General features: G+C 41.8%; 2 protein-coding genes across 4 annotated transcripts; both read right to left on the minus strand.

The window, feature by feature from the left end:
- Positions 1-32,497: 32,497 nt before the first annotated feature.
- Positions 32,498-60,631, minus strand: PLCXD2 (phosphatidylinositol specific phospholipase C X domain containing 2). The gene is made up of 4 exons (XM_077807299.1): positions 60,493-60,631; positions 40,068-40,528; positions 38,360-38,601; positions 32,498-32,660 (listed from the first exon to the last, which is right to left on the minus strand). The coding sequence occupies exons 1-4, from the start codon at positions 60,629-60,631 to the stop codon at positions 32,498-32,500; spliced, it is 1,005 nt and encodes a 334-aa protein (XP_077663425.1).
- A 16,210-nt stretch (positions 60,632-76,841) lies between these two features.
- Positions 76,842-118,008, minus strand: CD96 (CD96 molecule). 3 transcript variants are annotated; one of them, XM_077820888.1, is made up of 15 exons: positions 117,871-118,008; positions 113,779-114,210; positions 106,477-106,589; positions 104,620-104,842; positions 100,782-100,837; positions 97,709-97,799; positions 97,182-97,364; positions 95,556-95,609; positions 92,750-92,794; positions 91,385-91,459; positions 88,191-88,265; positions 83,413-83,493; positions 82,344-82,427; positions 80,540-80,663; positions 76,842-79,773 (listed from the first exon to the last, which is right to left on the minus strand). In XM_077820888.1, the coding sequence occupies exons 1-15, from the start codon at positions 117,935-117,937 to the stop codon at positions 79,665-79,667; spliced, it is 1,812 nt and encodes a 603-aa protein (XP_077677014.1). In that variant the 5' UTR covers positions 117,938-118,008; the 3' UTR covers positions 76,842-79,664. The 3 variants fall into 3 exon arrangements, with proteins under 3 accessions (XP_077677014.1, XP_077677005.1, XP_077677023.1); XM_077820879.1 differs by having other exon boundaries at positions 82,338-82,427; XM_077820897.1 differs by lacking the exons at positions 91,385-91,459; positions 92,750-92,794 and having other exon boundaries at positions 82,338-82,427.
- Positions 118,009-144,179: the final 26,171 nt, after the last annotated feature.

The following is a 144,179-nucleotide window of genomic DNA, read 5'->3' on the forward strand; positions in this document are numbered from 1 at the left end:
GATAATAGATACAGGATACCTATTAAGACTGCCTATGATTAGCAGCAGTGCTGCTAGAACAAAACACTGAGACTTGACTTGAAGGGATTTGAACCAGGGCTCAGCAAGGACATTTATGTCCAATGATTTTGTATGAAAGCTTCAGTGTTTTTTTGCTAATAAATATATTAAATGACAGCAAAGAAGCTTGCATGTTATAAAGGAGCATTGACAACGTATCATACAAAACCTCTGGGCTATAGATGAACACCCTTTCCCATTTTCTCCTAAAACAAATGCTTCAAACATAGCTTCTCATCATAGGTCAAATGTTGAAAGGGAGGCACATTCCACCCCATAAATATTTTAGCTGTTAAGGCACACGTTTATCAGAGGCAGAGAGGCCCTTTGGTCTGCAAGTGCTTTCTCCAAACAAATTCAGAGGAGGAGTGGGTTTGATGGCATGCCTTAAACATTCCAGAAATGAATCCAAGCATTGTCTCACTGCATCTCAATATGTGGGCACAGCCGGGCTGCATGGAGAAAGCCTGGCTAAGTGTCTCCAGATACTGAGAATGTGGGTTGTGCTCACAAACAGAAAAGAGGCAGCACATATGGAGAAACTGAAATTCCAGAGAGCTGGTAACTGAAGTTCACTAAAAGCCCACTGGGATTACAGAGGTGGTTTAATTTCTGATGCACAGTTTGACCCTGTGTGAAGTAATGTATGTGCCACATCCCAGTTGCTTTCCCACCTGTCAGGGTTCCCTCCCTGCTCTGAACTCTAGGGTACAGATGTGGAGACCCACATGAAAGACCCCCTAAAGCTTATTTCTACCAGCTTAGGTAAAAACTTCCCCAAGGCACAAATTCTTTGCCCTTGGATGGTATGCTGCCACCACCAAGTGATTTATCAAAGAATCAGGAAAAGGACCACTTGGCGTTCCTATTCCCCAAAATATCCTCCCAAGCCCTTACATCCCCTTTCCTGGGGAGGCTTGAGAACAATATCCTAACCAATTGGTTACAAAGTGGTCACAGACCCAAACCCCTGGGTCTTAGGACAATAGAGAAATTAGTCAGGTTCTTAAAAGAAGGATTTTATTTTTTAAAAAAAGGTAAAAATCACCTTTGTACAATCAGGTTGGAAAATAACTTTACAGGGTAACAAAAGATTCAAAAACAGAGCAGAACTTCCTCTAGGCTTAGTTTCAAAGTTACAAAAAAACCCAGGAATAAACCTCCCTCTAGCAAAGGAAAAATTCACAAACAAAACAAAAGATAATCTAACACGCCTTGCCTGGCTTTTACTTACAATTTTTGTAATATGACAGACTTTTAGGATGGTTTATGGGAGAAGGAGTTTTTGGACCTGATGCTTCTCTGCTTCCCAAGAGAACACACACAACAAAGCCTCCCCACAAGATTTGAAAGTATCTTCTTTCCCCATTGGTCCTTTTGGTCAGGTGCCAACCAGGTTATTTGAGCTTCTTAACTCCTTACAGGTAAGAAGGAATTCTAGGCTACCCTTATCTGTATGGTTATGACATGACCCCTGCAAACATATACACCCCAGAAAGCGTGAGAAGATGTAGAATCGGCCTAAAATGTAAGGTTGTCTCTGGATGGAATGGGCAGTTGGGGGACCAAAAAAAAAAAAAAAAAAGTGAACTTCACAACAGCGGGAGGAAGCCTTTCAGTACTGGATGCATGATGAAAGTTTTAAAGACGAAAATCCAAGGCTCTTTCAAACTGCACACTTAGGGCATTCTCACCTTCAACCATCCAATGCTCTTATCTAAATCTGACACGCTAGAACACATATTTCAAGTTAGCAATTGCTGTGGTGTATGGTGACACCTGTCCTAAGCAGCTACCCATTTGTAATAGCAATTTGCCTTCAGATGACAAAAAGAATAATGGGAGCACCAGACATGCCTAAATTTCATGGCAAAAATTTCCAAAAGCAGTCATTGATTCTACATGCACAACTTAAAATGCCTGGAGTATCATTTTTAGCAAGAGCTGAACCATGCATAATTCAATTTGAAATCATTTAGAACTTCAGATGTTCAGCAACCCCTGAAAATAAAGATGTGGCAAAGTTGGGCACCTAAAATCAGTGGCCACTTCTGAAAATGTCTCATTTGCCTGCCAAAGTCAACATATTAGTAATAGAATCATAGAACTGGAAGGGACCTCGAGAGGTCATCTAGTCCAGTCCCCTGCACACATGGCAAGACTAAGTATTATCTAGACCATCCCTGGCAGGTGTTTGTCTAACCTGCTCTTAAAAATCCCCAGTGATGGAGATTCCACAACCTCCCTAGGCAATTTATTCCAGAGTGGTTAAGCACTGGAATAAATTGCCTAGGGAGGTTGTGGAATCTCCATCACTGGGGATTTTTAAGAGCAGGTTAGACAAAAACCTCTCAGGTATGGTCTAGATAATACTTAGTCCTGCCTTGAGTGCTGGGGACTGGACTAGATGACCTCTCGAGGTCTCTTCCAGTTCTGTGATTCTATTACTAATAGGTCTCATTTGCATGCCAAAGTCAAAATAGATCTTATACAGAGCTTTTCATCTGTATATCTCAAAGCAATGTATAAAGGAGGCTTAGTACCATTAACAGTCAAAATAATAACATCTTTGTAGTGCTTTATATTTTCAAAAAAATTTGACATATTTGAATTTAAAAAAGTTCATTTCAAAATGAATTTTTCATTTGGTTTCATTTCTGTTCTTGGAAATATGGGTTCTCTGCCCCAACCCTTTATTTGTTTTTCCTCCCCTTCCTTTTTTCAAAGGAAAAGGTGGGGAAATAATTTTTTTAAATGAGAAAGTGAGGAAAAACAAACATTTGATTTGCAAAAATTTCAGAGCTTTCTGTGGAAACTCACTGTTTCCCTCAACTTCTATTTTTCAAACTTAAGTTAGCTGTTTACATTTTAAACATTTAAAAAGTAATATGATCAAAGTAACCAGTTAATAATAAAAGCTTGATTATTTGGTTTGTCCAGTCTAGCTTTAAATCTTCCTTTTATATAATTGTATCAGTCTTAGGCCCAAACCTGGTCTCACTGAAGTCAACCAGAGCTTTGCCATTGATGTGAATGGCATAGTCCCCCCGTTTTGATATAATTGCTCTCTGGTTACCTAGTTTGACACAGAAGAGCTGCTGCCTTTCTTAACTTAGGAGACATTGGAAAACTGTATGCAACTCTGCCAGAAAAGTGATTCATTTGTTATTAACGCAGCCCATATTTAGCAATGTGTCTAAGACATAGAAAGCATTTACTTTCTTCTCAACACAGCTCAACCCCAGTACAGCTGAATCCCCGGGGATGCTGGATTCCATTTTGTATGTCCAAATAAGGGAAAGCAAGAATTTTAAAAATGCAAACCTGGCCTGAAATCCCCCCAGCTCCAAGAAGCTATTTTTAGATTTTGAAAAACCTTTTGTTGTACATATGAGGATGCTGCAAACCTTTGATTTTATTACTCTCCCCTGCATACCCAACCTCCAATATATACTGTAGCATGTGTGTGAATTTTATCCAGTCTATTGGGATAACAGGGATGGGGATAGGGAACAATAATGAAAATTGTAAGATCATACAAATCAGTGGTGCAACCACCGTACTTGTAACTCAGTTACCATATTGCATTCTGGTCTCCCTATTAAAAAATAAATAAATAAATACATAAATTCAGAGGGACTGGTTCACAGGCAGGTGTTGAGTGATTTGAGGCATAGACATCTTTCATATGGAAATAGCTTGAGAAGATTAGGAGTGCTTAGCTTAGAAAAAGAATCAAATCAGAGGGGGACACGACAAAATGTTTATCAGTTGTGTTATCATAGTACCTAGGCACCCCAGTCATGGACCAGGCCACATTGTGCTAGGAGCTGTACAAACAGAACAAAAAGATGGTCCCTACCCCGGGGACTAACATCCATTTCAGAATTTTATGCTGCTGCCCATCCTAGTATCTTCAGCGCCTCCATGTAAAAATAAATAGCAATTGCCAAGTTCCTAGTGGTCTCCACGGAGTATCCCTTTTGGGGGTAAAAACTCTGTTTGGGATTGGGCTTTTGATTTTTGAGATTTTATTTCATTCTTTTGGTGTGTGTTTATTGGCTAGAAGGCATGATGGGAAGGCTTTCTGGAAGAGAAAGGTTTTGCAGCACTTCCTAAAGACGGTCAGACATTGGATTCACCTGATCTCCTTGGGAAGTTTGTTCCATACCTGGATCCCCTCAACTAAGAGTGGCTTATCCCTAGTTCTCAGGCATTTTGTCCTGGGCTCTGTGATCAGCATTGTCCCAGAGGAGCACAGCTGTCGCAGTGGGTCATAGATCAAAATTTGGTCTTTAATGTAGCTGGGGCTTGAGTCATTTATTGCTTTGAAAATTAGAACCAAGTCCTTAAAATGGCATCAGAAACTCCCTGGCAGCCAATGAAGGGACTCCTGAGCACAAGCCTGATATGCTCACAGAGGCTCGAGACATGGATGAAGTGAGCAGCTATATTCTATATGAACTGGAGCCTCTGCATTGCCTCAACGTTCAGCTTTAGACACAGTAAATTGCAGTAATCCAGCCTGATGGCGATGAATGTATTGTGACTGTGCCCACGTCTTCATCTGTGAAGAAGGGACCAAGTTTCCAGCAAGCTGGAGGTGAAAGGCACTTTTAGAAACCAGTGCTACCTGGTGGATCTCAAAGCTTCCCATCACTTTCATGGATGTGGGCTATACACTTTCAGTGGGAGAGGGACATAAGGTCTCAGCCAATCCTTCAAAGGGTTTCCCCTTTCCAGCCAGCACAACTTGAGTCTTGGGTTCAGTATGAGCCAGCTTTGAGCCACTCTTCATCCAGGATCTAATTTGCTGTACACGTTCTGACATTTTAGTTGTCTCACTTTCTTTCTCTGACTGGTCTCACGTAGTTATTGAAAAGAAGCAGGAATAGTACTGATCCCTGCAGGACCTGGCAGGTGAGGATCTTTGGAGAGAAAGAAAAATTACCCATCTCTGCAATCTCAGTTATGCTGAAAAGGAACAATTGCAGCCATTCTGTAGCATTGGGCCATCCTCTCCTGCTGTGTCCTGGTAGCAGACATGTTAGCCGTACCTTGTGATCCACTTGGTCAATGTGGATGGTATAGGGAAAGAGCATGAGCACTTCTTTTCGCCTCTCAAAATAAAGAACAAGTTCAAGTTCAGTGAAAAAGAAGGGTAACAAATTTAAATATGACAGGGAAACAGTCCTTTCCACATAATGCACAATTAGCCTGTGGAACTGTTTGTCACAAAGTATCATTGAGGCCAAGAGTTTAGAAAGCAGTTGGCTAAGTATATGGACAAATTAGAACATCCAGTGTTACAGGGATTCAAAACCCAAACTGAAAAAACTTCAGCCAAAGCCATGAAAGGAACTACACGTTGCTGCTTCATGGCATACGTTCTAACTAATGGGAGTTAGGAAGAAACTTCCCATGTGTGTTCTCTACGGACTCCTGAATTCTGTGGTCTCCCAAATCCAAACATAGTTTTGGATTTGAATGGTGCCAGTGGCACTATAATGAACACAAGAGCTGCCATTCTGAGTCAGACTATGGTCCGCTTGCCCGGTATCCTGTCTGCAGCAGTGGTCCATTTAGGGGAGTGTATTGAACAAGGCAGTTGATTCAAGGGGAAGATAGAGGTGGATCACTTCAAGCCGAGTTTTGCACCACCTTCCTGAACTTGGGGAGTGTGATGGGGACTCACATTGCTTGTAGTCATTTCCAAACTCCCGCTACTTGCTTTGGTGTGGGGTTCCATCTGACAGACTTTGGGGAGGCAGGAATTCATCCAGAAATCATTCCTTTTTCTGTGAAGAAGTGAGAGCAGTGTTGTGTCCTTGCAGCATCAGCACCAAATGTCCTTTCTGGCAGCCTGCAGTCCCTTCTTGAATTGCAAACCCATTGTCCAGTAGGGAGAACTGGCAGCAGGAAATAGGGGCAGGATTTCCTGTTTGCTTTCTGGCCATCCAGGGATTTAGACAAGTAGAGAGGCCAACTTCTCCTATCTGCCCATCCCCAGACATTCTCAGCTCTGCTGCTGATCTGTGGAGTGGGAGCTGCACAGGGCAGGTTAAAATACATACCTCCGTGCATGGTTTGTGTCCATTTTTAGCCAAAGGCATAGAAAACATGAGTATTTCATGTAAATTAAAATGCGCTAAACTTAATGAACAGAACAAGAGGCATCTCCTCCCTTCTGTCCCAAAGCATGTGGATGTGGGGGTGTGTTACTAAAGCTGTGATCAGTGTTTGTTTGAAACTAAACTTGAAACCGCACAAAACTCCCCTGGGTTTCGTTACAAAATTTTGAACTCTCATCAAGGTCATGTGAAGATTCATAAGCAGACTGGTACAATGTATGCCTTTGTATCAAACCTACATGAAACTTAAGGCTTGAATGAAGTTTTGCTTTGTGATTTTAGGTTTGTGTAAGCCCTAACTCAAAGCAAAACTCAGGGGTTGAATTGAAACAGACATTGCTGTGAAATGGGTTTTACACAGCTTTAGTCATTCCAGCCACTGTTATCTGAGTTGTTCTCTTGGTTTTTGAAATTGGGTTGTCTGGGAAGTAGTAAGTCATGCCAATAAGTCTAGCCCACGACTTAAAATTGCCCTGTGTGGCAATTCTGGTCTATATTTAGATTTGATGTGTGAGAACCAGAAGAATTATAGGGTCCTATCTGTGACCAGCAAGCTCCTCAGCTTCAAAGACCTAAACAGGGTTGGTCCAGGTTACCTGAGGTACCACTTCACCACATGTGATCATGACCTCCCACAGCAGCTGCTTCCTGCATAACAATGCAACTGCTAGTGTAGAGAGAAACCGGCATGGACAGCAGATAGAGCTCTCTCTTCAACTGGCCCAATCTGGAACAGGTAAAGGCAACAGTGACCCTCAGCTCCTTCACAGCAAATTACCAAACCCCTTCTTTGACCTAGATTTCTCATGAGAACACCACAGAACAACATGAATGAACCTCCAAGGAAACCAAACCAAACCCAAAATACAAGAACAACAACAAACCAAACCTAACCCTGCTGGCTGGAGAAAAAGCAGATAAATATATCTTTGTGCACACTTTATAATTTTGGGAGGTGCTCAGATACTACAGTGACACTGGCTATGTCAAAACTTAGAAACAAATAAACCTTTTAAAAACTTGTTATGGCAGAGCCCTAGTCTCGTCGCCCCATGAAGGCCACGAGTGGCAATATTGGTTTATTGGTTTGCAGCCAACAGCTTAAATACGTGTTTAACAGTAAGCAGATGCTTAGGTGCTTCACTGAGTAGGGGTAGGATTAGGTTCCAGTTGAGCATGTGCTGAAGTACCTGAGCATAAAGTGCTTTGACTTTTTGTGAAGTATCACAGTCTGGCAGAGATCTGGCCTTCCTCCAATCACTCATTATATTCAAAAGCAGCGCGACATGCTCTTCAGCCATGTCACCAGGGTGAACCAAAACCCCCAGCACATCCCGCTCTCAAATTCTTCATGGATGCACAAAGGGATGCATGCCCTTATCCAGCTTGGCACCATCCATGGGGCTGCCTCAGAGATTAATGGATTCTCAGGACAGAGCCAGAGCTGGAAACTTCATTACATAATGTCTAAGGCAACACCATCAACCATGGTCACTCTGGCTGGCACAATGGCAGCCAATAGACTATGTGTGTTCGATGATGAAGTACTTAGCTAAATCAGAGCCTTGACAAAATTCCCCTCATTAAAATGGCTTATATGCTTGTGCCATCTGTGTTCAACTAGGGCCTAAACACAGAATCCAATCCAGCTCTTATGTTACCCAGAGTCAGAGAGTGATCAGACATAGGTTTTTGGTTTGAACATTACAGAGGAGATAGTGTCCAAGGTGAACCTCAATATGTTGGAATTGATGACATTGCTATGGGCCCCTCTCTACTTTGCACATATTTAATGGCGGCTAGTCATCCCCATCTCTAGACTTGATTCCCTCTAGCTCCTCCCATTCCTTCTCTGCCATATTAAGCCTTCTAGTTTGGAATTTTCACTGGACACTGGGGTAACCTTCCCATTGCTTCCTTTCCCTTGTAGCATAGTCACTATCAGATTCCAGTTCTTAAAAAGAGACAGGGCGTGAGATGAAAGTATCAGTGGAAACCGCTAAAAAAGCATGTAACGTGGGAAAATTCCAACTATAAAACATTGTAGTCAAGACACACCAAGAGAAAGGAAATCAGTGAGAGAAACAGGAAAGAAAGAATAGAATAAAACCTAAAGGAGACTGATGTTTAGTTTTATAAAAGGTTTGTTTTTAATGACTTAATGAGGGTTTAGTTGTTCCTGGCAAAGAACAGCTCAGAGCTTTTCTAGCTTTGGATTTGGAGGAGATAATAACCCTCTCTCCAAACCTGTATGCCATGGGATGTTATAGATAGATCACACTTGTTCTCTTTTTGAAAAGCTGACAGATATACTCATCTGCTTCTGTTTACTGAGCCTCCCAGCTTGCTTGCAGCTTAATCAGTACACACTAGCTGGTTGCAAAACATATATATACACACATTTTTATAGTTTCCAACAAAGCTATGACACTTTCAAAAGAACATTTCTGCAGTTTCAACCCATAAAGAATTTTTTTTTAAAGTTGCAATTGAGAGCTTCCTCATCCAAGTGTGGTCACTTCTGCCAAGTCAACCCAAAATATACAATTCACATTTAAGATATTTTGCACCATAGCTTTGGTTTCAGAATTTTAAAATGAAATGCTGGAGGTTGGATTCAAAATAAGAAAACAAAGCACATTTTCATGGTTAGCTGCAAAGATGAAGGAGAATATTACTTTGCATCTTACCTGAAGCTGCCCTACAAAATCATCGGACAGGCATTTTATCAACCACTGAGCAATCTGTTCTCATGGCTTTGGAATGTGCATGAGGGTTGTTGAAATCATTTGTTTGTTCTTACTGCTATATTGAACACTGTAGCACTCTCTTCTGGGATTTGCTGAGATTATGTATAACATTTGTTAGTTTTTCATTCTCAGGATAAATACCACAGTTAAGGAAAAACAAAATTTGAAACAAAGTAGTAATAAATAATGGCATTTACTGAGCTCTCCTAAATGTTTGTAAGGGGAAACTCATTAGTCAAATAAAAATAAAAACACTATATAGCTGGCAAGTGCTGTTATTTATATTCAAACTGCTTTGTGAAGCCTCATCACACCCCTGTGAGGTAAGTACGTACTAAACCCACTTTGAAAATGGCAAACACACAGGTGAAATGACTTGCCCATGACCCCACAGTGAGCCATTGCCAGAGCAGGGATCAGAATCCAAGCTGTCCGGAATCTCTGTGTTCCAACCATTAGATCACATTGACATTCTCTAACTCTTTTAGGAGGTATACATTCAAGGGCAGGTGAAAGAAAGGATAACCAGCTAGATCTTGTAAATATCTTCTGGCCATACTGATAAAATTCAATGAACTGTGTTACACACAGGGTCAGAGTCTCTAATCATAATGACCCTTCCTGGCCTTAACAACTATCCATCAGTCTTTGACTCTAAGGTCATAATACCAACAAGCACAATGGCCCAAATAACAAAGCCACTTGTAGTTTCTCTATCTCCCCCAGGTGCTTGTCCAGACAATATGGGAGAAGCTTCAGCCTCTAAGACGCAATCAGCCACCTGTCACCAATCGGCACTTAAATCTCTTAACAAAACACCTATTTCCCAAAGCTGTATTTTTTGAAGATGTATGTTTGGATCCCGTTTCAATTAGTTTTTATCCCCTCTATTTTCCCCTCTAAAAGGTTTTATTGGGGCAGATGTAGCCTCCCTATTCAATGGGTGCACTATACACTAAACACTTCTTAAACATGATTTTAAGTTGTCGTCAAGCGGGACACAAACCACCTACAACAGCAACCTCTGCTCCAGCACCGAAACCCTAATCCTGGCCCATGAGGAGGAGAGGCCTTGGGAGGGAGCCCACTACTCACTCATCCCGCCTTGGCAGCTCCTGCCCGATTGGGCTGGTCCCAACTGCCTGCTCTGGGAGCTGCGACTTGGCACATGGAGTTGAAGCACCACTCAAGTTTGGCACCTTTTGTTTCATGATTTCTGCAGGTGAAACTGAATCCATGAGAAAGCCACCTCTGGGTTTTGTGAACCTTTTCTATCCAATTCAGTGCTTAGAAGTTCTTTGGGTCAATACCTGAGTCCCCAACAGCTGTCTGTCTGCTGAGCTACTCTAGAAAATGGCTAACAATGGGCTCCACTGCACCCTTAGGATCAACACATGAAGGGTACCCTCTCTGCAGAATCGTTCTTCTCCATTCTTAGAAGTGGTCAGACTCTTCTCTCCACACTCATCAGCAAGCTGTCTAGGGGTCTGGATACCTCCACTGGGAACTGGGTGGGAGGAGTATTCATCTTTCCAGCCAAGAGTTGGTCCAGGTGTAACAGAGGGAAAAATCTGAAGAAAACAAGCATCATGGGGCTAATTTGGGTGATGGGAACACTATTACTGATAAGAATGCATGGGACAGGAATAATCCAGTGGGAGGCCAGCTTGAATTAGCAGGGTTTGCAGTCAATAGATATACACACATTATAAATGTATATCCCTTAAACTAAGCACATTGTACTGAAATCATGGAAAACCCATGAGATTGATTTTTTTTTTTTTTTTACTGACCCTTTTCTGAACTTCATGAGTTTGTTTTTAATTGGAAAAAGCCTTTCTGCCCATAAGTGGAACAAGTTACTCCATACTGCTCCACACCCTGCCCAGCTTTGACCAGGAGAGAACAGTTTTGATGGTGAGAAGAGAATTCTGTCACAATGGGCTTTATAATCCTTGGCTTCCCTGTTTACCCCAACAACAGGGGTGTCTATTATTATGATTAGCACCATTTGTTAAGTTGCTTAGGCATTAAACACTGACTAAGCAAGCCATTCTGCTTTAGGCTGTTGTATAGGAAGCATTAATTTTTTTTAAATGAGCTCATCTTTTAAAGCTTTATAAACTGTCCCAGCTGATCCACTCCTCAAGTGGAGCAAATCCAAGATGGTGGCTTGATTTCAGCCTTCTAAAACCCTTCAAATATGCTCCACTTAGTGGCCCGGCTGCTTCTAAAGCAATCGCACTGAAGTCAACGTGCGGGTGGCAGGGGGATAGTGAACCTCCCACGTGTTACAGAGGGTGCCTCAATGTTCGAAGACATCCTCAGCTTTTCCAAATTGGGTTCAACCAGGCCTCAAAATTACCATCCAAGGCTCAGTTCCTTGCAAAGCCTTAACTGCTGCTGCTGCCGCTAAGCCAACACGCTTCAAGTGACTCATCACAAGGAGCATTTAAAATGGAGGATGCTTTTTGTTCCCTGTGCCTGCAATCTTGAATAGCGCTTCAGTGTGCAGGCCAGCTAAGGTATGTCCAAACCAGATAAGCTAATAGCCTAGGGTCACAAATGGAATTTAACAAATATCAACTCTTTTTTTTTTTTTTTTTTATAACAGATTGGAAGATAATGAAAGTCTGGAATATCTGACCTAGGATTGCTAGCAAACCAAATAAGTGGATGTTTGCCCCTCAGGGAAAGTATACTATGAAGGGAAAAGTTGTTCAGATGCTGCCTTTTCACTCCCAGGTACTTGTAATAAAAGTAGCATGAGTCTTTGCATTTTCTACCGCCACCCCCCTTTTAAACTGAATTTTAGTGCTGGTGAAAGGTGATGGCTTGACATCCCAAGAGACTGAGGTACTCTATCCATAGAAAAGCACAGGGAGCAACAGTGCATATTATGCCCCCAGGTACTCCACCAATGTGCCCCATATCTAGGAGGAAGCGCCTTAACTTCTGTGAAGCTGCAAAATGGCATCTGAAGTGAACAATCAACAAAACCAAAAATTGGGGGTGGGGTAGGGCGGAGAGAGAGAGAATCTGAAAGTCTGTGGATTCAAATGAAATTCACCTATGCTGTGTCCTGACAAGGCTAATTATTTAGTGGGCTGGTAGAAATGCTTTTGGAACTAATAAACCATTTTATCCATTGGTCCTGGACCAGTGAACAATGAAAAAATAATCAGCCCCTGAAAGATTGTCTCAGTCTGGAGGCCGAACATGTAACTGACTTTATTAGAATGTTCCAGGGAATGTGTCCACACATGCCAGCTTCCCCTGAGATGGGAAAACATCAAGAGCAAAGCAATAATGACCGCCACTGGGCAAAGGAATAGGTAGACACCTCCGGGCTGGTGCTGAGAGACCATCAGCCAGAAACTAAAGGAAAAGGCTAAAGTCCAGCAATTGCTCTGGAATGGGATTATAAACAAGGAAAACCTCCTTCTAGTAAACTTCCTTCTGTCATATCAGGGACAGAATTAGTTTAAACATTCTAGCAAAAAAGAATTAGGTGGGCTGCCTTTGAATGTCGTACATGGCAATAACTCCCAGCAGACAGCATCTTTAACTTACACCTAGGATGCAACGTTCCCCAGAGTGACAATCAGGGTCCAGGCACCTCAAAAGTTTAGTGGACTATAAGGAGGGGAAGAGAAACCCTTAGTTATCCATCTGTAACGGGGTCCCTGCAGGGCCCTCCTGGCTCCTGCCCCCACTGGGCTCAAAAAGTCACATAGAGACCTTCTGGTGCAGTGCTCACCTAATGCTTTTATTTACAGGGTGTGTTCCCACCACCTTTCCACCATACACATAGTCCCCTTCTTACATGTAGTCCACCTGCCCGAGAGAGGGGGCCAGCTATCTCTCTCTGCTTCTCCTCACTGCCTTTCCTCTACTGCAGCATCCCTCTTTCCAGCTCCTTCCCCTGGGACTCTTATCCAGCCCCAGCCTGATGAGACAGCAGCTGTTCCAACTTCCCCAGTCAGTGTCAGGTGATCTACCCAGCTCCAATTCACCTCCCTTAATTGGAGCTGGAGTGACAGACGGTTGGCTAAGCAGTTTTCTGCTTAGCACCTTGTCACAGCATCACTGAGGGGCAGAGGGGAAAGCACCCTTTCAGCCTGTGAAAGTTGGATTCCCTATTCTGGAGGGCTAGAGATACTATAACCTGATGTAAATAGGAAAAGTGCTTAGGCAAAAGGTTGTCACTTGCTAAGATTAAGTTTTAGTCACTGGCAATAGTTTCTAACCATCAGAGGAGTGAAGTTTTGGAATAGCCTTCCAAGGGAAGCAGTGGGGGCAAAAGACCTATCTGGCTTTAAGATTAAACGTGATAAGTTTATGGAGGAGATGGTATGATGGGATAACATGGTTTTGGCAATTAATTAATCTTTAAATATTCATTGTAAATAGTCCCAATGGCCTGTGATGGGATGGTAGATGGGGTGGGATCTGAGTTACTACAGAGAATTCTTTCCTGGGTATCTGGCTGGTGAATCTTGCCCATATGCTCAGGGTTTAGCTGATCACCATATCTGGGGTCAGAGGAAATTTTTCGCCTTCCTCTGTAGCATGGGGCATGGGTCACTTGCTGGAGGATTCTCTGCTCTTTGAAGTCTTTAAACCACGATTTGAGGACTTCAATAGCTCAGACATAGGTGAGAGGTTTTTCGCAGGAGTGGGTGGATGAGATTCTGTGGCCTGTGTTCTGCAGGAGGTTGGACCTTAAAATCTATGAAGAGTGTTCTGGTTTGTTTTTGGGTTTTTTTGGTAACCATAACTGTCTCTTTTCTTTTGCTTATTATCACTTAAATCTCCATGATTTATTAATAATAATAATTTTCATTTATTTATTATTTAACAATAATTATTTGTTTTATTATAAAACCATCTCAGTGCTGTGTCTTAAAATGAAGTGTGAATCTTCAGCTACCCTAGCAGTCTGATCAAATCCACACAGACACACCCCTAGAACCCTGAGCAGGGGTATTCTATCTGCTACCCTAGATCCATAAATCTGGAAATCCTGGATGCCTCATCATCTCAGGCATTGGCACCCTGACAGCAGGATTGTCTGGCTATGTACACTCCCTCCTCAGGCCCTATGCTACCAGCACTCCCAGCTTTCTTCGAGAAACCACTGATTTCCTGAGGAAACTATGATCCATCAGTGATCTTCCTGAAAACACCATCCTAGCCACTATGGATGTAGAAGCCCTCCACACCAACATTCCACACAAAGATGGACTACAAGCCATCAGGAACAGTATGCCCGATAATGTCATGGCAAACCTGGTGGCTGAACTTTGTGACTTTGTCCTCACCCATAACTATTTCACATTTGGGGACAATGTATACCTTCAAATCAGCGGCACTGCTATGGGTACCCGCATGGCCCCACAGTATGCCAACATTTTTATGGCTGACTTAGAACAACGTTTCCTCAGCTCTCGTCCCCTAACGCCCCTACTCTACTTGCGCTACATTGATGACATCTTCATCATCTGGACCCATGGAAAAGAAGCCCTTGAGGAATTCCACCATGATTTCAACAATTTCCATCCCACCATCAACCTCAGCCTGGACCAGTCCACACAAGAGATCCACTTCCTGGACACTACAGTGCTAATAAACGATGGTCACATAAACACCACCCTATACCAGAAACCTACTGACCGCTATGCCTACCTACATGCCTCCAGATTTCACCCTGACCACACCACACGATCCATTGTCTACAGCCAAGCCCTACGATACAACCGCATTTGCTCCAATCCCTCAGACAGAGGCGAACACCTACAAGATCTCTATCAAACGTTCTTACAACCACAGTACCCACCTGCCGAAGTGAAGAAAGAGACTGACAGAGCCAGAAGAGTACCCAGAAGTTACCTACTACAGGACAGGGCCAACAAAGAAAATAACAGAACGCCAGTAGCCATCACCTTCAGCCCCCATCTAAAACCTCTCCAGCGCATCATCAAGGATCTACAACCTATCCTGAAGGATGACCCATCACTCTCACAGATCTTGGGAGACAGGCCAGTCCTTGGTTATGGACAGTCCCCCAACCTGAAGCAAATGCTCACCAGCAACCACACACCACACAAGAAAAACACTAACCCAGGAACCTATCCTTGCAACAAAGCCTGTTGCCAACTGTGTCCACATATCTATTCAGGGGACACCATCATAGGGCCTAATCACATCAGCCACACTATCAGAGGCTCATTCACCTGCGCATCTACCAGTGTGATATATGTCCTCATGTGCCAGCAATGCCCCTCTGCCATGTACATTGGCCAAACTGGACAGTCTCTATGTAAAAGAATAAATGGACACAAATCAGATGTCAATTATAACAACATTCAAAAACCAGTTGGAGAACACTTCAGTCTCTTTGGTCACTTGATTGCAGACCTAAAAGTGGCAATTCTTCAACAAAAAACTTCAAAAACAGACTCCAAGGAGAGACTGCTGAATTGGAATTAATTTGCAAACTGGATAAAATTAACTTAGGCTTGAATAAAGACTGGGAGTGGATGTGTCATTACACAAAGTAAAACTATTTCCCCTTGTTTATTTCTCCCCCTACTGTTCCTCACAGGTTCTTGTCAACTGCTGGAAATGGCCCATCTTGATTATCACTACAAAACGTTTTCCTCCTCCCGCTCCGGGCTCTCCTGCTGGTAACAGCTCACCTTACCTGATCACTCTTGTTACATTGTGTATTGTAACACCCATTGTTTCATGTTCTCTGTGTATATAAAATCTCCCCACTGTATTTTCTACTGCATGAATCTGATGAAGTGAGCTATAGCTCACAAAAGCTTATGCTCAAATAAATTTGTTAGTCTCTAAGGTGCCACAAATACTCCTTTTCTTTTTGATCTAGGCTCTGTCTCATTTGGAGGTAGCAAACTTGGTGATTCTTTGAGTGTCCAGTGAGAGGGACTTGACACTGCAGGGAGATGTCTCTGGGGAACTCGGGAACTAGGTTCACTGATTGTTACCTGCAAGACAAGGTCTGGACTGTAAGTCTTGAAGAGTTTGCTGGCAAGACAGATGAGCAAGACAGATTAGCAGCAGAAAAGCTCTCATCTAGTGAGGCTGAGAGGGGTAACATGGTGGCTCACAATTTTGGGTACCCCAGGCAGGATGTCACACCCAGAGAGGAGTGTTCCATTTGCATACAGAGAAAGGGTGTGGCAGTGGAAGACCAGACAGCTAAATATTCCTATACCCCTCATCACCATAGTATCTGAGCATCTGTCAAGCATTAATGAACAATAGCCTGGTGAGCTGGGCAAGTAAGTTATCCCCATTTTGTTTTTAACAGACAGGGACCGGGTCAGATGTACCTCTAAACATGACGACACCCTATCTAGCTCAGTTTACAGCGTCAAAATCTTTGCATGGCTGCACATCTCCTCCTCCTTGTCCTTCTCCTGGAAAGAGCAAATCCTGCCTGCCAACTCCACAGGCACAACTAATGTGGTTCCACTGAACTGGTATGAGGGAGGCAGGATGCTGGGAGCACAGGTGGGGGCCTGCACCTTCTGGGACCTTCAGACCATATGGCTCCTTCTACACCATGCAGGAGTGTAAAGGGCCTAGGGCAGTGCATCTGTGAGCATGTAGATCCACTGGCCTGAAGAGGATGAGCATAGCATAGCAGACTAGCGGATTTCACGCCCCTCCAGCCTGTGTCTCCTATAGAGCACGCTGGCAAACAGCCAGCACTGGGGGCTGAAGTCTTCAGGCTCATCTCTTATGAGCTATCTACATTAGCACTATTTGCAAAAACTTAACACTGGTGTTGCCACTGATTTGGGGCAGTACCCAATACAAGGCTCTGGCAGCTGCTTGTCAGAAGGTTTAACTAACTCTATGTTAAATAATCACTGGAAGCCAGTGAAGCCTTCTTTGCACAAAGACTCCCATCCACTCTAGAACCAGTGGGAATTTTTGTCTCAGCCTGAGCAGAGTAAATGTCCACTTAGCTGCACGGAATACATTTAGACTTTCACATCACTTCTCAGTAAGCAGAGTTTCGCTATAACAGAGTTCACTATCAACTGGTTTCATGGTGCATAAAGATAATATATTTAACCCACATACATTATCCTTCAACCTTGGAATGGAAACAATCAGCCCCAAGCCAAGTGAAGGAGATAAATGACAGCAAAAAAACAAAAACAAACAAACAAACAAAAAAAAAAACCAAAGAAAGACTGAGAAACATAAGATGAGAATCAGTACTGGAGATCATTCCCCTTTTGTATTTAAAGTCTCTAACAAGTACTTTTGAATTGTCTGAATTCCAGAATAAGTTTCCAGATATCCCAAATCATTGTACATGGAATCCTGATTTTACCAAAAATACTCCTTTCAGACACAGTATTGCTAAAGCTATTTCCTGGTGACAGTTTTTTGAATCTGTAAAACCATATCGAATATTGTTAGAGCTCAGTATTGCTTTCACGTGCCTTTTAAAGAGGTGGGGAGAACCGTGAGGAAGGAACCCAGAGCATATTGTGGAAATAGTCGATTATGCGTGTGGAGCGAGGAGAATAGTTTTCCATCTGATCAGAAATGCAGTGGAACTAAAAGGATGTTTTCAGCACATTTAAACTCAGTTCTGTTTTCACTCTGAAACTTGAAGCTGGGCAAGATTTGCCTGTTTCCAGGTTTGGTTGTCAACATTTCTCACAGCTCTCCAGTGATTATATCCACATGTGCTTATTTGTCCAGCACACCAGGATGAAGGCATCTTCAGAAATAGAAAAACCTGTCACTGCATAAATATGCTTGTGGTGTGATGTTGCAGCTAGTGTGGTGAAAGAGTATGTTTCATTCATTCTCAGACAATCTTGTTACTAATAACTAACTAATCATTTTCTTCCACAATTACTTTTGGAGGCCAAAGATGTCAAGTTTTAGCCTACAAGGAATTTATCTTATAGTTGAGAGGCACAAAGTGGCTATTTGAAATCCAAAGTTAGTAGGGCCAGGATAAGTGAGATGGGTCATCCAGTTTGTCTTTTAATTACAGATTGTGCAGAGCAACCCAAAAGCTCATTCCCACTAACCTAGCCTTAGAGCTTCTACTTGAGTCTAACAAAAATTGAAGCTAAATAAATTTACAGCTGTGTGTCTGTGAGTGGTGGCTGAGCAAACTGGATACAATTAACTTAGGCTTGAATAAAGACTGGGAGTGGGTGGGTCATTACACAAAGTAAAACTATTTCCCCATAATGACAGGTTTCAGAGTAACAGCCGTGTTAGTCTGTATTCGCAAAAAGAAAAGGAGTACTTGTGGCACCTTAGAGACTAACCAATTTATTTGAGCATGAGCTTTCGTGAGCTACAGCTCACTTCATCAGATGCATACCGTGGAAACTGCAGCAGACTTTATATATACACAGAGAATATGAAACAATACCTCCTCCCACCCCACTGTCCTGCTGGTAATAGCTTATCTAAAGTAATCTTCAGGTTAGGCCATTTCCAGCACAAATCCAGGTTTTCTCACCCTCCACCCCCCCACACAAATTCACTCTCCTGCTGGTGATAGCCCATCCAAAGTGACAACTCTTTACACAATGTGCATGATAATGAAGTTAGGCCATTTCCTGCACAAATCCAGGTTCTCTCACTCCCTCACCCCCCTCCAAAAACCCACCCCCATACACACACAAACTCACTCTCCTGCTGGTAATAGCTCATCCAAACTGACCACTCTCCAAGTTTAAATCCAAGTTAAACCAGAACATCTGGGGGGGGGAGGGGTAGGAAAAAACAAGAGGAAATAGGCTACCTTGCATAATGACTTAGCCACTCCCAGTCTCTATTTAAGCCTAAATTAATAGTATCCAATTTGCAAATGAATTCCAATTCAGCAGTTTCTCGCTGGAGTCTGGATTTGAAGTTTTTTTGTTTTAAGATAGCGACCTTCATGTCTGTGATTGCGTGACCAGAGAGATTGAAGTGTTCTCCGACTGGTTTATGAATGTTATAATTCTTGACATCTGATTTGTGTCCATTTATTCTTTTACGTAGAGACTGTCCAGTTTGACCAATGTACATGGCAGAGGGGCATTGCTGGCACATGATGGCATAAATCACATTGGTGGATGTGCAGGTGAACGAGCCTCTGATAGTGTGGCTGATGTTATTAGGCCCTGTGATGGTGTCCCCTGAATAGATATGTGGGCACAATTGGCAACGGGCTTTGTTGCAAGGATAAGTTCCTGGGTTAGTGGTTCTGTTGTGTGGTATGTGGTTGTTGGTGAGTATTTGCTTCAGGTTGCGGGGCTGTCTGTAGGCAAGGACTGGCCTGTCTCCCAAGATTTGTGAGAGTGTTGGGTCATCCTTTACGATAGGTTGTAGATCCTTAATAATGCGTTGGAGGGGTTTTAGTTGGGGGCTGAAGGTGACGGCTAGTGGCGTTCTGTTATTTTCTTTGTTAGGCCTGTCCTGTAGTAGGTAACTTCTGGGAACTCTTCTGGCTCTATCAATCTTGACCAGGGATATTCTATCTACTACCCAAGATCCATAAACCTGGAACTCCTGGGCGCCCCATCATTTCAGGCATTGGCACCCTGACAGCAGGATTGTCTGGCTATGTAGACTCCCTCCTCAGGCCCTATGCTACCAGCACTCCCAGCTACCTTCGAGACACCACTGACTTCCTGAGGAAACTTCAATCCATCGGTGATCTTCCTGATAACACCATCCTGGCCACTATGGATGTAGAAGCCCTCTACACCAACATTCCACACAAAGATGGACTACAAGCCATCAGGAACACTATCCCCGATTAATGTCACGGCTAACCTGGTGGCTGAACTTTGTGACTTTGTCCTTACCCATAACTATTTCACATTTGGGGACAATGTATACCTTCAGATCAGCGGCACCGCTATGGGTACCTGCATGGCCCCACAGTATGCCAACATTTTTATGGCTGATTTAGAACAACGCTTCCTCAGCTCTCGTCCCCTAAAGCCTATCTACAACCTATCCTAAAGGATGACCCAACACTCTCACAAATCTTGGGAGACAGGCCAGTCCTTGCCTACAGACAGCCCCGCAACCTGAAGCAAATACTCACCAACAACCACATACCACACAACAGAACCACTAACCCAGGAACTTATCCTTGCAACAAAGCCCGTTGCCAATTGTGCCCACATATCTATTCAGGGGACACCATCACAGGGCCTAATAACATCAGCCACACTATCAGAGGCTCGTTCACCTGCACATCCACCAATGTGATTTATGCCATCATGTGCCAGCAATGCCCCTCTGCCATGTACATTGGTCAAACTGGACAGTCTCTACGTAAAAGAATAAATGGACACAAATCAGATGTCAAGAATTATAACATTCATAAACCAGTCGGAGAACACTTCAATCTCTCTGGTCACGCAATCACAGACATGAAGGTCGCTATCTTAAAACAAAAAAACTTCAAATCCAGACTCCAGCGAGAAACTGCTGAATTGGAATTCATTTGCAAATTGGATACTATTAATTTAGGCTTAAATAGAGACTGAGAGTGGCTAAGTCATTATGCAAGGTAGGCTATTTCCTCTTGTTTTTTCCTACCCCCCCCCCCCCCCCAGATGTTCTGGTTTAACTTGGATTTAAACTTGGAGAGTGGTCAGTTTGGATGAGCTATTACCAGCAGGAGAGTGAGTTTGTGTGTGTATGGGGGTGGGTTTTTGGAGGGGGGTGAGGGAGTGAGAGAACCTGGATTTGTGCAGGAAATGGCCTAACTTCATTATCATGCACATTGTGTAAAGAGTTGTCACTTTGGATGGGCTATCACCAGCAGGAGAGTGAATTTGTGTGGGGGGGTGGAGGGTGAGAAAACCTGGATTTGTGCTGGAAATGGCCTAACCTGAAGATTACTTTAGATAAGCTATTACCAGCAGGACAGTGGGGTGGGAGGAGGTATTGTTTCATATTCTCTGTGTATATATAAAGTCTGCTGCAGTTTCCACGGTATGCATCTGATGAAGTGAGCTGTAGCTCACGAAAGCTCATGCTCAAGTACTCCTTTTCTATTTCCCCATGTTTTTTCCCTCCCCCACCCCCCACTGTTCCTCACACGTTCTTGTGAACTGCTGGAAATGGCCCACCTTGATTATCACTACAAAAGGTTCTAACCCCCCCCCCCTTGCTGGTAATAGCTCACCTTACCTGATCACTCTTGTTACAGTCTGTATGGTAACACCCATTGTTTCATGTTTTCTGTGTAAATAAAATCTCCCCAGTATTTTCCACTGCATGCATCCAATGAAGTGAGCTGTAGCTCACGAAAGCTTATGCTCAAATAAATTGGTTAGTCTCTGAGGCGCCACAAGTACTCCTTTTCTTTTTGCGAATACAGACTAACACGGCTGCTATTCTGAAACCTGCTAATTAAACAGTGGTCACTCATACTGACCAATGTATATTCATAGATTCCAAGGTCCAAAGGGATCATTGTGATCATCTAGTCTGACCTCCTGTTTAACACAGGCCATAGAAATTGCCCCATATCATTCCTCGAGTCTGTGTAGAAGACACCAAGCATGTTTCATATGTATTACTCGAATTTTAAATGCCATGTCAGCGACAGTTGCAAGTCTTTGCACGTACACCTTACCTCTGTGCACTAACTCATTCCATGTAGACTTTCTGACTCACTAGACCTGAATCAAAAGGTATGTGCAGTATGTGGCAACAAAGGCACTGGACTCACATATAAGATGAGCCTGTAAATTGGTGTTGTGTTATACAGCAGCCTCTCTTTCACAATCATCATCTGACTAACCACAATCGTCATAAAAGTTCTTAAGGTGTGTTCATCATTTCCCTTCTTTCACGTACAGACTTCTTGCCTAAGGACAGAAAATAAAAAACAGCCCCAGAGTAGCAATGGAAGAGACACCCTGTATCAGTTCTGTGTTTAAATAGGGTCTAATATTATTTCATTTCATAACAATGTTATTTCAAAACAGTAAGTCAACCAGGCTGGTTGTGTTATTCATCTAATATTTGTTTCATAAAAAGTACTACTGGGTATTAATTCAACATTCAAGTTGATAAATCATGCTCTGAATTTTTAGCAAATGCCCAAGTGTGGTTGAAATTTCCTCCTAATTTAGGAGACCTGGATTCTACTCACAAGTCTTCTATGTGAGTCCATGTGGACAACTCTCCACCTCTGTTCCTCATCTAATAATGGGGATAACAATAATGCCAACACATTTGTGTTAAGTTCTCTTAACTCTATGGATGTAAATGTATAAACACTAATATACCTAGGTATTTACCCAATAATTCATTCTCTGTCACCTGAACACCTTGCATTGTGCTATTGTGCTTCTATCAAGTATCTCCATGTGCTTTATAAGCATTGTTCAATTAAACATCATGATACCTTTGGCAGGTACGTACCGTTATCCCCACTTTCAGATGGAGAAAATAAAGTACAGAGAGGGGAAATGACTTGTTTAGGTTACCTAACAAGTGGCAGGTCAGGGGTCAGAAGCCAGGAGCCCTGACTCCCAGTTCTCTGCTCTAACTAACACACAGCTTTACATATAAAGTAAACCTTTTTAATTTCAGAGCATGGGGTAATTAAATTTAAAATCAACCTTTTTTTAGAACAAGTCTGTGAGCCAGTAACTTTTTGACTATCCTGATCATTCTTCTCAACTGTTCCTGAATATAGATACAAGTTCACCTCCACTTGATGCAGATACACTTTGTTACACATAGTGTGGAGCAGAAATGCATGTTCATGAAACTCAGGTAACTGATAAGCATATGCAGGTTTAGATTAGGTAACTAATCCCACATGGTAACATGTAACTAAATCCCATGTGCTTTAATTTTTTTTTTCTTGTGCTGCCCTTCGTTTTGGACCTTGGCAAAATGAGATGTCTGCTCCCAATTACTCCATTTCAGCTCTCGGTTAGATTTCAATCAAAAAGCACAGTCTCATGTGAATGGTTGACCTCTCTGTCACCTGACAGCAACTGGAAGAATCACTAACAGTAAGTGTTACTCAACTTCAGAGATTTCCAATATTTTCCTTACCTCCAGGCTACATGTGGAATGAGAACAGCTGGCAATCACACCCCAGGTTTCAAGTTGGCTTTCCTTCAGACAATGTGAAGTGTGTACCCGCCCCAGCTAAGGCCTGTGTGCTGCAACCTATCTTAAGTGGCAAGTATTTCAGCCATGTGTAATTCAGGAATGTGATCATGTTTAAACAGCCAACCATAGGTTTATGGCAACAGCAAAACCTTTTTCCTCAAGGTAAATATAATTTCTTACAGAACAAACAACTTTTTTGTAGATTGGTTATATTTTTAGTAAAGTTTATCTATATTTTTCTGACATGTGTGTGAATTTAGAGCTGCTGAACTGTGTCAATCTGACAGGCACAGAAAGCCATGTCTACTGTCCATCCACAGAAGAAATACAGGCATCTGCAGGGCAAGTTCTTCCCCCCAGTGTGCCTCAAAAACCCATTCTGGAGGAACACCTTTAGGAGTGAAAAGATAATTAGGTTGCCATGGGCTATTCAGTGACTGACCTCTCTGCTTAGAAGTGGCTAATGCGATACATGGTGATCTCACTTGACACGGGCACCCATTCACTGAAAATTAGATTAAGACTGCCCCTCCCCACCAATTTCATTTCAGACAGGCCTCTGTAGCAATCTATTCAGTCACTATTAACCCATCCTGGACTGTAACCACTTACCACAAGGTAATAGGCTCTAGATAATAATACTTTTTTATTCCCCAGTCATTTAATCCCTTCCCCCCTCTCCATCTTCTGTATACTCAGTTTTATTAAAATCTGGAAACTGCAAGCTACTGGTAAAGTACCTAGAACAGGGGTGGGCAAAATTTTTGGCCTGAGGGCCACATCTGGGTATGGAAATTGTATGGCAGAACATGAATGCTCATGAAATTGGGGGTTAGGGTACAGGAGGGGGTGAGGGCTCCGGCTGGGGGTGTGGGTTCTGGCTTGGGGCTGGAGATGAAGGGTTGGGGGTGCTGGGCTGGGACTAAGGGGTTCAGAGGGCAGGAGGGGTTGGGGCGCAGGAGGGGGTCAGGGGTGCAGGTTCTAGGTGGCGCTTACCTCAAGCACCTCCCAGAAGCAGTGGCATGTCCCCACTCTGGCTCCTACACGGAGGCGCAGCCAGGCATGGCCAATGGGAGCTGCGGGGCAGGGGCAGCATGCGGAGCCCCTTGGCTGCCCCTATGCGTAGGAGCTGGAGGGGGGACATACCACTGCTTCTGGGAGCCATGCAGAATGGGGCAAGGCCCCGACCCCACTTCCCAGCTGGAGCACCAGAATGGGGCAAGCCCTGGACCCCGCTCCCCGGCAGGAGGTCGAGAGCCGAATTAAAACATCTGGAGGGCCGGATGCGGCTCCCGTGACGTAGTTTGCCCCCCCCGACCTAGAACAAAAGAACAGCCATACTGGGTCAGACCAGCAGTCCCTCTAGCCCAGTATCCTGTCTTTCAGTAGTGGCCAATGCCAGGTGCTTCAGAAGGAATGAATGGAACAGGCAATCGTCAAGTGATCCATCCCATTGTCCACTCCCAGTTCCTGGCAGACACCTGCAGACACTGAAAACAGACTTGTGGGGAAGCTGGTTTATTCCACACACTGAATACCTCCCACAAGTTCAGAATGAGTGAGCAGAATCTAGATCACTAAGGGCTAGTCTACACTGGCAATGCCTGAAGCGCTGCCGTGGCAGCTCTTTGACGTGGCTTGTGCAATCATGGCAGAGCTCTCCCAGCGCGCCAAAAAAACCCACCTCCACGAGGGGCATAGCTCTCAGCGCTGGGGCACTATTTACACTGGCACTTTACAGCGCTGAAACTTGCTGCGCTCAGGGGAGTGTTTTTTCACACCCCTGAGCGAGAAAGTTGCAGCGCTGTAAAGTACCAGCGTAGACAAGCCCTAAGACTATCATAGAGGGTACCAGTAGGGGGCTCCTTCAGATCAACCAGGGCCCAAGTTTCAGAGTCATTATCGTTTCATTTTCAACTGGCGTATGAGCATGGTGTTTTCTTACCCGTGCTCCAGCAGCTGAAGCTACCTGAATCTTCAACCAAGAAGCCGAATGGGAAAAATGATCCTGCTTCAATTCCAAACAGTACCTGGAGTTCATGCATTGGCACACAGTTCTTCCTAAGACCCAAGTTTAATTGAAAATGGTTATTATAAATGTAAGCACATGTTAACTGAAGATTGAGCAGATAAATGCTCACACACCACCCGCAGGCCAGAAGGTATTGGGTTTTCAATAATGACCAGCTAATTACTGGTAGATAATGTGGTACAGCACATCTAATACACAGGCCTCTGAAATCACTTGGGTTGTTTTCTGCTTATCTTACATGAATATTTTATATAAAAGGAAGCTAGGAAACTAAAATCTTTATATCATTCCGTGCAAAAAAAAAAGCAACCCCAAACAAAACACACCAAACAAAGCAATCAAAACTCAGAAAATTGATTCAAAGCTCGATCTCTTGTGGGTCAACATAATAAACTACACTGGCCACACAGTAAGATTATTAACAAGATGAAGTTGCCAAAGTTTATTTTCAGGGTAAAACCTCCAATCCAACAATGATAATTTTTGAGTAAAATTTAAAAAAAACCCAAAAACAGCTGTCAGCGCAAAATTTATTTGCTCAGTTAAAATGAGGCATTAGTGGTTTTACAACACACACGATTGAATTAGGCAGATGGGTAAGGTCCATGGTGCCAAAAGAGAAGGAGAAGAGAAATTGCATAAAACACTCACAGAAGAAAAGAATGAAATAATTATTTTTTTCTTGGAAGATTTAAACAAAATATATTTACAAAAAATGACTAGAAAATGCATTTTACACCAAGCAGAATCTAGGCTCTGCCAAAAGTATCCCTGTTAGACACAAACAATACTTGAATGTTCCATAATATATTGTTTTTAATAAGACAGAAAATGTAGCAGTTCAATTTCAGAGAGATGCAGACAGCAAAGAAATATATCAGAAGGCTGACAATAAATAAGAGAAGCACAATGACAATGGATAAAATACAGTACACAATTTCACTAGATTGTTCTGAAGTTTATGTTACTGGTCTGGTCCCTAAGGTCTATCTATATTTTCTGTCAAAATAAGTGAATGTGTGTGGATAGCTGAATATGTGTGGATAGCTTAATATGTGTACTTCCCCCTCCCCTCCCCCCCAAATCTCTTCTTTCTCAGCGTGGTAGGGAGTTAAAATAGGGAGCTAATACGGAGCTAAAACAGGGAGCTAATAGTCCTAGGGCATCACTGAAAGGTATTAAAGTACACAATTCTGTATACTATGCTCTAGATTTATGGGGAAAACCTTCATTTCTGTTTGACTAATCGTGATAGCATGTATCATGTTCTGCCGTTTTTTTTTTTTTGTTTTTTTTTAAAGTAAATCAGAATTTGCAGGCAGGCCCAGTTGCTCAGTGAATATAGCTGCCCACTTCCTTGACCCTTCATACAGCATCACAGATGCCAGGCTCAGTCTCTGAAGAGAAATACATTTTTCATTGCTCTTACATGCCCCCTAGTGATAACTAATTTGAGACAGAAGTTAACACAACCCTCTTGTTAACAGCCAAATTCTGTAAATAACAACCATGCAACAGAAGTGGGCTTAAATAAGGGGAAATGGAGGCCTGGAAGGAGGCAGGACTAAGTGGTGTAAGCATTTAGTAGTCTTATGCACATTTCATTTGTCTGAAAATAGGGCTGGGAATCTCACAAGCACAAAAGTTTCTCAGATTTCCAACACTTTCAGGTTTAGATTGTCAGATTACTGAACAAAGAAAAGGAGGACTTGTGGCACCTTAGAGACTAACAAATTTATTTGAGCATAAGCTTTCGTGAGCTACAGCTCACTTCATTGAATGCTGCAAGTCCTCCTTTTCTTTTTGCGGATACAGACTAACACGGCTGCTATTCTGAAACCAGATTACTGTACAGTATTTCACTTCTCACCCAAACCAGAAAAGACAGAAATGAGAATTTCCTTCTTCTTCTTCCCCTCCCAAAAAACCCCCAACCAAACAAGTTTTAACTGAGTTCAAATTTTGGGTAAAGTTTTAGGTTATTTCTTATTTTGTCCAAATCAGTTCATCTGTTCCTGCTAAAAACTCCACTCAAAATTGCCCTAACTTTTGCCTCGGGGACTGATCCCTTGGTAAAAGTTTTTGGTTGAATTAGGACAAGAAAGAGTAAACTCATATTTCGATACCTGAGGCTCAGTAAAAATAAATAGAAATATACATTCTGTATAGCAAGGTGACAAGTCTGATTCTAATACACCACACAACACACTCTCCTATCAATTTTCATTTGTAGTCTATTACCAAACTAAGTCCTATAGTTAGACACTAACAAAAGTGTCTCCTGTTTGTTACAACATGTATAGGCTATCCCTACCTGTAACACACATATGTATAGAAAATAAATACATGACAACACTAGACAGGAAGAAAATCCAACTTTGGATCTAGGCCCAGATCCAGTCTCTATTATGGGCCAAACCAAAATCCTGGATCCAAAACATCCTTTAGCTTTGCTACTCAGGCCCATCTCTAATATGTACACACTCTGACACATTAATAAAGTGCCTGAGGTGTGACATCCCAGGTGCCTATTGTCTGTGACTAACATTGCATCTGTCTTTATGAGTAACCCCTGAGTGACACAGCCACGAATGATTTAGGGCAGTTGTTCCCAAACTGTGGGCCATGGAACATTGGTGGGTCTGCAAGAGCTAGTTAATCCCATGGCGCTAACTCTCCTTGTTTCCACTTGTGGACCCCCCTTCAGAAGAACCTAAAATATATACTTTCATAATATTTCTTTTCCTTATATGTAAATGCTGTCAATGCTTCAGGCATGTTAATAGGGAGGTGGTCTGCGCCATCAGGAAATGCCAGGAGAGAGGTGACCTATGTCTTAAACAAGTTAATAAACTTTGACTTAATAAGTCTCACCTCATGAAGACAGTGATAATAATATGTCTATCTATGTACAAGTACATTGCTTTTGATGGTTTTGTTACACAGATTCTTATTCTTTAAAAACTGCATTTCATTGAAATATTATACCCCACACAGCTGCCAGTAACATTCTATGCAACTTTTTATACATAGTTCTGAACACAAGAATAAGTCAAACACAAAACACTATTCAGTCCCTTTGTGCCACTGCCTCTCCATTGTTTGCAATTAACATTCACAACCCAGTTCAGGGCATGAAGTGATTGAAATAATAAGGTAGTTAATGGAAGACTTATGCACAAACTTGCACACACAGCCTTGTGGAGCTTCTTTTCTGCGCTCGGCTGCTCCCTGAGCACCCACACCGTCGTCATGGTGGCAGCTTTCGCAGCAGTTCTCTTGTGATCATGCTGATGTTTTACCTTTTTACAAGTGAATGTTAGTGCTTTGTAAAGATGCAGGATTAGAAAAGATGCAGCCCTGTACCTGACAGCTATATATCCACTAAAACACATACACAACACAGGCAACGGGGGTGCAGGCTTCCCTCACACTGCCCCACCAGCATGCCTCAACCCACTTCCAGGGAGGCAGTCTCAGTGTTCAGCCAAGGGTTTACTGTCAGCTGTGATAGTGGGTTTTACCACATGAAGACCTATCCCCTGGAAACTGTGCTGAGACCACCCAATCCCTCCACACGGGGCCAAACATCAGCCAGATATTAGTGACATTTCTATCACCATGGATTCAAATAATTTTCCATTTAAAGTTTCTTTTTGCCATGCTACCATCCTTATGCCTACACTCCCAGTAGTGCTTCGTACCCTGTATGTCAACACAGAGCAGCCAATAGCACATAAATCCAAAAGTTTCTTGAATACATTAAAAACAAACCAACAGAACCTTTGGTTCCCACCATCCACTTTTCTATTTAAATAAATACATTAGGAGGGCTAATAACACAGATCCATTACTTTGAATACTCTATAAAAATATTACCTATCTAAGCCTGATAATTCTCTTTTGAGGTAGTTACATACAGTACAACAGATTAGCAGATTAAGAACTAACACAAATACAAGGTTATACATATGCTTGTGTGCAGTGCTTAAATTCAGCCAGAGCTGTCCAGACCAGAGCTCTGGTAAGTATTTTGAAACCCCCTTGGAGTTTTTATAGCATGTGGGGAGGGGAATGGGAGTTGGGAAGAGGGGGTGAGGGATGGGGGGAGAAGAGCCTCTGGGAAATACTCTGAGAATTTAAATGCTGCCTATATGTAATTCAGTCATTTAGTGATCATGCAAATATTTTCTTCATTCCTGTTTCATTTGCATTCACCCTGCATGAGTTTTGCTTTGAGTTCTGTGCTCAGACAATCTCTATATCTAGAAGTGGGCATAAGCCACAAAGTATAGACCCCAAAGTTTGCTCTGATTGTGGGGTTTTGACTTGATCTACAAGAGAATTTGGGCTAGCTGCAAAATTCAAATCTCTAAGTGAAACTCAGTTGAAGCCATCATTCTGCATATGACTTGGCATTAAAAATAGGGCTGGTCAAAAGACATTTTCTATAAAACATTTAAAGGAAACAAAATATTTATTTTGTTTGAACTATTTGTGCAATTGTTTTAGCTAAACAAAACCTTAAATTTGTGGATTTTGTTTAAAAAAAAATATTTACGCCATCTTCTCTCACCTTTTTTTCCCACTAGAAAATGAGGAAAAAGACATGGTGATAGTGGGCGGCGGGGGAAGACACAAAAAGTCAACCTTTCAGTTTTTCATAAGAAAGGTTTAGCTGGAAAAAACATTTTGAACAGCACTAATTAAAACCATGCAACACAAACAGATAAATCATATTAAAGCTTGTTAAGAACTTGACCAAAGTTCCCATGTGCAAGGTTTGCAAACCTCTAGGTGAACCCAACTCTATGTGGTTTAGGGCATTAAGTATAGAGCCACCACCATGGGAGAAACAGCATGGAAAAAGCTAGCTACTATCCAACTGGGTGAGGGAGCCAGAGGTTGAGGGGATGGTCAGGTTGATAATTTTTTCCTAAACTGTTTGTAAAAACAATCACTTTTCTTATAAACAAAATAAACTTAAGTCTTAACACTCGGAAAGACTGTAAGAGTGCATCAGCTTCATGGGATAATCAAAGTGCTGAATTTATTTTGGACATCAGTGCTGCAAAAGAGTAACCTCCTCATGCTATGATGTAGCATAATTACACAATGTTTTGAACTGTAGATCAGAGGCTTGAGTCTTAAGCTTTCCAGACTACTGTACCTCTTTCAGGAGTCCGATTTGTCTTGCATACCCCCAAGTTACACCTCACTTAAAAACTACTTGCTTACAAAATCAGACATAAAAATACAAAAGTGTCACACAGCACACTGCTACTGAAGAATTGCTTGCTTTCTCATTTTTACCATATAATTATAAAATAAATCAATTGGGATATAAATATTGTATTTACATTTCAGGGTATAGTATATAGAGCAGTATAAACAAATCATTGTCTGTATGAAATTTTAGACTGTACTGACATTGATAGTGCTTTTCATGTAGCCAGTTTTAACACTAGGCAAATATCTAGATGAGTTGATGTGGCCCCTGAAAGACCTCTGTGTACCCCTAGCAGTACATGTACCCCTGTTGAGAACCACTGCTGTAGATTAACATGCCCTGACAATGCAACAATGTGAAGATACAAACTTTGCGATGTATCATCATAGAATCACCCAACCCTCCAGCTGTTTTATTTGTCTGGATTTGTCTTGAAAGAAGCACGTTTTTGTGCATAAGTAGAGTACTACTGTGGCCATAATGAAAGCTTTGCCCGTTGCTACTTAATGCCCAAACCTTAGGGTTTCTAGTCTACTGCCAATGGAAAGTAGTTACTCTTAACATGAAGTGTGCTAACAGAGCCCTCAATGTTCAGTTGAATTGTTCAAAGTTTTCATTACAGATTGAGCCAGTGAGCCAACACTTTTCCCTGTTGCTCTAGAATCTAATCCTTCATTTTCAAATGTCTCTAGCCCTCATGGCTCAAAAGATAACCTTTACATTATGAGCTGAGTGCGAATTTATCCAGTGATGTCTGCCTGACTCAACAGAGAGCCTGAGATGTCTCCTCTCAAATCTGTTAACTTTCCCTAATTCATTAGTGGAGTGTCAATGCTGAAACATAATTTAAAAATAAATATTGTCAACATTTTGCTGCCGATCAAAACAAACAATTAAAAAAACATGTATGATCATGTAATGAGGATCAGCACAATTTGTGAGCGGCATCTTATTCTGCCATCACAAGTGGGTACAGCTTGAGAGAATTCTATCAGTTATTCCCACCCCTCCACTCCCTGCATCCCAATTTGCCTCGCAGAGGAAACTCAGGTTAGGAACTCAATGTCTCAAGTAAGCTACAAACCTCACAGTGACTTTAGGGTGCATTTTGAGCAAACTTGGGTAGGTTCAAGTTTTTGGGCACAAAATGATGTGAAAAACGACCAGATGCCAAACAAAAAATAGCAATTTTTGCGGGCCCCCCCAACCCCCAATGAAGCCTAGGGAATGAAAAACCAAGTGAATTGAAATTGAGGTAGGAGGTAAGGTCCACACAAATGAAACCACCAAAGTTTTGACTAAACTTCAATTTACAGTTTGCTACACTGTGTCTCAAAGCTACATACAATGAACAAAGCCTGCTGTGTAACTAATGTGCACATAGCAGCCTTTTGTGCAGAGCTTCCTCCCACCCACAACCTTTCAAGAAAACTCAACAGATTTTTTTTCCCCAAACTTAAGTAAAGTGCATCTGCATCCTGCTCTAATGGAAGTCCCTTAAAATAAGAGAGAGACTGAAAACAAAATTTTGGAGTCAAAAGCCCCTGAGAGTTATAAGTTTAAATCCAATCTCCGCACTTTGGGCTCATCTCTATTTAAACCACTGAACACAGTGTAAAAGCTTCCCTCCGAGGTAGCTTCCAGTATGGCATAAGAGATATAATAGCAACTGGTAGCTGAGACCAGCACAGCTCTGAGTTATGTAGCAAAGTGGAGGATCGTTTTTGGCTGGTCTGGTAGAACTGCTCCCGAGGATCAACACCAATTCTTAGCCTGACGCATAGGATGAACACCCACAGGGAGTCTAGTTGCCGGGGGAGACACCGCTGCCAGTTGGTTACATCTGATGTAGTGTCCGGCCTCCTACTGCCAGGCAGACAACAGCTTGCTGTACTGCAGCAGATGTGTGCATAACAGAGTCAGCGGCACTCGGACACTGCTTAGTGTTCAGGTCAGATCCATGCAGCAATGGATCCTGATGTGAATGATTTTCAGCACGTTTTCCTCAGAAACTAGGCTTTTGTTTCTTAAAAAACAAAACCCAAAACACCTAAATTGAAAGCTGTTGACATGGATGAAAGACTCCAAATCCTCCTCTCAGTGGATGAGCGCTGATCTTAGAGTGACAGAACAGTCAGGATTTAGTCACAGCTCGGTGCCCTTCTAAAAGGAGGTCATTTAATGCAATAACAGTGGCAGCAAAGTCAACCAGCTCCACAAAGTCTGATGTAATTATGTTAACGCCCATAATGCCTGGCTTCTGTCTCTTTACCCAGTTCAAAATCATAGGCAGGTTCCTAAAGAAAAAAGAGGGATAAATATGTTAACCAATATAACACACTGGTATGGAAGCACCTTGATTTTGCTCTACATGTAACATTTTGTCTATGAATAGCATGTTTGCACAGTATCTTTTAACCCCAAAGTAGCAAACTAAATATATACTGCATCCTTAAAATGCAACCACCTCTGGGGAGAAGGGTGGCAGAAAACAGCACACTGCACAACCATTTTGGGGCAAATGGTGGGGAATAGAAATATTGGCCAAAATCACCCATGCAAACCACTGCTCTTACAAGACATACTATAGGATTCTTAAAAAGAAAAGGAGTACTTGTGGCACCTTAGAGACTAACAAATTTATTAGAGCATAAGCTTTCGTGAGCTTACAGCTCACTTCATCTTATGCGCTAATAAATTGGTTAGTCTCTAAGGTGCCACAAGTACTCCTTTTCTTTTTACGGATACAGACTGACACAGCTGCTACTCTGAAACCTGTCTTTATGTATAGGATTCTTCATGACTTCACTGAACAATTAGGACCTCAGAATTTAAGGTCCTGCAATGGTTTCTTTGTTCTTGTTTTGTCTGAGTATATACCAATCTGGAGGCTTAATTCATAGCAATAGGTTTTGCGTTATTACTTAAATCATAATAATTAGAGATGAATGAAATGATTTGGATTACTAAGAAGTGAAAATATTTCCAGTCATTCCTTGAAAAGAACTTGAACCAAGGGTTTGCAGAAGTTTTTGTTCTCCTCTAACACTACAGCAATGAGGTTTCCACAGGCAAAAGACAGAAGTAACTAATCCTATGAGGGCCATAGTGTGCCTGTTGTTTTACAAGCAGATAGAAAGACAAGCTGTCTGCCCCTTGGCGCTAGCAATCCCGAGAATAAAAACAACAACCCACAAAGGAAGTTATCAGTAAAAAAAAAAGGAAAGAGATAAAGGCAAAAGAGTAGTTATTCTCGTGAAAAGCCAGTCATTTGTAAATCATTGTTGATTAATTTCAAATGTTTCTTCCCCATTAGTTAGAACTTAATGGTTTAATACTCATGTTTAGGGCCAGCATTATCAGAATCAGAAGGCAGAGGTCCATACAAAGTTGTACAGCCAAATGGAATGTACAGAACAGGCAGTTCCCATTCAACTGTGTATAAACACTGTGCATATGGCTGCAAGCAAGCTTTAACTTGTGAAGTATCTGGACTCTGTTTTTAACTGTATATCATTTCAAGCCTTCAGTGTTTAAGCAGAACGTCTCAGTGACTTCCTTAGAAAGTTGTGCTTAAAACCTGATGACACGTTATGGATCTGTTTTTGAATTATTGTTGGAACAGATTTTAATATTTGAATTATTGTTGGAAGGCCTCAGGGAAGTAACTAGTTTTAAGGAGGGATTTGCTCCATATGAAACAGACATTATTAAAGCTCCTGGAAATGATTTGAAAATTAATTTACTGATGTTTGTGAAGTGTTTTGAGGATGAGAAGGGTCATGTGAGTTTTGAGACATTCTTATAATACTGCACATTTAATATATACTATAGAAGAACCCCATTGTATCCATGTGAATTAAGCACTCTATTAAGTATCTTCAGTTAAGATTAAGAAACAATTTTAAATTTGTAGAGCTTTATTCCTTAAAACACATGCCTCTCTTAAAAAAGCAAGGTGGGTGAGGTGATATCTTTTCTTGGACCAACTTCTGTTGGTTGGAAAGACAAGCTTTCGCGCTTACACAGAGGGCTTGTCTTCACATACAGCGCTGCAGATGTACGGATGCAGCTGCACGGCTGTAGCACGGAGGTTGTCTACACTGTGCACCTTACAATGGCAACAAAATAAAACCACCTCCGGTCTGCACTGGCACTTTTAGTCATTAAAACGTTTTATCATTCAGGGCATGTTTTTCCACACCCCTGAGCAACGAAAGTTTTAATGACAAAAGTGCCAGTGTAGACAAAGCCTTAGCCAAGACCCTACCTATGATGAGGGTGGGGGGTTTTCTCCCATCAGCACACGTACTCCACCTCCCTGAGAGGTGGCAGCTATGTCACCGGGAGAAGCTCTCATGTTGACATCATTCAGTTGAACTGGTGGAGACAGCATGATGTCAACGTGAGAGGGGGACAGTTATACCAACTTTAGTCTGTAGTGTAGACTAAGCCAGAGGTCTTCTTCAGGTCTGGGAAACGTACTCAGAATGTCACAGCTAAATAGAAGATGGAACAGATTGTTTAGCACAAGTAGTTGACGCTCAAGGGACCACTCAAGGTGAAGTGGCTTGTTACCCCTCTAGTCATAGGGAGGCAAAGGAGGAAGGAGAAACAGCTGGGGTGGCGGTGTTTGTTGGTGGGTTATAGGTTGTTGTGATATGATTTTTAGTGTCAAGCAAAGTTATGAATTTAAGCTCCCAGGCTCGTCCTTTTTGTGAAAAGTGTTCACCCATAGGTGATGTGATGTTTTTGTCTTTTATCATTTTCCTGTGCGAGTTCATTCAAGAGACAACACACCTTTCAAGATCCATGGGTCCTACACATGCCTATCACAATATGTGGTGTACCTCATCCAGTGCATGAAATGCCACAGTAGCAAGTACGTGGGTGAAACCTGACAATCACTATGCTCTCATATGTTCCACCTTGTATGTACTTGCGACACTCTGAGTAAGTTTCCCAGACCCGAAGAAGAGCTCTGTGTAAGCTCGAAAACTTTTCTCTCTCACCAACAAAGGTTGGTCCAAGAAAAGATATCACTCACCCAACTTGTTTTTTTAAGTGTCATGTGTTTTCAGGAGTAAAGCTATACAAATTTCAAATTGTTTCTTAATCTTAAAGATATTATCTCACCCACCTTGTCTCTCTAATATCCTGGGTCTGACAGTGCTACACATACTCTTAAAGAAAGCATTTTAGCACCATCTAGTGTTTAATGTACAAAAACCAAACTGCAATCTTGGAAAACAGAGGAGGTTCAAAATATTTGGATCAGATTACTTGTATACTAACATTATTTCATTATTTGGCTTTAGACATTATTCCGTCAGACTAAATTCTGTGGAGAGGCAAGAGACTGGAACTCCACGTCCTAACTTCAACCAAAGGAACTTCAGAATTTCTATTATGTGGATGTTTTAGATTCCACATAATAGAGGAGGGTTTTTAAGAAAAAGCCTTTGAGGAGGGTTTTTAAGAAATAGAATCACAGAATTGTAGGACTGGAAGGGGCCTCAAGAGGTTTTCTAGTCCAGTCCCCTGCACTCAAGGCAGGACTAAGTATTATCTAGACCAGGAGTGGGCAAACTACTTTTTAAGCCAGCCCACAAGCTCCTGCACCCCCAGAGCCCACACCCTCAGACGGAACCTTCACCCCTTCCCGCACCCCTACCCTAGCCCTGATTCCCCTCCCGCCCTCTGAACCCCTCGGTCCTAGCCCACAGCACCCTCCTACACCCCAAACTCCTCTTCCCCAACCCCACCCCAGAGCCTGCACCCCCAACCAGAGCCCTTACCCCATCCTGCATCCCAACCCCAATTTTGTGAATATTCATGGCCCGCCATACAATTTCTATTCCCCAATGTGGCCTTCAGGCCAAAAAGTTTGCCCACCCCTGATCTAGACCATCCCTGACAGGTGTTTGTCTAACCTATTCTAAAATACTTATAATTATGGAGATTCCACAACCTCCCTGGGCAATTTATTCCAGTGCTTAACCACCCTGACAGCTTTGGAAGTTTTTCCTAATGTGCAACCTAAACTTCCCTTGCTGCAATTTAAGCCCATTGCTTCTTGTCCTAGCCACAGAGATTAACTAGAATAATTTTTTTCTCTCTCCTCTTTCAAACCACCTTTTATGTACTTGAAAACTGTTAAGTCCCCCCGCAGTCTTCTCTTCCCCAGACTGAACAAAGCCAATTTTTTCAATCTTTCCCGATAGGTCATGTTTTCTAGACCGTTAATCATTTTTGTTGCTCTCCTCTGGACTTTCTCCAATTTGTCCACCTCTTTCCTGAAATGTGGCATGCAGAACTGGGCACAATACTCCAGTTAAGGCTGTATCAGTGTGGAATAGAGCAGAAGAATTACTTCCCATGTCTTGCTTACAACACTCCTGCTAATCCATCACAGAATTATGTTTACCTTTTTTTTCCCCCAACAATGTTACACTGTTGACTATATTTAGTTTGTGATCCATTATGACCCCCAGATCCCTTTCCACAATACTCCTTCCTAGCAGTCATTTCCCATTTTGTAGGTGCGCAATTGATTGTTCCTTCCCAGGCGGAGTACTTTGCATTTGTCCTTACTGAATTTCACCCTATTTACTTCAGACCATTTCTCCAGTTTGTCCAGAGCATTTTGAATTTTAATCCTATCTTCCAAACCAGTTGCAATCCCACCCAGTTTGGTATCATCTCCGAACTTCATAAGTGTACTCTCAATGTCATTATCTAAATCAGTGTTTCTCAAACAGGTCCGCGAGGGCACTCCAGGGGGTACATGGGCCCTGCTGATCAATATAGGCTACACAATGTTAATATCACACAGCAGAATCATTTGAGTCCGATCCTGGGAGATGAGGGGCCTGGTACCCGCCGTTTAAGTCATTATGAGTTACAAGGGTGCAGCAATTTTCAAGATTTATTAGTTATCTTATTTATGGATAAACCATGTAGCCACAATTAAAACTGTATTCATCTCCCTCCTATTATTCATCTCCCTCTTTTTTTTTGGTCTGGAGAAGCAAGACACATTTAAGGCCAAATCTTGTCCTATGAGCGTGCAAGTGTTATGGAAATCACTGAGGTTGGTATGCATATAACCCAGAGCAGATTTTAGTCCACAGAAAATGAAATCTGATTTTCATGTTAGAGATAAGCTTGTTTTTCCTTCTCACTTTAAATCAAGAAGAGTTGAGGGTACTTATTTTCTCTAGAGACACCACTTCAAATTGCTCTCTGCTCACAAAAGAACATGAATTTGGTCTTGCATTTTGTCAGCCAAATGAATAAAAAGCTTTGCACTTATGCTTGATATATAAATCATGAACCGTTTCCCCAGCATCCTTTGTACTTATGCTAAAATAAATTGTATTAGTAGTGTGTATGAACTCTGTCCTTGGGTATATGTAGGAGCTGTCAGGAATCAGATGCATGTTTTGTTAAGGCCTACCAAGTTGCACCAGGTGCTGGTACTGAGGAATAAGGATGGTTGATATGAGGTCTGAAAACTAAGTTCAAAACAAGATAAGAAACTGGTAAGAACTGGGTGTACCCTACTTTTGTCGTAAACAAGGGCATTATATGAGCGAAGTGAGTCCATACTTCTGGAGCAGATTGACTGCTGTGAGACACTGCTTCCCAGATTGGATTGGTAAAGTATTAACCCTTTCCCTGGTGTGTTGTATGGTCTTCGACTAATAAAGCTGGCTGAGCCTTATTTGATATCTCATCAATCCTCTAAATTTGAACCCTAACAACATGTTCTCTGTGGGTATTTACACGTAAAGGGATGGTTTATGTTTTAGCTTAACTGCAGAGAGTGAGATGCTTGCAGTCATCAAATATAAGTAACAATATATCCTGAAAAATCAGCTATTGGTATGGTGTTAATAATTCAAGCACAGGCCTGGTAGTTACTTGCTTATTCATTGTAACTTCAAGGTAAAAGTTTCAAACAACGAGCTGTGGAACCAAGACAACTCCTTACCTGTGAACAAGCGTATTTTTTAGGCCACGGATTAGGTGCCGTGCAATAGTTTTGACCCTGGGTGTGAGAATAGCTTGAGAAACATGAAAAGTTCCATGTTCAGCCCGCTCCCCAAGAGTGGTCTCTAAGAACTGTAATAGCTTGTGCACGTTCGTTGTGTTTGCCCAAGGTGCTGGCATTTTATTCCCTGGCCACAGGAAGGGATATTCCTGATACAGATGGTAGTGGTAGAAAATGAGAACCTAAATAATGGAGAGAAAGATAGAAAAGGATGCAAATTAAACTGAATCACGATGTTTTGGAACCAAATTTTGCACTTACGTATACCTATGCAGTCCCTTTGAAATCTGAACACACCTGTGTATAATCTGGTGAGAATATGGTCTCCTGTCTTTAAACTAGTACACTAAATACAATTAATTCACTGGAGTGTTGCCATAAAGGATAAAGTCATTTTGATTAGTTGCAAATTCAGGACTGTGTAGCGTTTCAAGTGTCACTAGAGAAAAAGGAGAATTTCCAGTATGAAACTGAAATCACATTCCAAAATGTTTTACTTAAATAACATTCCTCTAATCTTACTCTTAATATTTGTCAGACAGCACTGCCAGAATTACTTTTATCTCAGGAAAAGGATGGTGGCAAGTTAGGAACTAAAATACTGTGTAACTCAATTCAAATTAACTTGCTGTGATATACTGGGCTGGCTCATATACTGGCGTTCCACTGCCATTTACTGGATGGAACACCAAAGACAAAGACCAATCTCATTGTCTGCTATAACCTGCACTGTGCCTTCTGGAGCTGAGATATGTTTTATTCCTGGTGTCATATGAAGCAGCAGTTTATGAGAGTCCTGTGAATATCTGGGAAAGGTCTTCAGATCCAGAGTTAAAAATTACGTTTGGATTCTGCATTCTAGTTCAGGCCATAAGGGAGTTTCAAGGCAGATACATGCTGTTTGTTTCTATATCTGGATCTGAACATCCTAGAAGTTTATAAAGAAAATGGCTCTAGAGCCATCTCTAGCAAATCTGGATATCGAGTGTTACATCCCAGTCTGTTTGTTTCAAAGTGTCACATGATTTATTGAGAGCTAAAACAGAACACCTTTCATTATCTGATTTGATAAGGGGTTCTTTGCCTTAATCAGGTAGAATCCTGGAAGCAGACTGAAGAGAACTTGCTCAGAGGAATTCCTCAAAGCATGACTGCACACACATGGCTTTATAGTTTTGGAATTAAATGGAAGCCCTGGGAGCCTTTTGCTTCAAGACTGCACATTAGAGAGCTGCAATTAACAGACACCATAGTCACCAACTAAAGCTCACTCATGCACTAACATGGATAGAACCCAGACTAGTTGCTCCTAAAACACAGATGAGATAAGAGACTATGCATTAGCTTTCTACAGAATTAAAGTTTTTATTGTTTATGTGGGCTAGTTACTGGAGGACAACGTGTCCTCACAAACACCAAGCCAACACTTTACAAAAGATCAACTACCATATGCAAGCTTGTATCTTTGTTGCTTATTTGTGAATTCCTGCATAATAGAGCCCTGACCCCTAGATGCCACCATAATATAAAAAATAAAATACAATAAAATAAATAATAATAATAATATGCTTGGAACCCTAGTCAGACACTCTTTATAATTCAAATTGTAACATTTTGGGCTTAGACTCATTACATGTCCTTTTCCCACCTGCTGACTCTTCTCCCAAAGATATTGCAAGGTCACATTTTCTACATATTCCATTGTGCAAAGTTTTGATCCAAATGCTTCCCGGATCCTGTTAATCAGGTATATGTGGTGCTGGTCTTCCATGGCATAGAAGTGATTGAAATCCAAGAAGATGGCTTCTTTGGGGTGCTGTGTGAGGAAGGTGTTTATCTCCATCAGTCCATCCCATACTTTGATGCCAAACAAGCCATGTATGAAGTAGATCTCCTGTCCCACTTCTCCTGGTTTGGAAGATACGCGCAGATCAAAGTAGCGGATCCCACCTTCCAGCTGCTCTTTGAAGGTCAGGTTTTGAGTCACTGACCATTTTTTCATTAGCTTTTTCACCAAAGAAATTTTAGCCAAACGTTTGATTGCCATGGCTTGATCAGGTCCCACAGGAGATTTCTCATCAACCCAGTAGCTGAAAGAATCATGTGATCCTAGAGATAAAAAAAAAAAAATTAGTCATTTTAACGTTATAGCATTGAAAATAATATTTCATGTGTCCTATATGGAAAAAAGGTCTGGACAGGGATTCAGGAGATTTGGAGTCATCTCTTGGCTCTGACACAGGACTTCTTGTGTTACCTTGGGCAAGCCACTTCATGTTTAAGTCTCAGTTTCCCCCATCCGTAAAATGGGAAGACCACTTCTTTTGTCTTACCTATTCATGTCTGGGAGTTTATGGTTACAACTGTCTTTAAGATGTGTTTGTACAGTTCCTAGCATAATGCAGTTTAGATGCTAATAGAATGTAAATAATAAATAGCCATAGTAAGGAGACTCCTCTGTCCCATTATCCTCTCCTGTGTTCACACTCCTCTGCCCATCAAAGGAACAAGCAAGCTACCTTCACAGTGCTTCCACTGTGCTGGCACAGGGGTTTGAATCTGGTCTTGTGCTTGTTGAAGACAGCACTGAGCACTAGAATGAAACGAGATTCTCTTTTTATTCTCTATTTATTCCTTGCCTTACTATCATAACTCTCTACAGTTACTTAAAATTACACTTGACTGTGGGGAAACAAGCTAAGACACCAGAGCTCTTGGTTAACCTATGGTACAGAGACCTCAGACTGTGGCTGGGTGAAAATCCTTGCAATACACTGCCAATGAGTCTTCGCTCTGACCATGATGAGTCGTTTCCAGGCATCAGATGACTGAACTGTCTCCATGCTCAGCTAGTCCTTGGCCTTTCTGCTAACACTGACAGGGACCAGGTCGTGTCAGTTGTAATGATATTGTTTTGTGTGTGTGGATACCTCTATTCCAGGAACAGGACTGAGAGTAAGTTCATTTCAAACAGGCCACTACACAGGCTTTCTACTAGCAATGACTTTGGGTCACTACTGACCTTGTAATGCAGGAAGGTGACTAAGAAATGAAAGAGTCCCTCTCTTATCATCAATCACCTGACCACCTGAGCCATCATCCTGCTGCCCCGCCCAGTATCTGCCCGAGAGATGGTAATGTGCCTGTGACACAGGATGTCAGCCTTATGGACACATGACGGAACCTGGCAGGGAAGTCATGCACAAAATAATGCTCATGAATAAAGCTCCACCCGTCTAATAAAAAGGTACCAAAAAAGAACGTAGTAAGGAAGAATCAAGAAAAGCCCATTGTGGATTATGTCTCCCTAGTTACTGCTTGCAGGACATACAAGAGAAGAGTAGCTGGGAGCCCCTGAAGAAGTCCTGACTTGATGGCAGTGTGAAGCACCCAAGGGCAGGAAGGATGATCTTAATTGGAGCAGTAACTTTGAGGGGAGGTGGGGCCAAGAATGTAGTCCTTAGAGGAGACCCTGGAGTCCCCAGTCAGAGGCAACATTAAGCAGAACTGGGGATAGAAGTCTGTCTGCTAAGACTCCAGGTTTAGCTAGATTTCCAACATCCATCCCAGGGAGCTCTATCCTGGCCAACATGCTAGAGATTTGCAGACACAATCTTTCCTCTGTAGTCGCATCCCGGAAAACAACTAAGGGGCTCTAGCCTCTCCTCTCCCTGGCTCCTTCTACTTTCCCAATTAACAGCTTGCAGCTTCTCTGCTGGGCTTCACCCACTAGCCATTTTCCTGGAGGAGACAGAAATTCCTACTCTTAGGGCAGGAATTGAAGGAGCAAGCTACATCCAAATAGCCCTGCTCCGACTGCCAGTCTGAATCTCAGGAGATGCTGCCCTACAATGCTAGCTCCGTCAGCTCCTGCTGTCCATTTTGCTGAATGCTAAATATAGGGAGCATACGCTGACTCCACCAGACTACATAATATTCTAGCATATTACAGCCAACATCCCCTTACCTCCCATCTCTCCCCTCCCTGAAAATCCAGCAATTCCCCTGCCATCTCCCTGAATACTCCTACACAATCTCCTTGTCTGATTCTTTTTTTCCTTCCTCTCTACCTGTACTCTGTAAAAATCGAATTAAGGTTCGAAATTTGTTTTTACAAAGACCCCTCATGTGCCCTATTTATTAGATAAGCATCCCTTGTGTGTGTGCGTGTACTTACTTGAAGACTAATAGGTTTCCTGTCATGCTGCAGCATCAGAGCTGTAAATGAGATTATGATCTCAACAGGATTACCTTGTTAGGGTTATTAACTCCATGTGGAAGCACATACTGTTCACAAGTCAAACATCAGTTTGCAAGATTCCAATGCACGCCAACAGTAATAAGCGTGAGAGGTTCCCCTGCATTATGTAACTCCACACACAGGTGTGTGTGCAAGAGGGGGAGGAATCTCTCCTCCCCCATCAGCGTGGTGGAATAAGGGAGAAGAGAGGCACGTCATAATTTTGCAGTTTCAAGAAAACAAAGCTATTTTGCTTTGCATCCCCTGAAGAGTGAAAGGTTGTTCCCCACAAGTCTGATCATATATTTTATAGTTACAACACCCTTATCCCATTGCAGATTGCAGTACTTAACAGGATAAATGCAACTAGTGCAAGACAAAGGGGTGTTTCTCATAACTGGAGATAAGTAATGGCATCAGAATTATGTGTTTTTCAGTCTACCTCCATGCATGATGGAGGTGTAAACATGGAGTTGCCTCATGTTTCATAAAGCACAGGAGCATCTAATCCAATCCAATCCAATCCAGTGCAAGCACTCATATACACCTACAAAAACATTACCAAACAAGGAAATTCTGTTGAAGGCTGGCAAGTATGTTCACAATTAAAAAAAATCAGTATAGGAAATATTGAAAACTTTTTTATGATTTTTCCATACATGCTTCAGAGACTGGATTCTCCCAACAGCTAAGATGGTGAACTGGAGAAGATTTCCCTATAGTAAGAGAAGTTCTTTCATGTTGCTACGTTAAAAGTTCCTACGTCTATGACTTAATGAATGCTAGTAAATGCTTTGAGATTGGATAAAAGACCCTCAAGTATAAATTATTTTATACATAAAAAAATTAAATAGGATAATAATACCTAACCTCAACCTATAGATCTCAAAGTGCTGTACTAAGGAGCTAAGTATTATTATGATCCCCATTTTACAGATGGGAAAAATGAGGCACAAAAAGGACAAGAGACTTGCCCAAAGTCTTTCTGCAGACCAGAAGCATAGTAGAGAACAGAACCCAGGCCTCCTGAAACTCAAAACACTACCCCCTCCCCTGTACGGTACTGGAGAAATACTCTCCTTGTGAGGCATTTTGTGACACCAGATGTTGTTAGTTAGTATTCCGATTACAACAATATTATAACTGCTTTGGTGCTGCAGCTTTAATGACAGCCTCATTGCCAAATACCCCTAGATGTCAAGACTTAATTTGGAATCATAGGAATGCATAGGTTATGAAATACAATACTGGAACAAACCATTTAATCATCTTTCTAGTCCAGATTCCCGTCTCTCCACAATCAAAGGTTAGATACGTCAGGGAAAACTATACACCCTCCCCTGTCTGCCTGGGCATTCAAATTTCTTCCTGACACCAGATTGTTACTCTGATAGATAGATAGCTCTTGTAATTTTATCCTAGCAAGTGCAACTGTAGAGTCATGAACCCTTTTTCACTTCGACTATGCCAATTCCCAAGTTAAGTGTGTGTTAAATCTATTGCCTTTATTATCTTTCATTATTCAAGAATGTTTTTGTTCTATTTTCTTTGTTTCAGTTGTTAAGAAGCAGCTTTTTCGCTTCACATCTGGAACTTTTTTCCTTACATTTTTCATGTTCCTTAAAATCGTGGGGTCAAATTACTTAGTCAAATCAAGCGAATGCAGTAACGTTACAAAAATTTGGTATTTTGTCTTGGACTTAATTTTTATTTTCACTGTTTTGTGTGGGTTACCAAGAACTGGACTTTAATTATTCATTTTTCTTATTACTGCATAAGAGTGATAAGAAGAGAATATTGTAGAACGGTTAGAACGTGGTCTCTGGAAGCAAGAATTCTGGGTCCTATTCTATTAATGACTTCCTGCGTGACCTCAAGCATGTCATTTAACTAATCTGTACTTTACCCTAACAGGGATGTTGTGAAGATTACTGTGTGTGCAAAAGCCTTTGAAATCTTCCAATGTAAAAGTACAAAATATATTGTCTACAAACTGAAAGAGATATAAAATACCCTTCCCTAGACAAAAGCATATCTAACGTCATCCCTACTAATCTAGTTTTCCCGGCAGTGAGATATGTTAGGCTGTGGACTAGTCTAAATAAGTGATGGAAACCCCTTTTCTCAGGACTTTTAGAACTAGGCTGGACTTAAACCACCAGACAATACTGACGGGGAACAGTGCTGCATTTTCAGGTGAATGGACTGGAGCAGCAGAATGGAAAGGTATGATTACTGAAAATTAAAGAACTTTATGTGTAACATTTCAATGTGTAGCTGGCTGGGTCCACAAATGGGTCCACCGGCATATTAACAGCATTAAAATGTCAATTGTGGACTCTGGCGTTACACTCCAGGATTACCTTAGCTGCAATGACGCCAAACTTCTTAGAGCAAGATTTTTCTCTCCACCTAAACTACATTTGCCATTTATAATCAAGAAAATATAGATTCAGCACAAAACACAATAAAAAACAAAAGCATCTGGAAATACACCAATCAGGCTTAAAAAGTAACAGGTCTGGGAGCATCATGGAAAAGCTATTCTAGAAGCAGCCAAGGAAAGCACAATATTCCGCTATTTTGCAAGGGCCAGCTCTGCTTTGTGCCGGCCATCAGGTATATTGAATGAGACAGAAGCACCCCTGACAAACCCCAAAGGCTTCTGGATACAGGTCATTAACAATCCAGATTTTCTAATCAAAAGATTAGCATCTTAAAACATCTTTACTAATCCACACTGAATAGCACATTTGACTTGCTTATTACCTCCCTCCCCTTCTCTTGCCTGGTAACAACTGCCATCGCCATGATATGATCCATATGAACTATCTAGATAAGCATGTCTGTTTTTGAATAGTATTCTAACAAATTCCTTAGTTAATTGTAATACAGCAATTAAATGGGGAACATACAGTCTAGTAATTTAAAGCTTCCTAGAAATGTGTAATTTCAGTATCAGGCATAAGGTATTATAATTAGGGGGGGAAAGTTGTTGAAGAAATAGTTGTCCAAGACACAATACTGTACGTTAGCTTTCTTTTCTACCACACCAGCTCAAATCCAGTCCATTGTTATTGGCTGTCAGCTGTTGGATGACCTGTGCCAAATTGATTTGGTGATCCTGGTCTAGTACTTAGTGTATTGCTGTAGCATCACAAAAACCACCACCACAACTGGCTGTCTCAGCAGAGCAGAGCAGGACATGGAGGCTACATGACCTTAAACATGGACTGAGGTTCAGTAGGGAAGTGGTTTGCAAAAAACCACTGTTGTACCTGTTTGGTGAGTGAACAGAGGACTTGAATCTTGGAGTATTTTTGGCCCTGGATTCTCCTTGGAAAACACAGTATCTGTGTCTTGTTAGCCTAGGCCAGAGTTTGAAAAAAACTCCACTTGCCTCTCCAGCGTATCAGTTCTTTTCATTGCAACAGGAGAAAATGGAATATTTGGTACCTGTGTGGTTAATATCTTCCCCTGTTCGTGAACTCTGGGCGGTGCCTTCGCCTGCATGGAACTCAGAGAAAGCTCAACTTTGTTGCTAGGGAATATTAGGGTCAAGTCATGTCCCTCACTTGTGCCCACCAGCCCAGTTCATTCTATGATTTAGAAATACTTCAGCCAAGCACTAGTAACTTTTAACTCACAACTTTGTCTGTGGGCAGATTGTCTCCCAGGTGAAGTTAAGTGAGAAATCCAATAACGTCCTGACTCCCAGTTAGAACAGCGGAAACAGAAATGCCAGGAAACTACAGGATTTCCACACTGGATCGTAACATCTCTCCACACTCCGTGGTGGGAAATAATGAACAGTAAGCACTGAAGTTGGAATGAAAAAGAAGGCGGGGAAGATTAATTTGTGATAGAATTAACCCTTCTCCCTAGGAAATCATCTGATATACTAAAAAATTTGCTAGGGAACCACCAGGTACAGCACTTTCTTACTAAACGGACCCTCCGGGAACAGTCTGCAGTGGTCAGTAACTATGCCGATAGGGGATTAGTTGGCTGCTTTACGTCTTATGCTTCCTGTAGTCAGAGCTCTTTGTGCCCAAGATGCTTCTAAGCAGTGTGTGGTGCTGGGTTCTTATTCTCTCCAGAGCTTGCTTGTTACATACTTTGGTTATACAGCTTTTTATTTACCGGGTCAGGAATACCTTATGCTGCAAGGTCTGGACCCTACTGAAAAGAAACCAAGATGAATGCTGACTCTCTTTGTTTCAGTGTGTTTCACATAGCATTTAAGGTGCTGTGTGCCCATTTACCTTGCAGTTAAGTCTCTTTTTGGGGTCCTGAGATGCTGAACACAAGGAAGTATTATTTCCAGAGAGACATAGGGAAAGTAGAATTTACTTTCATGAGGAAAGCCTGTAATGTTCTGGGGACAACCTTGTCTTTATATAAATTGCAACAGGACATCTGTACTGAAAGAGCCACCAACTTCTGACACTTGCTTTTGGGATTCCTGAGTGGCACAATCGCCAGGAGTCAGCCAATGGCTCTTGTGACCCATGTTGCCAGCAGAGATTTTGGGCTGGTGGGTTTTTCTGCTTCTGACTACTTATTAAGAGGTGTTAGGTCTTAGAGCAAGGGACCTGATTTTCATCCTAAGACAATGGGTGACCGTGCAATATGTGACCTGCATTTCTATAGAGGCTAAGACACAGTTAAGACCTATTGGGGTTGTGGCCGGGGGGGGGGGGGGGGAGGGGGAGGGGAGAAGAAACACTGGACTACTTGGAAGAGGTGTTTTTGCACAAGGGAGATTTTTCAAAGACTTACTTCTGAGCTGGTTGAGGTAGGTTTTCATCCTCTTGTGAGACCCTTTGGTCTGTATTAATTTTGTCCACTGAGTCACCACACTGTTCAGTGGAAAGGGACATGTATGAAGAGATACTGCACTGATCCAACTTTGTGCTCTGACACAGTGAGGGCCAGCAGGCTGTGATCAGGCATGGCAGAGTCTGCCCTACCTCAGATACATAACACCACTAAGAAGTTCCACAGTTCCTTCCAGGCAGTTCTGCCACTTTGTGGTAGCCTACAAGGGAGGTACTACACCCCAGGGCCCAGGGAAAACAGCCTCTCCTTGTTTTGATGTTCCACAGAAAGAGAGGAAGAGCTAGTATAAAATCTTACCATTGCCCTCCAAAGAGAATAAAGGCAGAGTTGAAAAGTAAGGTGGGAGAAAGCAGAAGCATTGCACTTTTTTTTTTTTTTGATTATTATTTCTAGCAGGGGGACTTCTTACACCTGGTGTTTCCTAATAGCAACAATGCTGTCCTCCTGCCTCAGACTTCCAATTAGACCAAAGCAGTGTCCATCACTGACAAGCTGGAGGTGATGTGATGATCCAGAGATCCTCGCTTTCACTGACTACTTTCTCATGAGCACGCATTTTTTGTCAGTTTTTCTATCCTATTTTTCAAGCTTCATGTAATCTGTGTAGCTTAACACACTAATTTATACTCAGTCAGAAAGAGAAAAGGAGTACTTGTGGCACCTTAGAGACTAACCAATTTATTTGAGCATAAGCTTTCGTGGGCTACAGCTCAAGCTTATGCTCAAATAAATTGGTTAGTCTCTAAGGTGCCACAAGTACTCCTTTTCTTTTCGCGAATACAGACTAACACGGCTGCTACTCTGAAATCAGTCAGAAAGGTCTCATCAACATGGGAATTGACACACTGGATCAGACTAATAGCCCCGTTAGTCCAATAACCTGTCTCCAACTGCAGCCAATATTAGCTGCTAATAGAGAAAAGTGCAAGAAACCCCACAGTAAGCAGTTATGGAATACCCTGGCTACTAGGAAAGGCTCTTTTTAAGACCTACTAATCAGAAGCTGGTGTCCAGCATTTCATATCAGGTTTTCATCACTGCTGCGAGATTATTTTCCTCTAATGGATGATGCATCATTGCTTGGTGAATGTCCACTGAGTTGGGCAGGAAGCCAAGGAATGGGGATTTAAGAAGTTAGCCTTACATCCGCTATTTTTAAGTTTTTTTTCGATCTCATATGCTTCACCTGTCACACGAGTCCAAACTTTAACCCAACAGATGGCCAGCTCAGCTGTCTATGCACTGATTCAATGACATGATCCCCTCAGCCAGCAGCCTATTCCATGAGGACTCCTATAGAGACCCGCTGCAGTTTCAAGTTGCTCCCTCCTTGCATGGGGCCACAAAGTGAAGGCCACCCACTTCTCTTTGGGCGCCAAATTTTCATGGGGCATGAAAGGTCTCATAAATGAAATAGGGAAACTGACAGAGAAAGTGACTTGCCCCAGGTCACAAAGACAGAACCCAAATCACCTGTCTCCAAGTTCTCACCCTAAAAATTTAACCTGGCTTCCTCTTAACTAACACTTTCATTTCACTTAGCCAGTTAAGACACAAGCCACCCAGGCAACTTTTGGTCAGCAATTACACAGGCATCAAAATAATCTTGGCTACACCCACCTTTGGGAGGTGCTGAAATAGTTGTGCACAGTTGCACCCATTTAAGGTATGTCATGCACATCTCATTCTGTGAGCAGCATATGAAACTGTGACCTCTTTTTCATGATTTCATACATTCAGAATTTGAAACTATTTCTCCTTAGCAGCTTCTTGTGTATTCAATAAACCAAAGTACAGCCCTTCATGTTCTGTGTAATAGATACTCACTTTATTATATGTGGGGCTGGTAATATTGCCTATTAAGGTTGCTTGACACTTTCCCCATTGTAAGACCGTTCATAATATTGCCACACTTTAATTGTTGGGGCTCGGTTGTCTATATCAGGTTGAACATTTTTTGGAAAATTTCAGCCAAAATTGTTCAGCCACTTCCAAGAATGCAGCTAGGGAAAAATACATAGTTTTGCGCATGTTAAAAGATTCCAGAAACTTTTTCTTTTAACTTGGGTGCCTCCATGCTTTAGAGTGGGGCCTTGAAATTTGGCAGGAGATGGCCTTTTTGACAGGGATGCGCCTTTCGCTCTCCTTGTGAAAAATCTCCTGAAACTGGGCCAAGTTATAAGCCTTTTAAAAAAAAAAATCACATGCTTACTAGAGACAGATTCTAGCAGCTAAAATCTCTCACTGAACATGCTCCATCAGCTCACAACTCCGTTGTGTGGGTGGACTGAGCTTGTGCTATTCCCGCAGAACGATTGAGCATGCTTCTTCCAATCCAGGGCTAGTATAGGGGTGGAGTCAGACTGTCCATGTAATGGCTGCTCTAAGTTGGGCCCAGGCACTGGACCTAAGAGCAGGGACCTCTCTCTCTGGTATTCTCAATGATCTCCCTGCAGATATCCAGGCAGCATGGAGGAGGAAATCACATGATTAGAATGCAGAGGAGGCAGGGAGAGTTGGACAAGCAGTCTGATGAGATTGGAATTGGAGATGGGGAGAGAGAGAGAAACTGACTGAGTAGCTGGGCAAAGAGCCTGGAAATAGGAGCCTGGAGAACAGGGGAGGCTAGAAACTGGTAGGGGATGGACAGAAGGGCTGGGACTGGGTGGGCAAAGAAACTGGCACTTAAAGGCTATCAGAAAGCATACATACACATGAAGGGAGGAGTGCTGGCAAAATAAGGTTGCATAAGCGACCTTAATTCGGCCATCTCCTACCTTTTGAGTGCTTCAGTTTGCAATCTTAGGAATGTTCTTTTAATGTATTTTTGTATGTGTAATTATTTATGTAATGGCGTCTGTCTAAAGATTCCAACCCTGCCTATGGTTCCTAATCAGGAATTGAGATCCGAGTGTGTTAGGTTCTATCCTTGCCCGCTAACCTTAACCTGGCCTCCCACAATACACCTGAAATAAAATTTGGAGGCTACCTTCAGCAATCAAGTTTGACTAAAAGTATTGCTTCTTAGGATCTGTCTCTCTCAGCCCTTTGAACAGCATTCTTTACCAGTCTCCAGGTGCTGCATAAATCCTAGCATCAGTCTTTGGAACAACCCAGTCTGCCACTATGATTAGCACTGAGCCATGTTATGGTTATTTTACACGCTTAGAACCAGGATCTTGCTCCTCTGGTTATCCCTGAATGCATGTACAAGGTAGAGAGGATTGAGACAGGCGGCACACAGTCTTTTCTCCTCCTAACACAGCGGAAAAACAAAATCCTCATGCTTCTTCACTTCAAGGAACAGGAGAGTCATAGTGAAGTCCAAGGCGTTACACATACCAAACACTAAATACATGGCTGAGGCACATCGAAGCCTTGCACACCTCCAGCCCATGCACCAGCCATGGGAGGACCATGGCACGCCTTCAAAACCAGTAACTGAAGAGCTGCCTTCTCATCTCTAAACACAATGCCTGCCTCAGCATTCTGCAAGCACAATGCCTCCAGCGAAAACTACGTTTAGTTCAATTTACTAATGAGTAGTTTTGGCACGGTAAAGAAAGAAAAGCATGCAGTAGCACTAGAAGTGTGTCAAAATTACAAGACTTAATATTTCCTCTGGGTGGACGAGCCACACCAGGCAGGAGATACAATACACCTCCCAAGACATGGTGCTTGCAGACATTACATCTTTCCTGGTAGAGATCACGAGAAGTTACTACGTCTGTGAATTCCATGTAGCCAGTGCATTCCAAGCACAGCCCTTCTAGCCAATCCTCTTTCTGCAGCACAATCATGACTACTCCATGCACTTATATGGGAAAGGCTTTGATTTCCCTCTAATACCCCAGTGCATCTGTAATGGGGTGTATTCAGCCTTTGTGAATCCCTGATAAGGCCCTCACAGTCCTACTATACCCCACTGGAAGAAGCAGTGAGGAAAAGAGCAGTAAAGGTCGGTCCTCCAAGTTTGCTGAGAGAGGACTCTCTGGAGAAACCATTTTGGAAGGTAGAGAGACCTGGCCTGCCAAGGGCTAGAGGGACTAGCAACAGCCAATCAGGGCTCTGCTGGCCCAAATAAAAGGAGCTGCCAGGCCTTAGCCACACAGTTCTTAGCTGGGATCAGGGGCATGAAGAAGAAAGCTCTGGCCAAAGGAGACCAACCATTAGACAGAGTTAATGGTTCGCTGAATTTACACAGCTGTGATTGCAAAGAGACAAGGACCTGAGGAGTCAGCCCTGAGCTAGGGTTGGCGCTAGAAGCACTTGGGAGGAAGAAGCCCACGGAAATAGCAATGAAGGCTTGAGGTGGCTGCCTTGTGCAGAGTCCCTGAGTTGGAACCTGGGAAGTAGGCAGGTCTGGGTTTTGCCCTGCCACAGGTGAAGTGGCAAAAACCCCTAAAAGGGGATAGGGTTTATTTTGGCACCTGAACAAAGGGCCTGAAGACCCTAGCGAGGGAAAATAGCTTGTTTATTTATTGGACTCTTTAATAGCCTGGAAGGGGTTCACTTGGACTTTGTGAGTTGGCCAGAAGGCCAAGCCACTGAAGACCCACAAAGGTTGACCGGCAGCCTGCAGGGAGTACCAGGGGCGAGAGGATGACTGTGGTACTGTCCCCCGTTGCTAGGAGGCACTCAAGAGCATCCCTGCTAGAGAAGCCATAATTATTTACCTGCTTTCTAAATCAAATTATCAGGAATGTAATTTTTAGGTTAAAATTCTACCAGTGCAATAGAAAAAGATACTGCAGTTAATGATTACAGTGGCATTGGGCTAAGGGCACAGTAGGTCTTTCCCATTTGTAATTTCTATGAAACCAAGTCTACGTGCTATGAATGTCACTTTTCTGAGCCAAAGCATACTAGCTGGAACACAGTTAATGCCCTAGTGCCTCATTCTCTAGTCTAAGGTATCACTCAAACTCAATGAATCCCCCAATCTAAGGAACGAAACAGTCATCACTTTTGCTCATTACCATGATCCAATGTGTGGAAGGCTGGACGAACCAACTAATCAATAATATTTCAAGTGAACATCTGCCCGCTTGCTTTGCTGGCTCCTTGAACAATGGGGACAGCAGTTTATCATGATATGAATGAGTGTTTAGGACGGCAGGGGAAGAGAGTAGTGAGCGTCAGGGAATAAACAGAAAGTTCAGCCTGTCCTAATAAAAAGAATTGGGTCAGTCTGATGAAACTGGGAAGCAATGCTATAGCCAGCTAAACCAGGGGTGGGCAAACTGTGGTCCGCGGGCCGGATCCGGCCTCTCAGGGCTTTGGATCCGACCCACAGGATTGCCCCCCGGGGTGCCACAGGCCCCGCGTCGCTCTCAGAGGTGGCCAGCACCACATCCCTGTGCCCTGTGTGTGTGGGGGTTGCAGAGGGTTCCGTGCATTGCCCTTGTCTCCAGGCACTGCCCCCCGCAGCTCCCATTGACCAGGAACAGGGAACTGTGGCCAATGTGAGCTTCGGGGGAGGTACCTGGAGGCACAGCAAGGGCAGCACGCGGAGCCCCGTACCCTCCCAGGGGCCACGCAGGGACGTGATGCCGGCCACTTCCCGGAGCAGAGCGGCACGGGGCCAGGGCAGGCAAGGAGCTGCGACCCCTCCTGCACCCTGCCTCCCAACTCCCTGCCTGCACCTTGCACCCCTCCTACACCCGAACTCCCTGCCCTGAGCCCCCTGCCGCACCTCTCCTGCACCCCAACCCCCTGCTCTGAGCCCCGTCCTACACTCCGCACCCCTCCAGCACCCCAACCCCCTCCCCTGAGCCCCCTCATAGACCCCACACCCTTCCTCTGCTCCAATCCCTTGCCCTGAGCCCATTCCTGCACACTGAACCCCTCCCAAACCCTGCACTCCCTCCCGCACCCCAACCCCATGCCCCGGCCCTGCATACAATTTCCCCATCCAGATGTGGCCTTTGGCCCAAAAAGTTTGCCCACTGCTGAGCTAAACCATTCCACTTATGCCCTGAAGCAACATGGTTAATCCACCTTAAACCTCTTCTATTTTTAAAGATAGCATTTATTGTTAAAACTCCGGATATTTTGTGTTCTGTATAAATGTCTAATCCTTTTTTGAATACTGTCAAGTATCTGAGATTTGAGCTCCACTGTTTAACTGTGTGTAAAAGTATTTATTTTTATACATTCTGAATGTTCCAGTTATCAGTTTAATTAAACATTCCTTTGTTCTCGTCAAAAATTTCCATGTACCTTCTCTAAAACGCGGAATACAAGCAGTCCCAAAAGCTAGGGTGTTGGGGGGGAAGGAGCAAATGCACTCAAATTAGGTACCCCCTTGATTTAAAAAAAAAAATCAATGAATTTCTGGTAGCACGTACTCCATGAAGAGCCCTGGACTTTACTGTTTGGCTTGATTTCTTTCTAGAAGTATGCTTGTGAATGTAAATATGACATAACTGGAATATGTTTTATGCTAGATATGCCACGTAACATATCTTTGCAAAGGTTATGATCTACTGAATATATTCATCCTATTTGTATGCATGTATCATTTTTATATCTGAAGTTATGAGCGTTGGATCTCTGATTATATTTAAAGCGTTTACTGTAGGAAGCACTAAGACAGATTTGATCACCATCGTCAGAAGGGGTTATTCAAGTAATTGAGAGTACTTAACTAACAATGGACTTTGAGAGACGCCAATCCAAATCTGAGCTTTCCTGGGAACTTTCAAACTAACATGTAAACAATGACGTCGGCCTGCAAAAAGCTGAATCATTCATAGACATGTGACTTGCCCAGGTGGCTAGAGACCCCATCTTGTGGCTGTGATGTTGCACAAGAGAAAGACTATATAAGGCCCTAGAAGCCTCTCCATGTTGTCTTCAGCTGACTCAAAAGATAGCCTCTCCACACCAAAGAGATGCCCGAAAGAAACCAGAACATAGAACAAAAAGAAAAGGAGTCCTTGTGGCACCTTAGAGACTAACCAATTTATTTGAGCATGAGCTTTCGTGTTCATGCTCAAATAAATTGGTTAGTCTCTAAGGTGCCACAAGGACTCCTTTTCTTTTTGCGAATACAGACTAACACGGCTGTTACTCTGAAACAGAACATAGAACAGTAACTATGGGGGTGTGAGTGATTGCTGGACCCAGACTAGGAGGAAGTGTAGTCTGTAAAAGAAGCTTATTGGAACATCTCTGAGGGTGAGATTTACCTGCATTTAGTTTCCTACTGTATTAGGCTTGGACTTGCGTGTTTTATTTTATTTTGCTTTGTAACTTACTTTGTTCTAAAAAAGAAAAGGAGTACTTGTGGCACCTTAGAGACTAACCAATTTATTTGAGCATGAGCTTTCGTGAGCTACAGCTCACTTCATCAGATGCATACCGTGGAAACTGCAGCAGACTTTATATATACACAGAGAATATGAAACAATACCTCCTCCCACCCCACTGTCCTGCTGGTAATAGCTTATCTAAAGTAATCGTCAGGTTAGGCCATTTCCAGCACAAATCCAGGTTTTCTCACCCTCCACCCCCCCACACAAATTCACTCTCCTGCTGGTGATAGCCCATCCAAAGTGACAACTCTTTACACAATGTGCATGATAATGAAGTTAGGCCATTTCCTGCACAAATCCAGGTTCTCTCACTCCCTCACCCCCCTCCAAAAACCCACCCCCATACACACACAGACTCACTCTCCTGCTGGTAATAGCTCGTCCAAACTGACCACTCTCCAAGTTTAAATCCAAGTTAAACCAGAACATCTGCGGGGCGGGGGCGGGGGGGTAGGAAAAAACAAGAGGAAATAGGCTAAATTAATGGCCTAACCTGACGATTACTTTAGATAAGCTATTACCAGCAGGACAGTGGGGTGGGAGGAGGTATTGTTTCATATTCTCTGTGTATATATAAAGTCTGCTGCAGTTTCCACGGTATGCATCTGATGAAGTGAGCTGTAGCTCACGAAAGCTCATGCTCAAATAAATTGGTTAGTCTCTAAGGTGCCACAAGTACTCCTTTTCTTTTTGCGAATACAGACTAACACGGCTGTTACTCTGAAACCTGTCATTACTTTGTTCTGTCTGTTATTACTTGGAACCACTTAAATCCTACTTTTTTATATTTAATAAAATCACATTTTACTTATTAATTAACCCAGAGCAAGTAATTTATTCCTGGGGGAAGAAAACAGCTGTGCATCTCTCTCTATCAGCGTTATACAGAGTTTATGAGTTTACCCTGTATAAGCTTTATAGAGAGTAAAATGGATTTATTTGGGGTTTGGATCCCATTGGGAACTGGGTATCTGGGTGCTGGAGACAGGAGCACTTCTTAAGCTGTTTTCAGTTAAGCCTGCAGCTTCTGGGGGACGTGGTTCGGACCTGGGCCTGTGTTTGTAGCAGGCTAGTGTGTCTGGCTCAACAAGGCAAGATACTGAAGACCCAAACTGCCATGGAAAATGGGCTCAGAGGTAGTCCCAGCACACCAGGTGGCAGTTCACAAGGGGATCTTTATGACCCAACCTGTCACACCCTGTCCCCATCTCTCCAAAAAGAGGAATGGGCAACTGATTTTTCCAGTCAAAGGGGAGTTACTCTTCCAAGGCAGCTATTCCTCAGCAGCAGCACATGGAGCAGAAATATGTATTTCTCATTTAGATTAATAAAGCCCCCCTCAATGTCAATATTAGTCAATATTCCTTAATGAACCCAGTCATTGCTGTCAACTGCTGGAATGTTGATCCATGAAGTGATCCTTTTTTTACATGCTGCTGTTGACTTGCCTTGGCTCCTTTAAAGATGATTACACCAAAACTCTATTTCACACAAAAGTTTGGTAGGATGGAAATGGAAACAACCATTTGTCAAGTGTTGCTGTCCATTTGCATTTTCAACTCTTCCCTTCCCTTCCCACTCCTTCCCAGTCTTCTATATTCACAGGGTACATAACAGGCGACTATGTCTGTCTATTGACTTTTGCCATCACGAAATCTACAATGTGAAGGTTGCAAGAAAGACAGAGAGTCTGTCTTATGATCAGGAAACGTACAGCGTGTTGGGATTTCCAAGCTTACCATCATTAACTTTTCTGGTTCCTCTGCTGCAACTACCATGCTGCCAATATCCATTCACAACACTTGACTGAAATTAATAGACAGTTATGACGTATCCGATACACTGATTAGCGCAGCACGTGCACATTCTGCCTGCAACCTTTGGCAGGCACATGTGCCAAACACATCAAAGCAGCATCTTCATTGTCGTTAGTATTATTATAGTGTATTACCACTGCTACAGCTGGTTAAAAATTAGAGTTTCTGTCTCCTGAGAAATTTCTAAATTTGTTTTTGTCACATACTGGGGTGAAAATTTTGGGGAAAAGATTTGTGGAATGGAAAATTCCAGAGAATATGGATTTGGAAGTGTCAAAATATTTTGTTTGGAGGTTTTTGGTAAAATGACACATTTTGGTTCTTGATTGTCACAATGTTTTGTTTTGGGTCAGTTCATCAGTGAACTGCATCTATCTGAGCTGCTCTGGTGCTTCATGGGAGTTGCAGTTAGGTGCCGCATGTCCCAGTGGCTTGAGACTCCATGGGTTTGCATCTCCCAGAGCATACACCAAGGGCTTCCCACGAAAATGTCTAGAACTTCAATGAATTTGCCACAATATACATACCGGAGAAATTATAATAGCTTTATGAGACTATTGCAAGGAACTTGACAGTGCTGCACTTGAGCAGAGTCCAAAAATGAAATATCGTAAGGAAAACCTATACCACTAAAATCTTCACAGCAGATGTTTGCAGGTAATAAATGTGGCTGAAAGGCTCTCCATACTCAGTGCAGCCTAGTGGATAGAGCACTGGACTGTGTCTTAGGGGACTTGGGCTCAATTCCTGGCTCTGCCATTGGCCTGCTGGGTGACCTTGGACAAGTCACTTTCCTTCCTTGAACCTCAGTTTCTCCCTCTGTAAAATGGGGAAATTGATTCTGACCTGCTTTGTAAAGTGCTGTGGCATCTACAGATGAAAGATGCTATATAAGAGCTGGATTAAGTACAATGAGACTGTGCAATTGTAAAATAGGAATAAGAGACTATATTTTAATGGCAACCGCTATACTTGAGTCTGCTGAATATAAAAATTGAGCTGACTTACAATTACATTGTGACCTTTGCTCTACAGAACAACATAAGTAGTCTCTACTATAAAGCATTCATATTGAATGACTAATTAATATATGCAGTAGGGATGATTTTTACATTACTCATCAGTATTGCCCATGGCTAAGCACAGCATAAGCGTTAATAATTAAGTATCACCCCAGCCTGCTTCCAGCCCCATTTAGCAACATGAGAAATATCTTTCAAAAGTAACATTAAAGGTAAGGGTATGGGAGCAGAAAGGGCAGGCAGTACAGATAAATACCAATTCTTCCAGAGCTTGTATCTCTGTTTGAAATTCACACCTGTTCCCATATCTGAAACAGATATCAATACTAGAATTCACCTTTACAAAACCTGACTTGATTAAATATTTGGACTCCATTTTAGACATTGCCAGTACTATAAAGGTTTAGTTCCTGAATGTGTTGTTTACTATTATTTCTTTCTCGATTTTTTCCCATCTGTTTTACAAACAGAATCCATCTACAACATCTCTCGCTTGGACTAGAGAAGATGACTAGCTTGGCTAGGAAGATGACAGATGCACTGTTTACATAAACGTCTAAGCACTAGTTCGCTGTGACAGATGGGGTTATATTACTTGTCATTCAGAGGTATTTGCACAGCCACCAAGCATCACTGAAAATATTTTTCAACTCCAGGTTTCATTATTTTTAGCATGAATGATTAATTCATTTGAAAAACACTTCACAAAAGTAAATTATTAGTTGTTCTCTGTTTTAAAAGCTTTCAGATCATTCGGGAACAGAAATACTAACTTGTGACTTGGGCAGCCAAACACACAATATGAATAGTGGAAGCAAATGTTGTATGACCTCACATGTAAGCCTAAAGTTATTTGGACCAAGTGTCTGGCCAGTACTTATGAATGACTGATAAATTTGAAGAAAGCCAGGATTGACTAATGAACTCTTCACAAAACCAGAAGGGACTAAGTTCAGACTGAGATTTCTGAAACAGTTTAAGGGAGCTTGCCCCCTGCCAAATCTCACTGAATTTCCACAGGATCCGAGCACCCAACCAGAGCGCTGCACAGGACTATTTCTTTAAAATCCCATTCCCATCCCGCCCTGCAATACTCACTCCCACCCATGCCCACATTGTTCCTTGCATTTTTATCCTGCACCCTCCTGCAAAAACCTTAGATCCCGCATATCCCACCAGACAGACAGATTCCCCCATGCTACTTTTTAAAAAGTCAGTTAGTGTGTGTGTGTATATATATATATACACAAAAAAACCCACAGGAATTCAGACACAATTTTACAACCAAAAGAAAAAAAATCTTGCTTAAACCATGTAAAAATATAACTCCTGTTATAATAGACATCAAATCTCTTTCTATCCCTTGCTTAAATTTAAGTATTATTATGCTTTATTTAAAACAGAAAAACTTGCTTTACATTGCTGAAATTCTATTTCTGAAAACTGAGGAGAGATTTAGTGTTTTCCTGCAAATTACTGCAGGTTTCCCCCTCAAGCCCACCCGCACATAGTACATTTTACTTGGATAACAAGAACATCCCAGAATTGTCATAATAAATATCAGAACAACAAATAATGTTGCAAGTGATACAAACTCATGCTTCAGGGCATAAACCAACTTCTACCTATTGGGGGGATTGGAGTAAACTTTCTGTGAGGGCATGTTACTATATGATAATCCTCTGAAGCAGGTGGTACTGGCTATGGTCAGCAATAAGTACTAGACTTGATGGCACAGTGGTCTCAACAATTCCTATATAGCGTTCAATCGAAAGACTTAAGTGCTAGACTGCTTCATTCCTGTTTTACTACCTATAGATGAGAAGTAGATCCCAAATTGAATGTTAATTGATCGCAGAGATTAAAGGTTCCTCAATTCCGGAAGGTGTTCAGACACAGGCATTACCCGAGCAGAACAATGATTCATCTAGTCTAGCACCCTGGCTCCACCAGCGCTGGATGCTTCCCAGGGAAGGTCACTCCCTCTTCAATAATTTACCCTCTTGTGTAATAATACACAATAGAGGTGCGTGGGAGGAGAGAATGTTTCTTGACCTCAGCTGGTGATCAGCTGACCCCGCCTCCCAGCAGAAGATGGTAAATAACCCCGGAAATTAAATTTTACCCTAGCTAATCACACACCTTGCAGTCAGTGGCAACCAACGCTGGCAATGGTTGTTTCAAACCAAACAAAATAAAAAAAAGCCCAACAAACAGAAACAACCCCAGCCCAGCCCAGAGAAGGTAATTTGGGGGTACTACTCAGATCTCCTAGAGCTGGGTGATGAAAGCAGTGTCACTCGCACAGGGGTTTTGTCTTGGGGTGAGCCCCCCAAAAGAATCGGCTGCCTTCCTGCAACCCGCAGGTGCGTTCACACCACCCCCTCCCAGCGCCCAGCCCCGAGGTTTGGAAAGTGTTTCTTTTTAACCAACCAGTGCAGGCGCCCAAACTTGTCCCGAGAGGAACAGCAAACCCCCCGACCCGGAACCCCGTGCGCTGAGCAGTTCCCAGCCAGTCCCGGGCAGGGCACAGCGGGAGGCGAAGAGCCGCTTGCGGGGCGGGGAAGGGGCGCCCCCCCTGTGCAGCACCCAGCGCGCCCCAGGACCGACATCCCTGTCCAAGGGCAGCATCTCCCCCGCAATGCCCCCGGCCCGGGCACGCGTGGCGGGCTGGCTAGCGCGGGACATTGGCACCACACTGACCCGGGGGGCTTAACCCGCGCCCTGTCCCCCCCCCGGGGCACCTCACGCCCCTGGCTGCAGCGGGGGGCGGCTCATCCCCACGCCGAGCTGCCCTGGCTCCCGGCGGCGGCGCGCAAAGAGGACGCGTTACCTGGGATGGCCAGATGGGCCAGCGGGAAGGTGCTGAGGGCGGGGGCGAGGGAGCCCATCCAGTCCGCGTTGCTTCCCTCTGCCCTCCTCCCGCCGCTTCGCTGGGGCTGCGAGCTCGCCGCCAGCCCCCTGCCCGCCATCAGCTCCCGCCGTGCCGCCCACCCTTCGCCTCTCCCGGGGCGGCCTCCGGCTCCTGCCGCCGCGCGGGCGCCGATCCCCGCCGCCGCCGCGCTGGCTGCGCGCAACTTGGCACCGCCCGGCCCCGGAGGAGCCCGGGGACATGCCCTGCCCGCGCCTCCCCGCCGGCAGAGGAATCACGCGGCGGAGGGGCCGGCTCCCGGCTTGTGGGACAGGTGCTCTGCCCCGCGCCGGGGCCAAGTAGAAAGCCGCCGGGCCCGCTGCCAGCGCCCAGCCCCGCGGGCAAACATCCTCCGGCTCGGCCCCGGCCCCGGCCCCGGCCCCGCCCCAGCGAGAAGGCGGGAGCAGCCTCGCTGCCCTCGCCGAGATCAGCGTTGCGGGACAAATTGGCCGGCGATTTGTCAAGGTCGGACTGAACGCCAGGGGGGAGGTTTGCCTCCGCCCCGCGGCTGGAGGGCCTGAGGCGTGGCGGCGGGTCCCCCTGTCTTTTTAAAAGCACCAACCCGTTGTCGATCAACCACCAAGTACAAGCGCGGGCTTTAAGGAAGAAAGGGGGGAAAAGTGGCTCTGGCAGCACAACTTCACATCTAATAAAAACATCTTGGTAAGAAATCTCCAAACCTAGGAGAGAAGACATCTGCCCAGGGGAAGACATGAGCAGAGCGGTCCTGGGGGTGGGCATCAGAAAAATGCTTTATTGGTCAGTGCTGCAACCATGGGTGTCTGAATGTCTCAATTTCAATCAATCTTTTTCGTTTCTAGGCGGGAGGAAAGGGGAAATGTTTCTCAGGTAGAGGCTGGCATTTCTGGGAAAAAGAAAGAACCAAACCCCCCCCCCCCGCCCTTCCACACCCCGCAAGAATGAAGAACACCATTTTGCTCTTAAAAATAGTAGGGATTACTCCACTGGTCAATACCCAGTGATTAGAGCACTCACAGGGGGTAGTAGGAGGAAGGATAGAGACTCAAACTCAGTTCTCTGGTGTGAAGCAGGGATTTGAGCCTGGATCTCCAACCTCCCAAATGAGTGGCCTAACTCCTGAGTGATTGGCTATTCAGGGATGGGTTGGTTCTTTCTCCCTCCCTCCCTCCCTCATTTTTTCATTACAAACTTCAAGAGGGCTTTCTTTCATCCCATTGCAGAAAGAAAAAATATTTGGAATCTCAGATTTTTGCAGGATAGGAAATCTTGCCCAGCTCTCCTCATAACAAGGGAAAAGAAATGACATGGTACCATGTCAAATTGTACTTTCACTGCACAGTTTCAAATAATAAAGTATTAATCCTTCTTTTAAATAGTGAAATAGATGCAGACACATTCAAGGTACAAACTGAAGTGAGCATATCCATCTAGCTCATGGAAGAGCATCTGATACAACTTCACATTCCTTTTGGAATTAAACTTCCCAATCCACAGTGGGCATACCCACAGGCTGCCATAATGCAAATACCTATTGATACTGACATTAGGATCAGAATTACTTACACGTACTATATGCCAAGGGCCTTTGGTCCATCATTCACCAAAAGCTTCATCCTTTTATCGTCATTTCCCCCCAGTGCAGTAATTATTCTCTGAATATTCAACCGTGAAACCCACTCAACTGTCTGAGGAGTCCAGATACCTAATACAGATGGAATAAATGTGCATAGATCAACGTACTAGGGAGGAAATAGTACATCTAATATAAAATTCAAATGTACTATATTCAGACATCAAACAGGTACATTGGTACATATGTGCAGTAATAGGGCTATTTGGTCTATCATTTTGTAGCTTCAGGAGAATGGGAATGAATGAGGCAAGACCACCCTGTCTTACACACAACAGTTATTTAATGCAGCCAGAGCCCTCACACAGCAGTACCTGCATCCTCGAGATCAGAGTTGGCTACAGGCAGCCCCACACTCAATAACATTGCCTTCCACACTTTCCATTTGCAGAGCCTCTCTCAAACCACACTCACCTGCTACACAGCTGGGTGGGGGAATGGGAAACCTATAAGAGAAAGCACATAGCAAATCATTTTATAGAATTTCTATAGGCTTGTCCTCAGTACAAAATTTTATATGGTTACAACACAACTGTGCAAAGTTGAATCAACTTGCATGATACTGATCAGGACTCTGGTCAGCATAGAGTGGACTAACCTGTGTTTAGTATGATGCAGCACAACTAGCTAACAACACTGTCTACAGTGCCAAAGTCATGGTCAGCATTGTGTTGGCTAACTCAACTCTTCATAATTGTTTACTAACAGCATACATTTTTAATAATGAAAACAAGGCTTATATGGTCACAAAGGCCTCCATGTCCGTTTCAAGCCCCACCTCAGCCTCAATAAATCTTTTCAGACTTCAAGAAAGCCTTCATTTCTGTGGGCACAGTAAAACATACCTCCAGAATAACTGGTATCATAGTGGAATCAGTTAAAGCACTGCTAAATTTAAATCCTTAGCAATTTTCTTAGCAGCTGTTAATATGAGTCTGTGTTAAAGAGTATTGAGCTGTATAAGCTGGGTAACAAAGAAATATCTTTCTTGTTAGCCATCCTGCTTGGCTTTCTCATTTTCAGATCCAACTGAGTTATTGCAACATGTCTTAGATACCCTTCCTGGCTGTCCTCCCAGATCATCTTCCAGAGCCTCTCTTGGGCCTGTGATAAAGCAAACTATTTCCAAAACAAGAGGCAAATCCCAAATATTGTATTATTCCTCAATATCCAGGGCATTTAAGTAGACTCTTGCTCTCCCCTCAAGAACTTATCCTTTAGTCAAATTGGAAGCAGCATAGCCTCCAGGGAACAAGCACAGACTAGAATTCACCAATTGTTGACCCTAATGCCTTTTCTACCATCTCACCGCTGTGTGACCTCAGGCAAGTCACAGTTTTCTGCGCCTGTATCATTGATATAGTGCGTACCTAGCCATTATCATGGGATGGAGTTGAGGTTCACTTAAAAATACTTACATAATGTTTCACATTCTCTATATACCAGACACTAGGCCAATCCTGCAGTTCCTCCACTTAATACTTGTAACTTTTGAGATCTGTCACCATTTCTTCTTCGTAGTCTCTCATGTTGCCACAGAGGCTCCTAAAAAGCCTCACGTAGCCTGAATTCTGAAATCTGATCCCCAAGGATTACATTTTTTTCATTGGTGCTGGTCATGGCATCTTGGAGGTCAGCCAGGTGCCTGTTTTCTGTAGAGTACTTGCACTCTGCTTCATCATTTCTGCCTTTTTATTTATTTATTTATTGCTGTATGCATATTTGGCAAATCTGCGTAGAGATGCACATTTGGCATATCTGACAGATTTAACTCCTCATGCAGCAGGACCCAGACGCTCGATCGAGTATGTTGTAGGACTTCTTTTTCTGAAGGGCACTGTGCAAACAGCAGGAACAAATAGAAGTCAGATCCCACAGTTCAGAGTCCCAAACTCTTCTCCTGCAAAGATGGCTTGTAAAAATGGGCCTAATCAGGCAGCAGTAGAAAGCAGGACCTTTATTTTCTGGATCAAAGTTGCGTTTTACACAACTTAAACTTGTTTTATATAAGTTTTACAGTGATTGTTACTATTATTTGGTCTCTTAGTAAAGTAGTGCACAACATGCCTGCTTCTCCTTACTGTTTGATTCCTCCTCCCGTCCCAGTGGTAGCGGAGGCCTAAATAAAAAGAAGTCATTCTTCTGTAGTACATTTTAACATCTGCATGTTTTTCTGACCATCCAGCTATTGCAATGTCAATCAGCAAGGGGAACAGTTGCATGCGAAAAAAAGCTGACCCCACACAGCGTTGCCCCACGACTGGTCAAATAATGCCCGGATAGTATAGCAATAGGAATAAGCAACACTTTGGTTCCTCTTTTGCATCGGCTCAGCAACAGAACTGGAACAAGAACCATCATTATCTGGGCATTGGCTGGGCCAAAGAGGGAGTGGTGATCAAATCAGGGAGGATGTCAGCAGAGTCAGATGTAATCTTACCCCAATTGGCACCAAATAAGAATTCTAGATTTGCACTGCCATTAAATTTAAAATCTACTGAGCCAACTGTGAACTTCTGCATGCTCCCAAGGCCTGCAATTATCACATTACAGCTTCTTGTATGCTTGCTCATACACCACATACACTGGATTCCATCTGTATCCACAAAAAAGCAATAGCCCTGAATCAGATCTTACTCACACTGTTGTAATTCTATTCAATGGAGTTACCCCAACATACAGCAGAATGACAGCAGAATCAGTCCTTACATTACTGCTGCATTAAGGTTGTGTAGTTAAGCATTCATAAATCAGGAAATGTGAACAGTAAGATTGCAGCTGTTAAGATTGCAGCTGCCCCCTTGTCCACAGACATTACGATGCAGGGTAAAATTTAGGGAACAGCTACATTTCAAGCTAGGTGTATAATTCCCAGCTCAAGGAGAGACATACTCATACTAGCATGATAAAAATAGAGTGTAGCTGTATCAGTGCAAGCCGCAGGAGGGGCTAGCTGCCCCGAGTACAGGCCTAAAGTCTCAGATAGGTATGCAGCCAGGGTGGCTAGCTTCTCACACTGCTACAACGGCACTCTGTTTCTGGTGTCCTAGCTTGACCAGAGCTAGCACAGGTATTTCTCCTCAAGTTGGAAATCACATCTCCAGGTGTCAGCTAGTCAGTACAACTGTGTAGAAATTGGTGCAGTTTCCACACCAAGGGAAAGTAAAGGAATAACAGTATAAACCAACTAACATGAGAGGCTAAAGAGTAAGGGCATGTCTACACTGGCAGAACTACAGCACTGGGAGTTACCGCGCCGCTCAGAGAGTGCTGATTGGGAACCACTGTTGTGTGTTCACGCTGTCAGCTGCCTGAGCAATAGCATGTTCACACTTGCGACACTTGCAGTGATATTTGGAGTGGTGCACTCTGGGCAGCTATCCCGCAGAGCACCTCTTTCTCTTCTGCTGCTAAGAGTTGTGGGAAGACTGAAGAGGTAGTGGGCCATCCTGGGTCCTGTCCCAATGCCCTGTGATGTATTGCTTCGCATCCCAGCAATCCCTCTGCTTCCATCCGCATTTGGCACCATCTTTCAACAGTTTGTGTATTGCGCGCCCTGCCTCTTCAGGCTGCAGGAATAGATCCCGAACTGTTGTTCAGTATGCTGCTCGCTCTGACCAACACGTCACGAGTGGCAGCGGAGTTATTCCTTAAACTACAAAGGCAAGAGGAGTGTGACATTGATCTCGCCATGCGTAGTAACTATGGCACGAGATTGCTTGTGGCATTCACAGAGGTGCTGACCACTGTGGAATGCCGCTTTTGGGCTTGGGAAACAAGCACTGAGTGCTGGAATCACATCGTCTTGCATGTCTGGGTTGATGAGCAGTGGCTGCAAAACTTTCGGATGAGGAAAGCCACATTCATGGGACTGTGTGATGAGCTTGCCCCAGCCCTGCGGCGCAAGGACATGAGCATGAAAGCTGCCCTGCCGTTGGAGAAGTGTGTGGTGATTGCACTGGGGAAGCTGGCTACTCCAGACTGCTATCAATCAGTCACTATTCAGTTCGGAGTGGGAAAGTCGACCGTTGGACTCGTGTTGACAGAAGTCTGCAGGGCCATTAATCGCATCTTGTGCCGAAAGACTGACTCTGGGCAACGTGTGTGCTTAACATTGTGGATGGCTTTGCACAAATGGGGTTCCCTAACTGCAGAGGGGCGATAGATGGCATGCACATTCCAATTCTGGCACCAGACCACCTAGCCACCGAGTACATTAATCTCAAGGGGTGTTGCTCAGTGGTTCTCCAGGCGCTAGTAGATCACTGTGGGTGTTTCACAGACATTAACGCAGACTGGTCCAGAAAGGTGCATGACACATGCACCTTTCAGAACACGGGTCTGTTTAGGAAGCTGCAAGCAGGGATTTTCTTCCCGACCAGAAGATCACTGTAAGGGAAGTCGAAATGCTCATTGTGATCCTGGGAGACCCCGCCTACCCCTTAATGCCGTGGCTTATGAAGCCATACATGGGGCAACTTGACAGCAGCAAGGAGCGGTTCAACAACAGGCTGAGCAACTGTAGAATGACTGTGGAGGGTGCTTTTGGCCTTTTAAAAGCTCGCTGGCACTGCCTCTATGAGAAGCTGGACCTGGCCGATGACAATATTACTATCCTTATAGCCACATGCTGTACGCTTCATATTTCTGAAGGGAAGGGTGAAAGTTTCACTCAGGGCTGAACCGCAGAGGCTGAGTTTGACCAGGGCTATTAGAGGGGCACAGCACGGGGCCATAAGGATCAGGGATGCCTTGGGGCAGCAATTTGAAGTTGAAAGCCTCTAATATTTGTTGCTATGCTCGGGAGGTGCAGTGCTTGTAATGCTTGGAGGTGACTGTTGCAGACGATGCAATACATGGGATTAACATAATTGTGTGCTGCTTTACAGGGCTCTTTTTGCTTTCAGTTAATAGAATAAAGATTGCTTTCAAACCAACACAGTTCTTTTATTCAAAAAGAACAACTGGAGGAGAGAGTCAAACAAACAAACAAACAAAACAGTAGTGAGGGGGATGGGGGAAGGGAAGGTCCCGGGAGGAGGAGGAGTTCCAGGACAACTAAAGAGTTGTGTATGTCCAGGGATCATATCCAGCCTTTTCCTTTGGAGTACAATGCAGCAGATATTGTGCTTCACCAGGGCCAAACTGCAGAGGGATGGGTGTTGAGTGCAGTGGGTAGTGGGAGTCCGCAGGGCTGGACTGTGACAGGGCAGGAGTGGAATGCAGCAAGTATAGACTGGAGCCAAGAGGTTGATAAGAGTGTGTTGGCAGTGTCTGGGGGGAGCATGGGAAAGAGTTTTGCGACAGCGGCTGCAGGGGAGGGAAGGCATGGAGCTGCTCGGTTTGAAGAGCTAGTACAGTATTGCCTGGAGCTTGTCTGCTTGGCGCTTCATAACGTTTAAGAGCCGCTCTGTGGCTTTGTTCTGGTGCACTGCATTCTCCTTTTGGTCCCTCTTCTCGCTGTCCCGACACTCCTTCAATTCTTGTTTTTCGGCTGCAGAAAGCATCATGACATCTCACAGACAGTCCTCCTTAGTTCTTCTTGGCCGCTTTCTAATTCTGCGCAGCTGTTCAGCTGGCGATAACAAAGAGGGAAGCTGGGCTCCCAAGGTCATCTCTGTGAAGTTTAAATGCAATGTTTTAAAGAAGCAGTATTGTTTGCAAACACAGCGAACACAGATTCAGTGATTTAAAACACAGCCAGTAGTCTCACACCTGTCACTAACTGGCTGACCCCAGTCAAGCACAAATGAGCCACAAGACCCCCAAAATGGTGAATAGCCGCAGGGGGAGGGGAAATCACTCTTCCCAGTCTCTGCTGTTCACTGGGCACGTGGCTCTTGGGGAGAGCCAGCAATGGGTGGGTGGGTTGGGCGGGTGGATGATAATTATTCCTGTCCCTCCAGTTTTCACAGGATGTGATCATTATGGAAGATATCTTGCTGCTGAGGGTGAGCAGGGAATCAAGGGAGGGTCTTCTCTAAGACTGCGGCTTCCACCCTGGCCTTTATGTGGCTCATCTGTGTGCAGCAATTGCCCCCCCTCCCCCGCCCGCACGATGGCACAGTGGTGTGGGAAAGTTACCGTTAATGGGGCAAAAAACAAAGGAGCTCTGCCAAAGAACCTGCGGCAGAGCATTGCCAGTATCTTCACGAGATTTTTTTGGAGATCTCAGAGGGAGATTCCCATGAACTGAAGGAGTCAATCAACTGCCTGTTCCACCGCTCAGACTAGGCACGCGGTGGGAGACGAGCCGGCTTTCTGCTACCCTCCTGCCCCCCACCAACTAGCTTCAGCGATTCCCCAAATCAAATCCACTTACCAGGGGCCTTCTCTCCTGATTGCGTGTCGCCAACTTCTGACACCTGTGACGGGCTAGGCTCCTCCAGGGTCCAGAAGATCAGCTGCATGCATCTCTGACCTCCGAGTCATCGTCTGCCTCTGGGTCCCCCTCCCCCTCCACATCCTCATCCAAGATTTCCTCCTCCGGGCTCGGTCCACTCTCGACTGGCATGTGAGCCCCCGAAGTATCCACAGGGGTCTTCGTAGTGGAGGTGGGGTCACCGCTGAGTATCGCGTCCAGCTCTTTGTAGAACTGGCAGCTGGTGGGTGCAGCACCGGAGCGGCGGTTTGCCTCCTGCACCCTGTGGTAGGCGTTCTGCAGCTCCTTCACTTTGACCCTGCACTCCAGTGTGTCATGGCCTCTTTCTGTCATGCATTGTGAAATTTGTCCATAGATATCATAATTCCTATGGCTGGAGCGCAGCTGGGACAGGACAGCCTCCACTCCCCCAATGCTGATGAGGTCCAGCAGCTCGGCATTGCTCCAAGTAGGGGATCTCCTGGTGCGTGGAGCAGGCATGGCCACCTGGAAAGATGCACTGAGACCACTGCACGCGTCACCAAGCAAACAGGAAAGGGACTTTCAAAATTCCCAAGGAATTTAAGGGGTGGGGATGATGGTTGGTCATATGAATGCAGGGCAGTAGAGTTCAAGCCAATGACCAGAGAGGCGAGATCAGGCATTGTGGGACACCTCCTGGAGGCCAGTTGCAGCGCTGTAATCGACCAAGGTGTCCACACCTGCACCGCAGCGCTGTAGCCCCTGTGCAGAAAGCTGTACACCTCTCGGCGTGGTTTTTTTTTTTTTTTTTTTTTACAGTGCTACAACTGCGCAGTTTCAGCATACTAAGTGGCTTGGCAGTTTGTACACCTCGGGAGTTACAGCACAGAAAGCTGCTTCACTGTGCAGAAATTTGCCAGTGTAGCCAGGACCTAAGATAGACCGCTTTATTTTATCTCTGCATAGTCTGTGGCACTTCTTGCAACATCTTGCCCCTTCCACTTGCTCAGGATGCAAGATTACCAACCTATGTTCACTCATTACTTTAGCACTTACTTCACCTTTGTCTTTGTCTCTAAGAATATGTCTACACTATAGAGACAATAGCAGCATAGCTAGGTCACTGTAGTTACGCCAGCATTGGCCTGTGAAGTAGACTTAGCCTATACGAATGGAAGGGGTTTTTCCATTGGTGTTGGAACACCACCTCCCCAAATGACTCATACTTCCATTGTTATAGCTGCATCTACACTGGTGGTTAAATCAGCATAGCTACATCAGTCTGGGGTGTGGACTTTTAAATTAAGAACAAGCCAAAGTCTCTAATTGGGTGATCAAGCACTGTCTGTAATAGAATTTGTGAACTTCATAGGCCTAGTCTACACTTAAAATTTAGGTCAACAGTTAGATTGGTCAGGGTGTGAAAAATCCATACACCTGCCCAAGATAGCTTTTCCAACATAACCGCAGTCCAGATGTGGCTAGGTTGATGGAAGAATGCTTCTGCTGAACCAGACACTATTAATCTGGGAGGTGGTATTCCTACACCAAAGGAAAAACCCCTTCCATCAGTATAGGGTGCGTGTACACTATGGGATTATGCCAGCATAACTACAGGGACGCAACTATGCTAGTATCATCCCTGTAGTGTAGATATACCCTAAGATTCAAATGTGTAGCTTCTTCCAATATACTTTTTTCAACATCTTAACAGCACATTCTATCTTTCAGGGCTTACACTTTGTGGGCAAGTTCTTCCTTTATAAAGAATAGTGCTTTGTCACATATGAACACATATCTTATACAAATATGCACACAATTTTTCCCCTTAGGGCTACTGTAAATTGAAAAGTGTTGCTCCATCAAATATCCTTCTAGAATCAGAGTACATTAATACTGTAAATTTCAAAGTTTCCTTAATTTTGTATCTTTTTAAAAAGTACAGTATATATGTTTATATATGTATTTTTCATTTGACAGGTTCTCAAACTCTTACTTAAATTCAAGCACCCTGCATAGAGTACTTCATACACTTCCTTTTATATATCATAAAACTTATTTTAATTGCATATAAGAATTTGTTGTTTACAAATCAATCCCTTCTAGCAGAATATTTCCACAATCATTTATTATCATAAGTCTACACCAAGGGAATGTGTCTTCCAATGATAAGGAGCGTATCAAAGCCTAGATGGAAATTCCAGAAGCCATGTGGGGGCTCCTTTACAGAGTATTTAGAATGGAGTGTTATAACCATCCCATTAAGCATCATCTCCGTGGAAGATGCAAACTACCGTTTCTGTTGTGACATTGTTAAAGCTGCAAGTACAACAATTCTATGTGGCTTCCGACCAGTATAGATTCCATGTTTGAACGATGATCGTGCAGACTTGCTGAGGCAGTATGAGCAGTCAGGTGATCCGGAGATTTTGGACCATTTTATAGAATTGTTGGATGCCACTTGCTGGCCTCGATGGGAGGAAGTGACAGTCGCGCTTGACTTTACCTGGTCAAGCAAGAAGAGCTGGAGCTTAATTCGTTGACTAAGTGTGGCTCAACGTCCATGTGCACAAAGCAGGCTGAAGGTTACTCCAAATCAGATTGCCAATCATCTGTTGAAGGTCACCAAGCCCCTGTTGACAGAGTTGTCAAATGACAGATACATGACAAGTGGTGGCGTTTCCTAAGGAGAAATCCAGTTGATAGTATGGTGGAGCCATTCACTAGTCTGGAATTGGTTAAAGTGCTGAATGATTTGAAAATGGGTACAGCTCCCAGATACGATAGAATTACAACTGAATTCATGAAACTTCTGGGTCCTCATGCTCAGGAATGGCTCGTTCGGTTTTTCGACAGAGTTCTGCGAGAATCCAGACTGCCTAGAATCTGGTGCCAAGGGAAGGTCATTGCCTTGCTGAAACCTAGGAAAGACCCACACTTGCTTACTAGCTACAGACCAATTTCACCTCTAAGTGTATGTTTTAAGGTTCTTGAGGGTCTGATTTTGCAAAGAATTTTACCATCTGTGGAAGGCATGCCGGCACCAAAGCAAGCTGGTTTTTGCTGCAGCCATGGTACATACGATCAAGTTCTGGCAATTACAACTTTAATCGAAAATGGATTCCAACATAAGCTGAAGACTGATTCAGTTTTCCTTTGTCTGACTGCAGCATACAATATGGTTTGGTACACAGGCCTTGTGGTGAAATTTTCTAGAACTATGCTAAGATGGGTAGTATGTGCAGTGGCTGTTTTTGAGAAATCGCTATTTCCATGTGCATATTGGTGATCAAATGAGTGCTTGGAGGCACCAGAAGAATGGCCTCCCGCAAGGATCAGTATTATCTCCAACGATATTCAACTTATATTCAAATGACCTACCACATACTAGGTCTTGCGAGTTTGTTTATGCAGATGACTTATGCCTCGACACTTAGTTATGCTCCTTTGACAAACTTGAGTGTGTTCGGAATGCAGATATGGTGGTTATGCCTGATGGTATAGACACCACCGACGATGGCAAAGTAGAAGTAAGACTGTGTCAAGTGTCTTCCACTTAGACCATGCACAAGTGGGCAGAGAGATGACCATAGTTCTCAATGGTCAGCGAATAAAGTATGAGTTACACTCAAGCTATCTAGGCCTCATATTGGATAGAACTCTCACCCTCTTACAATGATAGTGACTAAGGTCAAAACGCGCAACAACCTGCTCGGAAGACTGGCCAGAATGACATGGGGCACCAATGCCCAAATGTTACGTACTTCAGCTTTGGCACTCTGTTTTTCAGCAAGAGTATCGCACCCCAATATGGGCTCACTCGTATCACATAAAGATGATCAACATACAACTTAATTCCACCATGCTTATTATTTTAGGTACAATTAAATCAACTCATTTACCATGGTTACCGGGTCTCTGCAATATTGCTCTGCTCAGTGTTCAGAGAGAGGTAAGTATTGCAAAACTGATGGCGAAATTGCATGATATGCCACATCTACCGTTAATTAAAGACTTGTTTAATCCCTCATGTCACCTGTTGTGGTTGTTTACCAGTTGAGGGATTTATGGTAAAGGATGCATGGCAAGTAGGTCAATGTGGGCAGCCACAAACATGACACATATTGTTGAGGACTGCAAAATGACTCAACTTCCTGGAGATCTTTGTACCTTAAACATCATTGATAAGAATTCTGTGGCTTTGCTTGACAAGATTGCATATGCCAGATAAATTAATTTTTCAAGTAGATTTACATATCAAAATGGAAAAATACTGTAACTATCACAGAAACTCAATTATTTGCAAAGGCAATTGTGAATGACAATAATGTTTTTTGTATTGGCACTTTTTATTTATTTATTTTTTTGCATTCATGCTCTCCACTTCTATTTATTGCATTGTATAAAGTGTACATCCTTTATTTTCCTTTCTTTCAACCAAAACCTAATGTTTGGGACTCAACTACATGACAGTGCTGTCCCTTTAAATACAGTATTTACACCAGATGAGAATGTTTCCAGTTATGCTTCATGCTGTGATCAGTTTGCATGGAGAAAGAACTCCCACCAAAAATTAGTAAACCAACAAGACACAAAGAGGATTTTTTTCCACTGGTTAAAATCTTATTAGGATGAGTCTGCCTCGGAGAATCAACAACCAGAGAGAGACACCAGATGATGAGGACTTGTGATTAAAGGGCCTAATCCTATGTTCTTTAAATCAACATAAAGATTGGCATTGGCTTTCAAAGGCTTTGGATCAGTCCCTAAAGGAATAATTTTAAATATGGTGTGATTTAAAAAAAAAAAACTATATTAGAACATATTTCTATAGGATTAAGCTAACAATATTCCTCTGCAGAACTCATAGGCAAACCCGTTCTTGGGTCACTGCCCATAAGGCTCTTGGGAGTGCCAAACCTCAATGAGTGAGTCACAGTCCACATTAACTTAAGTAATTTCCCTGACCAAACAACAATTTGATTTCTCTTTTCAATGCGCCGCCTCCTGTGCTTTCTCTACACCTGACTCTTTCTAACGTTTGCTTGCTCGCTCTGATAAATGAAGGCTTAAATTCTGGAAAAGGCCTCATAAGAGATCCAGTACAATGGGCTCTTTAGGATTTGTTTCGCAAAAGCAACTTCTAAACAAGGGCTTAAAGACACTATTGGAACAAGAAAGTGTTAGCTAAAATAGAAAGTTACTTTCTAGCTCTGTGTTAAGATGAGCTATTTCTTCAGAAGTTGATGTTCATTAGCAGCAACCATTACACTTACTAATCCAACCCTGGGATTCTTGACCAGACTGCATTCTCCCACAACCTGCTTCCAGGTTGTGGGAGAAAAAAACACAAGTTACAAGACAGAGAACATGGTACAAATAATAGAGGTGCCTTTTAAAGGAACAATCCAAGTCTAATCTACCTACAGTACAAAAAAGTGCCTTTTAGATGTCACACTGAAAGCCATTTGAGAGGCATATAATTTAGAGTGATACAGAAGGTATTAAAAGAGGATTAACACTTGTTGGGATCATTTGAATGTAAAACAATAACCAGATTGTCCTCTAAGCTCTCAGCTGTCTCACATAAAAGCCCCTCTCTGATCTGTGGAAACAACTGAAAGGTTTGGGAAATACATATTTTGTGTGCTCTAAATGACAGAAGGCTGGAAGGCTTGGCTACAGGTGGCTTCCAGTAATTTAATGTGATCAGGGAAAAAATACCTAGTCTTGATAAGCACAGCAATGAGCAATGAGATACAATGGCAGTGGCAACTCTAATGAAGGTCCAGCCGAACCCCAGTAAAGTCTGGAAAGACTCCCACTGGCTTTAGAAGATGCTGGCTGAGGCCCTAAATACTGAAGATAGAATCATCATAGAACCATAGAAATGTAGGACTGTGGGACTTTGAGAGGTCTTGAAGTCCAGCCCCCTGAGTTGAGGCAGGACCAAGTAAACCTAGACCATCCATGACAGGCATTTGTCCCACCTGTTCTCAAAAGAATCTCCAATGATCCTTATAGGTAAAAAGTTGATCCTAATATCTAACTGAAATCTCCCTTGCTGTAGATTAAGCCCATTACTTTTTTGTCCTGCCTTCAGTGGACATGGAGAACAATTAATCAAAGTTATCCTTATAATGGCCCTTAACACATTTGAAGACTTATCAGGTCACCCCCTCAGTCTTTTCTCAAGACTAAACATGCCCAGGTTTTTTAACCTTTCCTCACAGGTCAGGTTTTCTAAAACTTTTATCATTTTTGTTGCTCTCCTCCGGCCTCTCTGCAATCTGTCCACATCTTTCCTAACATATGGCACCCAGAATTGGACACAGTACTCCTGCTGAGGCCTCACCAGCGTCAAGTGGAGCGAGACAACTACCTTCTGTGTCTTACATAGGACACTCCTGGTAATACATCCCAGAGTGATATTTTCTGCAACTGCATCACATTATTGACTCATTATATTTGTGATCCACTGTAACCACCAGATCCTTTTCAGAAGTACCATCACTTAGCCAGTTATTTCCCATTTTGTGGTTGTGCATTTGATTTTTCCTTCCTAAATTAATTATTTTGCACTTACCTTTATTGTCTCTAGCTAAACAGAGAATCTTGTTTTGTTTCTATTCTTCAAACATTCAATTTTTTTATTCTTTTGAACGGAAGTAAACACATACATTAACATAAATACCTAGCTGCATGGCTTCAAAGTACGGTGATCTTAAACCTATGTGGTACACATTTTTTGGAATGACAATATCTAGGGCATGACCTAGATGTACCTAAATCATATACGTACAAAAGTAAATACAGACAAATACAAGCATCAGAGGGGTAGCTGTGTTAGTCTGGATCTGTAAAAGCGGCAAAGAGTCCTGTGGCACCTTATAGACTAACAGACGTATTGGAGCATAAGTTTTCGTGGGTGAATAAGCTTACTGGACGAAGTGGGTATTCGCCCACGAAAGCTCATGCTCTAATACGTCTGTTAGTCTATAAGGTGCCACAGGACCCTTTGCCGCTTAGACAAATACAAGTAGCAAACTGCACCGTCTAATTATCACTGTCTTTGCTGTGTAGGTTGCATTTTATAATGTATTTTTCTTTTTCAAAATGAACTCATTTTAAAGTCTTGTTCAGCTTTATCCTACAAGTTCCAAGATTTTGCCAAGGAGTGTAATTTTATAATGTAAGTATTATAAATACTTTGCACTTATAAAGCACCTTCTATCTGACAATCACAAAGCTGTTTACTAACATTAGGTAAACAAGGCTTAATACTGGAAATGCCAACTCACACTTGTGTAAGTTGGAACTGGTCACACGTCCCACTGATTGTGGCATGTGATGCCCGAGTAAGTGATGTGGCTGGGGCTGGTAATTAGATACTTCCTTTCTCCTTCTCCCCAACCTTTTCCCACCACCCCCACAAATAAAGTATTCCTAACATGATTGGTGACTATGAGCATCCCCCTCCTCCGGAGAGTGCCCTTTGGTGTTCTACTGAAGGAGTGAGAAGCCACAAGCTCTTCCTTCCTGCTATCCCTGCTGCTCAGTTGTGCTGCTGGTGAGAAAGGGGAAAGGAAAAACATCTGCCACAGAGGTTTTTTGTTAAAGTAAATCAAGACCAGAGGAGTTAACTGGTGGACCAAGGGCAATGGCCATGCATGTATCCATTATGCTGCCCCTTGCCCATGTCCTTCCATTGTGATGGCAGGAACAGACCACCTAGATCATCAAAAAGATATTTCAGTGTTAATGCCCATTTGCTCCTTACCTCTCTCAGCTCTGCCTGCAAACATGTCAGTTCTGGTGATGTGGACACTTTTCCACCTAGTAGACTGAGTCTACCCAGGACACTTCACATACGCTACTGAACAGTGATCCTATGGCCACTAACAGCCAAGTCTGAAGTGACAACTGAAACCTAGAAGTGAAATTTATAAATGCCAGAGCTGACCTCTTGAGCCATCCAGTCTCTCAAAGCTATTCTAGCTTTGTGCTAGAATAAAATGGTGATACACAATGAGCTGACTGATCTTATTCGGAAGCCATGTCTTCATTTATGAAGTGAATAGCTGACATTTGTAATTGCCTTCTCTCTCACTAGACTGTATTGGAGAAACATTATATAGTGCAAGGAAGGAGACTCTAGAAAATAACTTTCTTAAAGCTGAAGGACCTATACTGTATATTTATCTGGGTTTTGGACCAAATTTTGCATCTTATGAGTTTCATACTCATCAATTATTTATCTGTTTTTGAAGGAAGCTTTGCATCAAATATTTTTCATACTCATCAATACCTTTTCAACAATTATTTCACCTGTGGCCAACAAAAATTTAGTAAGGATGTTCATCATTTTATTGTTATGACTGTACTAACCAAAGAATGAAATTTACAGCTATGGAGCCACCTTCTGGTAGCAAGGGGGCATTACACCCACATAATATTTCTTTTACAACTTCAAGTCAAATAATAAAAAAAAAAGCTGTACAGGGTAACAATCAAGATGTGACACAAACCAACCTCATATTATGAGGGAAGGAACTCTATGGGAAAAGACACCAGGGGCATAGGTATATGCATATGAATAGACATATCAGTTTGTGATGGCACTCATTTTTCTCTCTGTGTGGCTGAATAATGAGTCTTGAAAAGAAAATAGATAATGAAAGGGGAAAAAATAGGAAAATACATATTAAGTTTCAGAAAGCCTTATGATTACAATGAACTCATGGGACTGGGTTCTGACACGGGTGTCAACCTGGAGTAATTCCATTTTCTTCTTCTGAGTGTGACCTGGCAACATCTCAAACAGCCCAGGAAGGTTGAACCAGTTCAGGACTTGGACACACTGAATTGCATTCATTGCCTCCAGAGAGAAGTGCTTTAATTCACCCAGTTACAGCAGCATCCAAGTCTTCCTCCATGACTTGCCCAGGCACTTGCATCCTTGGGAAAAAGGTAGCTCACAGTGCCCAGGACAAAGTTCCTGGGAGCTGAAGGCAGAGCATCCTTGGTTTAAGAAGTTTGGCTATTGAAATAGCTACATGAAAGGATTGTCTAAACCAGAGTCTGACCACCTTCAAGGCAGACAACAAGATCCCAAGTCTCTGAGGAAGCTTTTCTACTATAAATGGCAAAATGATGATCAAAACTACAATTACTCCTCAAGCAGAACTTCCTTTAACCGGGGAGGGGAGAAGAGCAGAAGACTGCATGAAGACCAGCACAGATATTGCTAGGCAGATTTATGTCACAGGGAAGCTCTTCTATATGGCAGTGATGGGTGCTATGGAAAACCCTGTAATAGTTAGGATTGGGTCAAAAACCTCCAAGGAAAACCCAGGGATGTACCAGAAATGAAGTTAGTTACAAAGATGGTATTCTTCCCTCTAAGCCTTGGAGATAACATCTTTTGGGATCATTTATTAAAACCAAGGTAGTGACCACTGGCAGCCACAGAAAGTTCCTTGCTAATTTTTTACTAAGCTTGCAGCTGTGTCCCAGCTGCATTCCAATGTGGGTTATTTGCCTTTCTATATTTTCCCTAGAGTTGTAAGTGGATGACATTTTTCTTCATTTTTTGTCGTGAACTTTATGTAAACGGTGCTGTGCAGTTAGTTATCTGCTATGTTTTACATTTCAGATGCATTTCAGTGGTGGAAAAGCTGATCCCTATTCTGTGCATGTGAAGTTTGTAAAGTTCTTTGTGAAGAAAAGTGCTTGCTATAACCCTCAGATATTTAACTAAAAATGGACAAACACAATAGCATACTCACGTCTGAGATTTTAAAGGGAACAGTTTCTTAATTTCTTTTTCCTATCAAATAACTCATTCATTTAAAGCTATGAGGAATACAACAGCATTTGTAAACTCCATGACACTCATATACCACTTCTATTGCAGAAAGTGCTGCATATCCCATCACGAAACCAGCACATTATTTTCAACTTTACCATGTCTGAATTTAGCTCTTTGTGAAACACACACTTTATCATGATGGCATTTCCTTACATTAATTGTACTGCTTCCAGTTGAAGGCTGACTTTGTACATGTCTGAAAATTGTTTGCAATATTAAAAGATATTTAGCAAATACAAAAAGTTAAACCAGTTCTCAGCAGGATTCTCCCTGCTCACATTTACAACTGTGGAGTGAAAAATAAAGAACCTTGTTCCTTTTTTCTTTACTGAGATCAATATATTTGATATATAAATATACTTCAGAAAATATTTTTATCTTTGAACAATTGTTATTTTCAATAGCTATTATCCCTGGAAGCAGTCACTGTTTCTATTATTATCCCCTTGGATTGTTATGCATTTCAGTCCTTAGGTCTCCCATTCAAGACGGCTCACTAGATCACCTGACCTCTCCTTGTTCTGGCAGTTTCAAGATATGCAGCCAGGTCTTCTCAGCAGATCATGTCAGAAGGAAACAGCAGCCTCCTTTCATATCAGCCTTTCCAAGTGAGTCCACGTTGGATGTCAGTGATGATATATGTGGACTATTGCCCTACTATAAATGCTCCTGATCTTTAGGTTTAGCATTGACTAACCTCACTGTAGATCAGTATTTGTATCGTAAGAAAGATTATAGTTTTTTTAAAAAAACCCTGTTCACTCATGTGTCAGAAAGCTTCCAAAGTATTACCAAGACTGTGGAGTAATTATGTCTGCCATATGCTTAAAGTGCTCATCATTATAGGCATACTAAAATAAAATGCTTCAACATTTTTTCTAGGCAGATTAATGAAGTGACACATGCATTAATCTACTCCCATTATTAAGACAGCAAATTCCCAGCCGATCACCCAATCCAAGCTGAGCACCTGAAATCTCCAATGTGCTGCAGTTAGACTTCAGTCTGTCAGATGAATGCATATCTAAATGGATGAGAAAGCATACACAGGAGTGCTTTGCTTCTGACCTTGTCAGTTTAGAATAGTTAGGATTGGGTCAAAAACCTCCAAGGAAAAACCAGGGAGATACCAGACCTTGTCAGTTTAGAAGTTTGACTTTAAATATGGGTCATTTAGACTGAACTCCAGCAATCTGCATTTTAAAAGGCTTACGCAGTTATGAGATTTAATATTCTTCAGAGATGGCTCAGGGATAGTCCAAGAAACATTACAAATTTTCCAGTTCATGGCAGGATGGGGTAGTTCCATCAGATTCTAGCATGGATGTGTACTTTATTGGAGGTGGTGGCGGCTTGAAAGATGGAGGCCTGTTCATACTAGAATAAAAAAAAAAAAATCTTTGAAAACACAACAGCTAATGATGTAAAAATCAATATAAAGTTATGAGGGAAAATGGGAAGAGATGTAAGGACAAAAGGTCAGAAATAATTTTGGCCTCATTCTTCTCTAACATTCTGTAGGGCTCATGTCTGTTCTCTCACCTACATATTCTACTCTACAGCTCAAAACCATGTTCTGGCATCGATGCAAGCTCTCTTGTGCACAGAGGTGGGGGGCTGGGGACAACACACATCTTTTACAACTTGAAGTGCTATGGTGAAATCCAAAACCTTTGGATAAATAAAGAAGCAAGCTGTTGCTTGCATTGATATCTGGAGACACATTTACAAAGATTTACAGCTGTGCATTGAGATTTACAGGCCTCCATAAAGTGAAAGCCCTGTCCCAAAATGTTAACAATCCAAGGATAAATATAATCTTACTGCAGTTAACTGCAAGTTCAGAATAACCAGGGTACGTTTTAAAGGGGTTTAGTTTGCCATCCCTCTATTTCCCCAAACATTTAATAAGGAACTAAGCTCTCTTATGTGGAATGTTAAATTGAAGCATATTGAGCAGTGAATGGGATTAAGCTTCAATTATGTATTTCACACAACTGTATGTCTGTACTTGTTCATTTCTATCCATGTACACATACATCTACAAAATAAGATAATTATCTGAACTTCATTCTGAAACTTTGGGCTGGAATCTACACTAACATCTCTATTTCTGCTCACCATTTTTTATACTAATACTTACATTTCTTTTTGGTACTGACACCACTTTCTGATTCCTAAAATGATTAGAAAAGAACAAAACAGAAGCAAGAGTGCTACAACCGCAGGCCAGGAGAAGCGAGGATTCTCTGGTTTCCCCACAATGCCTGAAAAAGACATAGAAAAAAGCCATAATTCAAACTCCAGTTCACAAGGAAAAGCAACATCCTGCCAAAAAACCCCAAACAAGCAAACAAAAAGGAATTTCTATTTAATTTCATTAAGTAGGAAACTCCCTCACCCACACATCTATACAGCAACCCCAACCTGTGTAGGATTGCCAGCATTTTCAAATTTAGATGCATCAGTTTAAGCACATAAATCCTAATTTAGGCACATAATTAAGGGGTTTCATATCATAGCTGCTGAGATTACAACTCCATTCAAAGTCAACTGAAGCTGCAAATACTCAGCACTTATGAAAAACCAGACTACGATTTGAGTGTTTTCTTCTAAGCACTTACTTTGAAAAAGTTTGGCCTATACTTTTCCCACTGTGTTTTAGAAATGCTATAAGAATGGGAAACCAACATAAACATGTCACTAGGGCTCCTGTCTGCACCAAAGTGCGGAACACAGATCTAGTTTTCTTAAGTTTGCCCCATGCCCATTAGAACTAGTTAAAATATTTTGAATACTTTTTAGGCAGAGATGATGTGCTGAACAGATCCTCCATGATGCTAACCACATAGAGATAGCCCTCAGAGAATCCGCTCCAGGTTCATGCATGTTGTGGGTGTTTTAGTTAATTCTACAAGACTTCCAGTGCTGGTGAGTGCATTCAATGAAGCTCTAACTCTTTAACCTAATACTGAGTCTTACTGAGCTAACTGAAGGCGCCATACAACTTAAGGCAACACTAGCATTGCAGAGTTGCCACTTGAAGCAAAAATTTGGGCCTGGCTGGGTACAAGTTATGAAGGATGGCAGCTGGAAACACCCTCTTTCAATTACTGTGGGCCAGTGTGCGAACTCATTATTCACCTTGTGGAACAGCTGCTTACTGTGCTAGTCCATTTGAGTCAACTCAATTACTCGTGTGACTGACTGCTCATAGACTGTGCGTGGAAGTTCACAGCCTGGCCTTCCAACTGCTACTGTAACTCAGCGTTCTTTTTCCTTTAGCCAACAGCAGCAATAGCTCTGCTCACTGTGCTCCGAGTAGAACTGGCAACCTAATGGAACTTTTCATTTACAATTTTTTGGAGCACTGGTTTGTGTGACGGTTACAAGGGTACAGCATCCTGACATTCCTGCCAGAGATATCACAACCACAAGCTCAACATCATCACATTACCACCAACTAATGAAAAGTACCGCATCGTCATGGATTTGAAATAAATCCGTGATATTTTAGCACGGAAACCATGTTGTCAGTCCACTAGTAAGCAAAGGGGGGTAAACACCAGTAACACACTGATATGTCTGTGGAATTCTATAGGTGTGTCATGTTGTTAAAAGTTGCAATGCATGACATTTCACACATTAACACCATCTTTCGGTTACAGGTGGCTACCCACAAGTAGCATGCTTAGTATGCTCTTTTGCTAAAGATATGCCAGGATAGAAATACCAAAAGCAACTGTGATTATCTGCATTGCGGAGACATGAATGGCCATTAGACCTCCATATACAGCCCTGATTTGACTGGGTATTTTTTGGGGGGTTTTGGTTGGTTTTCTATTACCAGTGCAACTACCTGAAGCTCCGAGGATTACTCCCTCAAGTTCTTGCATACCTACAAATATTTATGAAGGAGAGAGTTGTGAATGATGGCTTACCAGTACCATTAATCAATTTCCTTGTAGTTGATAAACTATCAAGTTTCGTAAATAAAGCTGGATCAACCATTGTGCTGGAGGACAGATTGCCTAAAAAGATATAGACAGACAATGTAAACAGTGTATTTGATTTTACTGAGCATGATGTTTAGAAGTCACTTAACCATATATAAAAAGAAAAGGAGTACTTGTGGCACCTTGGAGACTAACAAATTTATTTGAGCATAAGCTTTCATGAGCTACAGCTCACTTCATCGGATGCTCATGAAAGCTTATGCTCAAATAAATTTGTTAGTCTCTAAGGTGCCACAAGTACTCCTTTTCTTTTTGCGGATACAGACTAACACGGCTGCTGCTATGAAACCTAACCATATATAAGGAGGACTTGTGGCATCTTAAAGACTAACAAATTTATTTGAGCATAAGCTTTCGTGAGCTACAGCTCGCTTCATCGGATGCATTCAGTGGAAAATACAGTTGGGAGATTTATATACACAAAGAACATGAAACAATGCTGCCACTCTGAAAATTAACCATATATAGTTCAAGAGAGCCTGAAAGAGCTTAAAATCAACTGCCAGAATCTGAGTGCCCACTTTCATTTAAAGGGACAAAGCCAACTTAAGTTTTGACCTAAGATCTAAATTTGATATAAACAAGGGTTTATACAAGGAGTTACAAATGTTAAAAACCTCCACTAAACATTGACTTTAGTCACACAGAACTTCTGGGAGAGAGGTAACCATTTCACCTTCTCTACAGATGGAGAAATTGAGTCCAAGAAATATCCAGTGACTTACCAAAAATCGCAAAGTGAGTTTGGTAGCCGAGCCAATAATATAACCCCAAGTACTGTGTCACAACTACAAAATCACCTTTCATTGCCTTGTGAACAGTTACACCCCCTTCCCATCCCTGCTAGTTTAGCCACGCTACACAAATTTGTGACTGGTACTACCTTAGGATTTATTGTCATTTTTCTGGACCTGCCTCCTCAGTTAATCACTATTCCAAAACAATGGATAAACAATTAACCACACAACGGCATGCATTCTAGATCTGCCCAAACACTTACGGTGTGGCAGAGTTACATTCTCCCTGGAGAGCGTTGTATTCACGTTGCTCTGTTGGGCTGCAGTAGTAGGGTCACTCAGTCCTATACAAAAACAATGCATTTTCAGAAGTTACTTTACAAGCCATTACTGCCACATTAGGCTTAGTTGCACTATTTTATGTCCTTTTCTCTTCTGGACTCTGGCAGTAAACAAAATAGCAGACCAGCCTAAAAAACGTAGGTATACTGTCTGGTGCCTAAACCTAATATACTCAAATATAAATTCCATTGTAATACTTAGTTGGCAAAATATGGTTGTTAATTCCACAAGAGCCATATGAACTCCCTGTGGGAGATTAAATAACTGAACAGATAAAAGAAAAAACAATGGCCCTAGCTTTACATGAGACTTCCTGGTTCTCACCAGAACAGAGAAGTCAAAGAATTTTTTTAGGTTAATCAAATAGTGTGCATCTTTTTAAAAATTCAGTTCAAGTTTTAGATGGAAGTTTACACCAGTTCTTATTTTATCCAAACATAGTAAGTGCTTAATTACCATGGGCATGAGCATGATATGAAAAAACAGAGATACACATCTACTGGGAAATCTTAATTGCCCTATATAGCAGCTTGAACAGCTTTATATATTTATTCTTATTAGTGTTTTCCATTTGTGTTATGGCAGCCCATAGAGAGGACTCAGCTGGGATCATTGTGCGAGACACTATGCAAACTCAGACACTCCCTGCCCTGAAGAGTTGCAATCGAAGAACACAAAAACAAATTAAGAGTAAAAGAATGAAGTATTATTATTAAAATGTCACACACACTATAGATAAACAGATGTGGTCAAAAAGGAAAATATTTGATACAACTTGTTTGCATTTTTATTTTATTTATCCACGGTTTAGCTAAAGCTTTTGTCACTAGGGCTTTATCCTACTCAGGTGTCTCATGAACTCATTGCTTCTCTTTGCTTTGTTTGCGTTCTCCACTAATATATTTAATATGTTTAACTACCTTCTCTGCGTTCTGGTTCTGCTCAAGGACCTACCTTAATTTTAACATTATGCTCAACATTATTTGTAAACATCTTTAGTTTCAGTTTTGGTGCTGAGGAAAGTTCCTGCCCTGACAGGCCTGGAGACTCAAGTCCTGCATATAATGACACATATAGCTTAGACAGAAACAGCTTCCTCTCAACTGCCCTGCCAGTGAGCCACAAACCTGACATGAAACCACTGATCACCATTAGTGGTAAAAGCACAGTTCAGACTCCAAGACCCTTTTAGTGTTTGCCCTCTCTGTTAAGACAAAGCTTGGTCAATTAGTGCAACATGGAGGGCAGGGTGGGGTGGTGGTTTCTGAGATGTGTTGTCCTGTCAACCATAAACTGAAATGTGACTCATTTTGCACAGGCCACCAATGATACCAGATAAGGAAACAATTTATAGTCACAGCTGTCTGGAACTAGATTTAAACCAGTGACTCCACATAGCTTTTGAGACACTCATGCCTTGCCCTTCTGATCCAATACCTCAATACTCCTTATCATCACTACACAGAAACTCTTTAAAATATTAGTTTTAGTCTCTTTTGATGCATATATTTTGTTAGCAAGTAATTTCCCACGTGTGCTGTATGAGACCTCCTTCTTTCATGCTGGTGAAGTCCACAGACACCAACCACAGGAGCTTGAGTTGGGATGTGTAAGGTGGTGGTGGAGAGGACTAGGTAAACATGAGGTTTGAGTATTAACTACAAAGATGATCAACCCAATTCCAACTCTGGACTCCTGCCTGTGGCCTAGCGATTACACTTTGTAGTAGTCACGGCAAGCAGCACAATGTGATGCTACCTGTTTTACAACATAGTTTGCACCCAGCTGCAACATGCATAAGTTCAAATCCATAAACCTGAAGTCAGTGGGCGAGGGAAAGGATGGGTTCATGTGCCAGCTGTTCACCCAGGTCATTTTTAGACAGAGGTTTTTGTTTTAAGTCTCTTTTTTCTAAGTTGCTAAGTTCTTCTAAAGTGTGTTGAAATAAATCTATTGGTGGAGGGGAAAGCAAAAAAAAAAAAAAAAAAAAAAAATCAATCGCATGAGGAATTCCTGTCAGGAATACAGCCCCATGTGCGTCCAATATCAGATTTTGCATTATAACACAAAATAACATTCAGGAACATGTGTCAGAAACAGTTTTGGTGTGAGCAATCAATATTAGCTTGTTTGATCCTAATAGTTTTTGTGTGAACCATTACAAACAGAATAACATGCCATTGGGGATTTCTTCTCACGGCTTGTAAGGCAGCACTCATGCCTCAGCCTTGCAAACATTAATACTTGAAGACTGTCTGGCTCAAGAGAATGATTATGAACTAGGAAATCTTTTGAAACCACATCACTGGTCTTTCTCTGACTAATGACTGAAAACCATTACCACTGATGGCCTATGAGAAATAAATTAGGGGAACCAACCTATTTTTATAGGCTCTATATTCTAATATTTATCACCACGAGTGTTGACACTCAGCAAAACAATCAATGGTTTAATGGTCAAATTGAGATTGAGCTATTCTCTGCCATTGGAGCGGATTCCCAGGTCCCTCTAGATTTGAAGCACAATGTTGGATAAAAAGAACAAGGAGTACGTGTGGCACCTTAGAGAGTAACAAATTTATTTGAGCATAAGCTTTCGTGGGCTAAAACCCACTTCATTGTATGCATGCAGTGGAAAATACAGTAAGAAGATATATATATATACACACACACATACATACATATATATACACACACACACAGAGAACATGAAAAAATGGGTGTTGCTGTACCAACTATAACGAGAGTAATCAGTTAAGGTGAGCTTATCAGCAGGAGAAAAAAAAAACCTTTTATAGTGATAATCAGGATGGCCCATTTCCAACAGTTGACAAGAAGGTGTGAGTAACAGTGGGGGAAAAAATAAGCATGGGGAAATAGTTTTACTTTGTGTAATGACCCATCCACTCCCAGTCTTTATTCCTAATTCCTAAGCCTAATTTAATGGTGTCCAGTTTGCAAATTAATTCCAATTCAGCAGTTTCTAGTTGGAGTCTGTTTCTGAAGTTTATTTGTTGTACTATTGCGACTTTTAGGTGTGTAATCGAGTGACCAGGGAGATTGAAATGTTCTCCAACTGGTTTTTGAATGTTATAATTCTTGACATCTGATTTGTGTCCATTTATTCTTTTATGTAGAGACTGTCTGGTTTGGCCAGTGTACATGACCGAGGGGCATTGCTGGCACATGATGGCATATATCACATTGGTAGATGTGCAGGTGAATGAGCCTCTGATAGTGTGGCTGATGTGATTAGGCCCTATGATGGTGTCCCCTGAATAGATATGTGGACACAGTTGGCAACGGGCTTTATTGCAAGGATAGGTTCCTGGGTTAGTGTTTTTGGTGTGTGGTGTGTGGTTGCTGGTGAGTATTTGCTTCAGGTTTGGGGGGGGCTGTCTGTAAGCAAGGACTGGCCTGTCTCCCAAGATCTGTGAGAGTGAGGGATCGTCCTTCAGGATAGGTTGTAGATCCTTGATGATGCGCTGGAGAGGTTTTAGTTGGGGCTGAAGGTGATGGCTAGTGGCGTTCTGTTATTTTCTTTGTTGGCCCTGTCCTGTAGTAGGTGACTTCTGGGTACTCTTCTGGCTCTATCAATCTGTTTCTTCACTTCAGTAGGTGGGTACTGTAGTTGTAAGAATGCTTGATAGAGATCTTGTAGGTGTTTGCCTCTGTCTGAGGGGTTGGAGCAAATGCAGTTGTATCTTAGAGCTTAGCTATAGACAATGGATCGTGTGGTGTGGTCTGGATGAAAGCTGGAGGCATGTAGGTAAGTATAGCGATCAGTAGGTTTCTGGTATAGGGTGGTGTTTATGTGACCATCTCTTATTAGCACTGTAATGTCCAGGAAGTGGATCTCTTGTGTGGACTGGTCCAGGCTGAGGTTGACGGTGGCATGGAAATTATTGAAATCATGGTGGAATTCCTCAGGGGCTTCTTTTCCAGGGGTCCAGATGATGAAGATGTCATCAATGTAGCTCAAGTAGAATAGGGGCGTTAGGGGACGAGAGCTGAGGAAGCGTTGTTCTAAGTCAGCCATAAAAATGTTGGCATATTGTGGGGCAATGCAGGTACCCATAGCAGTGCCGCTGATTTGAAGGTATACATTGTCCCCAAATGTGAAATAGTTATGGGTGAGGACAAAGTCACAAAGTTCAGCCACCAGGCTTGCCATGACATTATCGGGCATACTGTTCCTGACGGCTTGTGGTCCATCTTTGTGTGGAATGTTGGTGTAGAGGGCTTCTACATCCATAGTGGCCAGGATGGTGTTTTCTGGAAGATCACCAATGGATTGTAGTTTCCTCAGGAAGTCAGTGTTGTCTCAAAGATAGCTAGGAGTGCTTGTAGCGTAGGGCCTGAGGAGGGAGTCTACATGGCCAGACAATCCTGCTGTCAGGATGCCAATGCCTGAGATGATGGGGCATCCAGGATTTCCAGGTTTGATTATGATGTCAGAGTTGTTTCTGAGGCTGTGGATGGCATTGTGTTCTGCATGGGGCAAGTGATGCTACTTTTCCACAATTTCAGCCCATGCATGTCGGTGGAAGCACTCAATGTAGAAGTCCAGTCTGTTGTTGGGTAATTTTGCACTGGTGCTCTAAGCATTCAGTTTCCAGCCTCCTTTATCCAGAATCTTTTATTTAATGAAATCTTACAAAGAAAAATATAACCAGAGAGATAGGTGTCATCTACTTACGCTGTGTTGTTTCACTCTCACTGGAGGCTGTGGTGTTGGTATAGCCTTGAACGTCTGTGGTAGAATCAAACCGGCCTGTTGGAAAACAAACCAACAGTTTGCAAAAGTTGTGCTAGAAAACATTGTTGTACTTACCATTCCTCAGACTCTCCTCCTGGTCTCCTGACTGGATAATGATTAATGTCTGTTTCATCTAATATCAACAGTTTTGGTTAATTCACAGACACGCATGATGATAAAGAACTGGATGGGGCTTTCTTTACAAAAAACTAAAGCAAGGTTTGGGGTTTTGTCATCAAGTAGAAACACAGCATGAGTTTAATGAAAGGATGATTCAGGTTTGTAAACATTTCTAAGGAATCTAGTCTGAGTTTTGAGAAAATCTGAACTGATTTATCATTTCAATGGGAAAGCAGTTGAAACTTGGAGGTTTTAATTGAATTTTGGGGCTTGTTCAAACCTGAAGCCAAACATATGTGAATCAAAACTGTGGAAAAAGGTTCTCTGCATGAACACCTATGAAACAAACCCATGTTTTATCCAGCTCTATCAAGATGATATTTTGAGGTAGTGCCAATCAGGACCCTCATGAGAGCCAATTCCAATTCTCCATTTAACAGTTCAAAAGGAATCAAGTAAAATGCTGAATAGGCTAGAGCTGAACCAGCTATTTATCAGGCATTGACTCAGGCAGATAGCAAGCAATCCTCACAGATGGCTTATTTCAGACTTGCTAAAAATGTCAATCCTTCCTGACACCTGTCTGATTCTGCAAGAATGGCATTAAGTCATCTGAGAATGTTTGCACGCCTGAGAAGGTGAGACAAAGCTATTACCTAACACTCAAAATGCAAGTGTCTCCATGTGCTGCACACAAGGGATTAACATGAAAGCTAAGCATAGAACAGGCTGCCCTTGCAAGAGCTCCAGTACTGCCCTCTCACAGCCTTCCGATCTATTTGTGTGCACTCTCTGCTTGTATCAATTCCCTTACACCAGCTGTCTCCTGGATTTTCATTAAGAGTGCTGTGAAATAAGAAGTTGAATCAAACAACTTTTATACTAATGAGGATTTAGAGGGCAAATCCTCTGCTCACTAACTCAGCTGCCTCCCGGGGGATCTTTTGAAGAAGCCTATGGTGACATTGGCGTGGAAAGAAGTGTGCGAGTTAGTAGAAAGATTGGAGCAGTGTTATGTAGAGCACTGGGTCACCCAGACCCTGTCTATTGTGCAACTATAATTGAGTCAGGGGAACCAGTTACAACACAGTTGTTCCCTGTTTACAGGAGATAAGACATGCCAAAGTCCTGTTTACACCACAGCTTTTTACCAATGACCTGAGCCAGTTATAACATGTCCGAACTAGGTTGGCAGACTTATTTATGTTTGTAGTGTAGCTGAAGCTTTATTTGGGTGGCAGACATTTATATTTCCATATTGCAAAGCAAGCTAAAAGGTTTCATTTTATTTGAGACAAAAGGAGGGTGAGGTAATATATCTTTTATTGGACTAACTTCCTAAGAGAAGCTGGATTTAAAAGAAAAGAAAAACAATCAATCACTTTTGCCCTATGTACTAAGTGCCATCACAGATATGTAGTGTCTGCCCTTCTCTGACGTCTAAGATGACAGAAGGCCAATGCCCACAGTACAGCTGACACTGCGCACTGTCTGTATTGTAATATACAAATATATTTTCATTTGTGAGCCATGACTATGGTGTTGCTCTGAGGAGGAAAATGAGATTAGAGTAGTCTGTTACACTGACTCTTTTCCATGCCCCGGGGGTTGCCATTCTTCACAGCATGTGGTTTATCTTTTGCGTTCTGGGTTGTTTCATTTGTGCATGATTATATTATGTGCCAGTAAGTCTACAGCCTGTTGCTAGCAAGGGGAGAAAGAATGCCTGCCTAATCCTGGATCATACAGGCTGCTGGAGGGAGATACAGACAACTGGGCCTCATAATGCAAACAATCCTCAAAAAGGGCAGTGTTTCAGTTACTAGAGAGGCACTCAGTACTAGGAAGGTCTTTGCTATTCCAAACCATCAGGGCCAAACCACATGCAAGAGGCTCAGACCTTAGTCTGCTTTTGATTCATGGGACTGTCATAGAGTTGTCAGGTGTACACCAGGGACATTTGTTGTGAGCTAATCCCACCAAGGTAGTTTGAATAAAACCCAGCACTACACTTTCAACTAGAGCTGGGTGAACAACAGATTTTTTTGGTTCAATGGCAATTCCCAAAAAAGGGGGGGGGGGCAAGAGGAGTGGGGGAGAACAGTTTAGGACCAAACACGTTTTTTCAATCTGAAATAAAAAAAATGCTCAAAATCAATACAAAAAAAAAAATCAGAAAGTTGAAAAGTTAAGTAAAATTCAAGGAATTTTTTAAATGAAAAATAATTTCAAACAAAAAATCGAAATGCTTCATTTTGAAAGTGTAGAAATGAAATCTTTTGAATTTTTTTAGTCTTTTTTACTTAAGCAGTTTGGCAAAATTAACACAAATTCGTGAAATGTTTTGGAGTAACTGAATTTGCTTTTTTTTTTTTTAAACCAAAAAAAAAAGTTGTGAAAAATTTTACCCAGCTCTACTTCCAGCTGAGTCATATTTCATCATGCAAACCCGAGTGTCAGCAAGGCCCACTAAGACTGCCACAGACGGAAGAGGGGAAATCACTAAGTTGAGTCATGCATTGTAAATATTTTATTTCTCTGAGCACTCTGTGTATGCTCTGGTGCTGCAACACTTGGTTTGAGCTTTCGGTATCTGTAATATCATCCCATTTTCAAATATCTTTTTAATTATAAAAACATGTATGCACAGTATTTTTGCTCAATTCGCTTTCTAAAACTGATGCATATTTTCTGAAACAAAACACAATACATGCTACTACATCATAACCGTAATTTCTCACATCAGTTTATTCTTAAACTGCCAACTACCAGATTAGAGAGACAAGGTCGGTGAGGTAATACCTTTTATGGGACCGACTACACTGCAAACTACCAGATTGTAACACGGTGTGAAATAGGATTATAACTACGGTGTAAATGTAAGTTAAGCGTATTTTTGCCAAAAAATTGATGTCAGTTATTTAGTGTCCATCTGTATTTAATTTGTTTCTTTAAATTTCTGCAGCAATACAGAAAACATTTCAGAGACAAAAATGAGGCTGAATCTTTCTTACTTTGTGCAGTGGAAACAGATTCAGAGGTTACTGGACTTGTGAAGTTTAGGCAAGTTGAAGATGTAGTTTGAAGTCCTATGTAAAACAAATATTATGTGATAAGACATTTAGTTCATGGCGTGCTTAGTATTAATATTATAGTAGCACCTAGAGGAACTAACCAAAGTCAAGGCTATTGTACTAGGCCCCATGCTAACATACAGTTAGAGACTCTGCTCCAAGTCTATTTAAGTTTAAGAGCAGATGCATTACATAAATGTAGAAAATTAACAAGACAGTCAGAGAAGGAGGCTGTGGATAATAATAGAAATACTTTTTTGAATAGGCTAGCTGAGTGCACTATTTTTAGGTATCTAAGGTTGCTAGGTTTGTGTGTGGTGTGACTGCTGTATGCTCTTTATTCCCACTTTCGGTCTAGTCAAACAAGGTCTTTGCAGTTCTAGTCTTGACATCTTGGATTACCAAGCAGGTCTGGTGTTTTCCAAACTCTTCTAAAAGGAGAGGCAGGACACAATAATTGATACCGATGAACGTTATACCATTATCTCTACGCTTGTTTTAGCCCAGGAATGGTGGCATTATTAATTAGACCTACTAGGTGATAACTACAGAAAGGCTTTCCTTTGTATAACACTATATGTAGTCCATGCTAACATATGTGGATTACATATCCATGAAGTTACAACAATGCAGTCAAAATCAATTGAAACTTCTAAGCAAGTATTGATGGATTCCTGTCAATTAAGAACCACACATAAAACTAATTTTACCAACGAACAGTCATGTTGTACCATTTGAGTTAGGGGATGCAGAATTGGACCAAAAGGGAAAGTGAAATTAAGAAACTTGGCAGTGAGGGTAGGAAGTCCATATTTATGACATGTCTGGTCCATACATTAGTATATTGAATATGGAGCACATGGCTCATATTAATAGTGAAGATGTGCAGTTACGATGTTTGAGTAGTAGTTTTAACTCGTATCAATTATCTGTAGTAGTAATACAATTTTTGTAAAGTATTTTACTTTATTTTTTAATTCAGTAAATGTGTGTAACAATCCTATTCAGTATTCAACACAACATTCTATTTTTTTTTTTTTTTTACCTCTCAAGTAAAAGTGATTGAGAATTTTTCCAAGATTTGTGTCATGCCTCCTCTGACTTAGCTAAGATCATAGCCAATAGGAGAAGGGCCAGACTGAAAAAAAGCCCTGAGGATCACACCATTTCTCAGTGCGAGCAGGTACTACTAGAGCACGAACACATACTGAACGTGATTCTCAGTCTTGCCTCGTTGTGAACCTGATGCGTAAGCACCGGTCAAGTAAGAATCTATCAGCAGAAAAATAGGATGAAATATTTTACCTGTGGTAGCCATGATTGTTGGTGGAAGTGTTGAAATTCCAGGATCTATAAGCAATCAAATCCAACAAGGACTTTTAAATGGCTTTTTCAGTATAGCAATGTTATTTATTATGTTCCTGAAAATAGAGCCACTAAGGCTTCCAAAGGCACAAGGCAATTTACAAAACCTCACACTGATCTGTCAGAGAAATCAATATGATCAGGAGGCGCAGACACACATAAGCAAGGAAAAGCTGAAAGCCCTTCGTCTCTTCATGCCGTTCTAATAGGTGATTATGGGGGAGCATGCTGACAAGTAAACAAATGTGGTCAACCTAAGGGTTGTGTGCAACGTTGCTACAGATATTCAAACCCTCTGACATCAACACTTGTTTTGCAAACCTTAGGCCAGGTTTAAGTATGTGTTCTACAGCTGGGTTGATGCTATTGACCAGGTTCTACAGCCAGAACGAGTCCCCTCTCCTTTCCCCTGTGTATTCTGGGGACACCAGAAGGCCACTCCCCCATTGGAGTCTTCCATGCACCCTTGGAGGGGCAGGCCACATCCAGCACAAGGAGAAGCCCAGTGGGAGGGGAGTAGGCCACCAACATTCCCTGGATATGTCCAAGGTAAGCATGATGTCCTTGAAACAGGAGGGGAGGACCAACTGCTGCGAAGGGGAAGAGGATGAGGGTTCTTTTTCTGTATGACAAGAATCTTCAAGCAGGGGCTGTGCTGTTGAAAGCTCCCATCCACAAAACACTGCAGGTTCATGTGCCCACAGTAACTTGGACTCTGTAGGGTTTGTATAATTCTAGTGAATACCACGGAGGGAGGGGAATCATTCAGGCTGCTACAAGGATGCATAACTAGGAGTAAAGCCTTGAAACTGAAATTCTGATATATACTGCACAACGCACTGCACTGTATCTGAAAAAGGCACTATACGTTAGCTAATAGGAGACAGCAGGCTTCTCTGCACAGATTGAAGTTTCTTCTTGTTTCATCTGGTACTTTTTTAGCTTCCAAATAAGGAGAGATTAAAAATACTGGGTCTATTCATCTTTGAAAAGAGATGATTGAGGGGGGATATGATAGAAATCTGTAAACTCCTGAATGGTGTGGATAAAGTGTATAAGGAAGAAAAAGGGCTCACTCAATTAAGTTAATAGGCAGCAGGTTTAAAACAAACAAAAGGAAGTACTTCCTCACACAACACTCAGTCAACCCGTGGAACTAATTGCCAGGGGATGTTGTGAAGGCCAAAACTATAACTAGATTTAAAAAAAAAATAAGTTCAGGGAAGATAAGTCCATTAATGGCTATTAGCCAGAATGTCCAGGAAGCAACCCCATGCTCTGGGTGTCACTAAGCCTGTGATTGCCAGATGCTGGGACTGGATGACAAGGGATGTATCACTGGATGATTGCCTAGTTCTGTTCATTCCCTTTGAAGAATCTAGCATTGGACACTGATGGAAGACAAGTTATTGAGCTAGATTGACCATTGGTCTGACCTAGTACGGTCGTGCTTATATTTAATATAACCCATACCTGGATTAGACCAATAACTTAAATAGCAGCACTTTTCATGACCATTTAAGTGTTCACTGCCTCTCACGCCATTGGCTTACAAGGGCACTGGACACATCTTTCTCCAAGGTCAATCTGCACTGAGTCTTCTATATACATACAGACCTACAAAGACACATACATATATACACACATACAGATCACTCAACAAATCACTGAAATGTAGTCATCTCTGGTGTGGAACACACTGGAGTATTTGCTCCAACAACACTACTCAACAGCAGCTAGGCTCGGGGACATGAAGAATAATCTGTCTAGCTGAAACTATCAGCAGAGCTGACAGTGACAGAAAGCAAGAATTTGGTCAAAAAGGACACCTGAATTAACAAGCAGACTGTTGTGAAATATGCCATCAACTCTTTAAAAATCAGAAGTGTATAGGACCTTGGTAGTGTGTCTAATCTGAATGAGGTATTGTTAATAGCACAGTAGCCGCCTAATGTTCTTCTCAGGCATCAGTTCAGTACTGAGAGCCACCTATTCAACTGCCAACCCAAACTTCCAGAAGCACCTTCAGTGTTCCTTAAAAGACCTCCCATTCAAAGAGTGACTAGGCTCCCTTCTGCTTAGCTTGTGAGAATTAGCTATGATAGATCACAGCTCAAAATGGTGCAACTATGATGGTAGCACCATGTAACGAGGCCTTCGCCTGCCCTCACAACAAATCAGCCAGAGACCCCCTCTGAGTGCAATCACCAGTGCTTTTTATTTTCAGTGTCATCTCCCACCACCTTCTATTTACAGTCTGCTCCAAACTAGCAACCTGGGGGACAGCTAGCTTCTCCAGCCAGCAGGGATGCACAGCTTTTGGCTCCTCCCTTTCCTTTCTCTTCCCCCCTTTCACTTCCTTCCTGCCAGCTTTATATAGCCCCCTGGCTAATGAGGCCCGCAGGTGCTTCTCTTCTAGCAATTAGGCATAGCATACTCAGCCAGCCCCAATTAATACTTCTTAATTGGAGCTGGGCTAACAGGGGCCTGGCTCAGGACCTCCTGGCCAGCACCCTGTTACACACCACAATTAAGTCTTTTGTTATTTTCTGAACTTCTGATAATTGCACAAAAGCAGAGTATTCTAACTATGCTGTTCAGTCCGTTCAGAAATGCTATGGCAAGTTTGGGTGCCCACTGTTCCAGCAGGAAAACAGAGCATTAGAAACTTGTGCACGTATACGGGCGCACCAGTTGGAAAACAAACAACATGACATTAAATGTAGTGAAGAATAATTTATCTTACCTGTTGTAGCTGTGGTTGTAAAAGCTGGAAATGGCACTTTGTTATATACAGGGCCTGGGAATAGGCAAATAAAATCAGTTCTTAAAGAAGACAATAAACTTGTGTTTATAATAAGATCTTAAAAATAATTCACTTGTGTTGTGCCACAAGGTGAAAGCCCCTCTACACATTGCAGCGATCTCAGTACCACTATGACTTTTCCTTTTTAAAAAACTCATAAGTTTTTGCATAGAGGAGCATTATGTTGGTATTAGTAAATCCTATAGTCAAGTTTGGAAATCCTTGATTTGATTGATTGTCGATACAAATTCATTGTGGGGCTGACGTTGTCAATATTTGGTGTTTGCTAAAAGAAGACTACTTTTAAGATATACATATGACAATCCCTCCACACACTTATTTCCTCTTCAGAAACCATTCAAAATGGCTGAGATTTGAATATTGACACGTAAACATTCTTCACTGGGAAGCACACCCATAACCAAATGTGACCAACTCTGGCTGCAAAGCAGCAAAGTCATTAACATTTTAAAGTTAAGACTGGACATACATAGTAGGAATGGTCACTAAGGAATGAATCATGTCCCCATTGCAGAGACAAATACAAAGTCTGTGCACTAGGGAGGAACGTGGTTGGCAGAGAAAGAGTGCACATGCACCTGAGTGCCAGTGGACTGCTACCCCTTCCTCAATTATGGAGTGGGAAAAGAGATGCCCCACAGCCATTAAAGCAGTGGTTCTCAAACTTTTGTACTGGTGACCCCTTTCACATAGCAAGCCACTGAGTGTGACCTCCCCCCCTTATAAATTAAAAACTCTTTTTTATACATTTAACACTATTATAAATGCTGGAGGCAAAGCAGGGCTTGGGGTGGAGGCCGACAGCGCACGACCCCCCCCCCCCACAAAATAACCTTGACCCCCAGTTTGAGAACCCCTGCATTACAGCATCCCCAGGAATGCAGTTACTCTCTAGTCTGCTATGACCCCATGTCCTTGAAGGCTTTCAACTACTTAATGCAGGGCAATTTCCCATTCAGCTCCCACAATAGTGGAATACAAGGTACCCAGCTGGTGTTAACGGAATGCAGAGAGGGCTCCATGCATCCTACCCATTGGTTTGACTGTCTTCAGAGCCTTTTTCATCCCTTACTCTCACTGCCCATAATAATCTGGCCTTAACTCTGAGAAGTTTGACTTTCCAGACAGCTTCACTGCGCAAATGCATGCCTTTCCCCAGGAGTGCATATTGAAAAATGCTTGTTAATAACAACATACTGGTGCCTTGTAGCTAAGCCAGTGTATACTTAGCTGAAGACTGTAGCAGGCAATGGTGTAACAGTAAATGGAATGAGTTCCCTTCCACATGTGCGGAAGCCAACTTTTTTTTTAAGCTGTTGTAGTTTATATTTGACAGATCCTTAGCGCAGTTAAGGTCTTACCTTGAAACTGTGCACGCAGTATTGCCTGACTCATGCTCATGTAATTTCTATACATACAATCTTGTATTTCCCGGAGCCTCGTATTTTGTTTTTGTTTTTGTTACTTTAAATTACAGAAAGCTCAATGCGTTCTGTGTTCTGAATATTTTAGATTTCAGATGTGTCATAATTAAAGATGACTTACCAGAAGAAATTACTATTTCTCCAGATGAAATATTGCATGTTTTATTCCCCAGGAAGGGAAAACTACACGTACACCAGAAAGTCTGATTAATGGCTGACTGGTTTGTACTTTGTATCTTCAGTATTGATCTCAATTCATAGAAACCTTCACCATCTTTTAGATTTTCAGCTTCAAGAGATATTCCTAAAAGTAAGATGGAAAAGCCATTAGTCCTTCTTTTATGCCCTGTCCAATAAATCAGAGCTGTGTGAAATGCTAGCTCTGAAAAACACACTCATACAGCTTAAGGTTTCTTAACTCAGATCTGGTATAAAGGTTTAATCCAATAAACATGACTGTTCCAAGTTATCATCTCCATGAATGGAATTGCGGTATGGGAGCCATCACTGCTGGTCAGCTGTTCTTCACTGACTGTAAGGATGTTCCTTCTGCACTGAAATGGGTACCCACAACCCTCCACCCAATTGCAGCACCAATTGCTTTTCTTTTGGCTTATAAGAATATTATTTCTGATTAACATTTATTACCTCCAAATTGGTCTTTAAGAATCTCTCCATCTGCATACCAGGTGAGGTTCGGCATGGGAAATGCCTTCCTTACAGTACAGGTAAGACTAGCCTATAGGATAGTAGGAATAAGTCAAGTTACTAGTCAAAACATTTCTGACATGATTTGCGTTAATATTCATTACAAAAATAATAATAAAAAAAATTGTATGAACATATTGGCCATTCCCATTTAGTAAGAACCATTTACTTCTCTTTTGGAATGACGATGTTTCTTATCTAGTTCATTCTATTTCTACACTAAAAGGTAAAATTTATCAAGCTCAAAGGACTGCTAAATAGAATGTATAAGCATTTCATCCTCAATATAGATCTTTGAGTGAAAGCTGGAAGGATTGAAATTCATTATCCAATTCTGTTAGTGGCTTGAGAGAGATGAGATGGTGTTCTCAGTACTGTTCCTAGCAGATAGATAGACACCCATATTTTTAAAAAACACATCATTTGTAATAGTCTGGATTCTCAGGGAAGTTTAGGCACAGCCTCCTTTATTTCAGATATCCTGATAGGTCCTCAGAAAGTCTTCCTGGCAAAGGATGTGTCAAGTACATAGAACTAGCTACCATAGAACTGGGCACACGGATGCCAAAGATTACAGAGACACGCATAAGCCTATGTGTTGCACCCTACGTGGAATAACAAAGGACAGAGCATACTTACTCCCAAGCATATGACACATTTACCCCTAACTGGGTTTTGTGGCAGCCAACAAAAGGCAAAGACTGGGTAGACCTGAAGATTGGACTAACCTCTCTCTAGAGGGGGGGGGCCTCCACATTGGGGCATAGACATATCAATGGACAGTGAGCATGTGGAGCCTCACCATGCCAATGCTGCCTGTGTGTTGCACTAGATTAATTTTGTTTTAACATTTTGAAGTGCTAAAGGAAGCTCAGCTTTCTTCTACTTTAAAAGTAAGAAGTTTGTTTTATTATGGGGTAGTCACACACTACATGTCCATCCCTTCTGAAGAAAGCAAAGCATGTAAGTTGACTCCAAATGCATCACAATGGTTACAAACCACACATTAAGGATAGAGATTGACATATTTTTCTTGTCATAAGTCATCTCTGAAATCATGCTGTAATTGATATTTTTCCTTCTGTTCTCCCCACAGCCCTTTGTCCTTCCTTTACTATGATCTCATTTATCAGTGCTTCTTAATGGCAAGTCCCAATTTGCTGTCCAGACTGGATTTTATTCCTTTTGGGGGGCTAAAACAGAGGAGGAAGGTGTTCAATATTTGGATGAGGAGAAGAAGAGTTAAAATCTCTTGAACATAAGCAGAATAGTGCAAATGAGACTGTGGTATTGAAAATTCAGCACTGAAATAGGTCATGGGGGAAATTATGACAGTTCTATGCTCTGTGTCTGATATATGGCTAATCTGAAAGCAGGATGGATGTGGTTTATGTCGCTTTTGTCTGCTGATAGCCTTTCATAGAAAAAACAGACTTCAGATCACAGAACTTATTTCAGGTGTCTACTGATCAAAAGGCTAAATTTGGCTGGTCAAAAACTATGCGGACAGATTTCATGACAATGCTGTCACCAGTTGGTCATCAGGCGACTGATCCATTTTATACTAAATATGATCTGAGCTGTAAGATTTGGGTAAAGATTCTGAACATCCATAATTCTGAGTGTATTTCCTCTGCTGATAATGTAAGCCATGTGCCCAAGCTACATTACTGTTGGCAGAGGGTAGTGATAGATGGAGAAATGAGAGGTGTGCCTTAGAAACTCAACAGGGCTGCCATTAGGCAATGAGTGTGGCAATTTGAGACACAGGATGCACTTTTCAAATAGAGATTGTGCAAAGGTGGTATTGTGTCACCTCTACACAGACACCTCCACCTTAATCTTGGGGGTAGCCAGGGCTGGTCGGAGCCCAAGAGAAGTTAGAGCAGCTAAAGGGCTGTTTCAAGTTGCACTGGCTGGTAAAAAAGCCCCAGGGGGACTGTTGCATAACTGGAAACAACTTGAGTGCAAAGTGGAATTTCAGCATTACAGCTCCTTTTAAAATATACTGATTCTACAGCCACTTTTGCCTAGCTGTGCTCAGTGACATGGCAAAAATGCTATTTCATGTCTTTAGGCAGTATTACTCCCAGCAAGCTCGCGCCTGCAGTTCATACAATCAACTGGCTTTCCAGGAATCTATCCATGCGGGAAGACAATCTCCCTGCCTCCTTCCACCATCAGGTAACAGAAGGAAATGTGATTGGCTAACACAATAATTGAGTTATGAGTTTTCTATAATTGGAACATAGCTGTTGCAAGGACCTACGGTTTGGCTTAAAATCTCGTAGCTGGGGAAAAACAGCAGCCTTATCTCAATCAATCAATCTAGTGACAATTTCATCAGGCAGGCTTGCTGAAATTCTTCTTTGGCCCAAGTGGCCCACTAGCAAAGGATTTGGTTTTGCATTTTGTCTATTTTTCACAAGCTTACTGGTTCGGTTATCTCCGATTTTGTTCATGCTCATCTCCCCTTATCCTACGCCCGCAAAGGCCAGGCACAATTGTTCCCAACAGTAAACAACAAACTTTGGTATTTTGCCTCATCTCATTTTTACCCTACCAACAATCAGTTTTAATCAACCATTAGTAGCTAATTATTCAAGTGATTTGGGGAGCTTCCACCAGTTCCCCTGTGAGGCTGTTCCACAGCTGAATAGAGCTCTCTATAAAAACATTTTTCCTGATAAACAGTCTCAATTTTCCTTTGTTCAGTTTCTTATCACCAAAACTGCTAGTAATACCCCCTTGGACCATCCTCAAAAACTCCCTCCTTGATGCGTATGAAGGTGCAGTCAAGCATCAACATACTTACGCCTGCAAAAATGTTCTGGGATCTTTTACAATCAGTAGCAGGCAATAGTTGTGCTTGATGTCTAGTTTAAGCACACAGCTCCAAACCAATAAGCTGGTTCATGAATAGCTCAGATGAACGAACATGAATACTGAACTTAAATCACTGATGTGACTTCCTGTGGTCCCTGAGCATTCTGTCAATTTTAAAATCACTCACCTCCTCTATGCTCCCATTGGAACTATTTTGGAGGGCAATGGAGATTTCCGGTTTGGCTGAAAAGCAAATAAAATACATGTTAACAAAACTGACAGCAATCACCAAAGTAATTTAGCTTCTTACAAGAGTCTTAGTATTGTTTTTCCTAAAATTGATACCAAGATCAACATATGCCTTTTTATAATGACATGTGTGGTTAGTACACACTAAATACTGAAGAAGAGGGGAAGAGGCCGACACTTGTAATTGCTACTTCTAGTATATCCTAAGATCTGTATCGTATCTTACTGTTTTTAATTATCCTAGTATCTGAGACATTTGTACCCAAGAAATTAGTTCATAACACCTTATATACAGAATGATGATGGTCATAGCCACAGGAGGAGGAAGACTAGGAGTTTTTTCTCGCCGTCAATGTGTTTCATTTGAGTACAGGTGACTATACTAACATGAGCTTGCATATATTTTTAATGTCTAAATGAATTTTTTTTTCTTCTTAAAACAAGTTGCTGAACGATCATTCAAAAATAAAAGGTGCATTCTGACACCAGTGAATGTTCAGGTCACTAATAATGTCTAAGGACTTATTAGTTTAGTTACCAACCCTTCAGACAGATTGTGGCTAGTGAACAATGAACCTCAAAAGATTTGGACTAAACCCCCCAAAATTAAATGCTTATCTCAACCTTACCTTACTCTCTAGCCCTCTTTTGGCTGCAAAACTGGACTAGAAATCTCAGGTAACCAAGGGTTTATTCTGAGAATTTCGGTTCTTCCTATTTCCTGCCTACAGCTTTCCAGATTTCAGCTGTGTTGCCTTTGCTCTCTATCACAAAATGTTTGCCCAGGTCACCTCTATAGCACCACAGCACTACTTCACTGAGGAATTCTGCCCACATCTGTCTGTCACATCAGAGTAATGCAAAGCTGTTCTGTTCAGATCAATTCATCCATAACTGTGGCTTTCTTTCGTCACATCTTATTGCTTTTGGAATCTTTGGCATGTGTGTTTTGCTGACTTATTTTACTTGGACTGGCTCAGGTTTTAGTTTCAGGGGTTTGGGTGTTTGCTTGTGTTGTATGTGACATGTTGTGGGTGTTATTTGTGGTTTGTTGGGTTTTTTGGAGGGGTTCTCGCTATTGTCTCCAGATACTGTACTGGAAAGCTGGTGCTTTCAGATATTCTGCTTCTTACCCTAGCTTTAACTAGGCAGCACAGCGGAATGAACAACAATGGGCTGGGAAGAAAACAGCCACACTTTTTCAAACCTCAGAAATGTTGAGCATTGGATGAATATTAAGCCAGAATTTATTATATCTTAGCCATTTTTGCGCACTCCTCTTGTATGTATTTATTTTAAATCACAGCTGGACAATTTTTTCCCCAAGTCCATGTTGGTTTCTGGCCATGCTATTTTCTCCATTTCATGATATGTTTGGTGCACAACTATTCAATCCTGCATCTACGGGAAAAGGAATTGGAAGATCTAAGGTCTTTTCCATCTAACTTCTAAGCTTCTATTAATTGTTTGGCATCCATTTAGCTTTCTAGGATCTTTACAGATGTTTCGGGACCAGGAAGAATTCAGTATCTAGCACAGTGATTTCTGCTGTTGGACTTGTCAATCATTGGCAAGTTGAGACTTGAAAAATAACAGTTCTCACTAACTTAACTCAGCGCACTCAGTTTGAGAAAAGGCATGTTCACTAAGCACATAGTTCCAAAAGTCTTCTGTTAACCCCTGCCTCATAATTGCTTATTGACGTTTTACAGGGGGCTAGAAAAATCCATCAGGTCCCTGACTTTGCTTTTATATCATATCTTATTTGAACTGTAACATAGACCCAATATAACACTTAATTGCTATCACTGACTCTTACACACAGGGTCACAGTCTCTACTATGCCAAGTTAAAACGGGACACAGCAGTGAGATAGGGAGGGTTGTTAGGGAGAAAGCTACAGCTCCCTCATTCTCTGTCCAGCTCCAGTGCAGTATCCATAGCGGAGGGTCTGATGCAACCTGAGATGGCTAGTTGTCATCCCCAAGTGACCATATGAGGTCTGAGGACTGCTGAATCGGTGTGCTATGGGCACTCCCCCTGCTTGCCCCTCCCCAGCTCCTATGCTAGGATGAATGATGCCTATTAGGAACTCTTTGACACCGGGGTAGTCTCAACAATAATTGTATTCAGTCTCTGCTCCTTCTGTACCGCTGCTGGACAGGGTGCATCCCATAGTATTGTATACAGCACGTATACTGACACTGCACTTGGGTATTAAAAATATAGACATACACATGCACCATAGTGGAGGAGAAAGGAGAGTGAACACTAGTCATTTCACCTGATAAAATATCAGGGGAAAGAGAAGCAAGCTGCAGTCCCTGTGACCTGCACTCTATTTTCCTTCTGAACATGTGTGACTAAGATTTGAGAGACCTCAAGTCATCTTCTGAATCCCCCTCCATCTTTTCTGCTGACTGGGGACCAGGAGGGGAAGAGTGCCCAAGACAGAAGCTATCTAAGGCAGTCTAATGGCTAGGGATTGGGCTGAGGCTACTACAGGGCCCTCAAAGAGCATAGCACAGCACAGCACAAGGTTTTGGTTTGTCTAGTTTGTGCTGAAGTCTGCTCTGCTTCTGCCCCCTCCCATTTCCTGCTAACATGCTGGTGTACGTGTCTCTGTGCACAGCCACCCCGACACAAGTTTACATGAACAGCGAGCAAAGGATATTAATGTCTAACTTATCATACGCAGAACAAGGGGCTATTCTAATTGCAGTGGTTTCAATACTTTTCAGTGCTCAAGGGTCTATCCAGATTACACTAATTATTTGTCAAACGTCCCTTTTTAAACTTAAAAGCCATTTCTGACTCACACAAGCGCAAGGGGAAATCTCAGACCATCAACTTCTATTTTTGTGTCTCACCTCAGCGTGTGACAGCCCCAAAGAGTTTCCTTTTTCAAAAAATATTGCTTCCTGCTGAATCTTTGCATTCTGGGCATCAGCCCGGTGTGAGATGTGTTGGAGACTCCTGAGAGCCAGTGGTTATATAATGGATATGTGGACAGCCCCTCCACTCGCTGCTCATTCATTTTAGCAACCCTGGAGTTGTACCTTCCAAGAGTCAGTGGACTATAAGCAGATTAATCACTCTCACAACTCCCCAGGTCTTTGACACAGCAAACAATGCTGTCCACTTGTACTTCAGCAGTTTCCAAGCAGACTTCCTACACTATTTCAAACAGAACAGAGCAAGATTTGATAAAATAGTTATATGGGATGCCTCATTTTGTGGGTGCCCAGTCTGTGACAACTCAAAGGGTTCCGATTTTCAGAGGGTGGGTGGATCAGTAATTTTCTGAGAATCAGGCCCTTTTAATGTGTTTCAGGTGAGGCATAAAAAAAAAAAAATGACGCACCCAAAATCACTAGTTACTTACTAAAATCTTAGCCGTGATATATAATTGAACTGATCACAAGCCAATAAGGGCTACACTTTTATATGATCTCAGTAACAAGGGCACAATGAGCTTGACTGTGAAAGTGCATGAATGCCCAACTGTTACCAAACTTGCACATACAGATGAGCTACTTACACACCTGTTTGCATGTTGACTGTCTATTTGTATACCCAGTAAGGTACTTTCCACAGATGCTTTCCTCAGTGTTGCAGGTGCTGGCACCAGATACTGGAAATTTGGCCTTAAGTGTTTGTTAAGAAATGTGGGTTTATTCTCTGAAGTAATTCACAAGAACAAAATGGCTGTCTGCGTAGCATGAATCAGAAGTCTTTATAATGCAAAAAAGGAAGAGTCGTCATAAACTGCTTACCAAATACTTTCACTTTGGTGATGTTCGTCAGGATTCTTTCAGGATGGTACATCACACGACAAGAGAACACCTTGCCATCGTCAACCATTTTGATTGGGGAAATCTTTAGTGCATTGTCTGGACCTAGCTGAATTCTTTCCTTATACAATAGGCTGTAAGTCTTATTCACATCCTGGTGGTAGAACTCTTTGATAAGAGTTGTTTCTTCACGTCCATATTCCCCCTGTTTAAAACACAGACAGATATTTCTTCCAGTCACAAACTCCTCCCTCCCTCCATCACAACCATTTCCTTCTCACCTTCTTTGAGTCAAAGCCTCAGGGATCAATCTAGGGTTGCAACATTAAGCTTAGCACTTTTCATATAGCCTTTTCAATTCCTGGATCTCTGGGCGCATCACAGAAATGGTCATGATCTCCATTTTACATAGGGAGGAAATAGACACAGAGTAGCTGGCTGACGAGCTTATGATCAAGTCTTCTGAATTGTAGTCCTGAGGCTTAGACAGGAACCATACTGTGTCCTTCCCACCTACAGCTACCCTTCCACACAGTGTTAAGCAACTTTAGCACATTTAAGACTAGAGAAAAATTAGAGACTTCTCTTAATCTTTTGATTTTTTTTAAAATTTCTAGTTGCACCCAACTAACTGAAAAGCTGAACTTCATCATCTTCTTTTGATTCCTGTATGCCAGAGCTAGTAGCAATGCCTAGAGTTAAGACTGAGTCCCTTTCTCTGTGTGTTTGTACACATACAATCCCAACATGTGCCATATATTTGCACATTCTGAAATGCAGAACTTTTGCTCTTTTTTTCCAATTCATAGTTTGAATTAACATCACCAAATATAAATTAGCACAATATGCAGACTTGCCCTACAAAATTTCTAAGTTTAGGATAAATGTAGTACAAAGAAGAGGAGATCCAAACTGATAGCCAAAGGGGACAGAGCCACTAGAGAAAATAAAAGTTATGCTTATATTTGAAGGTCAGATTAACAAAGACACTATCAATTAGAGCTTTTCAAGAGTAACAGGTGCCAACAGATATAAACCTCAAAAAGAGCAAACAAGGTACAGAAATTAATGAGCAATGCCAAGGACATAGTTTGCTCATCTTCATCTCTGAACTACTGAAAGTAATTACAAGACAAAGTTGGAAAAAATACAGAGATTCCTGCGAAAAGTAACTGCAATGCAAAAAATAACTTGTTCAGCTCAAAGCCAAGAGCTTCTAAATTTGTTTTGTATGTGGTTTCACATGTCTAAGCAACTGTTTGAGAGCTGTTTTGTTCTCCCCATTTTCAAATTGAAAGTTAGCAGCGAGCAAAAATACCCATATGTAGTCTCACATTCTATTTCTGAAATCACCAGACACATTACTTATCAAACAACCAGGAGCAGTTCAGATAACCCTGAATGATGTTGAACATTTGGTAGTGCTCAAACAAATTAAGAATTTAACAACTTTAAAAAAAAAAGATGCAGAGGGTTTTTTGGTTTTGTTTTTAATTTGGTCATTCAATTTACCAATTTCACTACCCTTTCCAACACTCTTTTTGGTTTCATTTATTTTGTGAAAAATTAAACCACCATAGCCATGTTTTTTCTTTGTTTTCAAACACACTGTTTCCGGTGATATGTATGCTGCTTGTCAACTGTGGAGACACTGCATTTCTAGCTTTTCCTCCCTGTTGTCACAGTCTGATGTTTTCTCAGGTACTGAAATTACCTATACCTTTTGTCTAACAAACCTTTACTTTAACTGTTTGCAGTCCCCTGTGCAAAGTATAACATTTCTATTTGCTATGTTTTTTCCTTACTTTTTAACCAATAATGGAGGGTAGTTATACTTACCATTAGCCATTTCAAAGGATACTTGGACAAATTTACAGAAGTCATGTTCTCAAGGCATGGAATTTCCAGTGTTTCGTTTAATAGCACTTCCACCACCCCATAGTGCTTCTCATCTTTTACAATTGTAGCAAAAAGCAAGAAGAACAAAGAAAATGATTAGCACAATATGTGGTGTGCTCTAAAACAAAACATGCATTGCTCTGCTGTTCCTATGCTATTGATTCCATAGAATAGGCACTATTTTAAAAAAAAATTGGTTAAAATACTTCCAAAGCACAATAATCTTTTAAAGACTTATTTGCTAACTGAAAACCACGGTCCCAATTCTACAAGCAACCCTATACCTGAAAGTTCCATTGAGTTTAACAGGAATATTGTAATGGAGTACTTGCAAAAGAAATTCCGCTAGTTGTAGAATCAAGATTTACTCTCAGGAGGGAAACTTGGAAAGGAGGGGGAAAAATGAGTTTGTTCCCTTCCTTCTGAGACACGTAAGAGTCTGAAATTTCCAATTTCTTCTACTGGAATAAACCTTAACACTAATTTTCCCATCTTTGGTACTTTTCATCTGAGATGCTCAAGGAGCTTTACAAACATTGACTAAGCTTTGCACCATCTCATGTGAGTGAAGTATACTCCCTGTTTTACTGATGAGGAAAGAGACAGAGGCATTAAGCGAGTTGATCCAGGTCACACAGACAGTGGCACAGCTGGAAATGGAGCACAAAACTCCTAAAACCCCATCCTTTTTCTACCATTGAGTCTCCTTTTTTAAAACAATCATGCTGGGTTATTTTCCTTCCAATAACGTCTTTGCCCAGGAAAGTTTTGTTTAGTAATCACACAACAAAATTTAGATATGGATGCAACAGTCTGAGCGCACATTCCCTCTCCCGTAACAGCAGTATGCTTCAAATAGTAATAACTAGGGCTGTCAAGCAATTAAAAAATTTAATCGTGATTAATCGCACTGTTAAAGAATAATAGAACACCATTTATTTAAGGTTTTTTTGGATGTTTTCTACATCTTCAAATATATTGATTTCAATTACCACACAGAATACAAAGTATACACTGCTCAATTATTATTTTTTATTACAAATATTTACATGGTAAAAAACAAAAGAAATATTATTTTTCAGTTCACTTAATATAAGTACTGTAGTGCAATCTCTTTACTGTGAAAGTGCAACTTACAAATGTAGAATTATGTACCAAAAAACTGCTAAAAAATAAAACAATGTAAAACTTTAGAGCCTACAAGTCTACTCAGTCCTACTTCTTGTTCAGCCCATCGCTCAGACAAAAAAGTGTGTTTACATTTGCAGGAGATAATGCTACCAGCTTCTTATTTACAATGTCACCTGAAAGTGACAACAGTTGTTGCATGGCACTGTTGTAGCTGGCGTCGCCAGATGCGCTCAAGATTCATATATGCCTTCATGTTTCAACCACCATTCCAGAGGACATGCGTCCATGCTGATGACAGGTTCTGCTTGATAACCATCCATAGGAGTGAGGACTGATGCATGTTCATTTTCATCATCTGAGTCAGATGCCACCAGCAAAAGGTTAATTTTTCTTTTTTGGTGGTTCGGCTCTGTCATTTCTGCATTGGAGTGTTGCTCTTTTAAGACTTCTGAAAGCATGCTCCACACCTCGTCCCAATCAGATTTTGGAAGGCAATTCAGATTCTTAAACCTTGGATTGAGTGCTGTAGCTATCTTTAGAAAGCTCATATTGGTACCTCCTTCATGTTTTGTCAAATATGAGGTGAAAGCATTCTTAAAACAAACAACATGTGCTGGGTCATCATCTGAGATTCCTGTAACATGAAATATATGGCCAAATGCAGGTAAAACAGAGCAGGAGACATACAATTCTCCCCCAAGGAGTTCAGTCACAAATTTAATAAACACATTTTTTTTTTAACGAGCGTCATCATCATGGAAGCATGTCCCCTGGAATGGTGGCCAAAGCATGAAGGGGCATACGAATTATTTAGCATATCTGGCACGTAAATAACTTGCAATGCCAGTTTACAAAAAAGTCATGCAAATGCCTGTTCTCACTTTCAGGTGATATTGTAAATAAGAAGAGGGCAGCATTATCTCCTGTAAATGTAAACAAACTTGTTTGTCTCAGCGATGGGCTGAATAAGAAGCAGGACTGAGTGGACTTGTAGGCTCTAAAGTTTTACATTGTTTTGTTTTTTGAGTCCAGTTATGTAACAATATATCTACATTTGTAAGTTGCACTTTCACAATAAAGAGATTGCACTACAGTACTTGTATGAGGTGTGACAAAGCTCCTCCTCTGCCTTGGTGGGTCCTGCGCTTATTGGCGGATTTGCTCACCTCAGAGGTTCACGGAAGCTCTCAGTTTGGCCACTTTCATGGCTCAAATCTGCTGTTCATTCAGTTAGCCTCATCACTGGCCAGCATGGGGAAAAGGAAGAACAATAATTCCCTGCAGTCTCTGCTGATCCACCTAGTCGATCAGGGAACAGGCCAGAGACCTTCCCCTCTGGTGGAACCCACAGTCCGGTTCAACTCCTCCGGTATCAAGTAGGGAGTTGGGAGGATTTGGGGGGAACCCGGGCCCACCCTCTACTCTGTGTTCCAGCCCAGGGCCCTGTGGATTGCAGCTGTCTACAGTGGCTCGTGTAACAGCTGTGTGACAGCTCCAACTCCCTGGGCTACTTCCCCATGGCCTTCTCCCAACACCTTCTTTATTCTCACCACAGGACCTTCCTCCTGATGTCTGATAATGCTTGTACTTCTCAGTCTTCCAGTAGTACACCTTCTCACTCTTAGCTTCTTGTCCTTCTTGCTCCCAGCTCCCCGCACGCACACCACAAACTGAAGTGAGCTCCTTTTTAAACTCCAGTGCCCTGATTTGCCAGCCTGTCTTAATTGATTCTGGCAGCTTCTTGATTTGCTGCAGGTGTCCTAATTAGCCTGCCTGCCTGAATTGTTTCCAGAAAGTTCCTGATTGTTCTGGAACCTTCCCTGTTACCTTACCCAGGGAAAAGGGACCTACTTAACCTGGGACTAATATATCTGCCTTCTATCACTCTCCTGTAGCCATTTGTCCTGATCCTTTCACAGAGGTGAATTGAAAAATATTATTTCTTTTATCATTTTTACAATGCAAATATTGGTAATAAAAATAATAATATAAAGTGTGCAGTGTACATTTTGTATTCTGTGTTGTAATTGAAATAAATATATTTGAAAATGTAGAAAAACATCCACAATATTTAATAAATTTCAATTGGTAGTCTATTGTTTAACATTGTGATTAAAAGTGTGATTAATCTCAATTAAATTTTTTAATCGCAATTAATTCCTTTAATTAAGTTGGGCTGTCGATTAATCACAGTTTAGTAAAAACCAAGTGTCTGCACTCAGCTTCTTTCCCTGCATTATTTTCCACCCTAGTGTCCCCACTCAAGGCTGAAATACAGGCATTAAAAGGTAGAGCAATTATATAACTAACTAAATACAAATGTGGATTAAGAAATGCCATCAAACACAAGCTGCTTTTTTTTTTTTTTTTTTTAAAGCTGAAGCTCTGCTCTGATGTACAGAAGTCAGACACCCATGCTGGTTTATCAGTGTCCTTGGATATAATTCCTGTGTGGTGCTGCTGGATTGTCTGCAGGACCCGGTGGGGTGGATGGGATTGCTGAAGGTTAACTCCATTTGCTCTTCACAAGGAGACCTCAGAAGGTTCTGAAGATTCACTGCTCATCCTTCCTGAGGCTGTGCAATGCAAGGTCATCAAACCAGGTGCTATTCTGTTGTCTCTCTTGTTCCCCATGTATCAGGGGCCACTAAGAGGGGACTGACATATTTCAGTCTGCAGTATCAGTATCAGAACAGACTACTGTCAACTCTATTGCTTCTCTTAGATTCTGTTATCTTTGCATTTGGATGAAACCCAGATAGTTTAGGATCAATCCAGGCAATACAAAGGCAACGCTAGTAGACAGGAAAAAGCATATTGTAGAAATGATAGGGATAAATCTGCTCCTTATACTTTGGTATATCATCACAGACTCTTATCTGTTCTAACGACAATGGCCCACTGAATCTTTATGACTAATCACGGGGTTTGCAGTTCTCCATTCTAGTAAGGATTTTGCCCATTTATCCATGCCCTTGTCACCTCCAGGCTGATGAATGATATACAGTTTACTTTGCAATGTCTTTGAAGGCCACCTGGAAATGTTAGCTAGTACAAAATGTGGCCTTCTGCCTTTGCTATGGGAAGGCAATAGTGCACGCTGACTAGAAGCTCTTCAGCTCTAGAACTAGATTCCACTAGTAGATTCATCAAAGCCTACATCTAGCTCACATGATAGTGTGCTAGACTAGTTTTTTGCTTTTCCTCAGTCAGAGGTTCTTAATCTACGTGGGCTTTCTGTGGCTGACAGTTGTCAGTAATGACAACACTCAGATCTGGAAATGAAGCACAGCGTTACAGGTGGCGAGCAGCCCTTGTCATGAAGGCTCTGATTTGCAACCCTCAGAATATTCTGCGGGAAGCTCAAAAGAGGAAGCAGTTGTATGTATTTCAATGCGGGAAGGATCACTCCAAATGGTAAATGTCACTATCACTGCATTACAAAAGAGCACTGATCAGCTTTGCACAATAGTCCAGAAAGGGGAAATGGAGTGAATCTTTAACTTCTCAAGTATGTAGTACGGCAAAACTGTCTGGGTGAGTCAGCAGATAAGTTACATGTCATGCAGCAGGCTACAGGCGGTGAGGTTTAAGTAAGGTCAGTAGACAAACAGGAGAGCTATTTAAAAGATAAATTCTTGACACAGGAGGTATTTTTGCAGACTGCCTCTCTGCATTCTCACAGTCCTGTGTCAACAGCTCTATTTTCCCTGAAGTTCTTTGATTCAGTTCTCTAGTAACAAACTGTCTGCTACGGTCCTATGTGATCGCCATTCACCCTTTTTGTCTCCCTTAAAATATACATCGGAAATAGGCATATTGATAAATGTAGTAATATGTTTGGTTTGCTCTGGTAGGGGTAGAGCACCGCTTGCTGGTTTGTGCCATTGCTGCAAAAAGCCAGTTCGAAACTCACTGAACGTGAACAATAGTTGTCCTCAATTTAACCTATGTAGAATGGTAATGCTAATGCTGGGCAGGTCTGCATCAGCAAGGAGAAAGGCTTCATTTCTTTAAGAAGGAGAGAGAAAACCCAGCACAATTAATAAGCTTATAGTCAAATGCTCCTCTAGCGTATTCCCTTCATTTCCTCCACCCAGTGCTCTCCACACTGTCGGGCTGTACCATAGCCATGGCACGGAAGCCGAACTTTCTGTCTCACAAGGGTGTCAGAAGTGCCCCTTGACTATAGCACAGAGTACTGTTGTACACTGTTGCTTACTGTTTCACAGTGGCTGGTGGATTTATAACCTCTAATTTTCACTCATTCATTATTAACATTCTTTATAGAGGCTCACTTCTCTTTCCTAGCTTATTTGATCTGTCTTTTACTGTTAGTCAAATGGCAAGAAGATCCCTAAAGAAGAGACTATGTGGTAACTCCAAGGAACCTCCTGCGCCCACGAGTTAAGATGGAATTTTCTTAATGAACCAACATTTGCTATTTCAACCCTAGTATTCATATCTTTGATCCAGAGCAATAGTTTGTCCGTGTTTGTTTCAGCAAGTTCATGAGGATGGGTTTCTTGGGACTGGTCAGCCCAGATGTAAGTCCATGAAAATTAAAAACAAATGTGAGATACTCAAAGCCACATTCTACATATGTAATCATTGTAACAATTTCACACTGGAGACTCCGAGTTTCAGCTCGCACATCGCAGCGTATGTGCCTTTTTGGTAAAAGATCTAACTTAGGGCCAAATTCTAAAGCTATTGAGTCAACAGTATTTGCCCTTAGGGCTGTTAGGTGGCCCTTAATGCAGCAGCTGCCATTCTGTTTTGTGGCTGTTTTCTATCCTATGCAAGGACAAACATGTCACTATCTTTTACCTTCCCTATACCCTTCAAACACTCCTGAAAGCCTGCATGCACATGAATGCAGCACACAGGAGAACAAGTACAACAAGACATGTAGTGCCCAAGCAATGGCAAATCACTGTCATTTTCCCTGTTTCATTTCTGTAGTTTGTTAAATACTCGAAATCACATATGTCAGTTGTTTTTTTAAGCAAGCAAGAAAACCCAGCTGTGATGTGAACAACTAAATTCCTTCCTAAAATGAAAATAGTGCAGTTCCTCATTTTTTTCACGTTATCTGAAACCAGGCAAAACTAATGTGATTTCTGATTTTCATTCAAATCAAAAATTTGAGCCAGGTTCCATAACCTTCCAGCAAACTGGACCAAATTTCCTAAGCATCATATTCATGCTTCTGGGTGGAAATCAGGTGGAACTCATTAACCTCATATGGCTCAGAGATGAAACTTGGCAAGTTCAGCAGATTTTAGTTTTTGAGCTAGTTCAAACTCAGGAGTGGTATGAATTCATCCAAAGCAAAACTGGAACCTCTGCATACCAAACCTACTGACCTTCAACAAAACACTTCTCAACATGAACTGAGCTGCCACTCGCATGCAGTCGGCCAGCCCTGCCTTTGCTTCTACTATTTATTCGCTGTTCCTAGGAAGCCTAGTGCAAGTTTGAGAGCTGGCTCAGAACAAGTTTGAATCCCCACTTCCCAAACCTACCCTTAAACTGAGGAAATTAGCTACCCGTAGACATTGCAGCCTGGTGCTCAAGGACACCCAGCATTAATAACACACACATCAGTCTATGGGAACTGAGGATGTTCAGTCCTTCTATTTATCTGTCTCTTTCCTAATAATTTCAACACACAGAGTATAGTATATTTGAAAGACAGGTGTCCTCCATCCCTAGGATGTTGCATGGCCCAGCCCATTTCCCAGTTACCATTCTCTGCCCAGTATTATCATTGTTGTCCCTAATGAACACACATCATCCTTCCTCCCTGTCACTCACCTGGTTCCTTCCATCAACTTGCTCCAATATTCCTGCTCATAAGTTAAATGGTGCTATGCTCCTCACCAGGCAAACTCTTTACATACGGTAAGGAAAGGCATACCAGGCTGTCAGACAACAGCTAAACCAGAGATAGCAAAGTGTCAAGGCAGCAGCAGTACAATACAAGTGCAAATCTGGAATCACAGAGCAAATTGAGCGTAGCCAGGCAAAAGTATTCACATCATTTACTTGTTCTGTTTTTCCCCCTAAGTGTTACCAAAAAACAATAGGGATCTTAATATCACTTACCTTCTGCCTTGATACTAAGATTAATTTCCGCAGCCTTTGTCCCATATGGGTAGGTAGCAAAGCTACACTCATACTGCCCACTGAGTGAGAGACTAACGTTACTCAGGTGTAGACTCCACTGATGGCATTCCACCTGGTTTGCTTTGGCATCATGGGAACTCCAAGTCTTGCTAACATCTACCCAGCAGTGGTGGGGAGTCTCACTGAAAGCCACTGAATAGTTATAATCAGTCTTAGAAAAAGGTAAGTATTTAATGCCATATATAGGGTGATATACAGCTATTCTACTGGGTGGCGTATCATCAATCTTTGACCATTGTGTTTGTGAGACATGGATCCCATCTCCGCTCAGAATGCTGCATTCCAGAGTCACATCGCTGCCAGGGAAAGCATGGACTGCTTCTGTCTTTATAATGGTGCCTTCAAGCTCGCCTTAAAAAGAAACAGAAAAACTGTCAAGTCAAGCAATGCTTATAAACAACCCCCTTTTAAATCTTCTTATCAACTCTGTCTGGTGCCTTCACTAGAAAGAGACACCTATATAAGAAGAAGCTGGGGCCAAAAATACAATAGTGCAATATTAAGTAGAGTGAGAAGGTTTAGCAGTTGACGGAAGTAGTAAATCATGAGTACAGATTCCAGAAAAGGAACTGGAGAAAAAAATAAGCAGTGGCTCAAGCAGCTTGAACAGGATGGGGAGCGCTCATCATACTACACAAAGAGAAAGGGGAGCTTTCAAGTGATATGTAAAGCAGAAGCCAGGACTGCTTATTCCACAGGTCTCTTTGCAAGAACCAAGAAGTAGTGAATCCTGCTTGCTAATTCTGTTTTGCGCAATTGCATTCTGCCTTTTTCAAGGACTCCTGCTCTTTCAATAGGAAAAGGTGTTCTTTTACATGGACCTTGCTAGACAGCTTCTGCATTCCACTGTGGAGGTTGTATTTCAATGTTGGAGCAAGCAGCTTCCTCATGTATGGTTTGTTTATCAGTTTGTTAATTTTCTGAGGCGCTTTGAGGTCCTTTGTGCACTATATAAATACAGAGCTAATGCATTTGTGAAAGGAAAAGAAGTTTTCAGCCTGTTTTTAAATAGTTGCTGCCACAGTGAAATTGACCTTTTCTCTTTCTTTTTCCTCCTGGGGGAAAAGAACTCTGTGATCTATCTCCACTGTCTCTGTTGAGTTCCAAGAGACATAGCATGCAGCATATTCGTATGCATGAAGTTCCCAGGTAGCTATCAACTGATGACGTTACACAGAGCAGTCCCCTACAGCAGAACTCCACTGAACCAAACAACAGTACCATACATTGATCACCGTTTTATCTGAAGTATTTGGCAGTCACAAGAAACTTTCAGAAAAAATGGATGTGTATGAGCACCCTCAGGCGTAGGGCTCACTCCCCCTTATCATTCTCTTTAGCCTCTCCCCATCTTTAAAGAACACCTTGAAAATTCTCACGATGCGTCCCTCCCCCCCTTCCCAAATGGTGTATTTACAGTCAGAGCCAGAGATTTATGACATCTCTCTCCTAAGCTTTTTGTGCCTCCCCACACACTGCAGTCATCACCCTCAAGTCATTTTATTCATTATGAATTTTTAAAGGGAAATTGAAATTTGATTTTATGTTATATGTAACCATGTCAGGAATGGTCTAGATAATACTTAGTCCTGCCATGAGTGCAGGGGACTGGACTAGATGACCTCTCGAGGTCCCTTCCAGTCCTACGATTCTATGTTCTACAGTCCCCTAAATGCCTGTGCAGACCAAGGACATATAATGTAGCAGTGAACTCATTTGTCATTTATGCAGCACTAATAGTGCTCTAGGAACTATATTGACAGCTATAAAGCCAAGATGCAGGCCCTGAAGGGTTTACAGTCTAATACCCCAGTCCTTGTGGGCAGTTCTCTGAACCCACCAGCACCTCATTGCAGAAAAACTGGTTCTCAAATAACCAAAATATGAAACCAAGTGAATAGAGCATGAAAAGCAATGTGACTGAATAGTCAGGTTAAGTGTACTTATCTCCAGAATTTTAATACCCCCCCCATCATGTACATCCTTTACAGTAAAATAAAGGGGCATAAGGTGGACAAGTTAAGATTTAAGTGGAAGATTTGCCTAAATAAAAATCTCAGTACCTGTCCAGTATGATGACTGATCTAAGACCTCTACTTACTAAAGGCATCTGTTATATTCAAGAGGTAGCATCACTTACGTAGTTTCCAGACAGATAACTCGCAACGAAAATTATTTTTAAAAGCACATATTAAGATCAAAGAGCCACATCAAGCAGGAATTTGGGATAAATATTTTAATACTTCAACTTTTTTTTAATTAATTGCTTAACAGCACCAAATTGATGGAGTCCATTTTATTTAAAAGTGTCCTGCAGCTCTCTCTTCTTGGCACTGGAATCTTGCCAATTGTTTTAAAAATTCCAATTTAACCCAACATTAAAAAAAAAAAATAAGATGCCAGTACGTCCATACTTAACCCCTTTTCCTTCAAGATGTTCCACCCATTCAAAGTATCGTGCAGCATGGGGAACTCAGACACTTAAATATAAAGTTGAAGGACTTTGTTGGCACCAGAATAAATCGGTATGCACTGGGCATGATTAAATTTAGGCTGGAAATTAAAAGAAACTTTCTAACTATCAGAGGAGGGAGGTTCTGGAACAGCCTTCCAATTGGAGTTTTGAGGGCAAACAACCTAAGAAGTTCTGAGAAGGAACTTGATAAATTTATGAATGGGATTATATGACAGGGCTGTCTGTAATACTAGGGGACTGGACTAAATGACCCACAAGGTCTCTTCCAGTTCTGTTTTCCTCAGTGGTCTGATTTTTATTAGGGCAGAACACCTGTAGCTGCAGAGAACTTTAATGGGAGTTTAGCCTGGATAAACAACTGCAGGATTTTGCCCTAACTTGTGTTTTGTTGAGATTTAATATGGACAACTGTTTCTCTGTGTGCAATATGGATTTTCATTAGTCATTTTACTTGGCTTTTTTTTATTTTTACCATCATCGATTTCTCTTACATAAGTAGGAAATTTCCCTGACCTGCTCCATCTATATGCAGCCATTAATAAACATAATCAGATACATCTTGCAGTTCCAATTAGGTACCTGGAACATCTTTATTTTTTGAATTGGAAATTGGACTCAAGCCACAACATTCATACGCACACTCGGCCCTGGATTTTAAGTACTCCAAACTTCAGGATGCACAAAAGAAGCATTGAGTTTCAAGCCCCACTCTAATTTTTAACAAGGCTGGTTTTGATTAAGCTCCCCTGATACAGACACAGTTGCTCTCCCTTCTCTAAAGTCTTATTCTAATATTCAAAATGCCTTGCTCTCGGGGTATATCTACATAGGTGTAATTCCCGGCTTGAGTAGAAATATGTATACTAGCTGTGCTTATCTAGCAGTCTAAGAAGAGCAATGTGGCTGCAGCAGCATGGGTAGCAGCTCATGCTAAATATGCAGCCAGGGGGTCCAGGTGGGACTGTACTCAGTCAGCTAACCTGAGCTGGTGTACTTGCTACCATGGTCACATGGCTCTTTTTGATGTGCTAGCTTGAACAGAGCTAGTGTGTGTCTGTCCGTCCGTGCTGGGAATCATACCTACCAGCTGCTGTAGAGACATACGCCCAGCAACAACCTTGTCTTGCAAGCCCGTAATACAGTGCACAGATGGGAAAAAATCTTTCCAGGATTTCCAAGCAGTCAGTATCACGGTTCTGCAATTAATGGTCACATTTCGGAGGGGAGGGGAAGAGGAAGTTAAAAACCCACATAGTTAGGAGGGAAGCTCATTTCTAAAACATATATTCTCCTAAAATGAGTGAGTTCTTTGCAATGAGAGAAACTGTAAAACTGGCTTACAACTTTGAAGAAGTTGGCTTGCTAGTCAGTACATCTAGTTAACATTTAATAGTAGTAATTTGTATCTTACTGTAGCTATGAAAAAGTTGCCTTGAAACATAAAATCAATGTTAGTTTGATTTTTGCCTTAATGTGAAATTTAAAACAGGTTTTTTCCAAATTAAAGAAGCTCAGTCCATAAAACACTTACTTACCAGCAACATGATGTGTTAGGATGAACAAATACAATGCACAGGAAGGCCACCTTTTCTCCATCTTCATCACTTGGTGTTACATTAACATTTCCGTAGTTGTCTTAGTGATTGCTGTAAATGAAGCCAAAACAGTCTGCTTTACGCAAACACATGTCTGATCAACCCAGACACCCCACTCCAGCATGGCTTCAGAGAAGGGCAACGTCAACAGGAAACTGAGGTTTTCACATCTGGTGTGGTAAAATTAGATCTTTACAGAAAAAAACCTTTAAAACCTTTCCGTAAAGATCATGGCTGATTTATTCAAAATATAAACCCTAAATGCTCTCTGAAAATCTATCTAAACTGTAAATTGAAAACCACATCTATTCTACAGCTCACATACAAAACCCAATGCATTGTCTCATTCTCTATACAAAACTCCAGAATGGACACAGTTATTAAGATAAATGTAAACTTCTTGAAAATAGCCTAAGTGTTTAAGAAGTGTGTATGATGTGCTGTATAGAGCAGGGGTGCATTGTAACTAACAGGAATGCAACTATTTGCTGTGCAGTGCACTCCTACATTTTTAAGGACCCATCAATGAACAGACAGGAATTTTGTTCTCAAAGTTAATTCAACCTGTCAGGCCCGATTGAGAGGAGCAAATTTTACTATTGATGAACACCTCTGTACTATAATGTTAATGGATTCCTCATGATGCGGAACACAGTTTGGACTCAGTGTAGACCAGAAAAACTCTGTTCAACATTGTGTGAGCTAACAGCATCTGTGTTGCTAAAACCATTACTGTTACTACTGCTAACAACACAGCTGAAATCAATGGGACTACTCTAATCTGTAAAGATCACTCCTGTAAGTAAGGGCTTGCAAGATCAGGCCTTTGGAAAGCTCTTCATGGCAGAGACTCCATGTTTATTTGTTCTGGTAAGGTCCATAGGCATCTACAGCACTACATAAAATATCGGTGAATCAATCTATGTGTCCATTCTTCTGTGTTTTTTCCCTCACATGTGCCTCCAAAGTAGTTTGGTGTACAAGCCACATGCTACATTCACTGGTCAGAGAATTAGTGCATTGGGGTATTTCCAGTTATATTGATCATTTTGTTTTTTTGTTTCCTGTTTAATTATTTACCACAGTATCACAAGCTGCAGAATTGTGGGTGAAAGTTCTAATTAGTATGGTAAACCCTGTGCAACTTATAATCATGCAGACTGAGTTTGCAGTGTTGTCAATTGTCAGCTTCTTGAAAGTTACAAATGTTGCACTTGGAACATACAGAGTGTGTAAATCCTGTCCCCATTTACACAGTGTCAAAGAAGCAGAAATCCCACAGGACTGTCCCATAGAGCATTTGTAAAGCCATAAACCAGATGGCCTGTTGCTGGTGAAGGACCCCATTACATCATGTTTTGGGTTTCTGGGAGCAGGCAGAGCATCCCTATTGTTTACTGCTTCCCTCACCAATTCACATTTCCCAGTCTGCTCAATCACATTTTGGTAAGGTCCATGCCTTTTATTACAGATGGGGACACTTGAGCTTTGTCTACACTAGACTAGTTTCCCACCAGTTTAACTAAATCTACTTAAACTCGTGCAAATCCCTAATATAGGTGCACTTAAGCTGTTATAATCCTTGTGCATAAACAATTTATTTTAAATTGGTAAATTACCAATGAAAAGAAATACAAATTTAGCAAGGTTCAAGCAGTTTAAATACATTTATATTAGGGTTTGCACTGGTTTAGCTAGATCAATGATACTAAGATTGAGGCTTGGGATTTCAAGTGGCTCTTTAATGTGTCTCCTGTGGCTCTTTGTGGCACATGGTGTTAAAACACTGTGATTTAATTATTAACCAATATAAGATATTAACCATTCAGGATGCTTTTACTGTGTTATTAACCAATTGTAGAATACTTGGTCAGTCATTTTGTGGTGAGAATATTATATATATTTTCTCACTGGACAAAATGACATAGTTTTAATATCATGTGCTGTAATATATATAAAATAGTAAATGAAACAATGAATTCACACTACTGTGGCTCTTTTGGGTAATGCTGATAGCTAATTTGGCTCCTGAACCACTGAGATCTGATACAGTATCCTTATGAAGGGACAAATTTCAAAACAGAAATGAGAAAAAATATTCTAGCACTACCAGTTTCTCCTCCAGTAATTTTGTTCTTCCCCTTTCCTTGTGTGTTAGATTAATTGTTGACATTCTTTTTAATACATGTGGCTGTTCTTCATTAAAAAGAGTTTGGGTGTTTTTCCTGCTTGTTTTATGGTGTAAAAGCAAACTCTAAGCTGGACATCAGAGCTTGAGCTTCAGTCTTAGCCCAAATTAGTGGTCTTCAATGCAGATTCACAGAGACAGATTGACAACATGCTGGTTGCTTTGCACAGGGGGCCTAGTAAATAACTCAATATATGCTGAGGACCAGTGTCACTTTATTTTATGGCAATAGGGCTCTATTTTCACAAAAATAATTGAGCTGCACACTTACAGTCGGCAATTATTTATTTTATACACAATGGCTTTTTATATGCAGTTCAAGGTCTATTTTTTAGGAAGTTTAGTGCACTGGTAATGGTTTTTCAAACAGAATAAATTGGTTTGGAGGCTTTTCTTCTGCTCATCCTTGGATTCCTTTTTCTAAAATGACAACAAAACAGCAAGACAGAAGCAGTTTGAGTACCCCTGTCATAAATATAAAGGGAAGGGTAAACCCCTTTGAAATCCCTCCTGGCCAGGGGAAAGCTCCTCTCACCTGTAAAGGGTTAAGAAGCTAAAGGGAACCTCGCTGGCACCTGACCAAAATGACCAATGAGGAGACAAGATACTTTCAAAAGCTGGGAGGAGGGAGAGAAACAAAGAGTCTGTGTGTCTGACTATATGCTGGTTTCTGCCGGGGATAGACCAGGAATGGAGTCTTAGAACTTTTAGTAAGTAATCTAGCTAGGTATGTGTTAGATTATGATTTCTTTAAATAGCTGAGAAAAGAATTGTGCTGAATAGAATAACTATTTCTGTCTCTGTATCTTTTTTGTAACTTAAGGTTTTGCCTAGAGGGGTTCTCTATGTTTTTGAATCTAATTACCCTGTAAGATATCTACCATCCTGATTTTACAGGGGGGATTTCTTTATTTTTATTTACTTCTATTTCTATTAAAAGTCTTCTTGTAAGAAAACTGAATGCTTTTTCATTGTTCTCAGATCCAAGGGTTTGGGTCTGTGGTCACCTATGCAAATTGGTGAGGCTTTTTTTATCCAACATTTCCCAGGAAAGGGGGGGTGCAAGTGTTGGGAGGATTGTTCATTGTTCTTAAGATCCAAGGGTCTGGGTCTGTAGTCACCTAGGCAAATTGGTGAGGCTTTTTACCAAACCTTGTCCAGGAAGTGGGATGCAAGGTTTTGGGAAGTATTTTGGGGGGAAAGACGCGTCCAAACAGCTCTTCCCCAGTAACCAGTATTAGTTTGGTGGTGGTAGCGGCCAATCCAAGGACAACGGGTGGAATATTTTGTACCTTGGGGAAGTTTTGACCTAAGCTGGTAAAGATAAGCTTAGGAGGTTTTTCATGCAGGTCCCCACATCTGTACCCTAGAGTTCAGAGTGGGGGAGGAACCTTGACAACCCCTCACACAAAGGCAATATCTGACCCTATTACCAATCAGTGAAATTGTGCTCTAGATGAGCCAGAATCTGGCATCCCCATTCCTAAACATAGGCCATTGGGGGATAAATCTTTGCTTGTAACTCCAATGCCATCTCTTGTCCTCATTACTTTAAATCATGACCCCATCCTTAAGACAGTTGTGCTGCCAACATGGTAAATGTCATGGCTATGCTCGGAAGCAATGAGGTGCTGTATGACCAACAAGACATCTTCAAACCAGAGTTTTCAGCAGTCATTTGGAAGAAGCAAAAATGCACACTCACATGTGCACTCCCCAGTTTCCAACTCAGGGAACAGCGGCAACAGATAAACTGCTGACTTCTCAGCCAGCTGCAAAAACAAGATTCTAAGACAAATCAACTTAATTTCAAACTTCTGAGGGGGATCAGTGAATAGAGTTCTTCTATCTGTCCCTGCTGAGCAGTTCCCAGAACAAACTTTTGAACTACTGGGGGAAAGGCTTTTGTGTGACATGCCAGAAAAACCTCATATGAGAAGCTTTTATTGATCTAAAAAACATACATCACAATTTGAAAAGACAGCACAAGGACAGTATGTTGTAGGAAGCACCCCCACAAAGGTCACCGAGCAGCTCTTAGTAGTCAGTAGGTCATTTGGCCTGACCTCAGAGTTTGTTCCTCAAATGAGAGATGGTCTGACAATGTTATGGTTTTATATTGAGTTTCATTGGTTGAGTGCCGTGACTCAGTATTCATGTTGTGGCTTGCTGATGTGCAAGCCATTTCTCCCCAACCTGCCTCCAGATATCACAAGTCTTTACTCTGAACACAACGTCCCATCCACAGGAACGATAGATCAACATCAATAGGTAACAACTGCTAATGTAATCTACAATTATATCTGAGATGAAAAACTTGTCTCCATCTACTAGCTGTATCCCTACCACCAAGCGCTTCTTTGTAATACTCATGAACAGAGAGCACGAAAACCATCCAAAACAACCACCACCTTTTAACAGAAGGGCTGTTTCCCCCAGGAGGGAGAGCGCTCTGCCATCATATCATGTAACATTGTGAGAACCTGTAAACTTTCGCAAAGCTAAATAAGCCTAGGCTATCAGACTGAATAGAATGTTTCCGCAGAGGTGAAGGCTCAGTAGATGGTACATTGGAGATTGTCAGCAATGAATTTCTCCATTGGAGATGCAGCTCCATCGGTGCTAGCCATACACAGCAAGTGTCCTTGTGTAGCAGTCGAATTTTTTATCATTAAGCAGAATTTTACGTCTGCTTAAAATCAGCTCTAGAAGACCCAGTGGCAGGTCAGTGTACCTTAGTACCAAGCAGTCTTTGAGCTGCACTGCTGGTAGTGCAAGGTTGAAAGATTAAGGAAAAGCCTGTGTAGATAAGGCTTGAGACAGTGTTTTTTTTTAATGTGGGCAGCACAGCATGAGGGGGACTCTCCAGCAGTCTTTTGGAGAAGACTTAAGACAAACATACTGCAGCTGTTCATCATTAAAGATCCAACTTCTGTTTTTGTAAGAATAGGGATGTTAGCCCCAGTGCCTTGTCTAAATTCCAGCTAGGGAAATTACTTTCTGCTTCTTTGAATTCCTTCTGCAGTTCCACCTGGGTCTCCTAATTTTCTACAATCTTTGCCTCAAACTTAGTGTTGCCCTGTTTATGAATAGTTACTGCTTTCCACCACATAGGTGGGATCATTTCGATAGTGGTTGGACTGTATAATGTGCATTTCATTCTGTAAAGCACTTTATGTAAAAAGGTGTTCTATGAATGCAAAATATTTGTACTTTCAGGCACCCTCAGAATTCTCTTATGTGGATTTAGCATTTGTCCGACATTTTCTGAATGTAGGAGACCAATTATTATTTGCAGCCACTAGATGGCACTGACAATTCATATCGGTACATCACAACTCGAAAAACTTAAATTCATCTCATCCACTTTATGACAGTAAGTGTATCCAATTTTTTTTGGGGGGGGGGATGGCTGTAGGGGTCCTCTAATTATTTTCTGCAGAGGCATTCACCACCGAAGCAGGCATTTTGAATGATAAAAATAACTTTTTCCATGGAAGTCATGCCGGTCCCCTCCATTATACTTCATGTTCACAAAAAACCTCAATTGCAATAGAATTCTTCTCCCTCAATTACAAAAAGCAGCAACCAAGAAGAAAGAAGAACTGCAGTCGGTCCCACAGAAAAAGAAATCTTGAACTCTAGAGACAAATTCAATTATTCACAAAGAGAACCTTTTCAGAAATGCAGGGGCCTGAGCTAGTCCTGCTGGAGGCAAGGAATGATTACCCTTGCAAACTAGCGTCCTCTAAACACTGCTTAAAGAAAGCACTGCTCCCAGATGAAAAAGCAGTATATACTTTGAAGCAGGAATTTCATTAAAAAGTAAACTAACCTTTTAGGTTTCCTTGATGTTTAGCACCAATATTCCTACATTGCCACCCTGTTTTGGTTTTGAACTTCGTTGAAAATAGTAAAATCTACTGTTATCAGGCAACTTTCAACAAAGCAACTCACTGGGTTATGATTAAAGGGTGACTCAGGCAGTTTAGTCTACTGGCATAGGACACTGGGACGAGAGTGAAGAGACCTGGGTTCTATTCCTGTTTCTGCAACTGGCCTTCTGTGTGACCATAGGCCAGTGACTTTACTACTCTGTTTCCTCACCCAACCTTTGTGCATCTTGTCTATTTACAGTGTTATTTCTTCCGGATAAGGACTATTTCTCACATTCTGTGTGCAAATTGCCTAGCACAATGGGGCCTCTATTTCATCCGGAGACCTCTAAGAACCATCCTCATGCAGATAAAGTTAAAAGTCATCTTCATTTCAAAAATAATTTTTGCAATGGCAACTTTTGTTTTTGAAGCAGAATCATATTTAAAAATATATATTTATTTTTCACTCTTTTTATTACTATTATTTCTTTCAGACTGGATCATGAAAGCAGACTCACTTTTGCATATAATAATTTCCAGGCTGGCCTGCACAAGTTCAGTGCACTGGTTGCTGACACAGTAGGGTCAAGTTTTTGTTTTGTTTTGTTTTTTGAATACTGTGTCTACTAGAATTAAAGACAAACCCTTATCCCAACATTTCATTTGGCCTTTAGTCCTGTAGAAGCTTTGAGGCCAAATTAACCTGACAACGTCCCTTTAATGAAGTCCCTTAACAATCCTTATGTAGCTGGTAAATACTGTTTTCTCCCCTGTAGAGATTGGGAAGCTGGCACAGAAGTGAATTGATTTGTCCTAGGTCCCAAATCAAGCAAAATAGCAATGCTAGGATTACAGCTCAGGAATCCTGATTCCCTGTCCTGTACTCTAACTGTTAGAAACACTGCAAGTTATCTTAGTGACTTCCTGGATTAAATAAGGGCCGTTTTCAAGACATTACTAGAAAGTATGATCATTGTGGGAAAGATCCTTTCTGCAATGAATTAATCCATTAGTCAGTTTGAGGCTTTACATTTCATGACATAGCAAAAAGGGGAACAGCAATGATGGTCAACAAATCAAAAGATGAGCTGTCTCTAGGGAATTCAAGCTATTAAGGAACTATATATTCAGCCTTCAGAGTGAAACACAAATGTCCAAGGATAATAAGTGAAAACAACTAGCTTTCTCACTCACACCACAATCAGCTCTGGATCATCACCTTCTCCCCTGCCAGAACCAGCAGAAATCCCTAAACACTAGATTGCAGAGTACAGCTGACAGGAAAAGCAAATGCTATTTAAAACAAAAGAAAATACCCACAACCACCACCATGCACTAACAAAGAAAAACTACTACGACAGAGCCAGACAGAGGGTTTTTAGCAAATTAAGGACTGTAAAGAGCCATTATTTTCCAAGGCAAACTAGATGTCTGAAAGATTAACCCTGCCTGTTCGTTGCTGCTTCTGCTTCACCTGTGGCAGAACCGTGGTGTTTCTTCTTGTTGCCCCTCCACCAGATACATGTGTTTACATGCACATTCCATTCCCTGACCACCCCCCATCTAGAAGAAACATCAAATTAGAAGAACTCAGCCACATAAGATTGTTTGCAGTGCTGTTCTTGTAGCTGTGTTGGCCCCAGGATATTAGAGACACAAGGTGGATGAGGTAATATCTTTTACAGAACCAGCTTCTGTTGGTGAATAAGCAAGCTGTCGAGCTACCCAGAGCTGAAAGAGAGCTCTGCGTAGCTCAAAAGCATGCCTCTTTCACCAACAGAAGCTGGTTCTGTAAAAGATATTGTCTCCCACATAACATTGTGATACAGATGGCTATAAAAAGCTATTTGTTAGAAAAGGGTTAACCACTTATAATGTCAGTAAATACAGTCATGTTGAACCACAGACTCTTTTAGAGGGTAATACCCTGTATTTCCCACCACGTTCCATGTGAAAAGATTAAGTTTCTAGCATTTATGATTTTGAAGAAAAATCTTCAGATGGTCATTAAAAGCAGTTATTTCTGGCTGAGTCTGAAAATGTCTTGAAACAATAGTGCTAAGAGGGGTGTGGACTGCTTCTGTTCATTTCAGTGGGGAACTCAAGACCAATCTTGACATTTTAAATAATCACTATTTCACTGTTCATCAAAGCCCATAAAGAAGGATGATCATATCATGCATCTTTCTACAGTGAGTGGCATCTGTTTCAGCTATCTCAAAGGTGTGGAGCTTTGTTTGGGAGCAGAACTTGGGACAGTACCACTTTTCCCCCCGATTCGATCCCTCGTCCTAGATTCTATTTCCATCTCTGCCATTGACTTCTTTATGATTTACTCAGTGCCAACATCGTGTTATTGACCTACTGATATACCTTGGGTAAGTGATTGCATGCCACAGCTTCCCTGTTCTGATTTCCCCTCTTTCTTGCAATTGCTTAACCTTTGCAACATCACAATATTAGTAAAGTATTTTGAGATTTTTTATTTGAGAAGTTCCATTTCATCATCTCCTCTCCATTTTACAAATGAATAAGTTGAAGCACAGTAAGCTTACGGGATTTTCGAATGAAACATAACAACTCAGTAGCAGATGCAGGATGGTTTCTAATTCCCAATTCCAAAATTTATCATAATTGTTTATGCAGAGGAGATTCCCTAAATCTTATTCCCATATGTTGAAGCCACATTCTGTCCCTTGAAAAAAAAATCACACCGTAAATTAACTTATCTCTTACGGTAACTGAATTTTAAAAAGGAGCATCTTGCAAGACCTTCCTTAAATGCAGTAAGCTGGAGAACTGCACTATGAGCAAGCACAGAACAAAATGACTATTTAAATATAATCCCACATTTTAATCACAAGCAAGGGGGAAAAATCTTATTGCTGAACTGAAATAAGTTGATTTGCTGTGAATCAGATTTTCAAAGGGACACACACACGACAGGGGAAATGGAATACATGAGGCAAGGAGAGACAGCTGCAACAATTAAAAGTAATATTTTTCTCTTAAAATTGGGCAATTACACAGAGTCAATTTCTATAACAGATGTTACAACATGGTAAAGAGCTTATTAGGGAAAAACACACCATGGATTTACAAGGGACTAGTTTAAAAGCCCAACAGATTGGTCTGTAGGAGGAGTAGACCAGAATCTTTTGGGGCTAGCTTCACTGACATTAATGAATACACTAGAGGTGCATTTGGCCTGTGATGTTTAGTTTGAAAAGAGTTGATTGTGGTCATTTAGAATGCTAGAAAAGTATTTGGACTGAAGATCAGTGGAACTGACCAGCTGCTCAGAACACAGGTATAATATTAGAAGTCTGATTTAATATCTTGTTCTACGAGCAAAGCTTGTGGCTAAACAGGAAATAAAACTCATCTATCCTTATTAGATTTGGGCTATAATCTCATACCACTCAGATATTGGACTGAATTGCTTTCATACTGCTACCAGCGGCTTAAGGGAACAATGCAACTGTGGCACCAGACAACTCAGCAGTGGTACAGTTTAGTTGGACTCCAAAATAGACTGTGAATCTAAAGTATGCTCATGTTTAGTGACTTGAACAACAGAAATATCAAGCAAAACCTGCATGAGAAACAGATAAGATAGATGAGTATTTTCATCAGTGATGATAAACAAAAGGAGCGTCATCTAGCTATGCTACAGTATCTATATTAAAACTGGGTGCAGCGAGTGTTGTATTTCTTCTTTTCCTCTCTGCTCCCTGTAGGCAGGCAGTGCTATTAAAGAAAACTAAGCCCAAAGCACACCAGCAACTGCTTTCCTTCTATATGTGTCAGCTAAATTCTCCTTTGACCTCAGTGTTGAATTAACGAATTTGAACCAAAAACCTGAGACTATCTTCTTCTACAGCTGTTCTGCATCGTTTGGCCTGATAAGACACAGACTCAAACTTGCCCATTTTATTTTTAGGCTGTTCCTTACAAAGGCAACATTTGCAATTCCATTTTTTAAAAATTATTTGTGTTATAGAGTAGCAAGTTGTGTTTTAGACTCAGGTAATACAACATCTTTGAGTCTGATGATGTAATTAACAAAAAAGATTTGACATGCCAGAATAAGGCACTGTATCTTGAATAACCATAGGAGAACAGTAGGAATCCAGAAGTGTAGAGCAGAAGTCAACAGAGGCTGTCTGAAGGAGTTGTGCACCCAACTCCACTAGGCTCCTGTGAATATCCCCGCCAGAGCAAACATGTAGAGAGGGCAGGGGTTCACACATACCCTTTAAACCAAAAATCCTACCTAACAGCTTCCCACCCTATGCATCTCCTGAGCTGTGACACCAGAAGGCAATACAAGTAACATGTTTTTATGGAAAAAAATCAGATAAACCTAATCTGGGACCACCAGCACTAATCTTCATTTCTGTAATTTAGGGAGAGTATGTTGCATTCTTCATATGCAGCAAATGTTGAATCCTTGCTTAAAACACAAAATTCAACCTTAACTATACAGCTGTGGCTCATGTCTCCATAATATGCCACCTGCAGAAAGTAATAAGGGCCCTGTGAGGAAAGGAATCTGATATCCCAAAGCAGACTGTGGACAATAAGTAATAGAAGTGCTTGACTAATTATTCCATGACTAATATGATTTGTAAACTATAACCTGAATATAAAGATAAACCTTCTGGACTTCTCCTTTTGGGGTGAGCAGCTAGCTAGCCCAGAAAGTTTGAGGAAATTCACCCCTCGTAAGACTTTACCGTTACCATATTGTTTCCCACTTATATGTGAGTTGAAGCAGTGGGGCTACTCAAGTAAGGAACTCCCCTTCCAAGTCTTGGACACACTAAAATGGCCAATAGTCCGTGCAGATTCACATATGCTACCTTCACACCTTTAAATCCTAATCTAGACAAGACCTTAGAGAACCAATAACACGGTTCTCAGAAAAGCATTCTTGTCTACCCTGGGTGAGGGGCATTTTCTTGTTAATGCCATGCTAATCACATTAACACATCAAAGAATCCTTGACACCTTAGAGACTAACCCATTTATTTGGGCATAAGCTTTTCTGGGCTATAACCCTCTTCATCAGACGCATGGAGTGGAAAATACAGTAGGCAGGTATAAAAATACAGCACATGAAAAGATGGGAGTTGCCTTGCCACGTGGGTGATCAGTACTAATGAGGCCAATTCAATCAGGGTGGAAGTGGCCCATTCCCCTCAGTAGACAAGAATATCAACAGAGGGAGAATTATTTTTTGTAGTGACCCAGCCATTCCCAGTCTTTATTCAGGCCTAATTTGATGGTGTCAAGTTTGCAAATTAATTCCAGTCCTGCAGTTTCTCGTTGAAGTCTGTTTTTCAAGTTTTTTTTTTTTTTGTTAAAGAATGGTAACTTTTAAGTCTGTTATTAAGTGTCAAGGGAGATTGAAGTGCTCTCCTACTGGTTTTTGAATGTTACAATTCTTGATGTCTGATTTGTGTCCATTTATTCTTTTGCGTACAGACTGTCCAGTTTGGCCAATGTACATGGCTGAGGGGCATTACTGGCACATGATGGCATATATCACATTGGTAGATGTGCAGGTGAACAAGCCCCTGATGGTGTGGCTGATGTGGTTAGGTCCTATGATGGTGTCCCTTGAATAGATATGCGGACAGAGTTGGCAACGGGGTTTGTTGCAGGGTTTGGTTCCTAGGTTAGTATTTCTGTTGTGTGGTGTGTAGTTGCTGGTGAGTATTTGCTTCAGGTTGTGGAGCTGTCTGAAGCAAGAACTGGCCTGTGTCCCAGGGTCTCTGAGAGTGAGGGATCATCCTTCAGGATAAGTTGTAGATCCTTGATGATGCGCTGGAGAGGTTTTAGTTGAGGGCTAAAGGTGATGGCTAGCGGCGTTCTGTTACGTTCTTTGTTGGACCTGTTCTGTAGTAGGTGATTTCTGGGTACCCTTCTGGCTCTGTCAATCTGTTTCTTCACTTCCCAGGTGGGTATTGTAGTTTTAAGAACACTTGATAGGGGTACCGTAAGTGTGTGTCTCTGTCTGAGGGATTGGAGCAAATGCAGTTGTATCTTAAGATATGGCTGTAGACAACGGATCATGTGATGTGGTCTGGATGAAAACTGGATGCATGTAGGTAAGTATAGCGGTCAGTAGGTTTCTGGTATAGAGTGGTGTTTATGAGACCATCACATATTTCCACTATAGTGTCCAAGAAGTGGATCTCTTGTGTGGACTGGTCCAGGCTGTCACTAGTGATTTCCAATGGAGTGTGGACAAGGTCTAAAGTTCGGCCATTTATTTGCTAGAATTTTAGCAAGCAGGATTTAGCATTGCACATTCAAACACAAGAAAGGAGTTTTGTCTGGATACAAAACAGGGTTCTCAAGACCAATCCCAGCCCCATCTGACCTGCCATGTCTTTGGGAAGCAGTCAAGTTCTGTCTTGCGGTGGGAGAGGATGTAGGTATTTCCTTTCAAGAGACCAAAATCAATCGATCTTTCCTTGGTGGTGCTGGAACAGAAGACCAGGACTCTCAAGGCAGATTATAAACACAACTCCCTCAATTTACTTACTCAGAATCTGCTAGAGATGGTTAGAGCCTCATTAAGTCAATTAATATAGATGGTCAAAGTGCATATTTTGTATGACGAAGATTATTATTATCATCAGCAAAGCAGTAAATGAAGGGATCAGCTGAGGACCTATAGCTTCTGTGACCAGAGAAAAGGCCAGACTGTCCCTTGCATTTCCACGTGTAGAGGGAAAGCTGGGTAGAGTCTGAGGGTGGCAAAAGGGATGCAAGTGGCAGCGTTAGGGTCTCATTTTGCTGCTCACAGGTCCATGAGGGGGCCAGGGCCGATCTCCACAGCATAGTTGCCTTAGCAATGATGCAAGAATTATGCAGCGTAAAACTACTGCCAGTATTATCTTACTTTGGTGGCCCTTCACAAAGCAAAACTCACCCCGAGGGGGATGTCTGAGGGCAGCAAAGAGCTGGGATTGCAAGGGAACATGCTTCTTGTGGCAGCCCTGCTGTCACACAAAAGAGGGGCTGAGAGTTATGTGGAGACACTGGACCTTCACATCAATGGCTCTGGTTTTTGTGGACATCATGAGAGCCATGGCTTCAGGGGCCAGCCCCCCTACCTGTTCCGTAGGAAGGACAACTCCCCCTACCCTCCAATAGTTTAGTTTAGAAAAGTGTCTTATATCAGTCTCTTGCCACATATCTCAGTCAGTCCTCCCTAACCTGCATTTCAGGGATGTCAATCGTGGATGCATTTCTTCAGGCTTTATGGCTCCTTTGCCTGTCACAAGAGCCCATTCCCCGCTTTAGAGTTGGGGGAGCTGATGAATATGCTCAAAACATCTCTGGCATCATCCTCTGGAGCCACATGGTCACATAGGTCTATCAGGCAAGGCAGTGTGACGGACCCCAACATTCACATCCCTCCGATTCCTCAGGGCCAACAGTCAGGAGAAGTGGGTCTTGTGGGTGCAAATTTTAACATGTATGAATAGGTAGATTCTGTCATCTTTTTAAATGCTTGCATAGCTTTCTGCCACTTCAAATTGCAAATGCATGTATATACATATGCAATTTTGCATATGGAAATAGGGTGCTGAAAAATAAGCCCTTACCATTAATCGAAGCTGTTCTTAGCAGCCTGATAGAGAATTTCTTCAATGTGATTATCATCTTCACCAAGTCCCTGTAAATAAATTTCCACCACATTATTTGCAGTCTTAAATCTTCTTTAATATTTTCTTCAAATAATAATTTCTACATTCTGTGAAATCTACATAGGCTTAGTCAGCAGAAATATCTGCTGACCAGAATGCTGGGAATGAAATGTACAAATCACACTTTTGGATCTGAGGCCCAAAACACAAGGCCAATTTCCTATGCTGCAGGTCTTTGAGGCAGTGTCTTCATACGTCTTATGCATCATCCTCTCTATTTGAAAAATGAAGCCATATGCAGCCTTGCCAAAGGAAGAGGCGATTAACATTGAACATAGATCGAATTCCCCTACAGGATTTCAGAGCAAACAAGCTGAACTCTGACCCAGAGAGATGGGAATGAGTTTTAGAATGTTATCATATTCCACGATACAGAGTTAGATGGATACTGCTGAGTGAATGGCAATCTTTTCTGACAGAACCTACTTCCCCCAGTAAATAGAAGGTAAATATGACCGAATGAGGAGTGGCAATAATGACAATCAGTACCTTGCACTATCAGACCCTGTAAGTCAAATGGTGCCAGACTAGCCTTTTATTTTCCCTTTTGGTAGGGTCGTACATTGACTATATTCAGTCACATCAGACACAAAATATTACTGACCTTAGAAAGAAAGTTTCAAAATAGTCTCTTGACAAAAGATAACTGATGGACTGGATTCCTCTCTTGTATTTCGGTGAAATATGCCCCTGACATAGCCTGATGAATGGCTGTAATAAACACAATGGGCAAGGGGAAGAGCAAAAACTCAACTAAAGTAATCGTGATGCACCAGCCAAAGAAAATGGCATGTCAGGGAGACTTGCACAATGACATACGTGACTGATGACAGCTTAAGGCTAAAACTGATGCCAACACTCATCCATCTGGATAAATATCAGTTGCAGTTATCAGTGCTAGCCAGTGGAAAGACACAACTGGAAAAAATTTAATTTGCCATGTCCTAGTTATCAGACTCTCTGAAGTGTGGTTCCCTTTTAAGGGAACAAGCGGCACTTGTAAAATCTGCATCTCATTTTTTACACTCAAAATGAATTGCAGGCACCAATCAGAATGCTGTTGCCTCCTTGCCCCCCCCCCCCCCCCGCCAGCTACCTGATTTATACCCCCAATATGAACAAGGTTGCAGGTTCAAGTATTCAGATCTGCACCCACAATCCAAAAGCAGGTCCACAATTGCAGAAGCTGGTGTTATTGGCTTAATTTGCCCAGGGGCAAGAGGGGAGTCACCTTTTCCTCAATTTGGTTCAGTATGCAACTAGTGAAAACATATTTGTAATCCCCCTCTCCAACTTTATTCAAGTACTGTCTTAACTTCTTTTGCCTCCCACCTAAGCAACCACCCGGGTCTCCCAAACCAGCCTGTGGCAGTTCAAAAAGAGATCTCTATCTCAACTGTTTGTAATTATCAGTTTCAACTTGCTGTCTATAAAACTTTGAGTAAAATCCTTCCTTACAATCCCTAGAATCCTTTGCATTGGCTTCAAGATTTAAAAAGAAGGAACACAGCTGAAAGCAGTTGTTCTAAATAGCAAAGACCTCTTCTGACCATGAACCCATCCAGGTTCAACACCAATTTGGATCTCCTGTCTGCTCAGTGATCCCTTGAACATGAAACTCTATGCAGTTGCATAGGTTGCCTATGCATAAGCCCCACATCATCTTTGTATTGTTGATCACTTCCTCCATATATTAGCCATTAGAAGACCCCCACAAAAAGAGTTGTTGGATTGACAACAAGAGTTGAAACAATTGCTATTACACAGGTCACAAAACCACAACATTTTATCCAAAGCACCCTGCATTTTGGTGATTTGAAAAAAGTGTAACCAAGATCCAAACCACACCAGCCTTGTTCTCAAACAAGGAATACCTGATAAACAGGGTTTTGCAAAACCAAAACATATCCTAATGTGCCGACAATTTACACTGGCCAAAACCGAAAACTTTTATCCCAAGTCCCTGAACTCTGGGTAGTAAAAATAAAATGCAATCCATAATCCAAATGCCCTGGGTACAACCAATTTCCCCATTGTCCCCATCAAATCTCTTCTTACAACTTATGTCAGCATGTGAGCAGCTGCTTCTGTGATAATTTAGTGCCATGATATGAATCTCTTCAATGCACAACAAACTAACTATCAGGGAAGGAAACAGTGAAAAAATTTGAAGGTAGACATCCCTCATTACCATTACTTCTCCTCACATGAACACAAGAGGTCTCCATGACAGCCTGCCCTCTTTGCAAGGTCAGAGCTCAGCCCTGAATTTTTAGGTGAATTCACCATATGATGAATCTTCAGTAGGCAAATTAAATGAGAATTTCAGATACCTCAAAGACAAATCACACCCATGCCATTATGTATCTAGTTGAAAATCCACCAATGTCAGTGTTATAAAGACAACACCTCTGAAATGTTGTTTCTAATCAGTACTTCAGTGAAATGCCAACAGGTAAGACAAGCATAAGGTTAAACATTTTTCAAGAGACAATCACATTACCTAACACTCCTTCCACAATTCAAGTCAAGTGTCTCAAGAGCACTTGAACACTGCCAACACTATTACACCTCCTAGTTTGAGACTCTTGTTTCTTTCAGTAGCTCTGTTTTAGCTTTTAAGGTTCTGCCTCTTTCATTTATGGATGTCTCAAAGATTTATGAATTGTTATTCTTGAGAAACAAGTATTAAATGGAAAGCCTTCAAGATCAAAGCACTTCCTCTGCAGAACAAGTAGTTAAAGCAGCAGCAACATTAATTACATAATTAATGTTCAGAGGGGAGGGGACACAAGCTTGAGCCCACAGCCCAGTGCAGCCTGCAGGTGCTTTAACGCAGAGGCACAGCCCCTAGGGCTTACAGGTTACATCTTGCCCAAGGCAAAGATTAACAATGATAGCAGTTGGCTGCTATTGGTTCTATTTTGTGCAAACTAGATGCAATCTTAAGGCTCTGGCTCAATTCTCTGTGGGACCTGTGGCTAAAAAAAGACAGTTTAGGGTGTATCTACACTTTGAGCTGGAGATGTGACTACTGTCCCAAGGAGACATAACAACACTAGCTCTGATCAAGCTAATATGTTAAAAATAGACCATAGCTGCAAGAGGCAAACTGCCTAAATGTGTACTCACCTGAGATGCTAGGCATGTACTCGGAATGGCTAGCCCCTCCTGCTGCCAAAGCTACACTCTGTTTTTATCACTCTAGTTCAATCAGAGCTAGCACTGGTATGTCTCCTCTAGTTGGGAATCATGCTCCCAACTCGAAAGTGTAGATGTACCATTAGTTATCATTTTCAGCTGATTTCTTAGAACAGCTCTCTCACATGATCCACACTTTTTTGAAAGCCTCTGGGTGAGGATTTAGGCTTACTCCCAGATACCAGTACCTTCAAGTAACTCAGCCAGGTTGAGTATTGACTCAATACTCTGTCCTCAGCTTTTCCTTACATTATTGCAGCCTGAGGAATATTTCATAAAAACTGCATGGGTGGGTTTTTTCCATCTGACTGCTGGGGAACTTGTGTGTCAAATCCTTACTCAAAGGAAAGCACACTTTCTAATGAAATGTAATCCTTCTGCCTGTCAGAGTTGGCAGCAACAAGGGCCGGGTTCAGTATCTAGGGGTTCCATTCCAATAACACAATGCAAAACCAGCTTGAGCCCCCACCCAGTGACCTGGGACAAATATATACCACCCCTGCTGGGCGCCTCCAAGAGGCAATACTTCCCCTCTCACAAGCACATAGTCTGAGTGTAGCAAAAAGCCTTTTAATAACAGAGAGAAACAACATGTTGGAGAAACACCACCAACAGGATTCATAACACAACCCATGAGCAAAAAACCCACCCCAAGCAAATTGGGGCATGTCCTTTCCCTTTGGTTCTTGAGTTCAGCAACTCAGAATCACCCAAAGTCCCAAAAGTCCAATGACCCAAGAGTCTCTGTCCCTGGTCAGGGCAGCCCCAGAGTTCGAAAGTTTATCTGCAGAGTTTTATCTCCCAACCTGGGTGGAGATGGGGGGGTGTTAAGGGGCACCTTACATGGTCCAAAGCTGATGGCCCCACCTCTCCATGGGGCTCCGCTCTGCCAGCCACCCCATGAGCTGCTCTAGGCATCCGACAAGCTGCTCTGCTCCACCAGCTGCTCTGTTCCACAAGCTGCTCTGCTCGCCGTCCCGCAAACTGCAATGCTCTGCTCTGCTCGCCGTCCCGCAAACTGCTCCACCATATATCTTCAGGCTCCCCCACTACTTAACACAATACTCAGTGATTTCATCTCTTAGTAAGTTTAGCTCTTTTGTGATTTCAGCTTGTAGTAGGGGAGCCTCAGTGCTGGTGCACCATAAGCCCAAAGTGAATTCAGCTCAGCAGCCGGTAACTAGACTCCTAATGGAATCAAAATTAGCTCTGATATCCCACAGTGGAGAGAGAAGGAAGTACAATTAGCATGTAAGGCCCTCACCAGGGGACCCGTGCCACCAAGTATTAATACCCATCTCCAGCCTCTCTCAATTCACAGAGTTTTGGAACCCATGTCCCTTGCCTAGTGAGTGCTACTTAGTTGATGGTGAGTCCCTCCATCATAACAAAAGGCCAAGTACAGTTCCCTGACCTTGAGTCCATAATCAGGGTAATAACAATTTATTCTTTCTGCCCCAATAACAGAGATACTGGGGATCACACAGCAGCCAAAGTGACCATTTGGGCAGCTATGGCCTCATTCTAGGCGGGGTGGGTGTGCCGATGCAAATGAGATTGGCCCCTGAAGTTCTTTTCCACAACTTGCCACACCTCACCACCAGATGTCAGGGTGGAGTTCATCCTGACTCTGCTTACATAAACATTTTATAAATTTTCTCCAAATGAAGCACATAACTCATATTATGAGTTAATAGCCCCTAACAGACTAACAATTTCCTTAGCAACAGGCAAGAACAATTCTTTATTCTCTTTATCAGCAAAGCATTTCTAATCATAACAACAAAACTTACATGTCAAAGGCACCTAAAATCAAGGTTGCCTGTCCAAACATTTCTTTTATTTTCACAGTGCATTCAGTTCTATTGAACAGTAACTCCCTGTCACAAACTCCCATTCTGATAGCAAAACTACAAACTTCAGCTGCACGGCCTTGCCTCTCAGGGTCCTAAAAATTATTTTTAGCTAGCAGTGGTTGAACATACAAAATGGCTGACTGTGGTACTGTCAAGTTCTGGGGTACATGCAGGAACATCAAATTCCAGGGTTCCACCTTACTGCAATGACACTCAACCAGCTCATTCTCATCCTTTTGTTGGCTACGCACTTGGACAGCAAGTAAAGGGCATTCTTCTGGAAGTGATGAAACATGGCGGTAAAGTGAAGTCATCTACACACTGACAGCACTGCTGGCCAAAGCACCTCAGCATCTTCCCCAATGGCCTCTTTCCCACATTCAGCTGGAGGTGACAAAAATGGACCTCCTGCATCCAAGGGCTCTCGTGATCAGGAAGCACATCCTCAGAGAGGAGTCAACAGAGCCAACTGATTAAAGAACCTGAACATGACTTCTGGATCTCACAAGCATGTCACTCACATTGGCACTGGTCAGCTGCATTAAAGGCTATTCAGAGGGCTATTGCTACTATCTTGGACACAAGAATACTTGTTTTCATATATGAAGCAAGAGTGCTTTTTTATCTAATGGAGAAAAATTAAAATAGTTTATATTGTAATCTTACAACAAATCTTTTCCTAACGTCTCAACAACGGTCAAGTAGGCCTTACTCTGGCCCAAGCTATGCACAACACCCTCTTGCTTAGCATAGGCATATAGTCACATCTGGACTGGCAATTTTCTGATTTTTGGTTCTTCTACATTAGTTGAGGTTTCTGGCACTGCTCGCCTTATTATTAGTTAGATTCTGAACAGTCTTGAGACTCATTTCTTCTTGCTCTGAGGTTAGTCAGAAGGGGAACATGTACTTCTTTAGTGATTTCTAGTCTTTGCCTGTCTGTCAATCTTAAGTTTTAATTCCTTTTCCTTTCAAACAGTGTAGGTGAAGTATTTTCTTCCCACTGGTTGCCCAAAGTCCTCTGCCAGGTTAATACCTTCTACTTTAGTAGATCACTCAGAATTATTTCCGATTGAAGTCTTCAGTTGTGATCCATACAAGGTCACTGCAACTTTCTTAGGGTAGTATGTGCTTGGTTTAGTATTTCAGTGAGAATTCATGTTCTCAGACACTAGTCTTTCAAGATGTACTATATTCTACACCGGATAGTCTGTAGAAGCCTTTTTTGTTCCTTGAATCCTCTTTCCTGTCTTTTTCAGTGTGTTTCTTACCTTTAAATTATTGCCCCTTACCAAACCCGAGAGCAATTCCATCCCACCAGTTTTAGAATCTTATTTCTTAACAAAATTATTAGGTTTCTCCAGTTAATTATCTGGAAAATACTAGAACCTGTTTTTGTTTTACCACAGAGCTCTTGGAAGTAAAAGCACACTATTTCCTCAACAACAAGAAAAAAATCACTCAAATATTTATTTTAACACACATTTCAGAAGGACTTTTTGCAACTTCTCAAGAAATAAAAACATAGTGCAAGCCAGTTGGTTATTTAATTCTGGTTTTGACTAAACTTTTGCTCAGTGCTGTATACTGAAAAAATCAAACACACATATTTGGATTTCCTTAATAGAAAACTTTACAGGCAAGAGAGATACCAAATAGTAAATGATCAAGATAGCAGCAGCATCCCTTCAGAAAAGAGCAATCGACTCCTGACACAAACAAACAAAGTCAGACCACACACTGCAACAATGTATCATATTTCACATCGATGTAAGTACTTCTACCTAACAGGAAAAAAGGAGGCACCTGGTGTTTTAATTAACTTACACTCAAGTAATTATCCCTTGAGCCACTGTGGAAAGTCAGTATCTAAATCTAGATATGCAAGCACCATCAAATCCAGCTATCATAAAAAGTTTGCTTGAGTACACACTGGGGCATACTCCCAGACGTTCACCTCTGGAGTAAACTTTGGTCTCATCCTTAACCTTATGGCAGCAGCAAGCAGGTCTGTTGCTGCTGGCACTGAGTGCTAATGCATTTTGCAGTGCATTAGACGTTAGCATCAGACAATGACAATTCTCAATTCCAAGAGTTAATAAGAAAAAATGTGTTTCCAACAGGCACTGGTGTACTTTTTTCTGCCTACATTTATTCAGTCAGTACTTTGTCCTGGTGGTGGGATATGGTTACATTCTATTACTATAAATTCAATTGTTTGCAAATTCTCTCTCACTTTTCTGTCCTCTGGCAATAGAGCTACATTTAGAGTGGGCTGTCGTTTGCAATTGCTTGCCCTCCTTTTATTGATGGGTTCCCTGAACATCTCACTGAACGTTTTATTCCATTATCCTTTCTTAATGTCTTTTCATTTCCTCAAACACAGTCACAGTTCTATCCAAGAGAGCATTTTATACCAGCAGGTACCAGCTTTCCCCCCACCACCACTGTGGGGGGAAATAGCAAACAGTGGATTTTTCTTTTTGTTTTCTTTTGAGTGATTCACTCAACATTCACATATTAAATGTTGTGTCCTTGGAAGTCCTCCTTCCTATTTCTAATGTCTCCTCTCAAATTGCACGAACACAGAACTCGTATGGATTGTGCTTTTTTTAAAAAAAAGTAGTCCTAATACCAGCTCTTTGCTTTTTTTTTTTTTAATTCATGAATGTAAAAACAGGGCCTACCAAGAAATGTAATTGATGGTTAAGGCAAATTGTCAGCTGGAGTTGTATCACAGTTCCGACTGACATCTTTCAGGAATACCTTCCTACTACTGAAGAAGTCATGTACTACCAATGGATTTAATTTTAAAACACACATCATTTCATTTGCTTGCCAACCTGTAGGCATCAGCCCTGCACCGAACAAATGATATAGCAGTGAACAACTTTATTTGTCACGTGTGAAGCTTCTGTAAGAACTGCACCACAGCTAACAAGCTTCTTTAAGATCTAACTGCTTATGCAGTCAGTCAAATAGCATTTTTTAGACATCAGTAGCACCTTCTTTTGATTTCTTATAGTATTGTATCTATTATACCTCTGGGTTTGGTCTAGTACTCAGAGTTCACAATGGGTGCTTAATGTTTATAAGCCTCAATAATTAAAATGTAAATTTCCATTAACAAACAGTATTAGCCCTTCAATGGCAGAGGAACTTCAATATACCTTTTCACATTCTTGTATGAGGGGGTCCCATTTTGATATTTTCAGGGACCATGCTATTTTTTCATTCATCCTACTTATGTTTCTTAACTCAGGCCTTCAGTCCGACAGTGCTCCAGGAGGTATGTTAAACTACAGATAAAATAAGAGAGCATTTTAGGGCAACTCAGAACTGAAACTAACTTCAAGAATTAGTAGTTAAAGTCTGCTTTTAAATATCACTAAGAACCTAGATCAGATTCAGCATTCTGTGAGCACTCAGAACTTCCCTGAAATCATTATGAATCTTGGACGCACAAGAATTGTTGTGTCCATCTCTGAGTGAACCTTTTGACTGAAACGAAAACAGCAGACTTCCACTAAGTGGGAGTTAAATGAATGAAAGGCCTATTCATGGAAAGTGCACAGGTTCACAAGGCACCCAAAATAGCAACAAACCCAATTTTAAGGTTAATTGATCATCAGTGCAACTCAATAAATTTTTTTTTAACATGGGCACCACATGGGACAGAGAAAACTGTGCAGCCACATAACTTAGCAATGAAGCCTAGATGTGAAGATTAATTTCCCTTAATTGCAAATATTGACTTAGGCTGTTTATAATTCAGTAAAACTCAAACTATTTCAAAGTCATTGCAAGTATTGTTACATACTTAAAGAAGTTGTCATCATCAGAAAGAGCTTAATGCTGTGGAGCTATCTCCAAAATGTAAAGGTTTCCTTTTTAACTTGTATACTAATGGAAGATAATGTTACAGGTGTAGAAAAAGGTTTTTAACCAGTCAGTGTGTGTTACATTGAATAGTATTGCTCCAGACCTCAGTGTTAACCTATGAGAAAAAAAAACAATAGCAACGCCATCACATTAAGATTTTCAGCCTATCAACAGGATGGTGAAATAGGGCTACACATCAAGAGCTCCTCATGTGTATATTATTGGGAGGATTTATTGGTGTTGATATCCTCTGATGGAAGACATGGTTTCAAAGCATCATTCCTCACCATTAGGGTATTTTTATGCCATGTACATTAACCTGTTCTATAAATATTTCCATTGCTCATAGTGCCATTCATACTGAAGCCGGTGGAATGCACACCTACAGCTTTTATCCTCAGGGCTGAACACACCATTGCCAACACCAAGCTTTCTGAAAAGTGAGAACAGCTTAAAAAAGCATATTTGCTCAACAGATTTTGGGTTCTTTTTGTTTGCTTTCAGGTTTTTGAGTGCCTGAGTCCCCTTTTAAATGTTTTCTCTGGAACCATGAGGGCTTGAAACTTGATGACAGCCCAGATGCTTACTAAGTCATTCAACTCTGGGTGCTGTGGCTTTAAAGAACTCCAGATAAGATGATGAGACTTGCACTAAAATCATGAGAGCTGACAAAGCTGCAAGTAGGACCACATCGCTCAGGCTTAATGTGCAATAATTTGCGTGGTCTGTTTTCAGAATCAGGCAGGTCAGTAGAGCTGGCTGAAGTTTCTCGACTGAAACTTCTGCCCCAGGAAAAACCCAGATTTGGTGACACAAACATTTTGTGAATTTGTTTCAATTGCAAATTGTTCATTTTGAAATAAAACCAACCATCCTTCATTGCCTCTGCCCACAAATGGAAATATTTCTACATATTTGAAACACAAATTTTACTTTTTGGGTCCAAATAACTTTTCGTTCTGAAACTTCCTTTAACATTAAAATAAAAATTCAAAAACATTGAAAAATGCTCAAAATCAAAATGAAATGTTTTGTTGCTGAAAGAATGAGACATTTTCTTTGGCTCAAAATGATACCTCCCTGCCCCGTCCCAACTTTTAAAACTGCCAGCAAACTAAAAAATACATTGTTCTCTCAGCTCTGGTTGGGAGGCTATTACAGGGTTCTTACTAGGTCCAACCCTACAAGGTACTGAATGCACCAAGAAGCTCAGCACTTCTTGGTTGGAGGCCTAAACAGAAACACCCCTTTGACGGAATGTAGTGATGAGCATGTACACCCACAGGATCAATAAGTATTTCCACGTCAACTATTTGTTTGATTTTTCAGGGCTGAAATTGGCTGAAATCATCTTCTTGACATGGAATTAGCGATTACTTCATTCTTTTTGCTACAGAAAAAGCAATGCATTCCCTCTGTGTTTTCACTACATTTTTAGTACTCTTTTGCTTGAACTGAAAACCTGCTGTTTCACCTTTTTTGCTCTGTATGAGTTAGTTCAGGATGGAAGATTTTCCCCCTTTCTAAATAAAATATGACCTAGCATATTATGCAGTTCTAATCTATTTTGGCCTGCTATCTTTTTTTGGGGGGGGGGATGGAGTGTAAGGGGGGTAAAAGGAAAAATTAATTCAACCGCATTTGTGCAGAGCAATATCACCACATTGTGTGGTTTATAATCTTGCAAAGCATTTGCAAGAACCTTGAACCTTGTGAATGTAGGTTCAAGGGGAAAGTGCCTTTCCAATTGCATTTTCCCCCCAACAGGTTTTTAATTTGCCTTGTTTATAAGGTTTCATATTATTTAGCATAGCAATAAAAATCAGTGAAGCAGCTAAAGATTGCAGTCTTAGGCCTAGCTTTGATGAATCTAATGGATGGCACAATATTACTGCTCTGCCTAATTGAAAGTCATTCACACTTGCTACAGTTTACAAGGCAGCATTATAGTATATTGTGTATTTATGAATAAACAATTTTATTTTATTTTACTTCTAACTTCTGCTTCAAAGAAGTAAGAGCAGACTAAGACACTGGAAAACATAATTCAGATAAAATGGGCTAATATGGCAAGAGGTTGCAATTCAAAGCTGAGTACTTGGAATTGAGTTCAGGTAGTAGTAATCTCAGGTGAATGTGAACTCTGTAGTGAAACTGAATGCAGGTACCAAGTTGTTTCAGTGTTATTGCAACATGAAAGTTTCAGTTCTGATTACGGTTAAACTCTGCTGTAGTGAAGTTTTGACTTGGGGGTGGGAGGGAAGAGTCCAGTTAGGTCACTTTTAGAGGGTTCCACTTTACTTCACTTGCAAGGGAGGCTTTGTAACATGTCTATTAATAATCTTCTGATTAATGAAAATCTTGTTATCTTCATTAAGTTCAGTCAAAACAAAGGGCTAGCTATTCAGAAAGGTCCTTTGTCCTGGCTGTATTAGATGTCTATATTAATTCTGCTGTCAAAAGAAGTCAAGCTATTTCTCCTATTTTTCCTTGTTCCCTAAAGTAACACGCTTCACATTCAGCCATAAAAAAGTGTTTTTTAAAACTTAAGGATTATCTTGGCCTTTTTTCCCCCCTTTCTTCTCTTATGGCACACGTTTGTTTAAAAAAGCAAATTTATTCCAGTGAAAGCAATTAGATGGATAATCCTAATGTCAGAAACCAGTCATTTACCCACAAAACAAAAACAATACAAGAAGCAGAAATGCAATCACTGCTACCACTTCCCACCAGTGAGTTTCTATCCTGACTTGAACTAGCCACTTCTGGAGACTGGCAGTAATGTAATGCTAAAGTATATTATATGAGTCAGCCACTTGGTGGCATTGTGTGTAACATACCTTATTTAAGGAAACTTCATCCATGAATATTATACTGAACACTTCTGGTGTCTCTGTCCGAGAAGGAAGCTCTGAAGCCAATTAGTAATGGATACAAGAGCGTAACCTGCTATTAGCCGTCCTGCACCCTACCATGTACATAACACTAGTTAGAGAATAATTCAGTCTGGGGAGCACATTCAGTTTGTGACATGTCTCTTAGAGAGTTAAAGGGTGCCACTTAATTCCCATGGTACAAGGCTTTCCACAATGTGCCTGCCTTCTAGAAAGGATTTGACTCTATCCACAGCATCTGTGAACCTAGCATCTTCAACAAGCACAAAAACTTGCATCAATATTGAAATAATATTTAAAATACTGCTGGCCTATATCGCTCGTAGGATGAGCAGACAGCAAGTGTGAAAAATCGGGACAGGGGATGGGTGGTAATAGGTGCCTATATAAGAAAAAGCTCCAAATATTGGGACTGTCCCTATAAAATTGGGACATCTGGTCACCCTAATCACTAGACACATCAAAAGTCCATTTTATTGCTTGTTTGGAAGCCAGTAAACCAGATTCTTCATGTGGATTGAGCTTTTGTCACATAGCAAATAAATAAATAAAAAAATATAGACAATGTTTCTACCCGAATAATGATGTTGAGAACTGTTACACCTGTAACTGCAAGACTGTCT

Source organism: Eretmochelys imbricata, chromosome 1 (assembly GCF_965152235.1).
Source record: "Eretmochelys imbricata isolate rEreImb1 chromosome 1, rEreImb1.hap1, whole genome shotgun sequence".
NCBI classification, from domain to species: domain Eukaryota; kingdom Metazoa; phylum Chordata; order Testudines; family Cheloniidae; genus Eretmochelys; species Eretmochelys imbricata.

Excerpts from the sequence above, each read along its gene's own strand:
- CD96 (XM_077820879.1), bottom strand. The coding sequence starts at position 117,937 with ATGAAGATGGAGAAAAGGTGGCCTTCCTGTGCATTGTATTTGTTCATC. Across the intron at positions 95,610-97,181 it reads AGAAATAGTAATTTCTTCTG|GCCCTGTATATAACAAAGTG; the intron begins GTAAGTCATCTT and ends GCCTATTCCCAG. Across the intron at positions 83,494-88,190 it reads TGAGAGTGAAACAACACAGC|GACTGAGTGACCCTACTACT; the intron begins GTAAGTAGATGA and ends GTTTTTGTATAG.
- PLCXD2 (XM_077807299.1), bottom strand. The coding sequence starts at position 60,631 with ATGGCGGGCAGGGGGCTGGCGGCGAGCTCGCAGCCCCAGCGAAGCGGC. Across the intron at positions 40,529-60,492 it reads GGCCCATCTGGCCATCCCAG|GATCACATGATTCTTTCAGC; the intron begins GTAACGCGTCCT and ends TTTTATCTCTAG. Across the intron at positions 38,602-40,067 it reads TTTGGGAGAAGAGTCAGCAG|GTTCTCATTTTCTACCACTA; the intron begins GTGGGAAAAGGA and ends TCCATTATTTAG.